This window comes from Eumetopias jubatus, unplaced genomic scaffold (assembly GCF_037043125.1).
Source record: "Eumetopias jubatus isolate StellerSeaLion01/CBP00866 unplaced genomic scaffold, mEumJub1_p1.0 scaffold_1, whole genome shotgun sequence".
NCBI classification, from domain to species: Eukaryota; Metazoa; Chordata; class Mammalia; order Carnivora; family Otariidae; genus Eumetopias; species Eumetopias jubatus.
The window spans coordinates 1,045,669-1,189,847 of NW_028274807.1; the positions used below are offsets into that span (position 1 = coordinate 1,045,669).

At 50.5% G+C, this 144,179-nt stretch overlaps 1 protein-coding gene across 1 annotated transcript; it reads right to left on the reverse strand.

Annotated features, from left to right (window-relative positions):
- Nucleotides 1-35,675: 35,675 nt before the first annotated feature.
- Nucleotides 35,676-107,966, reverse strand: PCBP3 (poly(rC) binding protein 3). The gene is made up of 15 exons (XM_028094755.2): nucleotides 107,884-107,966; nucleotides 102,054-102,185; nucleotides 66,698-66,852; nucleotides 64,661-64,684; nucleotides 63,828-63,860; nucleotides 63,391-63,507; nucleotides 62,654-62,785; nucleotides 61,635-61,763; nucleotides 58,201-58,344; nucleotides 54,974-55,015; nucleotides 44,448-44,526; nucleotides 43,658-43,717; nucleotides 40,763-40,815; nucleotides 37,004-37,173; nucleotides 35,676-36,061 (listed from the first exon to the last, which is right to left on the reverse strand). Exons 2-15 carry the CDS (start codon nucleotides 102,061-102,063, stop codon nucleotides 36,025-36,027), a joined length of 1,185 nt encoding a protein of 394 aa, XP_027950556.1. The 5' UTR covers nucleotides 102,064-102,185; nucleotides 107,884-107,966; the 3' UTR covers nucleotides 35,676-36,024.
- Between the last annotated feature and the right edge of the window lie 36,213 nt (nucleotides 107,967-144,179).

The following is a 144,179-nucleotide window of genomic DNA, read 5'->3' on the forward strand; positions in this document are numbered from 1 at the left end:
ACATGCTTACCTCTGCCTCTGAAAACTCCCACACACTGTGGCCCCATCAGAGGACACCCTGGAGCGGGGCCAACCCCACAGGTCACGCTAGGTCACACCAGGGTCAGGCCATCGTCCTGGGAGGACAAGGTGACACCCACAGCCCTGCCAGGGTTTACTCTGAGCTTCCCCCGGGGGGGGTCTCAGCCACCTGGGCTGGTGTCCCCGGACGCTGGACACACACCTGCCTGTCCTCCCCCCCTCCTTTGCACACCTGCCGCCTTCCCCTGTTGTCCGCCCCCACTCTTCAGTTAGCGTTCTTTTCTCCTCTACAGAAACTTTCTAGAACACGGACCCCATCATGGAATTTCCTTGACCGAAGGCATTAGGTGGTGCCGGGGCCTGTGGAACGCTGTCCAGATCCGCGGGGAGGACAAGGGTCCCACCCAGGACGAGCCCCCAGGCGCCACCCACTAAGGGGCTCCCCGCGGTTTACGGGTTCAAGAACAATGTAGGAAAAACCAGCGTCTTCACCCCGGAGAAGCCAGCAGTCCAGGAACCGAGCGTTTTCGGGCCGCGGTGGAGACGCGCAGTTCTGCGGTGTCAGTCTGTTCGCGGGCGTTTCATTGTCTTGTTTCTTAAGGACGATGTTAAGCAGGAATCATTGCCCAGTGTGGGTAACTGATGGCTGTTGGTGCATAAGGAGCTGCTGATTTTGTATGTTTGTTTCAGGCGTTTCTTTCTGTAACTGCGCATCTTTCCAGACAGTCCTATCATTCTCTGTTTGGGGCTGCTTCCCTGACTTCCCGTCGTTGACTCGCGGGTGGCGCAGGAATTAGCCCCTGCGGGTGCTGGTGGCCGAGACCGCGTTCGGCCGGCGGTGGGAGAGTCTGCGGGTGGCTGGATGGTGGACCGTGGGCCGCGAGCCCTTCTGAGCCCATGTGCATGCGGCTGGATCAGGGGCTGAAGCCGCCGGCTCCGATCTTCCTGGTTTGCCTGCAAAAGTGCTGTGTACCTCTTTCTAGAAGGTGACCTTCACTGGCGCATCTCTCCCCGACAGATGATAATACAGAAGCCATTCCACAAAATTTGGAAAATACAAGGGGAACAAACAAAATCTCCATGATCACACCGCCCAGGAAGGACACATTGGAGTTCATGCTCCCGGCCTTGATTTACATAAAAAGTATGTGGCAGGAAGCCCGATGACAACCAGGGGAGTTCAGGTTCTCCAGACCCCAAATGTGCTTCCAGCCGTCTCAAGGAGCGTGACTCTGCTCAGCACCAGCCCCTCTGCCATGTGCGTGTCCCAAGAGCAAGTCCCGAGCGTTCTCCCATATTTCTGGTGAGGTGGTTTCCTGCCACACGTGTCAGCTCATCCCCACTGCTGTGGGAACCACCACCCTCTCGGCCCACTTGGGATTGCGTCTTCGCGGGGCTCCTCCCAGAGGAAGTGACATCCTGCAGCCCCGAGGCCGCATGAGGGGGATCACAGAGGAAGTGGTCAGCGGAGCCAAGAGTGGACAAGACATACATCTACGTGGCTGGGGGCCCAGCAGTCCCGGTCGGTCGGGTCGCGGGGTCAGTGCACTCTCAGCTCCGCCGGAGGAACCCTCGGGAGGTGGTGAGCGCCAGCTGGGTTTGAGAGGACACTTCCTGCCCCAAACAAAGTCTGGGGGGTGGGGGGCTGCTCTGGGACACGCATACAAATCACAGGTTCCCAGATCCAAAAGTCCGCTCAGCCAGAATCTGCCCACATCCTGAGCTCTGCCGCCCCATTTCCCAGCACGCCTTGTTCTTAATTCCTGCGTACCAGTAGAAGTTTTAGCATCTCTGGAAGGAGTAAGAGCACAAGTTGGCCGGAACTGGGGTCAGAAAGACAGCGTGGACCCCGGCCCCCGCCCCCGGGCCCTGCGCTTCCTCTAACCACCCTACAGCACCCCTGAGTCCTAAAGCCCTTCGCTCCGGGTCTGCACTGGCAGCCCCTGCGCCCCGGACGCCCTGGAGCCCCAGCGGGGTGCCTTCTGAGGGCCTGGTGTGGCTCCGGGGGAGGGTCCCCGGCCCCCTCCAGCCCCGGGGGCAGTGGCCACAGCCCTCCAACCTCGGCCGCCACCTTCACGTGGCTGACTTCGCTCTGCATCTTCCCATTTCCCCCCAGTGTCTCCCCTAGTCCAGTGTGACTCATTTTAACTTGATCACATCTGCAAAAACCCTATTTCCGTATAAGGTCACATCACAGGCTATAGGGGCTCAGCCTTCAACATATCTTTGGGGAACACGATTCAGGCCATAACACCCAGTATCTTTTCCATTCTTTTCTTTTTTACTTCTGTGTCATGTTTTTAGTATTTTACTTGGAAATAGCACGTAGCTAGAATATTTATCCAATGTGAGAGGTTCTATTGCTTCAAGAATTAATGAATTAGTACATTTCATAAATGCAGTGAATTAACAATGTTGTGAGTTTAACCTAATTCACATGTGAGTGATCACTAATACATTTATGTTTTATTTTCTATCTTATTGGGAGATTTAAAATCAATTTTTTCTTCCCCATTTGCTATTAGATTGGCCAAATTTACTTTAATTCCTTCTTTTCATCAACCATTCAGAATATATACACCTATTTCTTTCTTGTATTTATTCTTAAGATGTTTAACATGAATACTTTATACTTTCTGAGATCCTGAACTTATTTGGCATGTCTGTGCTTCTTTGCAACAACAGAGGAATTCAGTGTGTTCCAACTTACATGAGAGCCACATAATCCTTACCATTTTTGTCGAGAATTTTGGCCCCAAAAGGAATTTTTAAACTTTTATTTTAATTTAATTTTTTTTTAATTTTAGAGAGAGAGTGAACGTGTGCAAGCGGGAGGGGGGTGCAGAGGGAGAGAGAATCCCAAGCAGGCTCCACACCCAGCACGGAGCCCAACTTGGGGCTCGATCCCATGACCCTGAGATGATGACCTGAGCTGAAATCAGGAGTCGGACGCTTAACCGACTGAGCCACCGAGGCGCCCCTTCAAATGGAATTTTAAACTATTATTTACAATTTACAAATGAGATTGCTCTTGTTATCATTACTTTTGCTTTGACTTATAGTCATGTTTCCCTCACCTACCTATGCTTGTTTCATAGTCTCCTGTTCTTACTTCATGGATATTGTTTTCCCCCTTATTTTTCTGAGGACTTAAATACTTATTTTGCTGTCATTTTCTCTGTATCCTTGGGAATTTTTCCTCTATTTGCTGGGTGCTGAAGGCAGAATACGCTGCTCCAAAATATACTACTTTGCATATGGATTATTTAGAGCTAAAGGAATTTGAAAACAGCAGGTACCAAGACTTAAGGAAATTCTAACAGAAATGCCATCATGATTCTTTGGAACGCTGGCCTCCTGGGTATTAAGGATTATGATGAGTCTGTGGTTATTAATACAGTCGGTCCGGGCAAGCAGAAAAGAGCCTGGAAGCAGATGTGAGTGCATGTGGACACCAAGATGTCTCACAAAGAAGGTCGCACCTCACACCATGAGCAGGACCAGTTTCCGATGGAATAAGCACTTATGTGTCAGATCCCAAATGGAAAACTTGGAAGAGAAAATACTGGAGGATACAGCTAAGACCTCTGGGTAAGAAAGGAATTTCTCAAACGAGACTCTAAAAATTCACAAGCCATAAAGATGAGATGGGTAAATTGGACTTGTTGATATAATCATCAAAAGATGCTGAAGATTTTCCTAGAGCAAGCTGGAAACTGGGGAATAGAACTGTGGCACAGTCAGCTTACAAATGGTCAATACCCATCATTTATAAGGAGCTCCTAAAAAGTCATGAGAAAGACAAACAATCTGACAGAAAAATGGCAATAGCCATGAACAGGTGCTTCACTAAAAGGAAAGAAGATTGGTATTCTAACGTAAGGACAGAATCGTATTCGGAATCAGGGAAATGCAGATTAAATCACGATAGGTATTTTACACCTACTGATCCCCGGGACCGTGACCCTCTGGTGATGGGAGTAAGATTCTGCCCAGCCACTTTGGGAAACAGCTGGGCATGAAGCCGTTGAGTCCAGCACACCCACTCCCTGGGCATAGAGCCTCCAGAGCATCCCCGAGGGGGTGGCCCCTCGGCTGGTGGCAGGTGCCCCCTGACAGGCCTCCCAGGGGCGGCCACAAGCATCTTCATTCATTGTACGTGGGGCAGTCCAAATGTTCGTGTTTTCTATGGAATATGAACCCTGTGCCTGTGTGCCAGGAGCCCCCAGAGGGGTGTTTGTACCAGCAATCTTCCTAAGAGCAAAACAAACAGAAACGTCTGCCCCGGCCCAGATGCACGTGGCCACACCCTGGGATGCGGTGTCAGCCCACGCCCACAAAGCCTCATGGAAGATGCTGGCTGCAGAGAACTCAGTACAGCCCTACCTGTCAACATTTAGGACACGAAAAGCTAGGCAAGGATGCCTCCATGCGAAGTAAACCATAAAGGGCAAGAGATAAAATGATGAGACCAAGGTCAGGTGTGGCCTCCAGCTGGTGCAGAGGACGGACCTCCCACGGCACACGGCAGGTCCTCCATTCCTCACACTGTGCATGTTCGTGAACGCATGACATGGTGCAGATATTTGTTTTGGTATTTTAACAGCGTCACTGAGATCTAATTTACATATCATGAAATTCACCCACTTAAAATGCATAGTTCAGTTGTTTTAGTGTATTGACAGAGCTGGCAGCTATCTGAGTTTGGAATATTTCATCATCCCCCAAAGAAACCCATTACTCATCGGCAGTCGTCCCCACAGCCCCTCTCACTCCAACCCTGGCGGCCGCTCACACACATTAGACTCCAGGAGTTGTCTATTCAGAACCTCTGTGCAAACGGACCCATGCAGTATGTGTGGCCTTTTGGGGCTGGCTTCTCTCCCTAGCTCGTTTCTGAGGTTCACCCACGTTGGAATGTGTACAAGCTCTCCTCCTTTCTACAGTCAAATGATACTCCATCGTGTGACATGTCACATTCTGTTTATGCACTTAGCAGTTAGTGGACATGCGGGTTGTCTTCACTTTCTGGCTGTTATGAATAACGCTGCCATGAATATATGTGTGCACGGTTGTCTGTGGACGTTTCCACTTCCCTTGGACAGACATGACTGGAATTACCAGGCCATACGGAAACTCTGTTTAATCTTTTGAGAAGCTCTAAAACCTTTTCCCCAGTGGCTGCACCATTTTACATTCCCACCAGCCATGTGTGAGGACGGGATTTCTCTCCACACTCACCAACTCTTATTACAATCTGTCATTTGATTAGAGTCGTCCTAGTGGGTGTGAAGGCGTGTTTCATTGTGGTCTTGATTTGCATTTCCCCGATGACTAATGATGTTCATTGTCTTTTCCTGTGCTTATTGGCCATTTGTTTATCTTCTTTGGAGCAATGTGTATTCAAGTTATTTGCCATTTTGAAATTGTGTTGTCTTTTTATTATTGAATTGTAAGCATTCATTATGTGTTCTGGTTTCAAATTCCTTCTCATTTTCCTTCTCATCTATTCAATCTGCAAATATTTTCTCCTAGCCGATGGGAAATCTTGACACTTTCTCAATGGTGTTCTTTAAAGCACAAAGGCTTACTTTTGTTTAAATCCAAGTTACTGATTTTTTTCTTTTATAACATGTTTTTGTGTCATATCTAAGAAATCATTGCCTGATCCAAGGTCACGCAAATTTACTCCTGTGTTTTCTGCTAAGGGTTTTAGTCTTCGTTCTCACATTCAGGTCTACTATTTATTTGGAGTTAATTTTTGTGTTTGGTGAGAGGCAGGGGTCAAAGTCATTCTGTACATGGGGATATCTGGTTGGCCACCACCATTGGTAGAAGAGATTCTCCTTTCATCCATTTAATTATCTTGGCAGCTTCACTGAAGTTCACTTGATAGTGAATGTAAGGGGTTATTTCTGGACTGTCAGTCCCTATTGCATTGATCGGTATGTTGTCCTTACCCCAGTGGCACATCACTGTAGCTTCATAGTAAGTTTTGAAATCAGGATGTGATCCAACTGCTTTTTCTGCTTGGGTTTTGTTTGCTCCTGTTTTTCTAAATTATTAGAGTGGGATGTTAGGTTATCAATTTGAGATCATTCTTCTTTTTTAAAATATAAGTATCAGAGTTATAAATTTCCTTCTAACTACTGCTTTTTTTTGGTATATTGTGTTTTCATTTTCATTCATCCTGAAGTACTTTCTATTTTTTCTGGTGATTTCTTCTCTGACCTGTTGATTGTTTAGGAGTATGTTGCTTGGTTTCTACATATTTGTGAATTTACCCAAAATTTCTTCTGTTGCTGATTTCTAATTTGATTCCATTGTGATCAGAGAACATGCTTTATATGACTTCAATCCTTTTAAATTTATTGCTGTTGGTTTTATGGCCTAGCATGTGATCTGTCCTGGAGAGTGTTCCATGTACACCTGAGAAGAATGTATTCATTCTGCTGCTTGGGGAGTCTCTATGACGTCTGGTTTATAGTGTTGTTCAAGTTTTTATTTGTAACCTTGTTGATTTCCTACCTAGTGTTTCTATCCTTTATTGAAAGTGTGATATTGAAGTCTCTATCCATTATTGTTGAATTGTCTATTTCTCTCCTAATTCTTTCAGTTTATGCTGCATGTATTTTGGGGCTCTGTTATTGTTGCATATATGTTTATAATTGTTATATCTTCCTGATAGATTGGCTTTTTTACCAACATAAAGTATCCCTATTTATTTCTAGTAATTTTGTCATTTAAAAGTTTATATTGTCCTATGTTAACATAGCCATTCTAGCTCCCTTATATTTGCTGTTTGCCTGATAAATTTTTTCAGACTTTTACTTTTTTAATTTCAACTATGTGTATCTTTGAAGCTAATGTGTATCTCTCGTAGTGAGCATCTATTTGATCTTGTGTTTTATCTAGTCTGATCATCTCTGCCTTTTGGTTACATTGTTTAATCCATTCACATTTAATGTTATTACTCTAATGGTTGAATTTTTGCCTGCCAGTTTGCCTTGTTTTTTTTTTTTTCATGTCTCGTGTATTTTTTGGTCCTCTATTCCTAGTTACTGTATTTTTTTACTGTTAACTGGTTATCTTCCATTGTACCATTTACATTTATTTAATGATTTTTACTATATAAATTATTTTCTTAGTGGTTGCTCTAGGGCTTACAATATTCATTTTAAGTTATATTCTATTTCAGATTTATATTAATTTCAGTAAGATACAGAAACTTTATTCTTATATAACTTTATTTCTTCTTCCTTATTTTTATACGTATTATAACTGTATATGTTAAAAACCTAACATTACACTGTTTCAATTATTGATGTATATAATGTGTCATTTAGAGAAACAAAGAGAAGAAAGGAAGCAAATATATGTTTATTGATTTTTAATATTAATACAATTATTTATTATTTTTCATTCTCTTCATTTCCCCTGTGCATTTGAGGTGTTATCCGGTGTCACTTCTGTTCCAATAGAGCTTCATTCCCATTCCTCTCCTTTGTGCTCCTCTTGTCAGATCGCACATGTTTATATATGTCATAGGCCCAAGAGTACAATTTTATAGATATTGTTTTATACAATTGATTTTTAAGTCAATTAGGAGGAGAAAGGAGAAGATATATGTAACTGTAATGTCTTTATAATTATGTAAACAATTACTTTAACTGGTTCTCTTTGTTTTTTGTGTGTGTGAGTTTGAATTATTGTTTGAGGTCACATGCTTTTAGCTCAAAGAAATTCCTTTAGCATTTATTGTACAGCAGGCCTACAAGCAACAAATTTTCTCAGTTTTTGTTTGCTTGCAAATATTTTTATTTCTTGTTCATTTCTGAATGATAGTTTTGCTGGATACAAGATTCTTGATTGATAGGTTTTTACTTTGGGTACTTTGAACAAGCCATTCATCTGCCTTCTGAATGCCATTGCTTCTGATGAATAGTCAGCTGTTGATACTGTTGGGATTCCTTGTAGGTGACAGTCAATTTTCCAGCTTTCAAGATTTTCTCTTTATTTTTGGACTTCAGTATTTTACTATAATGCATCTGGATGTGTAGCTCTTTGTGTTTATCCTATTAGGAAGTTGTTGAGCTTCTTAAATATGTAGATTATTGTTTTTCATCAAATTTGGGATGTTTTCAGCCATAATTTTTGTGAGTATTTTTTTCTGCTTCCTTCTCTCCTCTCCTCTGGTAATCTCATTATGCACACATTGGTGCATTTAATGGTGTCTCACATTTCCCTGAGGCTCTTCTCATTCTCCTTTCCTTTTTCTTTCAGTTCCTTAGATTAAATCATTTCTGTTAATATATCTTCAATTTCAATGATTATTTTCTTCTGCCAGCTCAAATCTACTGTTGAATCCCTCTAGTGAATTTTCCATTTCAATTATTACACTTTTCAACTCCAGAATTTCCATTTTTTAATCATTTCTATTTCTTTATATTCCCTAGTTGATGAGTCAATGCTATTATATCTTCCTTTTCTTCTTTAAACATAGGTTCCTTTAGTTCTTTGTACATATTTATAATATTTGCATTCAGATCTTTATCTGCTAAATTCTGGGCCCCTCAGAGATTCTCTAGTTCTCTCCCTGTGTATAGGTCACATTTTTCTGTTTCTGAAAATGTCTTATAATTTTTTATTGAAAATTGGACATGTCAGTCAACATACTGTAGCCACTCTGGGTACTGCTTCCATCCCCTCACCTAGCTTGTCTGTCTGTTAGTGACACGGTTAATTCAGGGAAGCCAATCTTCCCACAGGGTGCAGTCTCCACATCAATACTCAGAACTCTCCTCTTGTGTTTATCTTTGAACCTCACTTTCCAGAAGTTACTGGTGTGTCAGCATGGCTTCACAGCCAGGATTCCTCAGAAATTGTGGAAGCCTTGGAGTCAGCAAGGTTTAACCCCTTATTATTGGATCTGTGTTGGGTTGGAGGCTGCTCTCACAGTGTAGGCTTTGCCCCATGTTCAGCCGGGGACCAACAGCACAGAAATTCCCTCTTTGGTTGCTCCTAAGAGTACATGGCTTTAAGCATATGCACAGTCCTATGGGTGACCAGGAGTGACCACACTTTTAACCAGGGCCTCCTGACTGTTTATTTCCTTGATTTCCCTGTGAAACTCCTGGCTGGTCTGTCTCTCAGTATTATGCTCAGCCATTATCTTCCATAGATTGCTAGCAATTGTTCTGTTTTTTTTTTTTTTTTTTTTTTTGCAATGCTCTCAGACATAAATTCCTCCCCAGGCTGACTAAATAAAGTCAAGTTCCTCGGTCAGGGCCAGAGTGTTACCAATGTCTGCAGCTTGCTCTGACCCCTGACCCCCAGAAGACCCTCTGTGTTTTGGAGTGGAAGCTGGGGGGAAGAGACTCAGTCTTGATGCTAAGGTTCTCCCTGTGGAGCAGGGGCTATTTAGTTTGGGGGAGACTGGTACCCCCACCCACACAGTACAGTTCTTCCCACAACATTTGGTGGGGAGGCAGGACCTCCCAATGTTTGTTGGCTGCCATGCTGGCTTTTCCACTTTGGCATCTGGGGAGATGGGCATTGCCATTTACCACCTGAGCCACAGAACGTCTCCTACACAACCCGGAGCTGGCTGGTTGTGTCCCCAGCTCAAATGGCCTCGATTGCTCTTGCTGAATTTCCATAGATTTTGTGAAATAAATGCTTTTAAATTTGTCTATTGGGTCCTGTGATTAATCTCCAAAGACTTTACATGATTGCCTTTGTTAATTCTGACTGATGATGTACTTCTTTGGGGGAGAGTTTTGCTGAGTTCTGCACACTCCCATTTCAGGAGTCCCCTCTACCAGTTTCCATATCTTTTAAAGGAAGAAAAAAACTTTGAGTATCTTTTTTAAAATTATTTGAATTTTAAAATGGATATATACCGCTTAGATAGTAAAGAAGAAACAATCTCATCTCAATGTTAGGATGTGTGGTGCTAAAGGACTCGACCCGCTACCCCTACACTCTGTGTTACCCCATGTGGCTGGTTCCCACATGAGACAATACTTCCCCACCCCAGCCCCATTTATTTCAAGATGGGTAATATTTCCCCATAAGTTTTGTCCTCCAACCCGCTGTATTTTCTCAGGACTTCTTTGTGCCAGAAGTTGGGTCTTTCCAAAAACACCCTCCTCCCTGGGTGGACTTGAGGTCAGGCTGACATGTCTCGACATTGTGAGGTGGTTGGTGGTAGGTGTGTTTCCTGCTGTGTGGTTGGTGCTGGGAAATGAGGTCCCCTGCAGGAGGCACCCCTGCTTTTCTGGGGTTCCACCAAGGCACACAATGCATCCTCAGCCTCCGGGGCAGGGGGGCCTTGGGCTCTTGGGAGTGGAGCCGTCTGTCTCTCTGACTGCATGTGTGGATGTGCCTGATGGCCACCAGATGTTCCCATTCTCTCCCTCCAGGAAGACAAAGGCAACTCTGGGCCCTCAGTGCTCAGGGCCTGCCTGGCTTGGAGCTGCCTGGAAATAGGAATCTGCCCCGTCTGGAGGAAGCTGCAGGCAGTGTTTGGACGAGGGCAGTGCTGCTGAGGGAAGGTCAGGCTCAGGCTCAGGCTAGCTCGGAACCCAGTCCAGCAGCCCCTTGGCCTGTGGGAACCTGTCAGCCCAAGGCCCTCGCCAGAGACAGCCTGCCTGCCCTGCCTGCTCTGATATGTCCGCAATTCACACTTTCGCTTCAGCTGTTTGTGTCAATAGTTTCTCTCCGGTCCTCACCGTGGGCATTCCAAACATTGTTGATTTGAAGATCTGAAACACACCCAGGGAGCCTGCAGATCTGGGAACCTCCCTCCTGGGTCAGCTCACGGATTCCCACTGTGAGCTTGTGCAGCTGAAAGGGGGCGGCTGGCTTCTTGCCAAGTTCTCAAAGTCAGAACCAAATTTACACTTTGGCTGGATCTCATTTTGAATACACAAATAGAAGCAAACAAAGCCCAGGAAAGCTTGTGAAAAAGGAGTCCACATGATCTGGGGATTAGAGAACTTGTAAAAATCTTTGTCTGCGAGCGTGGCGAGTTGTCCAGAAACTGTCGGCAGGATTTCCACAGAAGCCATGAGGAGTGCAGCCAGGCACTCGGCGGCAACGACCGGGCTGGAAACAAGCAAGTGGAGCCCTGCAGCCTCCGTGATGTCCCCAAGGGTCATTGGCACTCTCCCTTTCCTGGTGTGATCTCCTCAAGGAAAGGGGTTGCCCCAGCTGGACCCTGAAGCAGACAACATTTCCAGGGACAGAGGGGAAAACTGTGTCTACCTACCCAGCCTCCTTCGTGCCCTCCCCTGGTCACCAGGGTCGGGGGGCTGGGTCCCCATCCTCCTTTTGGTTTTTCTGGCTTGTTGGGGCCTTCCTGCCACCTGGTGCCAGTCACAAGTCTTCGGGGGAGTTCTGATCATTTCCTGGGATCCGAACAGTTTGGGCAGCTCCATGGGGCTATTGCCTGCACTTGTCCATGTAGACCAAGCCCTCCGACTGTCCCGGGGTGGCTGTTGGAGGAATTGAGGTGGAGTGGCCAGGCCCTGTGGGCTTGGCCTTTGACCTGAGCACTCTAGTCCTGGTGAGCCAGCTCTCCGTCCAGCCTGGGTCACCCCTCCCTATTTTGCTGTCTCTGATGTGATGGGGATGTATGACCGGGGGCTGGAAAGGACAAGGTCCCAGCACATGGGAGCTGCTCCATGCTTCTGGGGCAGCCCTGGAGGGCGCTTCCATGGACCCTTTGCTTCCTCCTGGGAAGTCTGGGAAATGTGGCCAGAGATGCCCCGCCAAGGGGGTTTGTGGGCAGAAGGGGCTGGAACACAGCACAGAGGCTGGGGCTGTGCAGAAGGCTTGGTAATGGGCCACCGGCATAACCCCCAGTGGCAGCCACCTGATCAGACTGAGCTAGAACCCACACCCAGGTCATTGGCTGAAGACACTGTTCCAGGGCACCAGGTCACCATCTGAGGCCCCAACCCTCTTGATATCAAAGGCCATTTGTCTGGGCTCAAAATGTCCCTGTGGGGAGCAAGCTCTGCATCCTGTCTGCAGAACGGGTGACTTGGCTCTGATTCCTCAGTGTCTCTAGCTTGAGTGTGGGCTCACGTGCCTGCATGTGTCTCAAGATGGGGTAGCACACACGCTCCTGAAAGGGTGGGGTGTCCTGAAGCCTGTGGCACCGTGACCTGTGTCCTTACTGGCCACTGTGTGAGCAGATGCCACTCAGAGTCTATCCATCGTGTGTGAGGGAAGCCGAGCTCCTGCCTGTAATTTAGATCAGGCACTCCCGGCCATAGGAAATCAGGTAGGGGCTGCCTGTCCAAGGGCCTCAAGGGCCCTTGTATGTGTGTGTTGGACTGGGCAGCCCCTCCTGTGTGTGGGGACCGGAGCCAAGAGGTGGGGGACACCGTGGGCTATGTGGCTGACCACTGCAGCCGTTCCCGGAGGCGGCAGGACCACAGCCTTGGCCTGACTCAGTGGGGTTTGTGCCAGAATCTTGCCCCAGGGCCTCGCCCCCTCCGCCCACCTCAGATTTCCCATCAGAATCCCCACACTGGGCCTCGTCGTAAGCAGTTGGGCAGCTCAGCCAGGCCTGGGCACCCTGCCTGCCCACTCTGGGCTGAGCACCCCCAAACCTTGGCGCCAGCCCCACCCACCCACTGCTATTTGGGAAGAGAAGAAACAAATTTTCCTCTGACATTCTGTTCTCCTTTCTCTTCCATCCCTTCCCTGGAGCTCTGACAGGGCTTGCTGGGCCGGGCATTTCCGGAGTCAGACTTGGGCCAAGCCCAGCTGTCCTCCAGAGGCCCCTGCTGGGCAGGGGACTGGTTGAGGGTCATGGTTTCCTCCAGGAACCTTCTCCTGGATGACGGGCAAACCCCCTCTGGACAGTCCCAGGGCCATGGTGGCCTGTGAGGATTGCTGGCCTCCAGCCACCGTGCTGGTCGTCAGCCATTCCCACCAACACATCTCCCTCTGACCACAGTGAGAGCGAGGTGGGGGGCCGGACATCCCTGCCCCCAAGACGGGCATTTTCAGGCAAGCTCCTGGTGGCCCCAGCACATCTCAGGCCCCCTGTCTGGGTGGGACATGGAACCCCTTGGGTGGCCCAGGCTGGCAGTAAAAATATTTAATTATATATCAATGTCAGTTTTCACATAAAAATTCCAATTTCCACCAATTGGCCCTGCCAGACCTCCGCCCTGTGAAGGAGTGCGTTCTGAAGCTGTCCCAGGGGCCACCTGCTAAGTGCACACCTGAGCACCCTGGCTCCTTGTGGGCCTGAGCCTCCCCTGAGCCGGTCAAACCTCTAGTGCTACAGATGAGGCAGCCTCACCTCCTCCTCTGCAGGGAGGACTGGGCACAGCCTGCCAGTCCCTGGGCCTCCACGTCCTCTGCAACTGGCTTCAGTCACTGAGTTTGTGCCGGGCTGGAGGCTGGCCACCTCAGGACATCCCAGGACATCCAGAGGGACGGGGCCTTGAGGAAGGGTCTGAGGGGTCTACCTGTGGGGCTCTCTGGGAGTGGACACGTGTTTCCAGGTGGTGCTGTGGCCTTTGGTCCAGGCAGAGTCTGATGACCTGATGATCCCCAACCTCCTCCCCCTGTGGGATGGGGTAACGGGAGGGCCTCTGGCTGAAGCCTGGCCTGGTATCTCTGCGCCCACAGGTGAGGGCCTTGCTGGCCCGGGGACACCCATTAGAGGGGCTGCTTCCAAGGCCACAGAGGGAGCTGGGGACATGACCTGCAGACACGCCCACTGTGCCACTGGGGCCACCCCCCACTGTGGATGTGCCACGGAGCTCAGCTGTGGGGTAGGAACTCTCTGCCTTAAAAATCAACACTTCAGTCATTTAAATTGTGACCAGGTTGAAAATATCAGCAGCGTCTCTGGACCTCTTGAAGCGTGTGCCCTGATGATGGTCACCAGGACTTTTGTAAACGGTGGAGGGCGCCTGTCCTCCCTGAGCCCCAGAACTTGTGATCCCCAGAGCCATGTGGCTGATTGTGCACAAGTTCCTGCTAAAGATACTCAAGGATAAGACAGACAACCCACGTCCAAGATCACGTAGTGCTGCTGGGGAAAGGGCTAATCCCAGGAGCACTGAACTTGTTTTTCTCACAAGGGCATTTCCAAAAGGAGGCCTTGGTTGAGACCTGCTCGGGCATCTGCTCCTAGCTTCCCTTCCCAGTGGTCTGGGGCAAAGTCACCATCACCTCCTCCCTACACAACAGGGTGTGTGGAAGGGGTGGGCATGGCACAGCGAGGGGGTGCTGGGAAGGGGCAGACGGCCTGAAGACAGAGGGTGGAGGGCGTGGGGGTGCCCAGTCCACAGGCAGCCAGACCCCCATGCCCCGGCCTGGGTCCTTAGCTGGGGTCCTGCTCCAAGGCCCTTCCCGGCCCCCAATTTATTCAACGAGGGGTCCTCTAGGCAAAGGGAACCATACCTGCCCAACGTTGGGCCCCCACTGAGGTATGAGAACAGACACAGTGAAAGGACCTGTCATCCTAAAGACTTCGTGGCTGCCATGGCCCCATGTCCTCAGCCACCAGCCACAGGAAGACATGCCAACAAAGTGGGAAGAAAAGTGGCCATTCCGTTGAGCATGGCGGGGTTATCTGGGCAGGGCTGCTACTTATGGTTCCTCAGAGAAGACGCATGGAATCCACTTGGGCCACCGGTATAGGCCCAAAGCTGGTGGTGCCTGGTGGGGCCAGGCAGGGGCCAGCTAGGGCCAGGGGAGACAGTTGGCCCAAGCTCAAACCCTAAGGGGGCAGTCCTCTTTCCCAGGCAGGGAGCTAAGGCAGCGTCCTTCCTGGTTGCTTCTCCTCTCACTTGGCACCCCCACCAGGCATTGGACATACTTCTCACGTGGGGCTGGGGGTCCCACAACTGAGAGGAGAAAGTGACGAGGAGGAGTTAAGATGGTGGGGAGTAGCAGGACCCTAGGCTTTCCTGGTCCCTGGAACACAGCTAGATAAATACCGAATCATTCTAAACACCCAAGAAATCGATCTGAGGACTGAGAGAACAGACTGCACACCTAGAGGTAGAAAAATGGCCACTGTGTGGAGGGTAGGAACTGCAGAGAGTTGATTTTGGGGAGAGAAGAACTGTGGGTGCTGCAGAGGGGAGGGAGCCCTGATCACGGAGAGAGAGAGAGAGAGAGAGAGAGAGAGAGAGAGAGCAAGCGAGAGTGAGAGAGACAGAGTGAAGCAGTACACCGGGGATTGCAAAAGAAAAACTCTTCCCCAAAACCACGGACTGGGAAAGGGGAGGGGCTGACCACCACAAGTCTTTATAAGCAGCGGACTGCAAAGTCTGAAGTTTTGGAGGTCCGTAGCATCACTGGGGTTGTGCCTGGCAGGCTTAGGGGTGCTCCTGTGGGGAAGGCAGGTGGAGACCCGGAAGTGGGCAGTGCAGTCTGAGGATCTCCTGGGTTGCATGGTAGAGAAACAGTTCCCCTCCTTGGAGTGCATTTGGAAGAAGTGGCACAGCCTCTCCAGAGACAAAGGAGGTGGTGGGCACCAACGTGCTGCCCTGTTCATTAGCACAGGAACAGAAACACCTGCTGAGGGCAGCAAACCTTGGTGCTGGCTTTTTGCTGCGCTTTACCATGAGTCCCCGTGCAGTCACATGACTGTTTTTCTGGGACAAAACAGCACTGACCACAGCGCGGCAAGACCCTGCCCATTGGATTAGTGTGGGTCTGTGTCATGCCAGGTCCCTAAAATATGGAGTTTTGAAACCCAACTGTGTGCCTGAGATATACCACAGGAATGCTTTACCACCTGGCAGGCAGACAGCTTGGATGCAAACAGGGTGAGGGCAGGGATCTGAAAGAAGCTGGGGACAAAAGAGGGAAGATTGTTTGCTCTTCCGTGAGGGCTTCCTGAAGAGCAGCAGGTGCAAACTTCCCACTCTGGGGTCGTGACAGTGGGGCAACACCATTTCCCCCACGCTGCCCCGCCCCAATCAGCACTGACTGACTTCAGTGAGCAACACAGTACCCCCCAGGGGAGGCCTGAGCAGCTTACACTAAGCCCCAGCTCCCTGCATTCTGCAGGTGCATCTCCACCAGGGCAAGTCCCCCTGAGAATCAGCACAGCAGGCCCCTCCCCCAGAAGACCAGCACAAACCCCTCACATGCACCACATCTACTGACCATAGAGCACTGCAAAGCTTCAGCTCTAGGGGAAATAGGATCTAGCTTCTTTTAACAAGCAGACCAAAACACACCTAGTTAAAACTTGCCACACACTGGACAAGATCCAAACACTCCCCACTGCAGGCTAGAAGAAACTCTGGAAAGGACTGACCTGAGGGAAGGAGCAGCCAAAACACATCAGAGCATACACTTTGAAACACCTCCTGAGGCACCAGGCCCAAGACAGTATAGGACCTCTTCTTGATATAAACGTTACTCTCGGGAGCAGGAATATAACAGCTTTCCTAACAATCACACAAGAAAACAGTGACCTAGACAAAATGACAAAATGGAGGAATTCACCCCAAAAGAAAGAACAGGAAGAAGTAACACCAGGGATTTAGTCAATACAGATATAAGTAAGATGCCTGAACCAGAATTTAAAACAACGATCATAAGGATACTAGTTGGGCCTGAGAAAAGCATAGAAGACATAGAGAATCCCTTACTGCAGAGACAAAAGAACTAAAAATTAGTCACACACACACACACAATGCTATAACAGAGATGCAAAACTGACTGGATGCCATGACAACGAGGATAGACAAAGCGGAGGAATGAATTAGTGATATAAAAGATAAAATTATGGAAAATAATGAAGCTGAAAAGAAGAGGGAAAGATATTGGATCACGAATGTAGACTTAGGGAACTCAGTGCCTCCAGAGATAAAGTATAATAACATTCATATCACAGGAGTCCTAGAAGAAGAAGAGAAGGAAAAAGGGACAGAAGGTTTATTTGAGCAAATTATAGCTGAAAACTTCCTTAATCTGGGGAAGGAAACAGGCATCAAAATCCAAGAAGTGCAGAGAACTCCCATCAAAATCAAGAAAAAATGGCCAACACCAAGACATATCATAGTCAAATTCACAAAATACACAGACAAGGAAAGAATCCTGAAAGTAGCAAGGGAAAAAAGGTCCTTAACGTACAAGGGAAGACAAATCAGGTTGACAGCAGATCTGCCCAGAGAAACTTGACAAGCCAGAAGCAAGTGGTAGGAAATATTCAACATGCTGAATGAAATATATGCAGCCAAGAATACTTCATCCAGCAAGGCTGTCATTCAGAATAGAAGGAGAGATAAAGAGTTTCCCAGACAAACAAAAACTAAAGGAGTTCGGGACAACTAAACCAGCCCTGCAAGAAATATTAAAGGGGATCCTTTAAGTGGGAAAGATAGACCAAAAGCAATAAAGGCTAAAAAGGAACAGAGAACATCACCAGAAGCATCTACTTTACAGGTAATATAGTGGCACTAAATTCATATCTATCAATGATCACTCTGAATGTAAATGGACTAAATGTTCCAATCAAAAGACACAGGGTGTAAGAATGGATTAAAAAAAAAACAAACCCAAGACCCATCTATATGCTGCCTATGAGAGACGCATTTTAGACCTAAAGACACCTGCAGATTGAAGTGAGCGGATGGAAAACCATCTATCATGCTAACAGATGCCAAAAGAAAGCTGGAATAGCCATCCTTCTATCAGACAAACTAGATTTTAACCAGAGACTGTAACAAGAGATGACGAAGGGCACTATATCATAATTAAGGGGCTTATCCATCAAGAAGATCTAACAATTGTAAATATTTATGCCCCCAACTTGGGAGCACCCAAATATATAAATCAATTAATAACAAAAATAAAGGAATTCATTGGTAATAACACAATAATAGTAGGGGACTTTAACACCCAACTTAGAGCAATGGACAGATCATCTAAGCAGAAGATCAGCAAGGAAACAAGGGCTTTGAATGACACACTGGGCCAGATGGACCTCACAGATACATTCAGAACATTTCATCCTAAAGCAGCAGAATACACATTCTTCTCGACTGCACATGGAACATTCTCCAGAACAGATCACATACTGGGTCACAAATGAGCCCTCAACAAGTACAAAAAAAATGAGATCATACCATGCATATTTTCAGACCACAATGCTATGAAACTTGAAGTCAACCACAAGAAAAAATTTGAAAAGACCACAAATACATGGAGGCTAAAGAACATCTTACTAAAGAATGAATGGGTTAACCAGGAAATTAGAAGAAAAAACAACAACAAAAAAATACATGGAAGCACATGAAATGACAACACAATAGTCCAAAACCTTTAGGACGCAGCAAAGGCAGTCCTAAGAGTGAAGTACATTGTAATACAAGCCTACCTCAAGAAACAAGAAAAGTCTCATATACACAACCTAACCTTACACCTAAAGGACTGGAAAAGAAACAGCAAATAAAGCCTAAAGCCAGCAGAAGAAGGGAAATAATAAAGATTAGAGCAGAATAAACGATATAGAAACAACAGTAAAACAGATCAACAAAACTAAGAGCTGATTCTTTGAATTAATAAAATTGATAAACCCTTAGCCAGACTTATAAAAAAGTAAAGAGAAGGGGCCCAAATAAATAAAATCATGAATGAAAGAGGAGAGATCACAACCAACACCACAGAAATACAATCATAAGAGAATATTATGAAAAATTATATGCCAAAAACTGGACATTCTGGAAGAAATGGATAAATTCCTAGAAACCTACAAACTACTAAAACTGAAACAGGAAAAAAAAGAAAATTTGAAAAGGCCCATAACAAGCAAAGAAATTGAATCAGTAATCAAAAATCTCCCAACAGACAAAAGATGGCTTCCCAAGGGAATTCTATCAGACATTTAAAGAAAAGTTAGTACTTACTCTTCTCAAACTGTTCCAAAAATTAGAAAAGGAAGGAAAACTTTCAAACTTGTTCTACAAGGCCAGCATTACCCCGATTCCAAAACCAGACCAAGACTCCACTAAAAAGGAGAATTACAGGCCAAGATCCCTGATGAACATGGATACCAAAATTCTCAACAAGATGCTAGCAAATTGAATCCAATAGTACATTAACAGAATTATTCACCACGATCAAGTGGGATTTATTCCTGGGCTGCAGCATTGGTTCAATATTTGCAAATCAATCAATGTGATACATTAATAAAAGAAAGGATAAGAATCAATGTGATACATTAATAAAAGAAAGGATAAGAATCATATGATCCTTTCAGTAGATGCAGAAAACGCAACTGACAAAATACAGAATCCTTTCTTGATAAAAACCCGCAAAAAAGTAGGGATAGAAGGAACATAGCTTAACATTATAAAGACCATATATGAAAGACCCACAGCTAATATCATCCTCAATAAGGAACAACTGAGCTTTTCCTCTATGGTCAGGAACAAAACAGGGATGTCCACTCTCACCATTACTATTTAACATAGTACTTGAAGGCTTAGCCTCAGGAATCAGACAACAAAAAGAAATAAGAGGCATTTAAATCTGCAAGGAAGAAGTCAAACTTTCACTATTTGCAGATGACATGATACTCCATGTAGAGAACCCAAAAAACTCCACCAAGAAATTGCCAGAATACATGAATTCAGCAAAGTCACAGGATATAAAATCAACATACAGAAATTTGTTGCATTTCTATATACCAATAATGAAGCAGCAGAGAAAGAAATCAAGGAATCGACTCCATTTACAATTCCATCAAAACCAGTAATATACCTAGGAATAAACCTAACCAAAGAGGTAAAAGATCTCTATTGTGCAAACTATAGAATACTTATGAAAGAAATTAAAGAGGACACAAAGAAATGGAAAAACATTCCATGCTCATGGACTGGAAGAACAAATATTGTTAAAATATCTATACTACCCAAAGCGATCTATACATTTAATGCAATCCCTATCAAAATACCACCAGCATTTTTCACAGAGCTGGAACAAACAATCCTAAAATTTCTATGGGACCACAAAAGACCCCGAATAGCCAAAGCAATCCTGAAAAAGAAAAGCAAAGCTGGAGGCATCACAATTCCAGACTTCAAGCTCTATTACAAAGCTGTAGTCATCAAGACAGTATGGTACTGGCACAAAAACAGACACATAGATCAATGGAACAGAATAGAGAGCCCAGAAATGGACCCTCAACTCTATGGTCAACTAATCTTCGACAAAGCAGGAAAGAATATCCAATGGAAAAAAGACAGTCTCTTCAACAAACGGTTTTGGGAAAACTGGACAACCACATGCAGAAGAATGAAACTGGACCATTTTCTTACATCACACACAAAGATAAACTCAAAATGGATGAAAGACCTAAATGTGAGACAGGAAACCATCAAAATCCTAGAGGAGAAAACAGGGAGCAACCTCTGTGACCTCAGCCACGGCAACTTCTTTTTTATTTTTTCCATTTTTAAAAATTTTATTTTATTATGTTATGTTAGTTACCATACATTGCATCATTAGTTTTTGATGTAGTGTTCCATGATTCCTTGTTTGCATACAACACCCAGTGCCCCATTCAATACATGGCCTCCTTAATACCCACCACCAGGCTAACCCATCCCCCCACCCCTTTAAAACCCTCAGAGTCTCCCCCTCTGATTTCCCTCCCTTCATTTTCCCCTTCCTACTATCTTCTTTTTTTTTTCTTAACATATATTGCATTATTTGTTTCAGAGGTACAGATCTGTGATTCAACAGTCTTGCACAATTCACAGTGCTCACCATAGCACATACCCTCCCCAATGTCTATCACCCAGCCACCCCATCCCTCCCACCCCCCACCACTCCAGCAACACTCAGTTTGTTTCCTGAGATTAAGAATTCCTCATATCAGTGAGGTCATATGATACATGTCTTTCTCTGATTGACTTATTTCACTCAGCATAATACCCTCTAGTTCCATCCACATCATTGCAAATGGCAAGATTTCGTTTTTTGTTTTTGTTTGTTTTTGATGGCTGCATAATATTCCATTGTGTATATATACCACTTCTTCTTTATCCATTCATCTGTTGACGGACACCTAGGCTCCTTCTACAGTTTGGCTATTGTGGACATTGCTGCTATAAACATTGGGGTGCACGTACCCCTTTGGATCCCCACATTTGTATCTTTGTGGTAAATACCCAGTAGTGCAATTTCTGGATCGTATGGTAGCTCTATTTTCAACTGTTTGAGGAACCTCCATACTGTTTTCCAGAGTGGCTGCACCAGCTTGCATTCCCACCAACAGTGTAGGAGGTTCCCCTTTCTCCGCATCCCCGCCAACATCTGTCGTTTCCTGACTTGTTCATTTTAGCCATTCTGACTGGTGTGACGTGGTATCTTATTGAGGTTTTGATTTGGATTTCCCTGAGCCGCAGCAACTTCTTGCTAGACACATCTCCAAAGGCAAGGGAAGCAAGGGAAAATATGAAATACTGGGATTTCATCAAGATGAAAAGCTTCTGCACAGTGACAGAAACAATCAACAAAACTAAAAGGCAGCCTGTGGATGGGTGAAGATATTTGCAAATGACATATCTGATAAAGGGTTAGTATCCAAAATATATAAAGAACTTATCAAACTCAACACCCAAAAACACACAATCCAGTCAAGAAATGGGCAGAAGACATGAACAGACATTTCTCCAAAGAAGACATATAAATGGCCAACAGACACATGAAAAGTGCTCAACATCGCTCGGCATCAGGGAAATCCAAATCAAAACCTCAATGAGATACCACCTCACACCAGTCAGAATGGCTAAAATTAACAAGTCAGGAAACGACAGATGTTGGCGGGGATGCGGAGAAAGGGGAACCTCCTACACTGTTGGTGGGAATGCAAGCTGGTGCGGCCACTCTGGAAAACAGTATGGAGGTTCCTCAAACAGTTGAAAATAGAGCTACCATGTGATCCAGCAATTGCACTACTGGGTATCTACCCCAAAGATACAAATGTAGGGATCCAAAGGGGTACATGCACCCCAATGTTTATAGCAGCAAAGTCCACAATAGCCAAACTGTGGAAAGAGCCTAGATGTCCATCGACAGATGAATGGATAAAGCAGATGTGGTTCATATATACAATGGAATACTACTCAGCCGTCAAAAAAATGAAATCTTACCATTTGCAACAACATGGATGGAACTAGAGGGTATTATGCTAAGTGAAATAAGTTAGAGAAAGACCAATAGTATATGATTTCACTCCTATGTGGAATTTAAGAAACAAAACAGATGAACATATGGAAAGGGAGAAATAGAGAGAGGGCAGATGGAGAACAATGATGGAGAACAAACTGAGGGTAGGTGGAGGGAGGTGGGTGGGGGATGGGCTGGATGGGGGATGGGCATTAAAGAGGGCACTTGTTGTGATGGGCACTGGGTGTTGTATGTAAGTGATGAATCACTGAATTCTACTCCTGAAACCAATTTTACCACATATGTTAACTAACTAGAATTTAAATAAAAATTTGAAAAAGAGAATGAAAGGAGAAAGCCCACATCAGTCCCCAGTGAGGTGTCCTGGTGTGGACACTCTGGTGTGGCCCAGGTGGGTTGGGGTCCCAAGGTCCAGCAGTGAGGCCTGGGTTCCGAACACCCCCAGTCGTCCCTGGGAGTCCGTCTCATGTTGCCTGCCTGCCGTCCTTCCTCTTCTTGCTCTCTGCTTGTTAAAGAAAAGCACTTCTAGGGATGCCAACTGTTCTGCAGGAAGCCCATCTGAAAGTGGGTCCCTGGTGGGGGTGGTGAACAAAGGCCAAGAGGAGGTCACGATAGCTGGGGTCTGGTCAAGAAAGACAGGGAGACACTTCAGATGGCGAAGGAACTGGCACACGCTAAGATTTAGCTCAGAACAGCAAAGCACCAGGTAATAGCATCAAACCTCACAGGACAGAGGCAGCAAGTAAGAAGGAGCACAGAAAGGTAAAGTAACAGACTCTGATTCCCTCTTAGTCCAAGACGGATGGAGGCAGAAGCACAAATACTAGTCAGCCCTAGTGGGCCACCTAGAGCAACAAAACTTTTGTGCACTTAGGGTAACGGATTCTTCAGATTTTTATTATAAACTGTTTCATCTGAGAAAAAGGATATAATTTTCTCTTCAAGTGTTTAAGGAGATAAGGAAGCTGTGGCAAATTTAGAGACCACATTCTCTACTTGAAGTGTAAAAATTTTTAAAAAGCACTAATAATGAAAATAGGAGCCCCCCCTTCCTGAAAAACCCTCTCCAATAGTCCCTGGTTCTAAAAAGAAATAAAGCCCCCGAAGGCAGGCAATTTAGAAAATGATACATAAATAAAAACACTGCCCACTAGAACCTATGGGATACAGTTAAAATATCAGGAAAAAAAGCATATTCTAAATATCTACATTCCTGAAGGTGAAAACAGCCCGCAGCATTTGCCTGTTTCTATGATGTAAATACCTCCACAGATGGCTGATTTCAAGTCAAGAATGTGAGGTCGCTAGACCAGGAGTCCAGAGAGAACGTGTGTCATGCTGGCCCTCAGGTGGAGTGGCACCTCGGGCACAGCATGACACACTCGTGGGTCACTGAACCGCCCATCAGCAGCCCGGCACTCAAGCGCAGACCCAGTGACATGGACCCACCAGTTTGTCCTTCATGCCTTAGTTTGTCAAACAGAGACTGAAGACCCTGGAGTGTGCACCAGAGCTGGCTCTTGGCCATCACTGCTTGGGCTAAGCCACATGCCCCCTGCTTGAAGGGTAGGAAACAAGGATCACTAAATACACAAATACAAATGTTTTAGAAAATTAATTCTTTTATCATTTTTACTTCAGTATATTCATTTTATCAGTATGGAATCAATCAGACAGATCTAGGATATGGAGTATCCTACAGGATACCTGTCCTGGAGTCAGTGTTCCTTCAGGAACTGAATTACCACACAAACTGCCTATCACCTAAGTCCCGACCAGACCCCCAAGGTGCACGTTTGCTGGGAAGGTTCAAACAGCAGAGCAGAGGCTTTGAAAACTGAACTGACATTGGGACCCCACACACAGAACACGCGGTCGCAATCTAAGCTGAGTGCCCGCTAAAAACAGCAATAAGAGCAACATTCTCCAGAAGACTTTAACAGGACCCAAGATCTCAAAACACAATCCACAATGTCCAGCATGTAACCCAAAATTACTCAATAGTGAAAGCACCAAATGTTAAAGAGAAAAGACAGTCAACAGATGATAACTCCAAGATCACCCAGATGTTAGAATTGTCAAAGAATTTAACACAGCGGTTACAATGATCTCCTATCAGGTAAAAGCAAACATGAGAGATTAAGGGGAAGACAGATGTCCTCAGGAGAGAAAAATAAATGATCAAAAGAACCAAATGGAAATTTTAGCAACATACAGTATCTGGAAAAGATATGCAAATTGCATATCTGACAAAAGACTTGCCTCCAGAATATATAATGAACTGTTAAAACTCATCAATATGAAAATAAGCCACCCAATAAAAAAGCAAAATATTCTAACCATCACTTTACCATGGAAGACATATGGATGGCAAATAAGCATATGAAAAGATGCCCCTCATAAAACTATAGTAAGATGCCACCATGTGTATGTTGGAACGGCCAAGCACAAAACCAGCGCCCGGCCACAGCAGGTGCAGGTGAGGATGTGGCGAGCCAGGAACTCGCCTGCCCGCCAGTGGAATGGGGGCTGGAACAGCCATTCTGAAAATCAGCCTGGCAAGTTTCTTCAGAAACTACGCATATGCACATCACACACCAAAACAATCCTGCTCTGAGGCATTTATCCTCAAGAAGTGAAAACCCACGTCCACACAAACATGCACAGAGCTAGAACAACCCAGGTGTCCTTCTGTGGGTAAACATTTGAACAACACACTTTGGAGTGTTGCCCAGAATAAGGACATACGACTGATAAACAGCAGACCTTGGCTGAATCTCACTGGGGTCATGCGAGTGAAAGCAACCAGTCTCAAAGATTGCATGTTGTAGGACTCCATTTGCATGGCTCTCTGGCAAACACCAGCCACGGAGAAGGACAGGCGACTTGTGGCTGCCGTGGCTGCTGTGGATTGGGAACAGAGAAGGGTTGGACTGGAAAGGGCAGCACAAGGGAATTTCAAGGGGTGATGGGGCTGGTTTGAATCTTGAGGTCTGGTGCATTTGTCAATACTCACAGAACTCAACATCACAAAGAGTGGATTTAGTTAGAGTAGATAAGCTAAAAATAAAAATTTTATAAGTCAGTGTCCCGAGGCAGGTTAGGAGTCGCTAAAAGGCACGTGTAATAATGCCATGTATGATTGGCCCCCATTTCAGGGATGTAAGCCACACTCGACATGCTGGTGGCAAGTGGGAACAGCTGAAGATAGATGAGCATTTACCTTAAAGATAAAACTGTCAGTCATTTTATCTGCAAAATGGGCATATTCAGGAATGGCAGAGAATTGCCTTTTGGGACATGCAAGCTCTGGCAAGTCCAACAAAGAAGAGGGACATATTTTATGGGGAAGAAGGAGGAAGTTGGGAGGGGTTGTTTTGAACGAAAGTCTACTGGAGAAAAGCAAGCGTTCAGGGTGATGACGGTTTCTCGGTTTCTCAGTTTCCCGATGGCCGAGTTGCAGGGGTGGCTGATGTCTTGTAGGAGATTCCGTGAACTTCCGCTGTTGGGGCCTGTCGCGGGTGATTCTCTCCTGCGGAGGGTTCCTCTGTGGGGTCTGTGATTGGCCATTCTTCCTGTGATTGGGGTTGAGTGGCAGGGCCCCCTCCCAGCCTCCAGACTCTGCTTGGCTGAGGTTTACCTTCATTAATTCTCACGTTAGAAAATATATGAGCTTGTAAGTTTCTGAGCTGTAATGACAAGTCTGTGTTTTTGTAAGAGAATGCCCTTGTTCTTAGGAGAAAAGGAGATTCACACTTACACATTCAGAGGAGCTGTGTCAAAGTATCTGCAAATTCCTTTCAAATAATGAGAGAGAAAGGGAGGAGAGAGAGGGAGAGATTCACAGATAGATGCAGAGGCAGAACTAAAGCAAACCTGGTATGGATGGTATATGGGTTTTCATTATATAATTTTTCAAATTTTCTGTATATTTTAAAAATTTTAATACAAAGTATATTTTTTTAATGCCATGGGAAAAATAATTTTTTTTTATTTTTATTAAGACACAGACAGGTCTTAATATCTGGAACTGAAATTAATTCTAAATTCCTAAGCAAAAATAATTCCACAGCATTTTCCAATTACTCCTTCCAAGCTGATGGGATGTTCTCCCTGTTAATAGGCTCAGCATCTGGAAAGTTCTAAAGACCAAAGCAAGAATGTGTTTTGCTCTTGGTCTTGCTTCTGTCCTTGGCGCTATACTGCGTGGGGCTGAGCAGGAAGCTTCTGCTGAGCTAGGGTCTTGGTAGCAGTGGGTCCTCAGCCTTCCCTGGGTGGAGTGTGATGGGGCAGTCTGAGATGTAAGGCCCTTTAAGGCCACATTTAGAGGGCAGGGGAGGGCCCGTGCCCACCCTCCCCCCAACCACGAGGCAAGGTATGGCACCCCTTCCCACGGAGGGAGACCTGGGGGCTCACAGGGAAGTGAGCAAGGAGGGAACTGTTGGTTTTGACCACTGAGTTCACCATTAAGTTGACATCGAGCTGCTCAAGTCTGAGAGCCAACAGCCTTCCCGCTGGGCACCTTCCCTCCCTGGCACCACCCTGCAGCTCAGCCCCCAGTCTGGTGACAGAAAGGAGTGGGCAAGGGCATTAGGAAGAGGGGCCCAGGGAGGTGAGCAGCCCCAGTCAAGGGTGCACACCTGGTGAGCACCACATCTGGGTTGGGCACACAAGCTCACGCACACAACCCACCACCTCACGTCTGTTGAGTCCCCCACGTCTAACTCCCGCAGCCTCCCAAGAATCAAGAAGGGGGCACTGGTCCCATGGTGAGGAGCACCGAGGTGAGCATTGCCCAGACAGGTTTGGGAGGCCTCCCGCCAAGACCCACCACCTTAGCCAGGAACCCAGGAAGTCTCTGAAGGTCAGATCCCAAGTGTTGGGAAAGACAGCACGACTAGCTGCCTTTTCACTACTGTGCAAGCCCTGGGCTGGAATCAGAAACCTTTTCGGAATCCTTATGAAACATCGTCCATCTAGGCGAAGGGATCTGACAGGATATAAGACTGAAGGCAGAGTGACTGCCGTCCTGCCTTCCCCCACTTCCTGTGTCCCAGGAAACCCTGGGTCTGGTCACGCCCCGCCCCTGCACCCCAAGCAACATGGTGGCACCTGGACGCCGACGCCCAGCCCAGGCTCCTGAGGGTGGTAAAGGTCTCCCAGTGCCTCTCAGGTGGAGACTAGAAGTTAAACAATAATCCTAAACATTTTCCAAGTCTTCAGGAGACACAGGACGGGCCTCGGCCCTTCACAGCGGGCCCCGTCCCCGTGCCAGGAGAGCCTCCCGGAGACCTGACCTGGACAGCAGCGAGGGGCCACAGTCAGGCTCCGTCTTCATCTGTGGAGTGAAGAGAAGCGAAGCTGGGGACAGCCAGGAACACTAGGGAATCTCAGGATGCCAAATATAGGGGCTCATACTTTGCCTAACGGAGGCAAAGCTCTGCTCAGGCGAGACTTGTTTTCATCTGTCACCGTGGCAACACACCCTTTAATCAATTGAACAGGGCCGCCTCTCAAACCTTTCAGCACAAGACTTCTTGTTCCTGCCAAAATTAGTTTTGCCTGAGTTTATGCTGTATATTTGACCATGCTGTGCATTCTCGGACCAAAGCTGCAAGCCGTCACTACCTGGGGCACCGCACTCCACAGGGTAGCAGACAAGCATGGACCTGCGTCTCAGACAAGGCCGAGTGCCTGGGGTAAGCCGTGGCGCTGGTCTGTGGCCCTGCCCCAACACCAGCCCAATGGCAGGGCTCCTACCACCGTGGCTGTGCCTCTTCCCCGTGGAAGGGTGAATCTTCCTGCCCCTTATTTTCGGGCAAGGGGAATTCACCCCAAGTTGGATGGAATTAGGAATTGCCAGGGCACAGCGCTGCTTCTCAGCCTCCTGCCCAGGTTGACCTCCTCGGCCTGGCTCACACGGGAGCCACGTGTGCTCTGTGGACCATCCACGTCTAGGGACACATCCCAGGGTTACATTGGGGACCGGTGCACACAGCAAACACACGAGCTAGGAGTGGGGGGTGCAGCCTCCCATTGAGCTGGGGCGTGTATCATGTGTTTCCCCAACTTCTGTTGGTCCTGTCAGTGGAAACACCTAAACAAGTGAACTGACACTTGCAGCAAGTGTCCAGCCACCTTGTCACCTCGGGGTCCACCAGGGAATCGGGGCCGGCTTGTGCCTGCCATCCCCTTCTCTCCCCCGACTTCTTGCCCTTCTTCCCACCATGTCTACAGCTTACGAGACAGAGGCCGCGGCAGGGTTTGGTGAACCGCACGTTTGTCCTGAGGGAGGACCTCCTGCCTCCTGCACAGCCTCACATAAAGGGGGCGGGCGCTGACCCTGGACCTTGTCCGTCTGGGGTAAGAGGATGTTCTCAGGCTCCTAACACGGTTTAATCCACTTAATACTAATACCTTCATTGCCTTAATTTTTTTTTTAAATCTAAAAAATCCTGCCTCCTGAGGTCTGTCATCAACCATGAAGATCCCAAGCTGGGACAGGGCAGCTCACGGGAGGCAAAACCCCACCAAGAGCAATGAGAGAAACTATCACAAGTACTAGAGAGGTCCTGAAGTGGCCCAGAGTGGAGGTGCTGCGGTCCTGGGGAGACGGGAAGCCTGCAGAGGGGAGGCTGGTGTTCTATAGCAGCTTCCCCTCTGGAACCGGGGGCTCAGAGAACAGGCCCCACTTTGTCACACTGCCTCTCCCTTCAGGACATTTGCTGGCTCTTGATCCTCATGTGGCAAGGGCCAGCCGGCCACCCAGAAAGCCGCTCAAACCTGGGCGGGGCCTTCCAGAGCCTGGTGGTGCTGGGGAGACAATTCAAGTTCAAAAACCAGGCGGGGGGAAGGGCCTTGGTAAACAGCCGGGGCTGTCAGTGGGGCGTCTGAGGGCTGTGCCCGTGTAGACAAGTCTCACAAAATCTGTAACCCAATGAATGAAGTTAAGGACTCAAAAGATCACTCTGACAGCAGATTAGACCCAAAGAAATGAATGATTTCTAAACTGGAAGGAGAGACAGGGGCTGGAAAGAGAGAGAGCAGAGAGGGAGGAGGCTCGACGGGCAATGTCGAACACGCTCATCAGCATCGAGCCGAGGGCAGGTGCCCTGCATCAGGGAAACAGCACCAGGAGCGAGGTGTGTGGTGTCGGGACATGTGGGGAGTGCAGGAGAAACACGTTTTGAATGGTGCAGCGTCAAAGCCAGTTGGTGGAAAATCCTCCCAGGCCCAGGGGTGTAAACGTGTGAGCTGCTCCCTGTCCAAGGAGACGCCCTCCCCCGTCTGGACCATTCCAGCAGGGCAGCAGCATGCAGGCGGCACGCGGGCGGCTCACACAGGTGAGGCACCGGCTGACCTCAGCACCCCGCAGTCCGTGGCGCAAGAGGACCTGATGAGCAAAGGCGCCCCAACAGATAGTGTGAAGGGGCAAACGTTTTGGGGATAAGACTCCCACACACACGTCAGTTAGTGACCGGATGCGACCGTGCAGCCACAATTTAAAAAGTGGTTGGCACCGCTCTTCATTAGGACTTCATACACGTACACGTCAGCATGTGTATTTCCAGAATTACTCCTCGGCTGCAAATTCCAGCCGAGGCCGAACATCACCCAGAGAAAAAGGCTGGCGCAGGCTGCAAAACATTAAAGCTTTTCCTGTAAGAACAGGAACCAACAAGTGACGGTCAAAGACCACGGCGGTACAGACGAGAACCATGGTTGCTGAGAAAACAGAGAACGTTCGAGTAACAAGAAAGAAGACAATGAGGGGCGTTTTCTGGAAGAAGACACAGGTGACAAGAAGTGCAGCCGTGTGGGCTCCGCAGGGACGGGTTTCATCTGACGGGGATGCACCAGCCCTGCGCCTGCTCAGCAGGGGTCGGAGGGCTCACACGGCCTGGAGGCGTGTCAAGTCATCGTGTTGACACCTGAAACTAGTGTAATGTGTGTCCACTGTACTTCAATCAAAATAAATAAATAAATAAGGCAGTTTCATTTTACAAAACCACGATCCCAATAATATTTTTCAGAGATTTCAACAATGGACAAATGAGATGCTTCTCAAACAGATAATTGTAAAAAACTAAAAATGGTCAAACTATGTTGACATCCCAACTGCCGTGCTAGGACTAACGGCTGCCAATCCTGTTTTCTGTGTGAACTGTGTCCGAGGAGGTGGGCTTGGTTGTGTCATGGCTGTTGGACTGCGAACCCTCCCACATCAGGGACATCCACCAAGCAAAAGTCTCCGGCTCGCCCGAATGACACACACACAGAACGCACTGGAGGCAGAAGGAGCGGTCCGCATTGCTACAGTGACTACATTTTAAAGAAGTTTATCTTTCAGGGGCATGATAAAAAAATGGCAGTTTTCAAGTAACAGAAATGAGTGAACAATCCCTGAATTTGATACAATTTGTCAGAGCCCTCAGAGAAATGTAAACATGAAATAAACACTGTGATCAATTTATTCAAAACAGTTTATGAAGGATTAATCAAAAGAATGTGGAACGTCTATAACATGCAGTGGCAAATACAACAAACCAGGGGACTTTCGCTTCTTACAGAAACAGAACAAGGAATGGATTTATCCTGCCTCAAACAAAAAAACAAATACAGAAAACAGAGTACACGGAACAACGATTTTCAACACACTGGACATGGGCAGCAAAGGGGAGTGAGCCCCACAGCTGTCCCCGTCGGAGGCCTGGAGAGTCCCTGGGCGGCGGTGTGGACAGACAGAACGAGACCTCGCCAGCCGCCCGACAGATCGGGGCAACTCAAGTCGGCAGGACAGACAGCAGGAAAGGACAGAGCTGAAGGGAGAGGCCTTGGGCCGCATTCACAGGTCCGTCAGTGCCTGAGTATAAGGCATGTACTCAAGGGAAAGGGACGAACCATCTGGAAGGGTTGGAGGGAAGGGCAGTCTAGCCGCCCCTGTAGAAAAGATAATGAACTTGAAGGCATCTCTGTAAACTGTTGAAATACCCAGAGAAAAAAGAGTTAACAACAAAAAGAGCAGCAGGGAGCTGGGGACAACTCAAGGCATCTCACAGATGTGTGACTGGAGACCCTGAGAGAGAGAGGAGGGTGTGGGGTGGGGGCAGAAAATATAGCTGAACTAATAATGGCCGAAAACACCCTCCAATTTGGTATTTTTTTTTAAAGATTTTATTTATTTAAGGGAGAGAGAAAGAGCATACGCACACAAAAGCAGGGGGGAGGGGCAGAGGGAGAAGGAGAAGCAGGCTCCCCACTGAGCAGGGAGCCCAATGTGGGGCTCCATCCCAGGACCCCGAGATCATGACCTGAGCGGAAGGCAGACGTGTAACCGACTGAGCCGCCCAGGCGCCCTGAACACACCCCCAATTTGATGAAAACTGTGAACCCCTGCAGGACTCTGAGCATAAACCGCGTGAGAAAACCACACCAGGGCACGGCGTACCGAGATGTGCTGTCCAGCAATACAGAAAATGCACTGACGCAGCCGCTGCCTCACACACAGACCGAGAGAGGGCTGGCTGCAGGTTTCCTGTTGGAAACAAGGCGAGTGACTGGGCAGCGGAGGGACATCTGTAAAGTGTCGAATAGACCAAACCCAAATGAACCTGTCAAACTACGACTGTGAACCCAGCAAGAGTTCTCTCGGAAACGAAGAGAGAGTGCGCGTCTGTTCAGACATCGGATGCCTGAAGGAGTTCTTCGGGAGCGGGCCTGTGTGACGAGCGGTGGTAAAGGGCGTCCTGAGAGCAGGACAGTGGTGCGGGGCCGAAACCGGAGTCTGTACACGGAAACAAAAAGCACCACAAATGGTAACTATGTGGGCGGGGAGAGAAAAAAGATTTTTTCTTATATAATCTCTTTTAAAAATATAAGAATGAGGTTTTGTACAAAAATAATGACACTGTACTGTGGAGTACATGACCTGTGTATACGTGAGACGTGTGGCACAGTGTGAAGGCCAGGATGGGAGAGAAGACAGCACGTGCCCAAGTCTCTCAGAATCCCTGTAGAGGGTCACTTGGAGGGGGCCTGTGGGAAGTTTATAAACCCGAGTTCAAAAATAACAAAATAACGGGTTATGGCTAAGAAGCCAACATAGGAGATACAAGGGAATCATAAAAATGTTGAGTCCAGAAGAAGTCAGAAAATGAAGGAAAAAGGAACAAAGAATATGGGGGACTGATAGAAAACAAGCAGCTATGTGACAGACTTAAACCTAATACATCAATAATCACGTTGAACATAAGTGGTCTGAGTATCCCAATGGAAAGATGATCAGGTTGTATTAAAAAATCCAGAGCTACAAGAAATTAACTTTAAATACAAAACACAAACAGCTTAAGAGTAAAAGGATGAGAAGATAGCCTTCAGATTAGCTAACAGGATGGGGAAGGTACCTTAAATTAGCTAACACTAACCTAATGAAAGCCGGAGTGGCTGTGTTAGCATCAGACAAAGTAGACCGCGGACAGAAGGACCCCGCAAGAGATAAAGACCATTTTATAATAATAAAGCGGCCAACTGATCATGAGGACATGACAATACTCAACACTTACGCACCCAACAACAGAGTTTGAAAACAAACAAAGCTAAAATGGATAGAACTTCAAGGAGAGACAGACAAATCCACACTACACTGAGTTGCACCAGTTGTAAGATACAAGATTAACACACACAAATCCTTTTTTTTTTTATAAGCTAGCAATGAACAACTGTAAACTAACATTAAAACATTTAAAGCAGTATAGAAAACATGGCACACTTCAGGATAAGTCTGACAAAAGATCTGTAACCTGTACCTTGAGAACTTACAAGACACTGCTGAATGAGACACACATAACTGGAGAGAGGCACCTGGCTCACGGGTCCGACGGCTCCATTCTGTTGGGCTGTCATTGACCTTCAAATTAATCAACAAGTTTCACACCATCCTAATCAAAACCCCAGCAGACTTTTTGTGTGGAAAATAAGCAACTGATTCTAAAATTCATATGGAAATGCAAAAAGATCTAGAATAGTGAAAACAACTTTGAAAAGAAGAATAAGGTTGGAGGAGTGACACTACCTGATTTCAAACTCGTTACAGGGCTGAAGTGATCAGGACTGTGTGGTACTGGCATAAAGATAAACACATGGATCGATGGAACAAAACACGTAGCCCAGAAAGAGACCTGCACATACATGGAGAACTGATTTTTGATAAAGGTGCAAAGGCAATTCAGTGGGGGCATAAAATTACAAAACTTCTAGACGAAAATATACAAGAAAATCATTGTGATCTTGGGTTTTAGTCAAAGATTCCTTAGACAGGACACTAAGAGCACAACCCATAAAAGAACAAACTGGTAACTGGGACTGTGTCAAGATTAAACACTTGTACTATCCAAAGGACATCAATGGAGGAGCGAAAAGACAAGTCACAGACTGGAAGGAGATACTTGCAGAGCACGTGTCTGATAAAGGACTCACACTTAGAATACATAAAGACTCTCAAACCTCATGATTTAAAAAAACACATTAAAAGATTGGCAAAAACTTTGAACACATACTTCAGAAAGAAGGTATAGATGTCCCACGAGCACAGGGAAGGATGCACGGCGAGCTGCCGCCCCAGGCCCCCTTGGATGGCTGAAGTGACCAAGACTGAGCAGCACCACATGCTGCCGAGGACGGGGCGTACCTGGCCCTCCCGCACACTGTGGAGAGAATGTAAAATGGTACAGCCACTTTGGGAAGCAGTGTAGACATGTCTTAAAAAGTTAAACATATACCTATCACATGGTCCAGTCGCTCCACTCCCAGCTGTTTATTTACCCAAGAGAAATGAAAGTAGGCATCCACACGGAGACTCGTGCAGGAATGCTCACAGCCCTTGTGTGTGTGTGTGTGTGTGTGTGTGTGTGTGTGTGTGTGTGTGAGTCTACCCCACTAACACCTCTCTGCTGTGGTTTGGAGCCACTCCCTGGGGCCCAGTTCCTCACCGTACCAGGCAACCCCTGGGGTCGGTGACACGCTGGGCACCCAGGCACCCTCTTCCTGACTCCTGGTGGGGGTCCTGCATGGAGCCCCCCGCAGTGCTCCCCAAATCACTCCTGGGCCGCTGCTTCCATGTCTCTCTGGCTCAGACTGTGCTCCCATCACAAACCTCAGAGCCCCTGTCTCATGTCACCCCCAGCAAGTCCCAGCTGAGTGTCTATTTTTGGCCGCTGCCATAGGCCTGCTGCTCACGGGTGGAGGGTCATCTTTCCAGAGCTCAGACCAAGAGCCTTCCTGCCTGCCTCTCTCACAGCCCACTTCTGATCTGTTAGCAATCCCTAGTTCTTCTTCAAGATACTTCCGGAACACAGCACTCCCGGCCCAAGCCTCACCTTCTGTCAGCCCCTGCAGCTTCCCGTGCTTAGCCGGCCCTATGGGCTCCACTCCCGGGCCTCCTGCCCACCTCTTCTTACGCACAAGCTCCAGCTCCCCCTCCACCTGCTCTCCTCCATAACGCCTACCTTAGGGGCCACACCTTGCCTGCCCACGTAGCACTGCACTTCTGATGCCCTCCCCACCACGGCTTTCTTCTACTTCGTGGCACCTTTTGTTTTCTAAGACACTTATTCAACCCACCCACTGGCCACCCACTGCCCCTGTGACTGGAGGAAGGCCTGCAGGGCACACGGGAAGGGCCTCAGGCCTTTGTTGTTTGCCCTGAGAGAGTGTGGGGGCTATCCACCATGGGCCCGTGTCCCACCCAGAGCTTCAGTGTCCAGAAGAGGCACAGAGGCTTTCAAGGTAAGCACAGGTGAGCAGACAGTTCTGCAGGTGGGTGCAGCATGCACACACTTCCGCTGACCACAGTCACTGTGCGTGGCCTGGCCTCCCAAGTACATAGAGGTGGTGCTGGGAGAACTGAGTTCTACTAATCTGAGAAGTGTTTTCATTATTGTCATTTTAGGAAGTTTTGCAAAAGCAACACGAGAATGACCTTGCAAAGGGTTGGGGAAGGGATGAGTTGCTAATCTGTATGATCACCCGGCAGGGCAGCCTAGGGTGTGTGCGCGTGTGTGCACATGAGTCAGTGTGGCTGGGGGGGCGCAGACAGGAACCAGAGCCAGTGAGGGGCAGCGCACAGTATTTATTGAACTACAACGTGGTGCAGAGGCGCTTCCTGGCCAGCCCCCCGAAGATGCCTGGGGGCCCATGTGTGCATCCCCAGCACGTGACAATTCAGTGAAGTCAGGACTCCAGCACCCCCCACCTCACCTGCACTGTGACCCAGGACCCGGTCCTCCATTCTCTCTCCCCTGCCCCCAGTGCAGACCTATGTGGACACGTGGGCTGAGCAAGCACAGGCTCTGGCGGGGGGGGGGGGGGTGGCGAGTCAGCAGGGGGTGCTGGGTGGGAGCAAACCCGCTCAAAGCAACCACAGTTCTAGGCGGTCTAGGAGAGACGGCTTGTGGGAAGTGCTGTCAAAATGTCAAAACAATTCATAAACAGGTACATGGACACTAATGGACAGAATTTCTAAAATGTCACAGATGGGAGTGCCCCCAAAGCATTTAAAATAATTAACACTGCATGCCAATGCATGAACACACGAGCATAAATTAATTCCGAGGGAAGTATCAGGGACAGAGCCTGGAGCTGACAGAGATATAATATAGATTTGCTTTGTTGGCGTGTGTATGTCTATGGCATAGATAACTTGTTAGTAAAGAAAACCTCTATATTTGCGATGAAGGGTGGGTGGGCGGTCTGTACAGAGTGTGCGAGCCGGGTGGAGGTCAGGGTTCACGGACTGGAGGCCAACGGGCAGGATCAGAGCGCACCCATCCCAGTGACCTCAGATGTCAGCCTGGAAGACACAAAGGCACGGGGAGACAGGTCACAACGTTCTCATAAAACGGGACCAGAGGCGAATGGCTCGCTCTGTGTGTTCTCACAGCCTTCGGACCCGCCTCCCTCTCGGTTGTTAGATGTGTGGTCATGAGTTGGAGACCAAAGTGGGGTGGAGGGAAGAGGACCCACCGGGGACCAGGTTGGTGGGGTCTGCCTTCCCTGTCACCATGTCAGGGGTGTGACACTAACCACCTGGACGAGCATCGGCCACCACGACCCTTTCTTCAGCAGCTGCCCTCGGAGGGGAGCCAGGGTCGCACTGCCCACGGCGTGGAGGGGAGGCTGCCTCCCACGTCCACCTGGGCCTCCCCAGAGCCCAGCTTGATCTTCTGAGTTAAAGAGGAGGGTCTGGCCCCAGGTGTGGTCACACTATGTTCTCTGACACGTCCCTGGGCAGGGAAGCTGAGGTGCATGCTCAGCCCCAGGACCTCATCTGCCCCTGGTGTACCCTCTGACCCTCACAGTTTTCAGATTCGCTGCTTGGCAAGGGTCTGGGTGGTGGTGGCAGTGTCTTTACAACCACAGGGTCTGAGAGAGGAGAATGGTCTAGTAATGTGCTCTCTGAAACTCCACAACCCAGTTAGCCCAAGTGTGTGACCTCAGCCGTGTAGCCATGGCCTCTCTGGAAATGCTCTAGGCTGTAACCACCTCACCCCCCCCCCCCCCACCCACCAAGAATTTCCAGGGTGAATGGTCAGATGTGAACGTGCAGAGCGGGTGTAGGGCCCCATGTCTACGTGGAGACTGTCTCCATCACATCCCACCCCCATGCCCAGCCAGGAGAGAGAAGCCACCAGAGAGGACCGGGCACGGTCTGGGCTCTCGCCATGGTGAGCCAGTCCCACTGAGCATCTTGTGTGGCCAGCGACACATCAGACAGGACCTTGTGAACACTCACCTGGCATTGATGAGGTACTGGGCAAGGCTGATGTTGGCTGGGGTCCCTGTGATGGTGATCTGGCGCTCGGATGACCCTTCTGTGGCATTGGCAATTTTGATCTGAGCTCCAGACATCTGTCGAATTTCATTGATTTTGGTCCCTTGGCGTCCAATTATGCAGCCTATTAGCTAGAAAAAAGGACGGAAGACTTCCTTAGAGAAGAGCCCCCACCCCGAGCTGAGTGCGTGCAGAGCCCTAGGGAGGCCCCAGAGGCAGGCCAGTCCAGCCTTGGTGTCCACCCCACTCCACAAACTCCGCCCTCCCAGAAGGACAAGGCACTGCCCGCCCAGGATGCAGGGTGCCAGGTAGCTTTCCTGCTGGGGGTGAGGCTGCAGATGCCCGGGCTCTGCCTGCTGCAGCGAGTCCTGACAAGTCCCAAAGGGGATGGGCACCCGCTGCGTCACCTCCCCTGGTGTCCTTCGGAGGCCTGGGGGATGGGGACCACTCAGGCGCTAGCACCAGGGCCCTCTTGGCCATGTCCTCGGGGTGGAGAAATGTTTGTCTGAAGCCAGAGTTTAAAGCTCTCTGCTGCCTAAAACCCGGCTTCTGATGAACTTGGGTGAAATTTTGAGGACATGTCAGATGCTCCCTATCCTTCCCAGTGGGACCTCTGGCTGCCCTGGGCCATCTGAAGGAAGAGGCGGTCATCAAGAATCAAGCAGCCAGAAGGACAGGAACCAGGGCTGCTCAGGAAACAGAAGCAGCCACGCACAGGGCTGGACTGCAGCCTGAGTTCTAGACCAGCTCTCTGAGGCAGCCCACCCTGCTGGTGGGGGCAACTCGGGCCCCAGGGGAGCCTCCACGGAGGAGGCAGCTGCACCTCTCCATGTTTACTGTGGGCAGAACCGAGTCCCTCCCTGAGCCAGGGCTGCTGAGGTCAGCTGGGAGAGCAGGCATCGAGCAGGGCAGGGCCAGTGCAGCGGCTTCCGAGTCTGCCTCCCCTGGCCTGGGGGGAACACAGGCTGGCCGAGAGTGTCAGTAGGGCTAGGGGCCCGCTTCTGTGGGATGGCAAGCAGGAAGGAAGCCCATTTACAATCACACACGCCTCTGGACCTATTTAATGACACCAGCTTTTGTACCCGAGGTGACCTCCAGCTTCTCAGTTCTGCTCTCCTTTCCTGCGTTAGGTCAGCTGCCTCACTGGAGTCTCTCCAGGTGTCCAGAGAAGCTTCCACCCCAGGGCTGCTCAGCTTCCTCCACCTCCCGCCCCCAGCTCCCAGGCCCCGCCCCCAACCCGCCCCGCCCCGCCCCGAGGTCAGGGAGGGAGCTGCTACTGTCCCTGGCCTGGAGCCTGGCCCGGAGTCCTTCCCCCGCAGCAGAGACATCTGGAGCACTGCCCTCCGACTGCGCCAGGCAAGGCAGGGACCGCTGGGCTCGTGCGCTGCATGGGGGCAGCAGCACCGGTCCCTGACGGAGGGGGATGTGGGGTGAGCTGAGTCCCCAGAAGATGCCCGCACTCAGAGGATCCTCACACTTCGTGGCCACTAGCAGCCCAGTCTCCCTTCCAGAACCTTCCCCCTTCAGTGCAAGTAGCGTTTGCTGAGCCTCCTGCAGAACGGCTTTTCTCCTCCCATAACCCTATCTGAAGAGACGTCTCTCTGGCATGCAGTCCCCACGCTCTCTCAAACAGCTTCCTGAAGATGTCCTTGCACCCAGCCCTCTCTTCTTCCCTGGGGCCTCACCCCTGCGGGGCCCTGCACTGCCCCCCAGCCGGCCTGGGGGCTCCTGAAGCCGCCCCTCACTCCTCACTTATGTGGAACACGTCCCTCTTCCAGAGAGAGCGGAGGGGTACGGGTGCTGGTGATGCAGACGCCGGGCTGAGCCCAGGGCTCTCCTGCGGGCAGCAGTGTCCTCGGCAGCTGGAAAGGCCCCTCGGACCTGGCAGGGGCCGGCCTTCTCAGCCCCGCTCTGCAACCGTGGGCCATGCAGGCCCATAGAGCTGGGCTCCGGGGGCCTCCTGACCCCACACACATGCAGCCGTGCCCAGCTCTCTCCTCTCACCCGGTGGGCTTCCACAGGGAGCCCGGAGGGAAGTCATAGGCACTTTCAAGTACCGTGGCCCCTCCTACCTGGGTTCAGAGCTGCACCCCAGGGCTCTGTGGGAACATACCCTTCTCTCATCCTGGCGCCGCCTGTGTGAGCCCTTAGATCTCTGGGTGATTCTGGGGTTGGGACCAGGGATGGGGCCCAAGTGTGGGGTGAGCACAGGCACAGGGACAGTGAGGGCCCGACGGCGACATCAGCCATGGAACCCAAGGCCAGGAGAGTCCCAGAACGCCAGCAGAGGCAGCTCCACACACGACTGCTGGCCCTGACCTGGGTCTCCAACACCACGCCAGCAGGTGGCTGTGCTGTGGAACGTGCACATGGTTTCAGTTACCACACACGCCCGCCATCCAGAAAGTCCTGCTGTGGCGACGTGTGGGTGTGGGCAAACTCCCCTCCACACAACCTAACTTTGACCAGGGACACGGATGGGCATCATGTGAGATGCGCATCTGAACAAGGGCTCTGATGCACGCACGCCTCCCCTGGGGGGCCGGGGTGAGCATGAGAAAGCCTCCTAGCAGGGCTGTCACCAAATCCTCCTCCCGGGAAGGGCCCCCTCGGAGCCAAGAAAGCAGCCTCCTTCTGAGGGACTCCCCGGGAGGAGGCGGGCAGTGTGGCGCTGCATGCGAGGTGGCGCCCGTGTGCTCCAGGGGCCCCCACGAAGCAGGCACACTGCTCGCTCTCTGAACGAGCCTCACCCTCTTCCTCTTGTTTTCTGGGCTCATCTCACTTTTGGAAGGAAGGCTTGGACGAGAAGAAGACTCCTGTCATTGGTGAGTGGTCTCGGTAAAGGCTCAGAGGAGAAGCCCCACGAGTGCAGCGTGGCCCCTGCATTTAGCACGTGGGTGGAGATTCGGGGGGCTGCCTGCAGCCAAGCTGCTCAAGGATCATCACGTGGGAAGACAGTGTTGGGAGCTCCCGAGAGCAGAAACACTCTCCCCTTGAGACGCAGGAGCGCGTCACCTGCAGCCGGCCACCAGGGCCCTGATGAAGGCGGTGTTTCCTCGGGGAGTGCGGTCGTGGGGGGGGGTCCCTTCCTCTGGTCCTCCGCCTCACTATTCTCCCGCCCTGCAGCTCATCCCTCTCCATACTCGGGGTGGGCCATCCCCCTGAAGCCACACAACTCTGTGCTTCTCTTAGGACTTCGTGCCTGGCTGGTCCCAGGGGCAAAGCAGTGAAGAATCTGGAAGGCCTCACTTCTAGGGCAGAAAAGGCCAACTGACACGTGAGCTGGGAAGGCCATGTCCCCCAAGCAGCTGCCTTCCTGTGCGACCCTGAGCCACTGCCCCTCAAGGACACGTGGCCCACACCCGCCCTGGTGTCTTGGTTTCCGACTGGAGTCAGCGTCCTTAGGATAATCCAGGAGGACAGGACAGGTAGGGCCGAGCATGTGGAGGGTGGCTCGTAAGGCCACTTTGTCAGCTGAGCCCTGGGCAGGGACAGGCTGTGGGCACCAGATACGGGCATCCTGCTGCAGCAGACCCTCCGAGCGTTCCTGGCCCACCTGCTCTTCAAGGGTCAACCCTGAAGTCCCCTTGGCTCCTTTCCTGCCTAGTCTCTCGGGAGCGTGACATCACGTGCCTTTTGTGGTCCCTATACCCAGCTGTGGGAAGGGCAGGGAGCGGTCCCAGGCAAGTCAGGGCTGGCTGAGGGCTCAGGCATACTCACATCATTGGGAATGGTGAGCTCATGAGTGCTGGCCGGGGGGCTGGCGTCCAGACCTGGGCACACCAAGGGGACAAGGTTAGGCTAGCAGTAGGCTGCTCACATCACACCCGGCACCCGCCCCCATGGACCCCACAGGTGGGGCACGCATGCCCTGGGAGCCCAGGCCCTGTGAGCTCTCAGTCCCAAACTGCAACCAATGTCTGGAGTCCCAGCTTCTCTCAAAACAAGGACAAAGAACCTCCGCACAGTGACGTTCCATGTTTTCATCTTGGGCACATTGGTGATTTCACTCCTGTGCCGTGCGATGTGGGGATGCCCTTCACAGACCTCTAGGGGACCCATGCTGAGCGGCCAAGTGTGTGTCCTGGGCTCCCCTGTGCACCCCAGGCCGGCTGCCCCTTCTCCCCCTCTGCTCCAGCAGAGCCACGGGCCTCGCACCGCCAGACCCGCGGCCCAGCTCCGTCGCCCAGCCACACAGGCAGCTCTCCCACCCCGACAGCGGATCAAAGGTCAACCAGTAAGCTTTGAGGCCCAGGGGAGACCGTGTGCTTCTGTGCTCAAAGCGCAGACACAGGCCTAACTGATCACCAGGCCCCCAGTTTTTATCTTTACAATCTCAGCTTGGGGCCCTAGCAAATCAGAGACAACTTCTCGCACAGCTTTTCACAGGACGAGATCTACTCTTACTCCCAAAACAGGGACAACAGAACATGCGGTGGGCTTCGATAGGACCTGCGGGTTCCCTGCCCTCAGCACTTCTGTCTCTGCCTCCGGAGGCATCTAGAGCACCAAGTCCATCCACAGCGGACGCCCCCAATCCTCCGGGCAGGCCCCACGCATGCCTGGAGCCTCCATCTGCAGAACCACCATCGCAGCCCGGCTCATACCGTCAGAATATTCCGGAGCCTGAGCCCTCTCTCCCCTCTCCTGGTTCCTGCCTCTGCCCTTGCCCCTCGGTCTACTCTCCACAGGCCCAGAGAGGCCTAAGGAAACGCAAGTCAGATGCCTTCAAGACTGTGCCGAGCCACCCTGCCTCCCCAGGTTCCTGCCATCGGCCTCCCCGCCCGCCCCCACCCTTCCCTCTTCCTGCTTCTTCCTCCACGGCACTCATGTCCCCAACACCAGACACACTGCGGTCATCAGTCTCCACCACGAGAGACCCCCCAGAGCCCGCCGTGCTGGCGGGTCAGCTGGCAAGCGCCGAATGAACCAATTCATCCCGAATTGTCATTTCCTTTTGCACAGCTAAATCTAGAGTTTCTGTGCTTTATCTTCTTTTCAGAGAGGTATTTTCAATACAGTTATCTGGTTGTTCAACCGTCTACATACATTCCATAAATAGTGACATGCAAAATGTCGTCTACGAGATCTCCTCAGGCCTTTGTGAGCCCTGGACAGGAACTCCTGCACGGCCTGCTTTGGGACGGACATAAAGCTGAGTCATATCCGTTCACCTTGATGGATTCTGATCCAAGGAAGGAAAGTACCAGACTTCTTTTCAAGAGGGCACTGACATAAACTGCTGGTCCGGAGACACACCTGTTTACAACTGGCATTCCTGTATCTGAGGGCCACACGCCCCCGGTGGTGAGTGTCCCTCATGAGATGCTGATGCCGTGCACACCGGGACGGGAATCAAGCTTCGCCACGCGAGCCCGACCTGCTTTGGGAGCATCGGTGACATCGCCCCCGTCACCACGCGTGTGCGTGCGTGGGACACGCGTGCGTGTGCACGCTCTCCCTCTGGGTCTCACGGGGCCTCGGGGTGGGAGGTCATCACAAGGATGCCTTAAAAAGGCCATGCGCACACATGTCCCACATCCTTGAGGCCCACAGGTGGTGCTGGGGGAGCCAAGGCAGGGTCGGTGGGTGGCTGGCCAGGTGGGCGCTGTGTGTCCCGGGCAAGCCAGGCCCTCGGGTCCCCAGCTGTCTCTGGGAGACCATCGCTGGGTAATTGCATGAAATCACTTATAAACTGCAGAGGACTTAGAGGCACATGTGTGTTGTTACCTAGGTAAATAACTTTATAAGGGCTGATATCCATTTCCATAATCAAATATGTCCTATACGTTTTTCTCTAACTTTTGTTCATTAAACTCTGCATTCACTGCGTTAAGGGCTGCACTGCAACGGGACCCATCTGGGGCGCACGGAGCATCAGAGCCCACGTCTCGGCCCAGGGAGCACAGCTAGGCTCTGGGGCCCAGAACCCACCGATGGGGTGACAGCCAGTGCCAGAAGCGCTGCCCTCCTGCATTCCCCTTCAGCTGGATGCCTGCTCTTCTGCTCTGACCCCGAGTGGGATGGGAGAGCAGGTGGTGCTCCCTCATGGGGAACCGGCTCTGCCCAGCCACCAGCTCTCAGGTGGCGTCACTCCCCAAACCCCCAGAGGAATGGGATCTGCAGACCCGAGCCTGCCCTGTGACAGCCCAGGGGCATACTAATGCAACCAGATGGGTGCAGACTAATCTGGCCCAGGGCACTCTGCTCCTTGACCCTGTGCTCTGTCTCCTACGAAACGCATTTCCACAAAGCACTTGTCACGGTAAACTCGTCACTGCAGGCCCCCCCCGCCCCCCGCCCCACACTTTGCTGCCTACAACACAGGCGCTGGCCCATCACCTCTGGGGCCTTCGATGACGGGCAGCTGCGCTCTGAGCACCTCCCGAGCCTGTGAGCGGCCACCACCTCCCAGCAGCGCCGGGGGCTGACCCACCGGCCAGCCACATGGGCTCTGTCCCCTGACAGCACTGAGGCGCTGGCAGTCCCCACGGCAGATGCGATCAGGCCTCCTTGCCCCTCCTCCCGCCAGGTCGGTGACCCGGAGCCCGGGCAGGGGCGGATGCACAGCCTTCTGGGCCTGCCCTCTCTCCATTTAGTGTGCTTTTGTTTTACCTGACGACTGGCCCATCAGATTTTGAGCTTCTTCGGAGGAGTGTAAAGGCAGCTTTTCTCCTGGAGAGCAAAGAAGAAACAGATTTAATGTTTTGCCCTCAAGGAGATAAGCAAGGTCACTTCAACTAGGGAAGCTCAAAATCTGACTGGCGCATGCACAGCAGACCAGCGCGTCCAGTGTGTGGTCACCTGCACGGCTGCCGAGGCGATGCCCTGCCCGTATCAGGGAGGAAGGAACGCCTGGCTGGCGAGACGCAGCAGAGCGAAGGCCCACCCCCACCCTTGTGCCAAGTGGGGTGCCGATAGTGACCGTGCCCTGGGCTGGGGGTTGGCTCATCTCAGTTCTCCCTGGGGCAGGGCCGGGTGCCGTCCTGGGCAGGTGTCACTCCTGGGCTGTGCATGGGCCTCCTACAGGAGGGCATCCCGTCTGCTTGTCTGAGCTCTTGCTCCTGGAGAGAACAGGCTTCAGGGCCGGCCAAATGGATGTATTCAGCCGGAGGGGGCCCCCAGGATGCCTGTGCGCAGCGGAGAGCAGGCATGGACCCTCGAGGGGACAGACGTCGCTTCGCAAGAAGGCCATTGTGAGGTGAGCAGCCTACCGCAGCAGACACACACACAGACCTCCCCGCCCGGCCCTCTGCAACGTGCACACTGCTGCGTGTCTGCACTGCGTCCTTGGCACCCACAACTAGAGCGGTGCCTGTGCTGCTCGCCACCCTGAATAATGACAGTTCCGAAAGAGTCCCCAGGTGAGAAGAGAGGAGGTCAGAAAGGGCAGCTGGGTACGTACCGGGGAAAGCGGGGTTGGTCTGTCCGAGGGGAGGAAAGGGGGTTTGCTGCATGGCCAGCTGGTGGAGCTTGGTCAACTGCTGGGGTAGGAGGGACACATGAGAGCTAAGATCATTGTCATCGAGCACAGTTCACACCAAGTTAAAAAGGCAGTAACAGAACGCTGTACAGATAGATACAGAGGGGGCCATGCGGACACATGGCAGACGCGGCAGAACGCAAGGACTTGGCCTGGGAAACCAATGGGCCACTGGGCGGGTGCACCCAGTCCCTTTCCTCTCCTCGGCTCCCTGGCAGCTCACACAGGCTTGGCGGGCGGCGACCCCCAGACCGCATGCAGGCGAGGGAGGCCAGCGGAGGCCACCGGGCCCCTCGGCTCTGTGGGGAGGGTCTGAGAGCCGCAGAACAGGACCTGCTGGGCCCCCAGGGGCTTCAAGGTCAGCTCATGCTGTCCTCACAGAATGCACGCACCTTGTGACTCATGCCCCTTCTGCAAGCCTGGCCTCGCCCCAGCCCCAGCTAGGCCTGGACCTTGCCCTGGGCCAGCCCTGCCTCCCCTGCAGGGCCTCCCCAAGCTGCTCTTCCGGGACTCCCAGGATCACAGAATGGAGTGCTGGAAGGTTCTGTAGGGGGCGGGTGAGCGCCTCCAAGAGGCCGTGAGGGCTGTTAGAGTCTCACGACTACGACCAGGCTGCTCTCTGTTCCCTTTTCCCCCACCTACTGGGCTTTCTTCAGTTGTTTTTATCTGGACCTCATTTCTTTTCTCTTTCTTTATTTTTTTAACTAGGCTCCATGCCCAGCCCAAGCCTGTTGCGGGGCTTGAACTCACGACCCTGAGATCATGACCTGAGCTGAGATCAAGAGTCAGACACTCAACCGACTGAGCCCCCCAGGGCGTCCCCTCTGGGCCTCATTTCTTAAGTAGAAACCCCAAAGAGCAGAAAGTAAAGGTAAATGTGGTGAGTCCTGGCCATGTTTTGGGAACTGAAGGCTAACTGCTGGCCACTCAGAGGGATGCCGTCAGGCCTAGCTCACCTGCAGGGCCTACACCGCACACTCTGGGAAATGCACTCAGCTCCTAACCTCCTCCTGACAGCAGGCCCATCCCGAACGTGTCCCAGCGCTGCTCCGGGGCTGGCCCTGGACTCCTGTCTGGAGGCGAGGACAGGGCCTCCCCGGAGCCCCCAGGGGTCAGCGGGCGGGGCACACAGGGAGGAGCTGGTGTCCCCATTGAACACAAGTGTGTCGGGGAGGTGGTGATCGTGCCCGAGGCACAAACACCCGACATTCGGGAGACTTCACAGATGTACCTCAAAGCAAGAGAGGAGTGGGTCGCTGTGGGCCTTCAGCAACTTAGCCCCACACAAAGACAAACACCAAACCCCTTCCAACTTGAGGAGGACCATGGCTGCCCTGTGTGCCGTGCCTGTGGGTGCAGCTGCGGGTGCAGGGGTGCGCGGTGCGTTGGCGCTTTGTCCAGCTCTTGTAGCTCCCACAGCACGAGGTGTGTGGACCCCAGCTGCAGCTGGGAGCCAAGCCACGACCACCTGTGGCCTCCTGGTCATGCCTTCGAGGTGGAGCCTCTGCCGTGTGAGCCCCGGGATGTGAGGCGGGCCGCTGCTGCAGCAGAAGTGACCACGCCTGGTCTCTCCTGGCCGGCCCCTGTGACACAGCTCTCAGAGTCCCTGCTTCTCCCCCTCTCTTCCTAGACAGGGCAAGTGCCTCTAAACGTAGGCTTCTCCCTGTGTTCTGGGGTGCTCCCTGACCTGTGGCTCTCTGTGGGGGGCCTGCCCAGGGAGCACTGGACACATTGACTCGGTGAGCCCACTCTGGGTGCTTCTGTCATGCCCCGGGGTCCTGAGAAGCACAGGTTAGGGGGTGTGGTGACCTGGAGTCATGTCCAGCAATGACAGTCCCTGATGAAGTGGTGCGGGTCAAGGGTGCACCTGGGGCTGAGGGCTGACCCTGCACCTGTCATGTCTGCTCCATGACCTAACACCACTGAGCTGTGTGACCTGAGCAGCCACTCATCGGAGGCCCTCGAGGAAGCTGCCAGAAGAGCACACCCAGGAAACACCATCATGGGGACACTCGCTGAAGTGACAGGGACAAGAGGTGACACGTGGCCTGCACCCGCTGTGCCTCAGGAAAGATGACCCTGCCGGGAAGGGGCCTGGAGGTCAGAGACCCTGCTGCGTGGCTTGGGCAGCCTAGTGAAGGCTCCTCTTTCAGGGACAAGTGGGAAAGATGGCAAGTACCCAATGGCATCCTGGGGCATGAGGGATGAGGAGAGGGTGAGGCTGTCTGTGGCTGAGATGCTGCCTGGGAGCTGGGCCGCACAGACCTGGTCCCGGGAACCTGGGTCCAGCTTGATGGGACCAGGAGCTGCAGGGGCCATGGGCCCTGTGCACAGCAGGCCCGAGTCCCAGAGGTCACCTGGCAGGGGTGTGCCTGAACCCACCTTCAGGTGGAGCTGGAACTGGGCTAAGGTTACAAGGTGGTAACTACGAGTTCCTAGGACGGAGGAGAAGACCCCACTTCTGGAGACAGCACATGGGAAGTTGAAGCACAGAGGCTGTGCGAGTCAGGCTCAGGGCTGCCAGGCGGTGGGGGGCTGGGCATGCAGTGTGCTCTGACCGTCACTCGGGTTTCCATGAGACGCGGAGCTCACATGGGGACATGACCAGCCCCCTGAGGGCTCCAGCCTTCTGCCCAGGGGATGGGCCAGCAGGGAGCCTGGGGGTGACTCTGGGGCCTCGAGGTCTGCTGGCCTGGCTGCTCGGGGCTCCTGTCCTGCCACCTCTCCCGTCAGGTGCTTGTCCTCCTCCCGTGGGCAGAGTCCTCTTCTGTCTGTCTCGAGGCCCCAAGAGTGCACAGCTGTGTGTTGGTCAGGACCGCAGGGGACAGCAGGGGAGAGCGGGGCCCTGGCGGCAGAACTGGCCTGGGTTAGCTCCGGCACCGACCGGCTGGGTGGAGGAGGGCTCGTCTGGTCTCCGCAGGCCTCTGTCCTGATCTGTAGGATGGGGGAATCAGGAGAGCAAGCAGCTGGCCACCAAGTGCTGTCCACCTCAGCTGGGGAGCATCACCATCGAGAACAACCTGGGGCTTCCCCACCCACCTGTCCGCAGCTCCGTTACCTCGATGCTCCCCTGGTGTCTCCATCGCCTCCCTGGCAGGTAAGCAGATCCGGTGCATCCGGCGGGTTGGCACAGAGCCCACGAACACACGTGCTCCAGGCGCAGGTGGACGAATGCTCCCCGAGGCTGGAGCATCAGCAGTCCTGGACCTAAGCTCTCCTACTGCCAGGCACTGGGTGCTTTTCATGAAGAAACGGCCACCCCAGTGGTGAGTCTCCTTTCACCCATGCACCAAGAATGTAAAGTGATGTCCGGCGGACACTGGCTGGGCACACGGCGGTCCAGCAAGCAGACGGGCAGAGAGGCGGATGGATGCTGTCAGCTGGCCTCCCTCTCGTCTTGGTTCTGTCCTTAATTAGTCCAGCACTTCATCTCCTTGGGATGTAATTTCTACATTTTTTAAAGAAGGAGCAAAAAAAGTGCTAAGGGGATTCCTACTTTTTGAGACATTTTTGCCATTAAAAAATCAGACTCCCAGGACTCAAAAGTGCCTCCAAATCACTGGGAGGGAGGGAGGCAGGGTGAAAGGAAAGGGAGGGCGCGGGGGAGGGAGGGGCAGGTGTCCTGAGATGGACGGCTCTCTGTCCCTTGCCTTTTCCACTGAATGTTGGGTTAGAATAGAAAAACAGACAAATCCTAAATGCAGACAAAGGCAGACAAACTCACTGAGTTACCACAAGACAGGCGCGCCGTGCACCTGCCACTCACTGTCAAGAACAGACCACCATGTGGGCTCAGGCCGCGTTCGTGTTTCCTCTCCTGTGAAATGCTTGTGTCTTTGCCCGTTTTTCTATTGGGTTGACTTTTGCTCACTCACAAAAACTCCTTTTATATTTCAGATATTAATCCTATTTCAATTGTATGTGCTGATAAGATCTTTTCCCCACTCTCCTTTGGGGTCTTTAGAGAAAGATAATTTTTAAATTTTAATGTAGTCAAATTCATTTATATTTTCTTCATGGTTTGTGCTATTTTGTTTACAAAACCTTTCCCTGACCTGAGAACAGAAAGATCTTCTCTATTTCTTCTAAAAGTGCTGTTTTCCTCTCGTGTTGAAATTCTTGACACAAGAAGTGTTTGGGTCATTGTTCCCAGATGGATGACCACGGCCACCTGTCCTCGCCCCTACCACCTGCACCAGCAGCCCCCCGGCCGGCGTGGGCAGACCCCAGGCTCTCTGAGCGGCACACTGGCCCAGGGTTGCTCCCGGCGCCCAAACCCTGTCTCCAGCAGTATATGGCTCTACAGCCAGTCCCTGCATCTGTTAGGGCAGCTCCCCCAACTGTTTGTTCTTTCCATAGGTATCTTGATGATTCTTGGCCTTTGCTCTTTCATATAAATTTTAAACAGCATGTTAAATCTCTGTCAGGATTTCGATTGGAATTGTACTGCATTTGTACCTCGATTTGGGAAGAACTGACATTATAAAGATATTTCATGACATTATAAAGATATTTAATGGAGAAACTGGTATGTTCCCTCCCTTTTTCTTTTTTGGTTTTTGGGCTTCTTTAACTTTCAATAAAGACGAGGGTTTTTTTTTTAAGTCATCTTTTATTTATTGATTTCAACTTAATTGCTTTGTGGTGAGAGTACAGCCTATAGGATTCCAATTTTTGATAGATGGTGAGCTTTCTTTATGGCGTAATGTGTGATCCAGTTATGTAGACGTTTCTGGGACTTACATCCCTGTTGTGTAGAATTGGGTTCAAGCTATATCGGTCACGGCAGCATCATGGGCAGGCTCCCTACATGTCTGTCAAATTTTAACAAACCTTTATGATTTGTTCACTTTTTCTTTACATGTATTTGAAGATATGTTTCAGGTGCATACAAGTTTTGAATTTATATCTTCTGGTGAACTGAGCTTTTATCAATACGTAAATGACTATAAATATAGAATTTGCCTTAAAGTCTTGTTTTCCCCCACTGATATTAATGTTGGTATGTAAGGTTTCCTGCAGTTAGTCTTTTCCCAGGATAGCTTTTTCTATCCTTTCAGTATTTCTGGGTCTTTATTCTTTAGGTGTGTCTCTTGGGGAAAAAAATGCTAGATTTTTTCCCCTGTTTTGTTTGCTACTTGTTTAGGGCTTTTTTTTTTTTTTTTTTCTTTTTTAAAGTCAGACAGTCTTATTTTTTAACTGGAACATTACTTCTACTTTGATCACAATTACACATATAGGGACAAATTTCTGCCATTTATTTTATTTTGCACCTGTAACTGTCCTGACTTTCTAAGGCTTCTTTCACGTTTTCACTCTTTTTCTTCTTTTGTATGGATTAGTTCCCCCCCCCCCCTGCATCTGGGGGGAAGTCACTTAAGTAAAGTCTTTTCTGTCAGCGGTCACTTTGATATTTTAACACATAAAGTCTAAATTCCGTAGCTTTGCCTCTTCTGGCACAACACAGTGACCGACAGGAAGCTCGAATTCCCCTGGATCCATCTGAAGCATACATCTGCTATTTTTGTCCATTTGTTCTGTTCTGTTAATCCCGTAAATTAGACAGCCTTGATATTGACTTTACAGACAACTGTTGCTTTCGTTTACCTAAATGTTTACATTTTAATGGAGTCACAACCATCAATATTTCCTCGGCCTTTTCTTATGTGAATGAAACAAGCCCCCCTGTCCTGCATCTCTGGTCTTCCCTTCACAATCACTGTCCTCCTGAAGGGCGAAGACTGTTGGTCACAGCTGTTTGTCTGAAAATGCTCGGATTTAGGTCCTTGGAAGATGCTCTTAAGACAGAAGCCTGGCTTGGGCGCCTGGGTGGCTCAGTTGGTTAAGCGACTGCCTTCGGCTCAGGTCATGATCCTGGAATCCCGGGATCGAGTCCCGCATCGGGCTCCCTGCTCGGCGGGGAGTCTGCTTCTCCCTCTGACCCTCTCCCCTCTCGTGCTATCTTTCATTCTCTCTCTCTCAAATAAATAAATCTTTAAAAAAAAAAAACAGAAGCCTGGCTTGACAATTATTTCATTGCACCATCACCTTCTGGCTTTTCCAGGGCGGCTGGTGAGACGTCCCTGCACCTTCTTTCTTGCTTCCTTTTCTGACTACTTTGGAGATTTACTTTTGGTCTTGATGTTACGTGGTTTTACCTTGATATGTATAAAGTGGATTTCTTTTTATTTATCTTGTTTGGGATTTGTTGGGATTCCTGAATGTGAGGATTGGCTTCTTTTATTAATTCTGAGAAATTCTCAGTGCCTATCTTGTAGAATCTTCCCTCACTCCTTGTGATGACCTCTTCTTGGGACTTCGATGGGATGAAAATGCAGATTCTGCCTCTTAAGAGCGGCAGGCTGGGAGGAGGAAGCCAGGCCCAATGGCTCTCCCGCTGACCCAATGGCTCAGCAGGAGAGTGACCGGGTTCACTGGGGTGGGGGCAGGGAGACAGGGAAGACCTAAGGCAAGCTGGCCTCCTGCTTTTCCCACCCTGGGAGGTCGAGGTCCAGTGTGTGGGTACCTCCCCACCACTCCGAGCTGCAGGATCTTGAGGAAAGAGCAGAGCCAAGGTGAGGCCCAGCAGCCGGGCGGCCTGAGAGTGCTGCCTACTCTCCCCACCGTTTCCACTGCGAGGTGTCAGGAGCGGCCTCTGCGCCATCTCCACGGGGATCTAGAGGAGGTGACTGGTGGTCATCGGGGAGTTCCTGCACTCACAGTGACATGTGAGTGGACAGCTAGGAAACATCTTCCACTCAGGACTTAATGTGCATCTTCCCTCTTTTACTTCTGTTCCGACTCCCGTGTTACCGTCTCCCGCTACTTACTCTGAAGAACACGCTTCCTGGAACCACGGGTTATGTGCACCACCGCTGGAAGCCAGTGGCTCTGTAGCTCGGGCAGTGAGCTTCTGCGGCGACCACTTCCTTGTGTGAAACCGGGTGGCTGTCCTGACTGCTAGCCTGCAGTCAGTGCCAGGTGCAGGCGAAGGGGCGGAGGTGGCAAACCCTTTGTTGTCACCTCTAACAAACGGCTTAGTTTCTGCTTGCTTCCGGTGCCCCTTACATGAGGGTGTGTTACGGAGAGAGTGACTTGGATGCTCTGAAGACCAGCAAAGAAGAATCACACGTGGGGGTTGGCTTGGAGCTGACTCATCCCTCCCATGTGATCACATCGAGCAAGTGAAGGGACACAGGTGCTGGGTGGGCAGGAGGACGGGGCGGTTCCCACGTCCAAGTCCCTGCTGCCTCCCCTGCCACGTCTGAAGCCACGAGGACCTGGGCGGGCTGCGTGGAGGTCAGGGGCAGCCGCCCAGGGGCTGCGGTGGTCAGGCCATGGCTGGGGCCATCCTCCCCACACCCAGCGTCCTGGTGCCTCTCCTGGGCAAGTCCAGGAGGATTCGGGTAAAACAACTGAGTGGCAGCGCAACCCTGCAGGGAAACTGGTGAGTCTCCAGGGAGGGTGAACCAGAATGTGCTCATCAACACCGGGCACAGAAAAAACACATACAGTTTAGTTCTAGATAAAGTAACACTCAGCTCTAAGGAACATGTTTTCTCAGTCTGTGATTCGGGTCACAGGCCGCTGGAAGATCCTGTGCTGTGTGTCAGCCACCATGGCTCAAGCATTTAAACCGCATTCACTTATGTTATAAAATAAAGTAGTGTTTCCTACCATTATTATATCTGAGTTCTAAGAAACAAAGCCCTTAAAGTCCCTACTGAACACTAAGCTCAGATTAAAGTTGCCTTCCTGGCCATAATCACCGATGTCACCACACAGTTGTTTTATTTTTGTTTTGGATGGAGTGTCAACATGATTGTCCAGTCTTCAATATCACGAGCCTGCAAGCCACGCACTTCTCAGACTTCCCACTACTGAGTCCCAGCAGCTGCCTGGCCCCTGCGGCCAGTCTACACAGCGGAGGGTCCCGCACAGAGAGCTGTTTCCTAAGAAGAGCCGAGTATCTCAGGTCTCTACCAAATGTAATGAGGCAATTATGCAATAGTTAGTTATAAGTCAGTTTAACCAATCTGAGAAAAAAACCTGCGAAACGACCCACTTTGAAGAGATTCTGAGAAAATCACTTGGAAAGACACAACAACCAATTAATATAAAAACCAATCAGCCAGACTGAAGTGTGCCCGCCCACAACCCTGGGAACTTCAAGCCAGAAACACTTCTCTGTCAGCTCAGAGGCTGCAAGAAACCTCAGGCCTTTGTTGATGGGTCTGTGGCTCCTGCCTCAACCTCAGAGCTGTTCTCTGGGGCCAACTGCCCTTTACTAGGGGGCCAGACCCCTGTGTTCCTGAGTTTTCAAAAAGCCAACGGGCCAGGTTTTCCAATCAGCTCTTGTACTTCTAGTGGCACAAGACCATCTGGCCCCATGTTAAATGAAGACTGTGCCATCCCAGGAATTAGGCCTGTGACCCACTTGGCTTCCGTCTGCTTGCCCATCACCCCCACGCAGGGCTGTCCGTCCGTGGGGGGCCGTGGAGCCTACCATCGCAGTGTGCGACCCACCCCCTCGAGCGCTTACACTCTGCATGGCATTCCTGCGCTGGGGACGGGCCACCCCTTCTCCCAGGCTCTAAAACCTGCATCCCCTCAGTCACAGTTGGCAGTCGCCCAGATGATGATGGACGGGGGTGTCACCCACCTGGAGCTACGGGGTCTGCCCCTGCCTGCTGTGGGGGGTCTTGCAGACTGACCTCCACTGCTCCCTCATTTTCTTCGGCAATGCTGTCAACCTCCTTACGGTGGAAGAATGTTAACTTTTTCTTAAAGCTGCCGATGGTTCTTTTGAGGAGGCTGAGTGGGTTCACACCTTCACCACCTTCCCCACTCCTGGGATCTCTAAGAAACTCACAGCAGAATGAAGAACATCCCTGATACCATGTAACAGTATGTGGGGGTCACTAGCAGAGGCCAGGCTTTGACACGTGTCCTCAAGGGGGACGGGGAGGTGGCTATGCGCTCAGGTGAGCAGGTGGGGGATGGGAGTGAGCAGGTGGACAGAACCGGTGTCACCCCACCAACCAGCTGAGTGCAGACGGCTGTGTCCCTGCCCGGCTTCTATCCAACGAGGAGCTATAGGGCCCTTGCAGCACGTCCTGGGCAGGAGGAGGGCAGCTTCATGAGTGGGGGCCATGGGCAGATACGGGACAGGTGACTCAGTGCTAAGGCAGTTACCACCTAAACCCAGGAACCACTGAAAACGGCCTCGGGGCCATGCCTGGGGCGGGGAGAGCCTCCTGCTCAGCAGACTGCCCTTGAGGATCCTTGCCAGGATCTCTTCTCTGCTCTGAGGAGAGTTCCCGGCCATGGTAGTGAACTGAATCCCCACGCCCCCCACACTCTTATTTAGCCTCGCTTCATTTCTAAAAGCCCTTGCCTGCTCTGCCCGTACGTCTCACTGCCCACGTCCGTGCCCGCCCAGTTCAAACGCATAGGGTTTGCAGAAGAGGCGAGCACCTGTCAGCCTGGCGGCACCTCCCAGATACGAGTCTCAGATCACAGAGAACACAGGCCGGAAACACTTTCTCGGGAGAGGCCGCGAAGCTCGGTGATTTTCACAACGATTTAGAGAAGAAAAAGGCTTCTCACAATGAACTCTGGGTTTGCTGCGGCTGCTGATGCCCAGCTTGGCCTCCTTGCCCTGGCCTGGTCCCCCTTCCCTCCCCCTTCCCTCCCCCTTCCCGACCAGCTCCTGCAGGCCTCCTGGCCCCGTGCCAGGCGCGCGTCTAGATCCCTGTGCAGGAACGACCTTGGGCCACAGCTGCTGCCCTGTAGCCGCTGCACATCGTCCCCTCGGTCCCTGGGCCCCCGCACGGTGCATTTTCGGGCGTCCCCACCCTCAACTCTGATACCATCCTCAGACCGTGACGCACTCAGGGACGGCTGAGCAGGCCCCACGGCGGAGCGCGGCTTCAACGCTACAGTGAAAACCAAGGCCCCTTCTGCTGGCTTTTGTTCTCGGGGTGGGGGGCGTGGGGGCGCTGAAAGTGTCGTGTGGCTCCGGAAAGTGTAGCTTTACCGGATGTCCAAACATCCTCTCCAGCATCTCTTAGAGCACCTGTCTGATAGCGCGTCGCCTGACTTCTCAGGTGGGCGTAGGGAACCCCGTGGTCCCTGCCCGCTGGGGCGGGTGCCGTGGGCAAAGCAGCCTTGTGGCCACCGCCGGAGGCCTGGTGTGCGGAGGAAAGCCCCAGAGTGCAGCAACGGTGGGAACAATTTGACATCAGGCCAAGTCCTCCACACAAGTAGAATTAGTGCTAAGAGGTTAAAGGTTATTCAAGGTCATGTGGACACGACACGGGGCGGGAACACCGAGAGGACGGTATTAATATTAGTGTGTAATATTAACACTAGTAGCAAGTAACAGAGGCATGCAGGGGGTAACGGTGACGAGAAGGGAAGGCCAGGGAGGCAGAGTGGAGACTCACATCTGGGTGGGGGATGGCGTACTGTCCCTGGATCGTGTAGGCCTAGAAAGAGAGAGACACTGTCAGCTCGGGGAGCGGCCAGCCACACTTGGTGCCCGCCAGCAGCTCTCCCCTGGGAACAAGGGCTTTCTCGGGGCTGGGACTTCTCGTGAACAGGCCCAAGGCCCCGTGGTCAGAGCTTCCTCCCAGAGCGCGTGCCCACCTGCCCCCAGTAGCTTAGGGCACCGGGAGGTGCAGACTGGGGGCGTCCTGGCTCCAGGCCTCACCGCTGCCCGCGGGTGGCTGGAGCTACAACCAGACGCATAAGCCAGGGCAGCTACAGCCCGTTCGCCGGACAGCTGCGGGCTCGGACACTGGCCAGTCAGCGGGGAGGGCGAAGAGGCTCCCCGCTCCCCCGGGGCTCTTAAAAGAAAACCCCTGCAAAGGACCCCACCCTGTTACAGACTCACTAATTGTTAACCTTTTGAAACTTCATCAGCTTTCAGAGTCAACACTTTTACAAAGTATTTAACCCCAAACCCAACAAAGGACCTTTAAAAGGTGACAAGACCAATTTTGTGAAAGCAGATGAAGAAATGTGCCCAAATCAGTCACAAGAGGGACCGACTTGTCTTGCACTTGCAGCCTCAGAGGGCCACGCAGCTATTCTCATGGGGGGCTGCACGCGCACGGCACCGCTCCCGGGGGGCCAGTGTGGGTCCCTGGGGCTTCACCCTCAAGACAGTGACTCAGACCAGCCACAGCTCGAGTGTGGGCCCCGTGCCTCCTCCCCCCACCTGTCCCCTCCTGCCTCAACAGTCCACCAGCTACGCTGCTCCCAGAAACTCACGGCCAAAACCAAACGAACCACAAGGTGTCAAGGGAGAGTAAAGACCAAAGACTTGCTGTCGGGCCTCACATGCTGTGATGTGGAACGTGCCACAACCAGCCCTGGACAGCCACATTTGAGGCCCCAGCTTGGGTGGCACAGGTGTGGAGGGACATGGCTTCTGGCGCTTGGCCATGTGGGTTCCCGTGCCACAACCTGAGTGGACACGTGACGCCCACCTGTGTCTGCACGTGTGCACCCAAGAGGGAAACCCCAGGTCAGTCTGAGCGTCGCTTCCGTGGACTTCACACTGAGGGATGGTGTCCAAGGTTCCGGCAAACCACATCTTTTGAATCTGCCAAGTGTTGTCATAAACAACCCAACCTGGGAGTTAAAGGTCAGCCAGGCCCTTGACGGGGACCACCGGAGGCGAGGCCCCAGTCTGGGGCAGGGTCCGCCAATGGCGTTCCATGGAGAAGTAAAGGGATCTTATCAGATGCAGCAAGTGTCCGAGTGGGCGCCCCCCGCCCCCCGTACTTCTGGACACAGAGCCGCGAGGCCTCGTCTTTAGGTTTTGTGGAGATGCCACCAGGCAGGTCTGTGAAGGTCAGGGCCTGTTGCCCTCACGGCCCCGCATGTCCGAGTGAATTGCGCACACTTCCTGACAGTGCAATTCTTCATCCCAGACGTTTCTGACTTATCTTTTACTCACGTAGGTAACTCTTAATCCTACTTGCGGGTGGGCAGTTTACCAGGCTCTCTGGATGGCAGTAATAGCCAGACAGATGAAGGTTCCGTCTGGATGAAACCCACACCCTGTGAGCTGCCTGAAAGGCAGGGCTGGTGCTCCCGGGTGGGCCCGCACAGCGAGGGGCGCCTCTGGAGGTCACTCAGGGAGAGGGGCGCAGGTCCCTCAGGTCTAGGTTCTGTGGCAGTGGGGACGGATTCTGAGGGGCCCCCTTCTGCACTAAATCCCACTCACACCCCACTGCTCAGCGTGTGCTGTGGTTCTTCTGTCCCCACGCAACCAGGGAGAGCCACTGGTGAGACCTCGCTGTCCTCGGGGCACAGGTGCAGATGACGGCCAGGGCCGGGGCTTGCTGGGCGGGGCCTGTGGGGCCTCCCTTTTGAATAAGGACCTGCGCTCTCCCACGTGGTGCCGCTGTGGGTTTGTCCACGTGTCAGGGGAAAGGACACAGTGCTCTGCACAGGGCCCCACTGTGTCTGTTCCCCTGCCTCCTCTGGCCTTGCCTTCTGACCTGTAAAATGGGGGCGTGCCCACATCCTGGGGCTGCAACAAGAGGGAGCAGGGACGTGAAGGGTCCACACAGAGGGCAGGGCTGCTGGGAGACTGCAGAGGTGAGGAGGCTGCGAGGGAGGCCCACAGCGGATATGCCTGAGGAAGCCAGGCACCGTGGACAGCGGCCTGCCCTGAAACACGCAGGCCCCGTGGGGGTCCCTCCCTGTGGGAAGAGGCCCACAAGCTGCTCTTGGAAATGCAGGCCCCAGCCTCTCATCTAACATGTGAAGTCAACCTGCAGGATCTGATAAGATTCCTTTAACATGTGGATAAATTTTTATTTGCTGCTTTGTTAATGATAAAATCATGATCACTCTCGCCTGACCTGGGTCACCTCTGGGAATTGCCCGTCTTCACTCTCCCTCGAACAAGGACACACGTCACCGCCAACTGGACGCAGAGCTCCTCCAGGCACCACTGGCTGGGCATCTTCCAGGGCCCTCTACCCACACCGTGGTGCCCGATGGCAGCAGGTGGGCCCTTGTGGGGCAGTGGATACAGCCCCTCTCCTGGGCTCTCTCTAGGCCCTACTAATGAACTGCCGGCCTCAGACACAAATTTCTCTGCAACCCCTGGCCTCCCAGGCACCTTGCCGGCAGGGGAGAAAGGAGGTCAGTGGCTCTGGCCATAGCCACAGGTGTGCAAAGCAGGTGTTCCTGACCTAGCTGATGCGGGGCCTGGCAGAGTTTGAGGGCCATCGCTGTGACCGGCAAGGCTCTTGCCTGGCTGGGCATCTTTCCCTTCCCTTGCTCCCAGAAACTCCTCTGTGGAAAGTCAGGAATGTGCATTTCAGGGGAAGCGGGACCCTGTTCCTGCAGCTCCACCTGCTTCAACTTGGAGCCACAGGGTCACCTGTAACACTCCTGGCCCTTCTACTAGGGCTTCTTAAGGACACTCAGGAGCTAGATTGGGGTGAACGTTGCACAGGCAGAACCAGGGTCCTTCTTTGCCAGGTCAGGGAGAAGACGCTTCCAGGGCCCAGTGTCTATGGGACATCTGACATGGCCCTGTCTGTGTGCGCGACCCCGTGCCCGGCAGCGGGCTGGGAGAGCTTTGCGTCCAGCGTGGGTGGGGTGGGAGACGTGCACATGACAGGGGAGAAAACCTGAGTGCACTAACGGGCAGCGGCGGGGGCTGCAGTAAGAGGCTGAGGTTGGCAGTGGAGGCCGCGAGCGGGTCGGCTCTTACCTGACCACCTGCAAAAATGACAGGGGTGGAGGCGGGCTTTGGGCGGTAGGGGATGGTGGCACCTTTCGGTGGGGACTAGGAAAAGGGACAGGAGAGGGAGAGAGAGCATTAGAGCGGCTTCCCAGTGCCAGGACCTGCTGACAGGGGCCTCCTTCCCAAGCCCACCCCTGCTGCACCACCCGCCCCGCCCTGTCCCCCAGGCTGCAGCAGCCCCAGAGGGTGGGGACACCCTGCAGCAGGAGGGCAGCCTGACAGGGACCCTCCACAGGGCCACCTCTCTCCTCCGTGTAGCCACTGCCCTAAATATGCCCCCACCTGAAGCCACAACCCCCACGGAATGTGGGGCGGGAGGCGGGGGCTCCATGGCAGTGTGCACCATCAGTTCTTGACAAGCAAGAACGGAGGCCGAGGCCCTGCCCATGTGCAGATGGACAGGTGGCTGCCCGCGGACCAGGGTGCTGTCGTTCCGCACTTGGGTCAGCCTGGCTGTTGTCCTCTTGAGAAAATCTTCCTCCCTCTCTCCCATGTTCAGGGGAAAAGCCAGGCTTTATGGGAAGCTTGGCCATGGGGGCTCGTGCCCAGTGCCCCAAAGGCTTCGCAGGGCCGGGCTTGTGATGCTCAGTAGGCATCATCACAGGACAGCTAGAAACATCCAATTTCACTGTTCATAAAAAGAAGCAACTTTTTAAAAAAGCTTAGAGTCCAAATTCAGTATTTTATAGTCATGATGAGCTTTGCTATAATTTCCTTTGCTTATTCTATGCCCCAAAGTATAGAATTTTTATCTTCGGGTGAATGATATTTTCAAGTACCAGAAGTCTGCCCGATTCTGATTGAGTCGACTGAACTCCTTGGTCAGAGGCAATCAGGGTCCGCCCTTGTCCGGACACACGGCAGTCTTCCCTGGGAGCAGAAGCCACAGGGCTGGCCTGGGTCAGCAACACCACCAGCCAGAGGCAGAGGGTGGGGGCCAGGACAGCCTGTCCCTGCTGGGAGGTCTTGAGACCATGGTGCCCTCAGGCCAAGCCCACACCCTGGGCTATTGGGTGTGACCTCATACTACCCCCCCCAACCGAGAGACACAAAGCAACGTGGGGCAGGCTCAGCACACCAGGTGGCAGCTTCAACTCTGCAGTCCAAGCCATGCTGTGTGATCATGGGCACACTGTGTGACCCTGACTCCACTGCATGACCTTGAGCACATGGTTTGACCTTGACATGCTGCCTGACTTTAGGTATGCTGTGTGACCTTGGAACACCGTGCAGCCTTGCTATAAAGCAGGAAGGGCTGCTGAGGGGCCTGCGAGCTGACCCCGTCTGGGGTGATGCTGGGCCCCAGGGTAGGTCGGTCTTCAGTGTTCCTGCTATTTATGACCAGTTGCCTCCAGAATCATCTCTGTGCAGCCGGGGGTCACTGCAGCCTCAGAGGACACTCGGTTCATGGTGGCAGAACCATGACTAAACCGAGCTTGGGGGAGCGAGGTTCTCACTGCACCAGCAGAGAACTCAGTCCAGCTATGCCCCGTCCCTGAGCCGGGCACCTCACTCCGTGCCCTCTGGCCCCACGGACCGCAGCGCCCACCATCCCGCTACCATGAGCTTGTGATTCCGGCGCTCACCGATGTCCTCTAACAGGAGAGGCCCTGTGAGCACGGCGCCCCTGGTGCCCCCTGGGGTACAGTGGGCACTGCCGGGCAGGCTGTGCCGCGACACCCGTGCTCTCCATGGGGCCCCACTGACCTGCCCCCACCTGAGGGCAGCCCTCGCAGAGGCCATTTCAAGGGTGTGGGGCTAAGTGCTGTATGACCGAGCTGTATGACCTTGGCCAGAGCTAAGTCTGGAAGTCCTTTAATCTTTGCTCTACTTGTCCAGCTATTCTTCACTTAAAAATGGGCCCAACCATTTCTAGGTGCAGTGGCTCCTCGTCCCCCGGGGAGACAGCAGCTCTCTGACCTCTGAGAGCTTCGTGGCCCCAGCAAGAATAAGGCATCGCCTCGGCCCTCGGTCTGCCGTTCACAGTCGCCATGAGCGCTTGCTTCACAGTTGAGTCTCACGTGAGCCTCCAGCCGGTGGGAACACACCCCTGGGGCACCAGCACCCACAGCTAGTGGGGTCCAGGCTGTTTCTATGGGCCACGTCTGACCATGAACGTGGTGCCAGCAACGCTGCTTGGGAGGAGTCCTGAGGAGACCGAGAGTCTTATTCTAACCCTTGTTTGTGGACATGGGAGGCTGTGTCCCTCCTGGAACTGTTCATGTGACCTTGCACTCTGACGCGGCCGCTGCCGCTCAAGATGTGTGTGCTTTCTCGCCACCTCGGGCATCCGCCAGTGCAAGGGAGTGCACGGCCCTGTTCAGCGCATGCCCACATGGCGCTGCCGGGGTCCCAGCAGCAGGGGCCCGAAGGGAACACAGACCGGCACCAACTGTCACCATGACCAGTGGCTGGGGACCATCAGGACACCAATATTTAGAAAAATAGTTTTGATTTCACAAAACAGTATACTTTGGGAAAAGAAATCTGCGTAATTTTTTTAAAGAGCTGGATGTGGGTTTGAACACCAAACAAAGGACAAAAGAGGGGGGAGCCCACAGACACCGGCCGAGGCACAGGGCCTCCCTCACGGCAGCTGCTGGAGCCTTCATCGGAGGCTGAAGTACTTCACTGTGGCTTGAAGACCAGCAACTGTGGGAGCTTCAGTGAATCCTGCTGCATTTGGGGTATTAGCTGAAATTTAAATCTCAGGTTTTTTTCTCAAAAAAATTTCAAGAGAGGCTTTTGTCTTGCTCAGCTGTATCTTCTTCGCTTCTGCTTTGGTTTTAACCATTTTGTTTATTCCTCTCTGTCTTTACAATTTGGGCATTTTCGTGTACTTTTCCTCCTTTGGTGCCTTGGTGGGGCTCTGATGCCTGTAGGCGTGGTGAGCGCGGGCCTCCTGCCTCCCCTTGCCCCATGGGCCCAGGGCAGCAGGGTGCTGTCCACAGCAGGCAGCGTGTCCAGCACAGACTTGCACCGAGGGTAAGGCCTGACACTTTACTGGACGACCCTCCTATTGCCGACTAATGACTTCTCATTTGATTGCCTCCTGACACATCCCTTTCCCCAGCCCCCTAGCCGAGATGATGGACATGCCTGAGGGCAGGCACCCGCACACCCAGCGCGGCTGTCACTTAGGTCGCCTTGGGCCTGGGTGCGGTCTTGGGTCACGCTCTTGACCCCTGGCCCCCACACGGCCCTGACCGTGTGAATTCTCAGGGCCCCAGCCACATGCCACAGCCGACATGATGAAGCCACGGCTGAAGAAGCCACGGGTGGTGTGGCATGAGGGGTGGGCTGGCAGTGAGCCCTGGATGCCCAGACTGTACCTCCAGCATGACCACACAGATCTGCTTGACGCACTGGATGATGGCGTCAGGGGTCCCCGAGATGGTCACTGCCCGCTCTGTGGAGTTGGGCAGCATGTCCCCGGCCACCTGGACCTGGGCACCTGTGGACTGCAGAAACAAGACATTGGAAGGGGAACGGCAGGGGAGGGGGCTGGTGGTGGCGGTGGCAGCCTGCGCTGAAGCAGAGCTCCTGGGTGCTGGGGAGGGCATCATGTCGAGGGCACAGTGCACGGACACCCACCCCAAGGGCACCATGCCTGCCTGGCACCTCAGCCCTCTGCTCGTTCCCCGGAGCCCCGTGGCGGGGCTGTGTGCCTCAGCCCGCCGCTGCCCAGCATGGCCTGGCGCAGGGACAGTGACGCTGGAGAAGAGGCGTCTTAACCTGCAAGTGGCATTTGCAGAGACGGAGACAGAACTGGAGTCACTTTTTTCAAATACTTTATCTCCCCTGTGGAGTTGTAGGTCACAGAGGAAGATGGATTCTAGAGGGGCCTAAGCTCTGTGGCTGTCTTTCTGTGACAGAATCATGACAGGGGGGCCTCTCTTCTGGGAGAGGGAAGGATTCAGGCTTTCTTTGAATAAAGGAACATGAACATAAAGTCTGTACCTCACCAGCCCTACTGGTCTGCTCAGGCCTGGTGGGCCCTGGAGGCACCTGCCTGGGGGCAGAGACCATAGCCTAGAGCCCACATGACTGGGTGGCAGGGTGTGGCCTCCCCTGCCCCACCATGGGGGGGCACTGCCTGTCCCTGGTTGGGTTGCACAGCCCCCCATGCAGGTGCCCAGCCCCTCTGCATGACACTGTGAGTGGTGTGTGCACATTCCAGGGGCTCCTGGAGCCCACCCTTTGCTTTCTGGATGGCTCTCCCCCTACTGTAAGCTCCACACTGGCAGGGTTTGCAGAGTCCTGGGCCTCCCCGGGGGCAGGGTGAGCCTCCCAGGGGTGGGCCTTACCCACCCAGTGGCGGGGCACCAGCAGCCAGAGAAGGTTCTGTTACCTCCCTGATCTCCTTGATCTTGGAGCCGCCTTTGCCGATCAGGGACCCACACTGGCTGGCGGGGACCACCAGCCTCAGCGTCACTGGGGGCTTGCTGGTGGCAGGGCTGTTGCTCATAGAGTTAATGATGTCCTGGGGAGGGAGAAAGACACGCGTGTGGGCCTGCTGTGTACACACCAGTGAGTGCAAAGGCCAGGCTCGTGAGAAAGCAGCTGAATGTGCTCCAAGGACCGGCGGACCAGGGTCCCTGACCCCAGAGGCCCATGGTCAGTGGGGGCGGGGGGGGACAAGCGTGGGAATGTGAGCGCTCTGAATGTGTCTCTAAATAACTTTTGGCAACGTCAACAATACTGGAAACGCATGAAAACCTTGATGTAAGTCATTGATAGAGCGCACAGTCGTGCCCCAGACGTGTGAGTGTGTGCGTGTGTCTATGAGCCAGCAGCAGAGCTCCCAGGTGCAGCCTGTAGCCAAGCTCCCATGCTGGGGCAGGAGCCATGGCGGACAGCTGGGGCTCGTGCTCGGGGCTCATGCTCGGGCCTGTCCCCAGATGGCCAGCAGCTGGGGGAGCCCCAGGGCAGCAGAGGTGACAGGGGAGAAGAGAAGTCCTTGCAGCCAAGCAGGGCATCCCTGGTGGGCCAGGCCGTACCCACGTCCAGACACAGGGGACGTGGGGCCGGAGGACCAGTGGAGACTGTCCTCCCCCTGCACACAGGGTCTCTGGGGGCGCATCTTACCTCCTCGAACTTGTAGGCGATCATGGCAAAGGCCTTGAAGATGGCGTCCGTGGGGCCCGTGATGGTCACGATTCTTTCCGGGCAGTTTCCCTCAGAGATGTTGATCCTGGCACCGCTCTGGAAGGAGGCGAGCACACCCAGGCCAGGGTTAGAGTCGCAGGCAGTACCGGGCTGGGTTCTCCAGGCCACGGGCAGGCCTCCACATTGCACGGTGAGGCCCCCTCCAGTGCCGTCCTTCACAGTGCGGACAGCTGCCACGCTGCACCCCCTGCAGCCCCCCACAACAGAGTCCCAGACGTGGGGGTGTGCAGGTCAGAGGGAAGGGGCCTGCTGCCACTGGGAGGTGGCCGTGGGCACAGCAGGAGCTCCCACAGGACAGGACTTCTGGCCTCCCGCCTCCCCACAAACAGGATACCACCGAGGGCCAGCCACCTCACCTCTTCACGCATCTTTTTCACAGTTTCTCCTTTCTGGAATAAAGATTCAGACAAAAGGGTGAGGCGTCACTCCGGGCTTCCGCCAGGCATGTGGAGGCTTTGGTGCGGCAGCACAGGGGGTGGGAGCACAGCCTCGTGCACCAGGTGCCCCAGGCCAGCAAGGAGCAGTCCTGGGGGGGGGCGGGGACGAGAGCCTGACACGCCCACAGCCCCCTGAGCCCCACCACAAGCTGGCGAGGGGCCCTTCAGAGGAGGCGCCGGGTGCTGGCCCGGTCAGCTCCTGCTCTACGGTGGTGCTCAAATTCCTCGTCTTCGTCACGGGCAAAGCAGGGCCAGGCTGGGGAGGCACACCCAGGGCCCTGGTGGAAAGACCTGGACTTGGAGCACAGAGGTGCCCGCTGGACACCAGGAGGCCTGGACACGGTGGGACGCCAGCCACGGGTAGGTGGCACCCTGCCCCAGCCTCTGCCACAGGCTTTCAACTCCCAGATCCGCGCTCACTTTCCCCATGGCACGCTTTTATTTTGGAGGGAGATATGAGAGACTCACCACCACACACTGGCCAGGGGCGGAGACTGCTCTGGAGAATGCCAGTGACTCATGCTCACCGGGCCCTCACACCCGGGAAGAAGGACGGGCCACAGGGCAGTGGGGCAGTGGGGGCGGGGCTGGCCGGTGACCAGCCGGGGCCTTGCCAGGCGGGGCCGCGGGATTCCACCGGAATCCTTGGTGCATGGCGCGCACCGCGGTGTGGCTTGCCGCCCAGCGCAGGCCTGGTGGCCCTGTCACCTTGTCAGGGACCCCAGCAGAGGCAGAGTTCACTCAGTAGTTACCTTCCCGATGATGCTTCCAACTTCCTGTAGGAAAGGAATCACAGAAAGATGATGTCACAGAGCAGAAGGAGAGACGGCCATGACAGACACTGAGAGACGCACGTGTGTTGGGAGCGAGGACAGGGGGTTAGGACAGTCAGGAGGGAGTGTGGTCAGGCCACTTGTGCAAAGGCCCTGAGTCTGGGGGCTCCTGGGTGCCCGTCTGACCGCGGTTAGTCCCAGGCCCTGCCTCTGACAGACACACAGACGAGCAGAATCAGAGTGGCCGGCTCCCTACAAATAAGTTAGGAGACACCACTTAAGGCCTCAAGAAACGCTGCAAGAAACAGATAAAACATAAAATCTCCCCCAATTTTGTGATGTAAAGGTAATTAAGCACTGCTACCGCTTTTTCACTTTTTAGGAAGTACACTATGCAAAGACACTCTTGAACACACCGCCCCAGTTCTGAAGCCTGGAGCCCATGACGGTTCAGACACACGCTCCTGGCCAGGCCTGCTCCTCATGGCACCTCCCGCCTGGGACAGGCCCACACAGCACTATGAGCCAGCCCGCTTCTAGCCCCGGGAATGACCTTTCAAAGTCAAACTCATTTCCCTTATTACAGGGAAGTCCTCAGCAACTACAACAGTGCCGGTGAAGGCCCTAAATCCTGCCGGGCTGTGGGAGGGTGTGTGCCACAGGGGCGGCTGAGGCAGCAAAGGGCAGCGGAGCCCTCCGGCAGCCGTGGCACCGCTCCTCCTGGGGCGGAGTTAGTGCCTGAGCCTGCTGTGGCCCCTGGACGTGGGGGCCCTCTGTGGTGCACTCCCAGCTTCTGACAATCTTGAGCAAATGCCACCCACATGTGGGAGAAGCAAAGCTGGTCACCGTCTCTCCATTGCAGAAAGGGATCTCTGGGTGCGAGCCCTGCACCCCCCCCGCCCCCCCAGGGAGGGCGCCTCGCCTGGAGATCGGGGAGGAGCAGCACCACCAGCCCCGCGGCAAGGAGACCACAAGGGTACCAGACACAGCCCGATGGAGGTGTGAACCCTGTGCTGTTGGGCTGGAATTGGGGGGTAGGAACTCACGGGGTCCACTCTATAAACAGGGAAATAAATTTTATGCATATGTGCATATACACACACTGCGATTGTACATACACACGCATATTCAATAAACACATATATGTAGATATCCCCCCCACACAAGAGTCAGGGCTCTTTGGAGAAATGGCTGATTCCAGGACAACGGCAGGGAAAGCACAAGGGAGTCATGAGAGTGTTTTGTGCCAGAGAGTGAGCTAGCACTGCGTGAATGACAGCCCATGTCATGACACAGGAGCCAGCTCAGGGGGGCTCCCGGTGGCTGAGTCAGGGTCAATACGAGCATCAAAATGAGTCACGACAGCAACCGAGTCCATGAGGACACGCATGGATGAGCAGACGGATGGCCGCTGAGGGGCTCTCGTAGGGTCCGTGTGCCCCGAGCAGCACCTAACAGCAGCTCTGGGTGAAGGCCCAAGGGCTCAGTAACGGGAGGCCCTGAGATCTGCGCCCCTGACGGGAGAGCTCCTGTGACTCCCACCAACAGTGAGGAAACCTCAGAAAAGCCGCCTTGAGAAAGGGCAGGCACTTTCAGAGGTGAAACGCAAACGAAGAGCAGGGAGACTCCTCCAGGTTGGAGACCACCAGAGACACTCTGGGATGTGGAGGCCTGACCACTCCCCCCCGCCACCGCATGTCCTGTGGTGAAGGGCAGGCTGGGATGACTGGTGACCTGAACGGGGCCCGAGGCGAGGGGCTGGGACGTACTGGTGTTGGTATCCTGATGTGGATGGGGCACTGTGCCCTCGTTTGTAGGAAACACACACTAATGTATTCAGTGACGGGCACCAGGTTGCAATGAGTCTCAAAGGGTTCCAGGAGAAATGTAATCTGGAGTGGGCTGCAATGCTTTGTCAGCTTGCGACAGCTCAGGGTTTACAATGTAGATGCCGGTGGTGGGCACGCCCTCCCTTGCCTCCCAGCTGGTCTGACACAGTGGCCTTGGGCTTCATACCTTTCCATGCATCAGCAGACGGATTGTCAGGGTCACGTTCAGGCCACCTTCTGAGACCTTTGACTCCATCTTTCTCCCAAAATGTGGCTGGGAGTAGTGGCTTAAGGTGCCGAGGGTGCCGTGAGGAAGGACAGATGGGGACCAGATGGCGTCACCTGGAAAGGGAAGGCATAGCGGCTGCTAGCTGAGAACACTGTCAATGGCCAACACAGGTCGGGGTGTCCCGGCCTGCTAGGACCTTTGGCCTCTGGGGGGTGGGTAGGCATGGGGAGGGTCCAGGTTCTCCTCCAGGCTGGATCACAAGGGACAGGTCACCCAACCACAGTGTATAGGGTGGCCTCCGAGACAGGCACCAGTGAGGATTAGAAGTGAAGGTCAGGTGGGGCCAGGGCTCGGGGCGCAGCAAGGGGAGAGGGTAGAACCAGGAGAGGTTCCAGAATAGACGGGAGAGGTCTGCAGAACCAGATACTCAGACAAGCCCAGGCCCAGATGCGGGAGGCCCCATGGGCACGCCAGACCTGACTGCAGGCCTGGGAAGGGATGCTTCACTCAGCAGGCAACACAGGTCATTGGGGGTGGGCTGTTTAGGTGGTCTTCCTGGGAGTGCCAGCAGTCAGGGCAGCAAATGGGAGCTGAAGAGCCACCTGCCTGGGTGCGTGGGGATGTGTCACAGTGCAGGGAAGTTGCTGGGTGCCAGGGTCCACAAGGGTCAGAGAGGAGGGGAATGAGGGCAGGATGGGACATGGGGCATGAGTGACCCCCAAGGGAGTGGCCAGTCCTGGAGGGGGTGGGTAGGCTGTGGGGCAGTGGTCACAGGGTCTGACAGCAGGGTGCTGCCGGGGGCACAGGGAGGGAAGGAGGCCTGCCTGGGGGAGATTCTGGATGACCCGGGGCCCAGGGCTTCCCAAGAGGAGCACCAGGTGGACCCCATGGAACAGAGAGTGCCACAGGCCTCTTGCAGCCTTCCGGGGGCACACCTGAGAGGTGGGTGGGGTGCCTGGGCCATGAAGGAAGGATGAGGCCTGGGGCCAACTCTGCTAGCACTCCCCACATACGACACCATGCTTGGTCTAAGTCCCTCAGGAACAGTGCAACCTGGGCATGCCCCCCATCTGGGGGTCTGGACACCAGTCCTTTGATGTGACCTGTAAGGATGGGAGGCTCCGTCCACACACAGGAGAGACCACAAGTTAGAAAAGCAAGGTTTTCCTTTAACCTTATAGGTTTGGGGGGGCAAAATTATTTCTTTTTCCTCATCAAAATATTTCTGCTGAAAAGTATGCTTCAAGGAAAATACAAAACTAAAGCACAGAATAGCACATTCTCACTGTCTGCTGGTGGTGGAGGGTGCGTGCACAGATGATAGCGGCTGACACATTTCTGCGTTAACACACACGCGCACGTGACAACGTATCCACACGTGCCGTAACAACTCAAACTACTAGTCCTCGTTATGGACTAGACAACGATGTTTTTGAACAACAAGGACTCTGACATGAAGGTCTAAGACCTAGCAAAGAAAGTTTTAAAAAACCACCCTTACATATTAATGTGGTCTATCTCCACTGCCCAACATGGAGCCACTGGCCACTTGTGGCTGTTTATGTTTGAAAGAAGAAACTCGCCGGCCGCACTTAGAGTTGACCAAGCAGCCCCATGTGGCTGGCCTCAGGCGCGGTGGTCCTGCCGGACAGCACAGGGCGTGTGGACACGGCAGCAGGTCTGGCTAGAAGGGGGCGCTCCGGACAGAGACCCCGGGCAGGAGAGGAGACATTCAAGCTCGAGGGATTGGCGTGGCACCAAATCCGCGGTGCCCCCTCCCGCATAGACACCCTGCAGCAAGCGGAGGTACCAGCACCAGTGGAGCGGACTGGGCGCCAGGCACGCTCGGATGCCAGGCCTCCTGTGTGGGGGCGGCAGGGCCCTGCAGCCGTAGTTACGTAAATGTTTCCAGCCACAGCGGAGAAAGTGGGTCAGTGAGTGCCAGGGAGCTTCAGGGTCCAGGCTGTCGAATGCCATCAGTCACACAGGCCAGCAAGCTGCCACGGAGGCCGCTGCCCGCCTTCATCATGAGGCCCAGGGCGAGCAGCACAGTGCCCTCTGTAGACTGCTAGGGACAAGGAGTGGCCCTGGATGGTGGTGAAGGTCACCTGAGACTCAGCGCCCTTGACCTTGAAGAGCCCACCCTATGCCAGCCGCCAAGGGGCACCGGGCGAGTGGCTCCCCCAGGATCATGACCTCGGGTCATCCTCTGTTGGTCCTGCTGGGCCCTGGGACAGTTGTTCATCAGGGGCGGGCCCTGAGAATGCCGGGCCTACTCCCACCTTGGAGCCACCCCTGCAGCAGAGTCCAGTGGCAGCACTTGGGGTCACACTCACTCAAAACCAAGCTGATGGGAAATGGTCAGAAAAAAATCTCTTTGCCAGTAAGGACCCCACCTTCTGTTCTCTGCAGTGCTGGGAAGTGAATATATTTATAATTCACCCAGTGGGAGGGAGAAGAGACACAGGCATGGTCCCCTGCTGGGCCTGGGAGGAAGCCCGCCTGTGTGGCCCTGTGTCAACACCGTCCACAGATGTGCCTCAGCTAGAATGCAGCCTGCGCCCAATTCCCACAGCCGCCACAGCTGCCACAAATCAGCCACAGCCGCCACAAATCAGCCACAGCCGCCACAGCCAGCCACAAATCAGCCACAGCCGCCACAGCCAGCCACAAATCAGCCACAGCCGCCACAAATCAGCCACAGCCGCCACAGCCAGCCACAAATCAGCCACAGTGCCATGAGCGACCACAGCACTTCTGACCCAGCCAGTCCTTCCTCCCAGTCGTCCATCCATCCATCTCTGCAGTCCTGCCTTCCAGCTACAGGCCCAAACCTGGGGGTGCAATAGCTCCTTCATTAGCAATGAAGTAATTCACCTTCATTAGCAAATCCCAACACACGGATGCAGAGTTAATTAATTCATCTTCTCTAGTTTCTTACTTCTTGCCTAATAAAGGTATTTTGTTCTATAAAATTCTTAACATGTGGCTTTAGCTGTATCCCACTAATTTTGATATTTGTGCTCTTTTTGATCATTTCAAAATACTACCAAATTTCTCTTTGATTTCTTTTTTGATTCATGGGGTATTGTGAAGTATGTTATTAAATTTTCAGATACTTAGATTTTCTAGATGTCTTTCTCCTGTTGATTCTCTGATGGTTAGAAAACGTGGCTTGTGACACCTCAGGTACGTCCTATGTCCTGAGACTTGCTTGTGGGCCAGACTGTGGTCTGTCCTGGTAACGTGGGCTCCTGTGTTGGGGTGGAACCTTCTCGAAGCCTGGATGGTACCACTGTTGGTCGTCTGCGGTCTTGTCGGGTCCCGGGGGCGCTGGGGAAGGCCCCGCCTCCTGCACTTCAAGCTCTGTCAGCAGCATCGGACCATCACGCTGTTGCCTCCGCCTGACGGACCGACGGACTCCTTTGTCATCGTGAGACACTCCTCATGTCTGGCTTCGTTCTCAGCTCTGAAATTTCTTTGTTATTAATGTAGTGACTCTCCTTCTGATTGGTGTTAGTGTATCTCCTTCCATCTTTTATCTTGAACCTATTTGTGTCTTTATATTTAAACTGAGGTTCCTGTAGGCAGCGTATGGTTGAACCTTGCCTTTTTATCTCATTCGACGATCTCTGTCTTTTAATTGGGGTGTTTCGACCACCCCGACAGTGACATGGTGGAGTTTGGAGCTATCGTTCTACTGCTTGTTTTCTGCTTTACAATCTGTTCTTCGTTCCCGCTTCTATCGCTCTCTCCTCCACTATCTTTTGGATGAACTGCATCCCTTTTATGATTCCACTTTACTTCCTTTGTGCACTTACTAGTTATGACCCTCTGTTTTGTTATCTGAGGGTTGCCCTGCACACACCTTCAGCTCGTCACAGTGCAGTGTCAGTGACCTGCCCCTTAGGGCAATGTGGGAGCACCTGACATGGGTGCTAACTGTGCCTCTGTTTCCCCTCTTGGCCTCTGCACTGTTGCTGTGGCGTACTTTGGTTCTCCTAGCTTATAAACCAGCATTCTTATGTCTGACGTAAACAGTCAGTTATCTTCTAGAGGGACGTAGATGACAAGAAACACGTCTTTCTGCTTACCCATGTGACGCTCACCCGGCCGCGTGCGGGCAGCTTTCTGCCTGCTCTCGTTTTCCTTCTACCTGAAGAACTTCCCGAAATAATTTTTGTAGTGCAAGTCCGCTGGTGATGGAGCTCCGTTTCCATGTGTTGGAAAGGTCTGTTTCCCCTTCAGCGATGAACGGGTCTCACCTGGCACAGAACTCCAGGTCAGCAGTGCGCTCTTCGGGTCCCGGAGAGACCTGCCCCGGATCTCTCACCTGCACTGCTGCCCCCTGCCCCCTCGCCCCTGCTGCTGCAATCTGCCCCCTCGCCCCTGCTGCTGCCCCCTGCCCCCTCGCCTCTGCTGCCCCCTGCCCCCTCGCCCCTGCTGCTGCCCCCCGACCCCTCACCCGCTGCGTTCGTTCTCACTTCATTTCACCGTCTGTAAGGACACCTTTTCACGGCACATGTAAGGATTTTCTCTTATCACTGGCTTTGAACAACTTACTTAGCCTGTGCCTTGTTGCAGTTTCCTCATGACTTTTTGTGCTCATTGAGCTTCTTTGATTTGTGGCCTTAGAGTTTTCATTGGGTTTGGAAAATCGTGGCCATTGTCTTTCGAACACACTTTCTGCCTTGCCCCTCCCTCACCCCCAGGGCCCCCAAAGGCATGTCTGTTCTCTGCCTGAAGTTGAGCAAGCTCACTGATGCTCCCTTCACTTTCTTCTGCCTTCTGCCTCTGCGTCTCATTTTGACAGGTTCTGTTTCTGTCCTGCAGTTTAAAATCTTCCGCACTGCAACTCCCACGCTCTGGCTAATCCCACCCAGGGCACTTTTCACCTCAGACTTGCGTTTTTCACTCTAGAAACTCAATCTGGGTCTGGGTCCTGTCTTCCATGTCCCCATTTAACATGCTTGACCCTTTGCTTCTTGATCATGCGGTTTACACTTTTGATAATGATTTCACCATCCACGTCCCGCAGGTGTACAATTGTCACTTCTGAGTCTAGGTCACGGCAGTGAACACCAAGCTGGGGGAGCACAGGCCCCTGCTGACTCTGGCAAGAGCTTTTTCTCTGTAGCTCAGATAGCAGGTGCTCTGTGGTCCTCAGTCAGACCTGGTCTCCTGGGGCTGCACCGTCAGCAAGCCAGGAACCAAGGAGATGGAAATGAGGCCTCCCAGGGGCCCGCACACAGAGTCACCTTTTCCAGCCCGGCCGCTCCCTCTGTCTTCTATCCTGTGCGCAGTCACATGGCTGGGCTGCAAGGGCAGACACAGGGCCCTATGCAGTTCAGTTTGATCCGTGATGCAACAGTCCAAATCTGAAACCCCCTGGTTTCCAAGTACATGTGACACAGACATCCATCTCCAACTGCTCTGTGAGCCAGTCTGCTGGGCAGCTGCAGGTCATCTGGCACTGCTGGCAGGAAGCCTGAAACCAACATTAAGGAAGGTGTGCGGTGATGCTGGGCTGCAGGAGCAAGAACCGGGAACGGGAGGCCTCAGTGTGCTCCATTCGCTCCTGCAGAGAAAGCCTGGGGACGAGGCCACTGCAAAGGTTCCTGGCACACATCTTGTGTCTCCTGCCACCAGGCAGGGACAGACAGTTCCCATCCTCAATGTCCTGAGGAAGGACTCCGGCTGTCCTGGTGTGAGTCATGGACTGAGGTCCGAGGTGCCAGGTCGCATGGACCAGAGTCCACGCAGGACCCGAGGCTCTGGGTGGAGCATTTCCAGAGCAAGCGGGTGCCCTGGTTGGAGCCGGTCGCACTCCCATGCAGGGTATCAGCAGCCTTCCTGTGGGCATTCCCTTGTAAGAGTTCCTGCTTTTCAAAGGTCCTTGCCCTCTAATGCCAGGCTGGAGGAAATCTGGCGGACCAAGGCGAGCACTGGGAGATGTAATCCTCTGTGTCTAGGTGAAGTCTCCAGGGGCTTAGAACGTTCCCCCTCACAAGGCTGAGGGGCACATACAGCGGGTACCTGTAGCTGTTCTCAAAGTCCTGCCGCACGTGCTGCGGGGGGGCCTGCTCACAGTCGCAAGACCAGTGGCGAAGCACCAGGTCTCTCAGCACCACAGCAGGGGCTGGGGTGGGGACGGGGAGAAGAACGCTGGGGGTGCTGGGAGGTCAGGGGGAGGGGCTGCCGTGACACCGGGTGAGCAGATGGAGTCCCCGTTGGGAGCACTGGGTGGGACTATGCTAACAATCAGATTTTCTGCTTCTTAGCTCCCGTGAAGCCAGTCTGAAGCTGGAGGGGCCCTCTGAGTTGGGCTGCTGGGAAGCCAGCTGCTCAGACCCCCACATTCACATCTGGACCATGTCTTTGCAGGGGAGGCATCAGGAGGGAGGTGGAGGGGAAAGTCCTTACGACTCCTAAATACGCCCCAGGCTCTGTGTCACTTACTGACTTCTCGCTAGTCAAAGGAAACACAAGGCCGAAGGTGCTGGTATCTGTACTGCAGCCCAGCGGCCCCTCTCTGCCCTCCACCCCCCGCAGCTCCTCTGAGCTTCCCTGTCAGCACTCTCTGTCTCCAAAGATGAAGCAGACACAGGAAGGACCTTCAGGAAGCAAACATGCCAGGGTTATCTGCTGTGCATACTCGATAACCATCACATGCAGATTCTGTCCACATACATAAGATGCAATCATTTGAATTTCACTCTAAATTCAGGATGGCTTCGAGAAGTCAGCTTCCATGGGGGACCTGTGTACACAGCTGAGACTACACTCAGGAGGGCTGGTGGACAGGTGACACTACACATGACACCAAAGGCCCAGTCACCACACAGGGGATGCTGCTGATGAGCAAGTTATTTGTGATGGGGAAGGTGCCCGAGAATGCTTGCTGAGGGCCCCTGGAAACCAGCAGCTGCATGTGCACAGCTGATGAGCAAGGCCATCAGGATGGCCTCCCCGTTTGGAGAGCTCTGGCCTGCTGGCCCACAGAGCCCTCCTCCGGCTGGACCTGTCCTCGGTGGTTGGCATCTACTGATGCCTTTACTTCCCCTTTCAACTGGGAGGTGTGGGTACCACCCGGCCCCACTTTACAGATGGAAGGACTGATGCTTTAAGAGGTAAAAGACCTGCCTAAGAGCATGTGCTAAGCAGGGCCCAGCCAACCAGCCCCAGCATCTGTGCTCTGAACTGTGATGGATAAAAGAGCAGCAGGGCTTTTGCTTCCGGCAAGATGGAGCAGAGGTCCCTTCCCCTAAAAACAATGAAAACCTCTGGATATTCCATACAAAGAAAACATAGGAGGATGCTGAAATGTTGAGAGGAACAGGCAGACTAGCACACCAGTGGCCCATGGAGTGACATGGTGGTGAATTCCTGTTTTTGTTTTTTGTTTTTTCTGCATCTCTACCTCAGACTTGGGGGAGGAGAGCCAGCAACCTGGAAACGTCAATGGGCATAAAGCAAAAAAAGCTCCAACAAAGCCTGCTGCCTCCAGCCAAATGACCAGAAAAGAGAAAGCCCAGAAAGACTGAAAACTTGAGACAACAGTGGCTCTGCTCCAGCCAGTTCCACGGAAGACACTGTTAACCCAGCCCCACCAATGCCAGCAAAGGCCCAGTGGTGGTGGTGGGGCCTCACCAGGCCAGAACGACACTCTCTAATCTCACGCTGGGTGTTACCAGAGAAGGCAGAGTGGGGAGCAGGGGCCTCATCCCCACCACGCAATAACAGGCCACTCCACCCCACAGTGTCCTGGCGGAGGAGGTATCAGTGGAGGCCCAGTGGAGAGCCAAAACTCCCCCACCCTACCACAAGTAATGAGAAGTTCCTCAATCTCCAGGCACCAATAGAAGCTGAGTGGGGAACCTGGATTCCCACCCCACCTGTAAGTAATGAGGCAGCACCCCTCCTTTCCCTTGCTGGCATAGTATCAAAGGAAACCAGTTAAAATAGGAGATTTAGGTAATATTCAGACTCATAACATAATATCCAAAATGCCTAGGTTTTATATCAAGAACGAGAGAGATCTCAAACTAAATGAAAGACAATCAATGGACACCAACACTGAGATGACAGAGATGTTAGAATTATCTGACAAAAATTTCAAAGCAGCCATGATAAAAATGCTGCAATAAGCAAATAAGAATATTTTTAATCAAATGAAAAAATATAAAGTCTCAGCAGAGAAATAGAATTTCTCACAAAAAAAACCCCAGAAGATGTAAAGAACTAAATAAAATTACAGTACTGAAAAATATAGTAATGAATGAAGGGGTCCAAGGAAAGAAGCAGTGAACTGTAAGAACAATTCCCATCTGAACAATAGAGCAAAAATAGACTTAAAAAAAAAAAAAGAGAGAGAGAGAGAGAGAGAACAGAGCCTCACAGACCTATGAGACTGTGACAAAAGATCTAGCATTTACCCTCTTAGAGTCCCAGAGGAAGAAGAGAAAGGGGTTGAAAAAGTACTTGAAGAAATAATGCCTGGAAATGTCCCAAATTTGGCAAAAGGTATAAACCTACACATCCAAGAAACTGAGCAAATCCCAAGCAAGATAAACCCAAAGAAATCCACACAGACACAGTCACATGTTTAAAAACTGAAGACAAAGTACTGAAAGCAGTAAGAGAAATGACACTGTATAAGAGAAAAACAGTTTGATGACAGTGGGTTTCATTAGGAGCCTTGGTGCCAGAGGAAGTGGCACAATAGCTTTAAGTGGTTAAAAGGAAAGAACTGTCAACCCAGAATTATATATCCAGTGAAAATATCCTTCAGAAATGAAGGAGAAATTGAGATATTGTAAGGGGAAGGAAAACTAAGAGTTAGTTGCCCATGGACCCACTCTACAAGAATGGTTTTAAAGAAGGTTCTCTAAATGGAAATGAAACGATACAGAAGGAACCTCAAAACATGAGGAAGGAAGAAAGAACACAGTGAGCAAAAACATGAGCATATGCAACAGGCTTTCATTCTCCTCTTGGGCTTTCTAAATTATGTTTAATGGTTGAAGCAAAAATTACAGTACTACCTGATGTGATTCCAACAGTATGTTGAGGAAATATTTACAAAAATTATATTATACATGGGGGAGGGTAAGGAATCATAAAGGGAGTTAAAGTTTCTACACTTCTCTCAGACTGGCAAAATGTCCACACCAATAGAATTCATAAATTGTATATATAATGTAATATTTGGATCAACATGTAAAAAGCTACACGGAGGGGTATACTCAAAAACACTACCAATAAACCAAAATGGAATTCTAAAAAAATATTCAGTAACCTACAGGATGGCAGGAAATGAGAAAACAAAAAATAAAATGGCAAATTTAAGCCCTAACATCCCAATAATTATACTAAATGGAAATAGTCTAAATTCACCAATTAAAAAACAGACAATGGCAGAGTAGATTAAGAAACATGACTGAACCATATGCTGTCTACAAGAAACTCATTTCAAATAGGACAATATAAGTATATTGAAAAAAATCATGGAAAAAAGATGTGTCATGCAACTATTAATCAAAAGAAAGCAGGAGTGGTTATATTAATATCAGATAATAAGAAGTGTTGGCGAGGATGTGGAGAAAGGGGAACCCTCATGCACTGTTGGTGGGAATGCAAACTGGTGCAGCCACTCTGGAAAACAGTATGGAGGGTCCTCAAAAAGTTAAAAATAGAAATATCATATGATCCAATAATTCCTCTTCTGGGTATTTATCCAAATTAAGTGAAAACACCAATTCAAAGAGATATACGCACCCCTGGTTCACTGCAGCATTATTTACAATAACCAAGACGTGAAGCAGCTTAAGTGTCCATCAATGGATAAATGGACAAAAAAGATGCAGTATACATACACAATGGGTTATTACTCAGCAATAAAAAAGAATGAAAGCTTGTCATTTGTGACAATATGGATGGACCTTGAGAGTATTATGCTAAGTGAAATAAGTCAGAGAAAAACAAGTATTGTATGATTTCACATGTATGTGGAATCTAAAAAACAAAACAAATAAAACAATACAAAAATAAACTCATAGATAGAGGAAACAAACTGTTGGTTACCATAGAGGGGAGGGGTTGGTGGGGGGACCAAAACAGGTAAAGGGGATTAATAGGTACCTTCTTCCAGTTATAAAATAAGTAAGTCATGGGGATGCAAAGTATAGCATAGGGGATATGGTCAGCAATATTGTAATAACAGCATGGTGACATACGGTAACTAGACTTATCATGGGGATAATTTTGTAATATATAAAAATATTAAATCTAAAAAAATTTAACCTATTAATCTAATTAAATATTAAAAGCTATTATGTACATCTGAATCCAACAGGATATTGTATATGAATTATACTTCAATTAAAAAATAGACTTCAAAGCATTGAAAATTATCAGAGACAGATAGGAACATTGTATAACGGTAAAAAGATCAATCCATGAGGAAGCAATAGCAATCCCAAATGTGTATGAATCAAACACCAGAGCTGTAAAATATGTGAAACAAAAACTGACAGAACTAAAAGGAAAAATACACATATCCATAATTATGGCTGAAGATTTCAATACTGTGCCTCAACAACTGAAAGAACCAGGCATAAAACCAGCAGGGATATAGAAGAACTCCCACCACCATCAATCAATAGGGCCTAGTCAACAATTATAGAATGCTACATCTGGCAACAGAAGAATACACGTTCTTTTCAAGCACCCACAGAATATATACTAACACCCATCTCCTCACCATCAAACAAACTTCAACAAGTTTAAAAGAATCAAAATTATATAGTGTGTTCTCTGATCACAGTGGAATCAAACTAGAAATTAGTAATAGAAGATAACAGGAAAATCTCCAAGTACTTGGAAACTAAAACAACACACATCCAAACAATCCTTGGGAAAAAGAGGAAATAAAAAATATATATTGACCTGAATGAAAATAAAAACACAACAGGGGCGCCTGGGTGGCTCAGTCATTAAGTGTCTGCCTTCGGCTCAGGTCGTGATCCCGGGGTCCTGGGATCGAGCCCTGCATCGGGCTCCCTGCTCAGCGAGGAGTCTGCTTGTGTTCCCTCTCTCACTGTGTCTCTCTCTGTCAAATAAATGAGTAAATAAGTCTTTAAAAAAAAATAAAAATACAACATACCAAAAATTGTGAAGCAGTGCTTACAGGAAAGTTTGTAGCACAAAATACATATATTAGAAAAGAGGAAGTCTCAAATCAATAATCTAAGCTTTAATTTTAAGATCTTAGAAAAAGAGGAACAAAGTAAATAAAGCAAACAGAAGGAAGGAAATAAAAATAAAATATAAATGCAAGGAATGAGATGGCAGCTATCATGGGAGCCTTGCAGACATCAAAGGGATGAGGGATACTAAGAACAACGCTACACAAATAAACCGACTTAGACACACTGACCCAAACTACCCCAACTCATTCAATATGAAATAGATAATTTGAATAGTCCTACATTAGTATTATGGAAATTAAATTCATAATTTTAAAACTCCAAAAAAAAAAAAAATCTCCAGACCCAGATGGTTTCAGTGGAGAATTCTACCAACAGTTTTATGAAGAATTAACACCAATTCTACATAATCTCCTTCAGAAAGTAGAAGAAAAAAAGAAACACTTTGCAATTCATTTTATGAAGCCAGTATTACCCTAAAACAAAAATCAAGGTCTACAAAAGAAAAAAAAAATCCTGCCCTGAAGAATATAGTTGCAAAAATCCTTTAAAAACATTAGCAAATACAATTCAGCAAAATACAAGGATTACAAGCTATTCTTCTAGTGATGCAAGGATGGTTTACTATTTGAAAATCAATTAATGTAATAGACTAAAGAAGAATATTGCATGATCATAGCAATGCATGCAGAAAAGCATGTGACAAAAGTCAACACCCATTTATGATAAAAACTCTCAGCGTAAAAATAGGAATAGAAGGGAACTTCCTCAGCTTGATAAAGAGGTTTACAAACCCCCACATCTAACATCACAATTGGGGTTGAACCCTTTTCCCTCTGAAGACAAGGAACAAGACAAGGACATCTCCTCTCACCACTGTGATTCAACATATTGTTGGAGCCCTAGCCAGTATGGCAAGGCAGGAAAAGGAAATAAAAGGCACACTGATGAAAAGGGAAGAAACAAAACTGTCCCTATTTGCAGATAATATGAAATACTTAGGTATAAACTTACCAAAACATGTGCAGGACTTACATGATGAAAACCACAAAGTGCTGATGAAAGAAATCAAAGATCTAAATAAATGGGGAGATACACCATGTTCATGAACTGTGATTTATCACAGTAAAGATGTCAATTCTCTCCAAGTTGATATACAGTTTTAACATAATTCCTGTCAAAATCCAGCAATAATTTCATGGATATAGATAAGATTATTACAAAATTTATATGAAAAAGCAAAGGAACTAGAAAAGCTAAAACGATTTTGACAAAAGAAAAATAAAGTGGATGGAATCAGTCTCCCCAATTTTAAGACTTACTACACAGCTACTGTAATCAGGACTGTGTGGTATTATCAGAGGGAGAGACACACAGATCAACGGAACAGAACAGAGAACCCAGAAACAGACCCACACAAATATGCCCAATTGATTTTTGACAAAGATGTAAGCACAGTTCAGTGCAGGAAAGATGGCTTTTTCAACAAATGGTGCTAGGGCAATTGGATGTCCGTGGGCAAAAAAATAACCTTTGACCTAAACTTCGTATCTTATAAAAATTAACCCAAAATGGATTATAGACTTACATGTAAAATGTAAAGCTATAAAACTCCTGGGAAAAAAAGAAATAAATTCTAAAGATCTAGGGCAAGGCAGAATTCTTGGACACAAAAAGCATGTTGTTCAAAAGGAAAAACTGACAAATCAGATGTTTTAGGAGTAAAAACCTTTGCAAAAAAAAACAAAACAAAACATGTTTAGAGGATGAAAAGATAAGCCATAGACTGGGAGAAAATATTTGCAAACCACATTTCTGACAAAGAGCTAACTTCCAAGACGAACCATGAGAGACGATGGACTCTGAAAAACAAACTGAGGGTTCTAGAGAGGAGGAGGGTGGGGGATGGGTTAGCCTGGTGATGGGTATTAAAGAGGGCACATTCTGCGTGGAGCACTGGGTGTTATGCACAAACAATGAATCATGGAACACTACATCAAGAACTAATGATGTAATGTATGGTGATTAACATAACAATAAAAAAATTAAAAAAAATTCTACATGTGAGTAAAATTAAAAAAAAAAAAGAGCTAACTTCTAAGATACATAAAGAATGATCACACTCGGGGCACCTGGGTGGCTCATTCATTGGGCGTCTGCCTTCGGCTCAGGTCATGATCCCGGGGTCCTGGGATTGAGCCCTGCATCGGGCTCCCTGCTCCGCGGGAAGCCTGCTTCTCCCTCGCCCACTCCCCCTGCTTGTGTTCCCTCTCTCGCTGTGTCTCTCTCTGTCAAATAAATAAATAAAATCTTAAAAAAAAAAAAAGAGTGATCACATTCAACAGTAAAAAACTATCCAATGAGAAAATGGGCAAAAAATATGGTTATTTCACCAAAGAAGATATATCTGTAGATGGCAAATGAGCACGTGAGAAGGTGTTTGATGTCATCAGCCCTTAGGGAGATGCGCCTTGAAACCACGCGGGATACCACCACACACCTGTGAGAATGGCTACAGTAAAAGAGTGGCCGCCCCAAACGCTGGCGAGGATGCAGACAAGCGGGTCACTCACACGGCTGTCGGGAACGTAACAGGTGCAGCCGCCCCAGAAACCACCCTCGTGGTTTCTTAAACACTAAAGATGTGCATTTATTCCGGAGAAATGAAAATTTATGTCCTCACAAAAACCTGTACGTGATTTTCACAGCAGCTTTATTTATCTTAACTGCCCCAGACTGGAAGCACCTTCAACCAGCGATTGGTTAAATAGTCACGGGACATGGGACGTGCGCAGCAGGGACCGGGAAAGAAGTCCTCGGTTATAAAGCAGAACAGATTACTGATGCACTCAACAACCTGGATGAAGCTCCAGGGAACCAGGCTGAGTGAAGTCAGTCAATCCCCAAAGATTACCCACTGTGATTCCATTATGTAACAGTCTTGAAAGGACAGAATTACAGGAGTGGAGAACAGATTGTTGGTCTCCAGGGTGAAGGAGGGGGTAGGAACAGGAGGTCAACGCCTGTGGCTCTGGGAGGACAGCATGCGGATCCGCGTGCGGGTGCGAGGTTCTGCATCAGCGCCTACATCCTGGTGTTGGGGGAAACTGAGTAAAGGGTGCATGGAATCCCTCTGTGCTACTCCTCTTACAACTGCATGTGAACCAACAGTTACCACAAATACACAATTTAATGATAAAAATAATAAAAGCAGCTGCTTTGACCCGAGATTGTACCAGGCAACTATTAATTCATGAAAGAGAAAGGGAGACAAATATTTCCTCAGATAATTCCAACAAAAGAACTATCCTGACACTGTGATGAGACTGAAGTTATAAAAAAAATAAAAGCCAGATAGCAAAAAGTCACGAGCTCCTTTTGAGGGAAAGCGTTTCGACCAAGTCCCTGGCTTCGATGCTAAGTCAGAACACCCACCTCATTCCTTCACCACCCACCCACTCACCCACTCTCACACTCACTCACACCCTCACCAGCACTCATTATTATACTCACCCACCCACTCACACTCTCACCTACACACTCATTCTCACACTCAACACCCTCACCTGCACGCCCACTCTCACCCACTCACTCACACTCTCACCTACACACTCATTCTCACACTCAATACCCTCACCTGCACACCCACTCTCACACTCACTCCCACACTCCCACACTCATTCACACCCACCCATACACCCACTCACTCACACATCCATCCAGTCACACCCCCTACACATCCACCTACTCACCTACACACCCACGCACACCTACACTCCCTCATCCCCACACCCTTACACTCACACACTCATCTACACACCCTCTTATATTCACACCACCCACCCACCCACTCACATTCACCCATATAACCACCCACCCACCCATACTCTGTTCACCCACACACCCACCCACTCACTGACGCACGCTCACCTACTCCTTCACTCTCACCTACACACATGTACCCATCTACTTGTACACACCTGCTCACACACCTGCACACATGTGGGTCTTTCCCTGGGCCCACTTCACCAGCCTGTGTGGTCCTGGGAAAGCAGGAGGTATGACAGACACGTCCCTTGAGAACCTCTAGTACAGCTTGGCCTTGGCTGTCCTGGGAGATGGGGCCAGAGGATGCCCTGTGCCATCGCCACTCTGTATATATCAAGGACCCTGGGCGTGGATGGCATGTTTAGGGGCACACGGAATGTACCCACGACTCTGAGAACTGCACACAGCCTGTATTTCTTTGCCCCAGTCTGTGGTGAGGATGCAACTATGCCTCCAAACATCACAAACAAAAGGAAAAAGGATTCCCAGCCCTTCCCATAAGGGTGGAGCCCAAGGCCCACCCATGCAGGGTCCGTCCCATGTGCCCCTGGGAGGCATACAGACTCTGCACTGATTCCCTCCAGGGCAGGTAGAAGAGTGTGTGTACCCACTGGTCCTGGACACAGTGTGCAGAGGACACAGCCTCCTGACAGTCATACTCTGTGGTCATTGACTGGCCGCCCGGCCAGGGCGCTTTCACTGGGATATGTGGGGGGTATGTCTTGCCGCACATCACCAGTGACCTTCCAGAACCTCAAATCAGGCCATCATCCCCTTGCTGAAACTCGTGGGCATCTTCCCATTATGTAATTCCAGCCAGGCCCCCTCCCTCCCAGAACCCTGCCCCACGGCCTCTGGCACCAGACGCCCCGGCCCTACCACTTGCTTTCCCAGGACAGGACAAGTCCATGCACGCTGCCTGGGCCTCCTGCTATGCCCTGGGCCTCCTGCTGAGGGCGCTCCCAGCCAGGCCTCTACCTGCACCCAGTCTCTCCTGGGCTGTCTTCCCCCACCGGCCTGGCCCTGTCACCCTGTGGGCAGAGGGCCCATTTACCTTCTTCATTCAATACTGAACCCGCAGTTCCCAGCACCATCCTGGGCCTACAAGAGGCCAGAGCAAATTCAGCAGCTATTCAAAGATCGGGTGATCTTTGCTCAGGTATACTGAGCACCAAGCCCAGGTCCGTCTCCGTGGCCTCACAGGACATTCTGAAATCAGAATTTAGTGATTTCTAAACTTGGACACTCATGAAACATCCAAGATTTGCTTTCCATTCCTCCTAGGCCCTCACCTTTTCACTCATTCATGTGGTCACTGAGGATCTGCTGGCGGCCGGCCTATGCAGGGGTGTGGGGATGCCAATTCCATTAGTTTCTGGTCTCTTTTGATTGTTTCTTCTCTTCTGCTTGTTCTTGTTCTTTTCTTCTAGTTTCTGAAAGCGGGACCTCAGATTGTTGTCTGGAGATCTTTTCTCATGTTGGCATTTCAGGCTACAGATTTCTCTAGAGGTGCTGATTTACTTGTATCCAACAAGTTCTGATATAAGCAAATATTGCTCTCAGTTCAAGATATTCTGCAATTGCCTTTGATACTTCCTCTTTTACCAGCACATTATTTAGAAGTGTGTGTCTTGATTTTTAAGTATTTGGAAAAATTCTAGTTACCTCTGGTTACTGATTTCTAGTTTATTTCCACTCTGCTCAGAAAATACATGATTTCGGTTGTTTTAAATTTGTTAGTCTTTCATTTTTTTACACAGAACATGGTCCACCTTGTGAATGTCCTGTGTGCACATGGAGATATGTGTACTCCCGTTGTTGGGTGAGGTATCCTGTCTGGGTGGCTGAGATCTAGTTGGTGGGCCGTGCCAGTCCCTGGTTCTCTGCCCGTGCCGATATTCCGTCTGCCTGTCCCGCCGTTACTGACAGGATGGACTTGGGATCTCCAACTATAACTCTGGCTTTCTCCTCTCCACCTTTCCATTCCATCAGTTTTTGTTTAGAGTACGGGAGGCCCTGTTATTCAATACACATACATCTGGGACTGAGAGGTCTTCTTGGTGAACTGGTCATTTTATACTGACGTGATGTCCTTCCTTACCCCTGGTGATTTTCCTTATCCTGATCCCACTTCATCTGATACTAATGTAGCCTCTCCAGCTGTCTTCTGATTAGTGTTCATGTGACACGTCTTCTGTCCTTTAACTTTTAACCTACCAACGTTGTATTTCATGTGGCTGTCTTACTGACTGCACATTGACTGATCTTTTTTAATACATTCTGATAATCTCTCACTTTCAATTGGTCAGTTTACACAATTTTCTTTTATATTTGCAGACTGAATAATTGTCAATCTAATGTGTATAGGTGTGTGTGCAATTCTGAAATAGTTTTAGATCCATGACTGGTTGCAAAAATAACACAGAGTTTCTGTGTGTCCCTCACTCACTTCCATTTGACGTAACTGCAGTGTGCTACCACAAGTCACTGCCATTGGTAAGATGCTATGAATGATCTGCCCCCGTGTGCGTGTGTGTAGGTCTGTGAAGCCTTATCCCACGTTAGGTTTCTCTAACCACTTACAAAGCAGGAGCACCATAGAGAGTCCTGATGCTCTCCCCAACCCCAGGCAACCACTACCATTTTGTCATTCCAAGAGCTGTATATGAATCAAATCAAACACATGCAATCTTTGGCGATGAGCTTTTTTTCTGCTCAGCATGTGGATGCTCTCGAGGTCGTGGAGTTCGGCACAGCAGCGCAGGCTCCCTTCCTGCTGCACAGCATCCACTGTGTGGCTGCACCCCGGTTTGCGCACCCTGGCCCCTCACAAAGGACGTATGCGTTGCTTCTGGGTTTTGTTGATTACAAACAAAGCAGCCGGGACAACAGTGTGCACGTGTCTGTGTGACTGCCCAGAAGCGGGACTGCTGGATTGCACGTCAAGTGCCTGTTGATGCGGGTAAGAAACGGACACGCTGTTGGCCAGAGTGGCCGCACCGCTTCCCCCGGCGGCCAGCAGACAGTCCAGCCGCTCTGTGTTCTCGCCTGAACCTGGGGCCGGGGGCGTTTTTTACTTGAGCCATTTTGACAGGCGGCAGCGATACCTCATTGAGGTTTAATCTGCTTTCTCTTATAGCTTCACGTCCTCATTTCCCAACCACTCACCCTATTTGGAAATGTGCCCGTGTAGGTCTTCTGTCCATTTTCCATCCGGAGAGCTTGCCTTCTTGCCTGGAGTCTGAAGCACTCTCCGTATATTGTGGATTCACACCCTTTGTTGGAATGTGATTTACAAAGATTTCCTGAGCTCCCGATGTATCTTCTCACATCCTGACAGGGTCGTTCACAGAGCAAATGGTTTTTTATTGTGACAAAGGTCAATTGTTCAATTTTATCTTTTATGGATGTGCCTCTTTCTCCTATATTTTCTCCTAAAGAGTAGTTTTATGTTTTACATTCAGATATTTGATCCAATTTGAGTTAACTATTGTATAAGCTATGATGTTTAAGTCAAGGGTTTTTTTGTTTTGTTTGTTTGGGGTTTGTTTTATTGTTTGTCTATAGATATGCAAAAGTTTCAATGCCATTTCTTGAAAAGACTACCCTTTCTGTATTAAATTGCTTTATTACCATTGTCCATACCCATGTGGGTGTACCCTGGCCCCTGGTGTGTTTCATTTATGTATGTGCCTATCTACCCACCACCTCCACATCTTGATTACTATAGCATTACCCTGTCCTAAAATTACTCCAACTTTATTCTTTTTCAAAACTGTCTTAGATTACCTAGTTCCTTTGTATTTTCATGAACAATCCTAAAATCAACTTGTTTATATCTATAAACACTCCCACTGGGACTTGGACAGGAATAGCATTAAACCTATAGACCTGTCTGGGAGACATCAACATCTTTGTAATGTTGAGTGTCCCAGTGTGTGAACACGATGTCTTTGATTTCTCTCATTGGCATTTTGTAGTTTTCAGTATACGGAATCCTGTGCATATTTTGTTAGACCCAGAGCAAGTATCTAACTTTTTAGAGTTCTTGTAAATGGTATTGGGTTTTGAATTCAGTTTCTGATTGCTCATTGGTCGTCTGCAGAACAGTACTGACTTTTGTATGCTAACCTTGCATTCCTAAACAGGTCAACCTGCTTTAGTGGTTCCAGGAGTTTCTTGTAGACTTAAGGCAGGTAATCATGTCATCTGCAAATAGAAAATAGGTTTATTTCTTCCTTCCAAATCTGTCTGCCTTTCATTTCTGTTTCCTGCCATACTGAGCTGGCTAAAACTGGGAGCATGATGCTCAACAGAGTGGTGAGAGCAGACACCCTTGTTTTGCTAATGATTTTAGGGGGAAGCATTAGTCTCTCACCATTAACTATAATGTTAGTTGGTAGGTATAGCTTATTACATTTTAAAAAAGAGAAATATTTATCTGAAAGAGAAAGAACGTGCACAAGTTGGGGGACAGGCAGAGGGACAATGCAGTCCCCCCTCAAGGGACAAGCAGACTCTGCACTGAGCAGGGAGCATGGAGCCAATCGCGGGGCTCAGTCTCACGACCCCAAGATCATGACCTGAGCTGAAACCAAGAGCTGGACACTTAATTGACCCAGGCGAGCCACCCAGGCGCCCCTAGCTTACTCTATTTTGATCAGAACCAAAACTTCATTCAATCTCTCATATTGATTAAACTGGCAAAATCTGTTTATAATCAATATTACCTAGAGAAATTCTGATAAATCAAATTTTCATTCTTTCTTAAAAGAATACTCAAATCAACAGAATTCTAGTAAAATAAATATTGTCAGGGATGCCTGGGTGGCTCAGTTGTTAGGCATCTGCCTTCGGCTCAGGTCATGATCCCGGGGTCCTGGGATGGAGCCCCGCATCGGGCTCCCTGTTCCGCGGGAAGCCTGCTTCTCCCTCTGCCTTTGCCCCTCCCCCTCACTCATGCTCACTCACACACATTCTCTCTCTCAAATTAATAAAATCTTAAAAAAAAAAATATTGTCCTAACGAGACGCACAGCTGTACAGCAGCAGGATCAGTGACAGTGCCCACATGCTGGTGCTTTTACTCTGTAGACCCACCCTGTCCTCCTGCTGGAGGGGCCGCTTCCACCTGTTTTACGAGAAAAGCAGGCGCACGACAGTGAACGACAAGCTAGTTCTAGAGCCCGTGCTCCTGACCACTAGACATTTTCATGCCGGTCAAATACAAAACCCACAGATGGTGTCTGACGTGAAGGAAAGAGTGTCATGTTTGAAAGTGGCATGTAACGTCCCATTGTAAGGCTTGTTTCTTCAAGGGAAGAGTAAATAGATTTGCATATTAAAGTGGAAGAAGTTTCACAGCTCTCTGTGGAATTCACAACAGCAATCACACTCACTTAAGCATACTCCCCTGCTCTCTCCCGACACGAGGTCTCTCACCCTCAGAGAAGGGAGAAGTTTTCCGCCAGCAAACCTCCAGCTGAGCCCATGCAGCTGCAGGGAGAGCCAGGCTGGGCCGACAGCCCTGCTGTGGCCCCATTAGTGGTACTCAGTCCAGGGCTCACCCAGGGCCTCCGCTGTCTGGGGGGAGGTGACCATGGAAGGAACCTCAAGGGACAACCACAGACTTGATTTATCGTGTTTAACAGCTCAGTGCCCCGTTAGGCTGCAGGAGGCCAGGACAGCAGAAACCGACAGAGCCTATTAGCTGCTTTATGCTCCTTGAGAGACTCACCCAGATTATGTCCTTGAGGCCATGAAGGGGAGGGGAGGCTTCAGTAATGTAATGCTCTTGCCAGTCAGTTAGCATTCGGCATCCGGAAGATTTTCAGCGCTTATGCAACCCTGACATCAGTGAGCATTCTACATGGCCTGCAGGCTCCTCACTCAGGTGTCCAGACAGACAAATGTGATGGGGCTGGGGAGCCTGCTCACCTTCCCTTCTTGCTCTAGAGGCCACCGCATGTTGGCCTCATGTCTAGAATGCTGCAGAGCTTTTCTCTTTCTAGCAATGTGTGGGCTTCATCCAGGGATGCCAAGATTTCTCAGGCCTCCCTTTGGGTCCAGGGTATAGCCGAGTGTATCTCTTACAAATGCTCTAGTTATTTCAAATATGTAATTCAAGATTTAAAACATCTCTGCTGTGGAGACAGGGCAGGACTCCTGAGACCTGTGTCTGGTCCTGCGTCTGACACCCCCACCCTCCCTGCAGTGACAAGCTATGTGTGAACCTGACCCTCCCTGAGGCCATGGGTAACAGAGCCCTGGCTTCTGTGTGTCCAGCGCCCGTGCTCAGTCTATCTTCCCACAGACCCTCTGGCCACAGTGGGAAGCCTACACGTCAGCAACACGCGATCCGACACTCCGTTCTCACCAGGTGCCGGGCACAGGGTGCAGGACGGGGAAGCACAGTCCTTGAGTAGCTCTCAGCTTGGAGAAGAAATTGGACTATAGGCTGGGACAGCCAGCGATCTAAAAGGTTGAAACTCAACATTCAATCCCTACCTCACCCTCCAGAATATACGTTCTAGATAGGTTAGAGGTAAGAAAGTTCCTCCTCTGGAAGGAAGGAAGGGACAGCTTCTTACAGCCTCAGGGTCCAGGAGATGTGAAGTGGGGAGAGGCTTGGGGATGGTTCTGGGCTTCCGCTGCAGTAGGACAGCAGGGGACGTCCCTCCTTCCTGCCCTGGCCCTGGTCAGGGACATCACCCAGCCTGTTGCTGGCAGACGTCTGAGACCACAGGGAGAAGCAGGCCTGGGCGAATTGGGCCCAGAGAAGCCAGGAGAATGGCAGAAACACATGCGGCCCACCTAGCCGAGGGGCCTGTGGACTCAGCACTCTATAGGTGCCAGTCAAGGAACGCCCCGCTTTCCTGATGTCCTGTGACTCAGCCGCTGGACAGCAGAGGGACAGAGCTGTGCTTACTGACTCCGTCCTCCACTTACAAGGATGGCAACATGATGCCGGGACCTGACCTGATTACGGAGGTATCTGTAGTGATGTGGCGTCCCACCTGGGACACAGCAAGGAGCCAGGCATGTGGCACAGCACAGGGGTGGACATGCCCCATACCAGCTGGGGACAGAAGACACTGAGTCGGGATGATCCAGGCGCTGGGGTTAGTAACTTGCTTCATGACCTGCACCCGCACAGCACACCTGCCTGTCGTTACCTCCACGGTGGGTCTGCATATCCTGAATTTCAGGGCCCCTGGTAAGTAGGCCCCCTCTAGAGCGTGCCCAGTGATACAGCGAGAGGCCAGCAAGGAGGAGCCACCACACCGTGAATGGGCACACAACAAATAACTTTAAGAAAGGATGGGTGAGTTTAAGGGGGTGGCTACCAGCAAAAGCTAGAATATGAATTTTCAAAAAAAGATACCATTTACAAGAACATAAAAAAAATCAGTTAGGATAAATCTAACAAAAGGTGTGTGAAACCTTTTTGTAGAAATCTATAAAATATTATTAACAGAAATTAAAGACCTAATAGACTAAACAGAAATTAAAGAAGATATAATAAACTCACTTAATAATTAAGATGTTAATTCTCCCCAAATTGATCTGCAGATTCAATTTTATAGACAAGCTGGTTTCAAAACGTCTGTGAAAAATTCATCAGGCCAAGAGCAGCCAAGACTTAGTCCCTAAGAAAAAGGATGAACGGAAAAGTCTTATTTATGAGAAAGTACTTTAGCCCGTGTGCTGGGGGTAACAGGAGACAAGCAGGCTGCCAGAACACAAGAGTCTGGACGCACGGACACGCGGGGAGCAGAGCACGGGGCTCCCAACCCACATGCCCGGTGGACAGCACTGCAAGGGGAAAATGAGACCGGAGCCTCACCCCCAAATAAACTCCGGGAGCAGGGGCCCTCAAGGAGAAGACTACACAGGACACTAGGAGCGGACAGAAGGACAGAGGCTTACGAGGCACGGAGAGCTTCCGTGGGTAGCACACAAGGGCTGAAGGATGTCAGAATCACGGTTTGTCAACCGACCGGAGAGAGGAGAGTGGTCCACAACGGGGCAGAAGATCTCTTCAGCTCATGTACTCGCTCAGGGCTCCCATCCGGAAAACACTTCCACGCTGCTCCCGGAAATGTAGGTGCAGCCCAAACGGCAGCAACTGCGCCCGACGGCAGTGGGTGTCATCAGCGGTGAGCAAAGCACAGACTGCAGTCACAGTGCGACACCGGCCGCCACAAACTCCAACACAACCCAGACCCTACTTCCCAGAGCTAGTGAGCGTGAGGCCGCTGGGGGCTGAGCCACTGCCCCCCACAATTTACACGGGCACACTCAGTGTGGAAGCTGGTCCCACCCGGGAGGGGCGTCACGTGCCTTTGATCAGCTAGAAATTCTAATATTCTGATCAAATATTAACAAATAGGATCAGCAACATAAGACTAATAATACACAATACCTGAATGAGGTTTATTCTTGGAATGTACGTAACTTAAGCAGCAATTCCGTTCACAACATAAAACAAGGAGGAGCTCCATAACCACACAAACAGTAACAATACCTAACGCTGACCCCGTGTCTCCCGGGTGCAGGTACAGCCCTCCCCGCCAGCCCTGCAGGGAAGGCGCATCTCTAGGCCGGGGAGGGGGTGCGGGGTGGGGGTCAAGGGAGGAGCCCGCAGCTCACAGCTGGGGAGTGGGAAACAGAGCCCAAGGGCGCCCCGCTCTGCACGTGCTACTTGTCCACAGGTGCTGGAAAGGCCAGCAACAGAGCCCCACAGCTGCCATGACAAGCAGAAGTAGGGGCAGGAGAAACACCTCCGGTAAAGAGCATTTATCCCCCCAAAATTCAAGTCTGTGTCCTCATGACCATTTTTTACTGGGGAGGAGGCAGAGCACAGAGCTCCTAATTCCAGTTTTTATTATAACAAAGTGGTAACTTATACCTAGAAAACTGTGAGAACCTGGGAAGAATTTTAGATAAATACAACAAAAGAAAGGGTGCGCCAAGGACCATCCTCTTCTGTCAGGTCTGAGGCTCTGAGGACAGGAGGAGCCGGTCCTGCACATCACTGTCTCCCACAGAAGCCCAGTGTGGGGAACGGTCACCATGCGGCCCCAGAGGGTCCGTTGGGGTGGTGGCGCCCCTCATCCTTCTGAGCCTGGTTAGGGTCAGGGACCCCTCGCTCACTCTGGAGCCCTGCCCTGGGATGCAGGGGTGAGGCAGCCCAGCTGGCAGTGAGGGCAGGGGAAGCACCCATAAGGGCACAGGTGCAAACCCCAGAAGAGGAGCTCAGAGCCCCCTTGGCCCTCAGGCCCCCCAGAGAGGAGGTTCTTATTACCTGAGGGGGCCCAGAGTGCAGGAGGGGCGTGCAGGCGGCCCAGCCCAGTGTTGGCCACCCGCTCTGCCCAGGGCCACCCAGAGCCCCCTTCCTCAGTAGGTGTCTCTGTGGGGTGCACAGTGAAGGGTTCCCCTTATCGTGAGGGCCAGCTGCTCTTCCCTAAGAGGACTTAGGGTCACCTCAGCCCCCAGGATATGAGAGCTCATGGGCACAGAGATGTGACAGCACTGCAAACAAGATCACCAACCCTACGGCACGTGGATGGGACACAGAGGCCAGAGGCAGCCAGTGGCTTGCCCTCGGTCACAGGTGTGCAGCAGGAGGGCCTGGGGGACCAGCCTCGTCACCTCAGGGCCCAGAATCGTGCAGCCAGATGACGGCTGTCCCTGGCCCAGCCAGTCCTTGTGCAGCTGCTGTGCAACAGGCAGTGAGTCTGTGGGGCGCAGCTGGGCCCCGCTCCCCTGCGCTAGCCCCGAGGCCCCCGTAGCTGTGCTGGCAGGCCTCCTGGACACGGACTGGCGCTGTTGGAGGGTTCTTCCAACAGCACAGGCAAAATCATAGATTACTCTCAACTATGTAGAAAAATAAGCTAAAATTAGTTGAGTAGGTAATTTCTTTCAATGTCTTTTTTTTTAAAGATTAAAAAAATATTAATGAGAGAGAGAAAGAGAGAAAGGGAACATGTACACAAGCAGGGGGAGGGCAGAGGCAAAGGGAGAAGCAGACTCCCTGCAGAGCAGGGAGCCTGATGCAGGGCTCGATCCCAGGACCCTGAGATCATGACCTGAGCCAAAGGCAGACGCTTCACTGACTGAGCCACCCAGGCGCCCCATCGTCTTTAATATTTTAATAATAACATAATTACAGTGTGACAAGTGACATCTGCTAAAAATAAAATAATTTTTAAAAAAAGTGTAAGTGAAAGCAACTAAAACCATTAGGACCCTTCCCAAATGAAGGGAAGGAAAATTGGGGGAAAGAGGAAGACAACACTGTACTAAAATAGAGACGACACATGTCACTACAGGAATGAACCAGAACAGGAGACGGCGGCGCGAGGACATGAGGCGCTGAGAGCAGACCAGCTCCGCAGGATGCAGGAGGCCACGGCACAGAACTAAACATTAAACACGAGGAAAAGGCAAGGAAGGAAAGGAAGGAGAAACCTTCCCACTGGGGAGGTGCTTTTTCGGGGAAAAAGCAAATTAGATAAACAACAAAAAAGACAAAAAATTCAAGTTTAAAGTGTGACTAAAACCTACAGAAAACCAGATTAAAAGCCTATGGACACCATAACCTGGACCCTGAACCTGGCAGCGCTGACCTGACAGCATCTCTGACGAAGCCGCGGGACGAGCGTGTGAGGTGCAACTGTGGACAAAGCGTGATGCTCTGCGGAGCGTACGGTGGTCTGGCCACTGGAGCCCCCAGCCCGCGTCCCCTGCCGGGTGAGCTGCCTGCCCATGGCGGAAGGCCCCCTGAGTGTCCTGGGAGGAACCTGGAGGGGCAGGAGGGGGACAGGTCAGGAGACGGCAAGGGGGCGCCAGTGGTGGGCGTGCCCCCACGGGCTTCTCGCTGTGCTGAGGGGTCTGCACCTGGAAGCGTGTCCCATGTGGTGGGAGCCGACCGAGGGTCATGCGGGAGGGAGCCTGAGGCACGGCCTGACCACTGGGGTGGGCCCCTCCCTCTGCCAGACTCACTCTGGGGTCGGCGGAGGGGGGGACAGCTGCAATGCCCCCTGGGCACCTGAGTGGTCGTGGCCTGGTGTAGGGGCTGGGGGCAGCTTCAGCAGTGGAATGGGGGGCTGTGAGGTCACAACCTCCTGAGTCACTGACCTCACTGACCATGGGCACCCCTCCCCCCAGCTGATGCTCCTGATGAGCTCTAATCCCCTGACTTCAATCCCTGATGGCCCCTTAATCCTGCAAACCTGCAGCAGCCTGTGGCTTTGACTATTTATTATTTCAGGGTGTGTCAGAGAAAGATGCGCACACGGGCAACCTCTGACCTTTCCCACTTGTCAACACTCAAGGGCAGATTTATAATCCGTGCACAGACACTGCAGAGGTGAACCTGACGGAGCAAGCGGAGCGGGCTGCCCAGAGTCTCGGGTTTGTGTCACACGAGCTTTGTTAAGCAGGGACTCTGCTACAGCAGAGCCTGACATCTGATGGAGGGGAGGTTCTGAGCTGGCTGACAGAGCTGACCCGGCCCCTACAGGCCCCCTGGCAGGACACATGGCCCCGGCCTCCTTCCCGCTCAGCCACGGTCTCTGCACACCTGGGGGTCAAGGGACGGGGAGGGGGAGGGGGCACTGGTATTGCCCAGGGACACAGGGGCCGTGGACACAGCCAGGGGACAGGTCAGCAGGAATGCTTCCCGGCCCTGCGTCCTCCCTCCTCCCCCCGCCCAGCCTGAGGGAGGAGTTCAGGAACAGACGCTCAGAAGGTCAAAGATACTCATCTCTCGGTCACCAGGGCCAGTGGCTTTTTAAAGATTTGATTATAAAGCAGCAGACCCCTTTTCAAAACCAGTAAAAAGAACAAAATAAGAAGGCAAACAAGCAGAGCTGGTCCAGCTGAGGTGTGAGTGGGCAGAGAGAGCGGGCACCAGGGGCTCTGAGACAGGCAGACGGGGAAACAGAGCACCCTGAACGCCCCACCCACCTAAGGGGACGCTCTCACCCGACCCTTCCCTTAGCATTTGCATTCACACACTGCCTTTTTGTTGTGCATAAATATCACACGACGTGTGCCCTGTGACTAGGTGTAATTCACAGGCATGAAAATGCACAGGTTGATTTTCACACGTTGCACTCACCCATCTGACCAGCAATTCTCGGCACGGAACATTCCAGGTCTGCAGAGAGGTGCCTCTGGCCCCGTGCTGCGGCCCCCACCAGCCCACCCGGCCCTGCTGGCTGCCATCTCCGCGGGGCCTGCCCTGTTCTGCCACGCCAACAATCCCCACGCTCCTGTGTCCGGCGTCCCTCACACAGAGCCATGTTTCCGAGAGCCGTCCGTGTGCTGTGCGCGGCAGTCGGGTTCTCTCTGGGGCTCCGGGCGCGAACATGGGCGCCTGTGCTGGCCCTTCTCCAGTTTGGGGCTGAGGAACGAAGTTGGTGCCTCGTGCACGTGTCTGTGTGGAGACACGGGCCCTGCTGGGGTCCTGGCCGTCCTCCTCTGAGGTCTCCACGCAGGACGGTCCACTCACTTTCCCAGCTACACAGCGCCTGCCGTCCTGACAGCAGGCACCTCCTGAACACTGCGCACGCCTCTGCAGGGAGACGGACTCCCGGAGGGAAAGCTGTGGGGTCTGTTTGCATAGACGCCTGCCTGGCGCAGCTGGCGCAGACCTCACTGCCCTCCAGGTGGGCCTCCTCGGGACGCTGCCATCGCGGGCGCTCAGTGTGGGCCCGGTCTGCGTTTTGTAAGAACTGCATGGTCACTGCTCGGCGGCTGCCGCTCCCATCCTCAGCGGTCACCTTTACTGAGCTGCTACTGGGCCCTGGCCGGCCGTTCTGTGCAGGCGCGTGAGCTCGGTCCCTCCGTCGGCGCCTAACGGGATGTGTGCTTTGCTGAGGATGCCCTTCCCCAGAAAAGACTGTTTTAAAAAGCCCGACATACATTTTCTATGAACCTTCTATAGTTTTGTTACCTTTAGCTTATTACTCCCTCTCAAATACACTTGTGCTGGGTGTAAGGTAAAGTCTGAATTTGGTGTTTTTTAAATAGCTACTTAATTAACCCAACAGCATTTATTGACTAGTCTATCCATTCCTATTGATTCAAATGCCACTTTCACTAAAGCAAAGCAAGCCCACCTCCCTGCAGCTCTGTCCCCCACCCGCGAATTCCATCTCTTGCACCCAGTAGTATGCTTTTTACACAGACGCATTTTCTTTTCCCATCTTGGGTTCTTCTGGATGTTTTTAATGCTGGCCCTCCCCCTCCACACCCGATCGCGTGGGGGCTGCCTGCTCAGGGGAGGGGCCGCAGGCAGGGGGAGGATGTGCACAGCTGGCTTAGGAGCTGGCGGTCCTCTGTCTCTCTGGGGCTCGTCCCCTGCCCACAGCCAGCACCCCAGAGATGCTGGACAGGACAGTGACTCTTGGGGTCCCCTGGCCAGCCAGCAGACTGCCCAAGCTCACCCCCTTCCCAGGCAAGGGTCCCTTCTTCCCTGGTTTTCCTGGAGTCTCTGCTCAGCAGCGGGGCAGACGGAGCACTGCTGGGTAGTGGGGTCTGCTGCACAGCAAAGGCACAGGCAGAACAGGCTGTAAGGCTGCAGCATGGGAAGGCCTGACTTGCACACCAGGGTCGCCCGCCATATAAAACACAGAACCACACCAAGGGGCTCCCCACAGGTGGGTCTGGTTCCTATCTGACCCGACAGATCACTGGACCCCTGTGCTCTGGGGCCCGACTCGTGCTCAGCTAGGACACTGTCAGCCTCTGATATGGCTGCATCCACGGAACACAGGCTCACTGCCCGGGCCGTGTGTGACCGCCATCCACACGTTCGCTCCTGTGCGGTCGGCACCGGTGGCTCCCACACCTACATGGACGTCAGCATCACCGGAAGGTTTGACAAATCACTGACCAGGCTCACCCGGGGTTCTGACAGCTGGCCGGGGGTAGCTGAGAACCTGTCTCTCCCAGAGAGTTCTCGGGTGATGGTGATGGCAGTCCACGACCCTCTCCGAGAACCACTGACCTGCACGCAGCCAGTGCTCAGGGAGAAGGCAACCCAGGGCTCTCCCAACAGGCACCCCCCAACACACCAGCTCTGCCCATGCCCCCACCTCAGCCAGAATGAAGACGTCTTTCAGAGGCTCCAGCTGTGGGGTGTGCGGGACCCCAAATCTTCCTGAGGCTTCCTTGCTTCTTGGGGGTGGGCGTCTGCCTTCTTATGCAGGGCCGGGGCCTCACAGAGATGGCACACGCCCTGGGCAAGCCAAGCACGACAGGCCAGCCAGGCCCAACACCAGTGTGGCTCTTTCAGTTCCTAGGTGAGTCAATGCCAAAGCGCTGAGTGTGCTGTTCAGAGACATCCCCTTGCCCGCTGTGTGTTCTCTGCCCGGGTGGGCGGGAAAGAGAAGGCCATGTACAGTGAGCGACTGCATGGACAAGTTCGGAGCTCCGCACCCTCTTGCTTTGTGTTAGGACACTCTTTTGAGAAGTACGAAGGGACGTAGACATTGCCTCTGCATTGTTATACCTATGTTATTTCTGGGGGAAAAAATTATCCACTCCTCTGCTAAGTAAGGGAAAATAAACATCCCGTAACACTTGCCAGAATGCTGGTTTTATTTCTAGAGACAACAGTTCTCATTTTCCCCCAACGGCAATAAACTGGGGGGGGGGGCGGTTATGATTTTATAATTTCACATGAACACACTTTCTCGCATGTCTTAGTCTTGCTCACACCCAGGACGACCGTATGTGCACACTGTCCTGGCCTTGGGGATGCACGCTAGGCAAGGCAGGAAGACGAGCGGTTCAACACGGCACCGAAGTACGTGCGGCTTTCCGCAGACTAACGGAAGCGTTTATAACCACAAATAATAACACCTTTGGAATTTTCTGCCCTATCTTAATGAAAAAGCAGGAAAAACCTCTTTCTTCCAGACTGTAAAATGGATAAGAGCCTTTTAGAAATATTACATGCGATTCACTCAGAGGCTGCAGGTGGAAGGAGATGGAGACCACCCTTCTTTTGCTACCATGGGTACAACTGCTGTTTTACATCTAAAACGTCAAGTAATTCGTAATCCACATGTGTTTACATCTACTTCTGTGAACATAGCCATGGGCCCACGTTTCCTGGAAAGCTACTTAAAATACAAGTTTTAAATATTTTATCTCAGAAAGGCAAAAAGCTTTTCTTCTGTAGAACATCCTCCAATCAAATACCATTATGACTTCACTTCTGGAAGACTATTCTGGAGGCATCCTTCCCCAGCACACCCAGAAAGGAGAGCCTCTTTGTCTAAATACAGCACCAGTGGTACCCATTGTACAAACATTGCAAACATTTTATAGCCCACTCATTACCTGCCAGAATAGGTCTGTCAGAAGGATCCTGAGCTAACGGGTATCTTAGTTCATTTACAGGACAGCAAAATCATTCAATCAATCAATGTTTGTTATTTATACACATTCCACATCTGCTTGGTCATGGAGGAATCACATTTGCCGGTCTTCCCATGCATAAGAGAACCACATTATTTCTCAGTAGAAGTAACAAGCTCCAATAGTGCACATAGCATACGTGTATTAACCTGGTTCTGATATGTGGATTCCTCAGTGCTTTTGTACTAATGGAAGCCAGGAGCTCACCTGTTCGGCGCAGAGGCTGACGACTCACACAAAGGCGCTGGCCGCACTGAGAGCACAGGGCCCCGGGCTGCAGGGCGGCCAGTGTGTCTTAGGGGGAGCCCTGTTCCCACCCCTCCCCCCAGCGTCACCAATGGACAGCTGTAAGACTGTACTCTCACTTTTCTACACACTAACACTTTAACATGAGAGCGGTAACAGTTGACCTTGATCCCTAAAAAGGAGCCATATTAAAATAGAACCTAATGTGAGGATCTTCCTCTGAATGTCACAGGGAAAATGCTGTGCCTGCCTCAGCAGGCCCTGCTAATAGCTCCCGAGGACCCGTGTGCACCCTGCTCCTTGACACACGGCCTGTTCTCCTGGCCAGAGCAGCCTCCCCCAGCCCCAGCACCCCTTACCTCAGAACAAAGCGGCTCTGGGAGGTCGGGAAGGGCTGGCTGGATGCGGCTATCAGACAGATGGCCACCCTCCTTGTCTAGAGAAGATGAAATGCTAAAGGAGAAAAATCAGAGTGGGTTTTGTCCTAACCAAAGGAGGCTACAAATCCCATTGGCCTCAGGTTGGAAACCTCGTGACATGGGACCGGGCACATGTGACCTACTTTTCGCCCAACTCCCCTCATTCCGTTGGAGGGGTGCACCCGGCACGGATGTGCTGTCATTTCAATGACTCCTTCCCCCAAACAGGGGCCAGCGCACACATGGGCATGCCTGCAGGACACAGGCTGCAGCAGCTCAGCCCTCGGAAAGGAAAGTGCGGGTGGGCCCCAACGATGGAAACGCAGCTCCTAGGGCCTGAGCAGTCACTGCTGCTGTCAGCTGTCTGTGCAGTCGGGCCTCGCACAAAGCTGGTCCTGTTGATGTACTTGGTCCTGAAGCTGCAGGATGAGGTGCTTGAAGCAGCACCAATTGCAAATTCTCTCCTTTTCCCACATTTTTTTTTTTTTTTTTTTTTTTTTTTGGTGATCTAGAGCTGCTAGGTCCAGGCCTAGAAGCAAACCGCACACTTAAGCTTAGAAACGCGTGAGCACTGTGTGTCCTTGACAGCCATCCTGATGCAGGGCTCTGGTATGGGCAGTGCTGACCGGAGGGCTGACAGGGCCCCGTGAGAAGTGGTGGGGAAGGCACGTCTGCCACTGAGCAGGAGAAAGTCGCCCTCAGTCCACCTTCTACTTGGCACTGTTAGCTCACCAGCTCACATGAAATCAGATGCAGACAAACGATAAAAACCCGTAACAGGCAGAGGTGAACATGTAGATGCAGAGAAGAATCGCTGCCCGTGAGGATAGGCTCTGGCTTTCTGGAGTCAGCAAAGGGGCACAGAAAGTGGGGGCATGCAGGCCCTACTGACCAAAGTTAGCCTGATTGTTCATTACAGGAAAAAATTTAAAATAGCACAAATATTGGATGCTCATTACAGAAAAAAAATAGAAAATGCATTTATGCAAAAAATAACCTGTAATATCGTTACTCAGAAAGACTACCAGTGATAGTGGGGTATTTTAAGGTCCACCTAGTCACTCTTGTCTAAGAGGTGTGTGTCATTATATTTTTTAACAAAAATAGGACCAAACCGCCCACATTTGTCCTGTTTTCCTCATTTAACATTATGTATGAAATATTTTTCTATGTCAACATATTTAAATCTACATAACAATGATCAAATTCTCCATGGTATTTTTCTATTCTTATGCATAAAATTTTATGCATTTTTATGTAGAAAAATGTAACCAATCTGTAATGCTTATATTTCCAGGTTTTTGAGTTGTTACGTATATTTTAAAGATTTTATTTATTTGAGAGAGAGAGCATGAGCCAGGGGAGGGGGCAGAGGGAGAGGGAGAAGCAGGCTCCCCGCTGAGCAGGGAGCCCAATGTGGGACTCCATCCAAGGACCCTGGGATCATGACCTGAGCCGAAGGCAGACGCTTTACTAACGGAGCCAGCCAGGCGCCCTGAGTGCTTACATCAAAGAATGCTTCCACAGTCCTCTTTGGGTGGACCTCTTCTGCCCCTCTCTTGTTCCCTCGGAGTACACATTTACAGATATCATTCCTGGGTGGAAGGATACACATGCTTGAAGCTCGGCACAAAGTGACAAACTGGCTCAGTCAGTGACACTGCGTCATGAGGGCCGCTCCCTGTGCGTCCTGCAGCCTGGGCAGCTCTGTCCTCAGTGCCCAACTGAGCCCTGAGTCCCAGGGACGTCAGCCGCTAGTGGCCAAGCAGGCAGGAGGGTGCTGCGAGCCGGCCTGCAGACAGCCCTGCCATGTGTCTGGCCCCACCGGCTACTTCCCACCTTGCAGCAGGTGTCTGTGGAGGATCCATCCTCACTCTTGGAAAGATGAGGGAAGGAGCAGCATGGCTTGCTCTGGGTCATAAAGCTTGGGCCATGGAAACTCGGCTCTTGCCCATGGGGCGGCCGACAGCATCAAGTGCAGCTGAGGGCCTGGGGAGGACCGGACGCTGGCTGGTGGGTCTGGCCAGCGCAGGCCTCGGCCCTCGACAGGCAGGTCTGGTGCAAGGTAAGCAAGTGGTGACAGCAAGGCTAGCCATCCAGGGGGTTACCAGAAGCAGATGAACTGCCACGGGGCACGCCAGCCTGTTTCGTGCAGGTGGGAAGCAGAGAGAGCCTAGATGGAAAGGAAGTGGTATGAAGGATGGACATGAAGGACCAGAGTCACAAGCCAAAGGGTAGTGGCTGAGGGTGTGGGGGCCACAAAAGAGAAGAGGGGGTGCAGCCCGGAGGTCCAGAGAAATCAAGGGATGGGGGCACCCTGGGTGTCAGGGGCAGCCAAGAGAAACCAGGCCAGGTAAGAACGGAGGATGTGACCTTGGGCAGTTTCAGGGTAGAGGGTGCATTACAAATGGGGTGGGGGGATCCCCTCCTGCAAGCACCATACCACCCAGGGGTTGGCCAGCTGGGGGCACTCAGGGGCTTCAGGGTCATCGGGACGTGTGTCAGGCTCAGATGGCCGTGGGTTTCCCGTTCTCATGGGTTCCACCCATTGCTTCTGCAGCCATGTCCCATGCCCGACATGGGGTCAGGTGCCCAGACCATCGAGCACATGGGTACCTGGCAAATGCATCCAGGAAGAGGGCAGGCTAATGAGCAGTGCAGGGCTCCCCAGCATGCATCCACCTGGATTGGAAAAGAGGCAGAAAGCCCTGTGTGGGGTTCCCTTGGCTCCCAGCTTTGGTGAGCTGCAGCTGGGCCTGGGCTCCAGGGGGGCCTGAAGAACCCCGGTCAGCCCTGGCTCTGGTTTACATAGCTGGCCTCACTCTTGACCACAGCCTGGGACGTGCCAGTCATGACAAAGGAGGCTTCCCATTTGGCTCCCATCCAAGTCCAGCAGAGTTCAATCCACTGTGACCAGTCATGGACATTCAGCCCAAACAGACACCTGGAAGTTGAAATGGTTTTAACCATCCTCAATGGGAAGAACAAAGAAAAGAGCAAAACAACACAGGCCACAGGCTTACGGAACTGGGTCAAGCACCATAGGATTAAAATGCTGAGCTGCAACTAACAAACAAACAAACCCAGACGGACAATATGTGGGCAGAAGAGAAGCTGCTACTGAGAACAATGAAAACATCTGGAAAGGCAGTGAGGAGCCCAGTGTCCCTTATTATTAAGTTTTGTGACTTTTAAAAGATGCACATGTTTCTTTGACAGCCACCTGGGGGGGTACGTTAACTCAGAACCCATATAATATTTGTGTTGTGAATCTGGATTAATAAACTACACGGCTTAAACATTCTCAATGGCTACCTTTGTGTCTCCGGGTGAGTAAAGCACCCTAGAATGTATTCTCAAGACCTGAGCAAAGCCCGTGTAACATAAAGACACAGGTGAGTAAACTACAACCGGCCTGGGAAGGACCAAGGCATGCACGCCATGGAAGGAACTCGAGGTCTCAATCTGAGGCCAGAGAAAGTGGGTTCTGCAGGCTCGGCAGAGAGTCTGGGCCTCAGGGTCCTGGAACGCACAGAACACACAAGCTCTTGCACCTGTGCACACGCTCACACACTCTGCACACGTGCTCCCATAGGCACGCATACGCACACTGGCCACACACGATCCTGGATCTGTGCACACACATGCTCCTACATCTGTACGTGTACGCTCCTTCCCAGCACACCACACACACGACACTGCACCGCTGCACACGCGGAAGCACTGTCAGGAGGGCCAGGCTAGCAGGCTGGCGCTCGTTGACGGAGGACCCAACACACACGGGGACAGCAGACCCAGCTCTTCAGAGTCCTCACCCAGCATTCTCGAGAAAATGGTGGGAGGAGGGCCAGGAGGGGTAAAAGCAGGGAATATTTAGGGAAAACAGTTCTAAGGGTTCCCATCCTCTTCAAACACTCAAGGGAAAAAGCCATGGATAAACGTTCTGTCTCAGCTTAGACCTGCTTCTTCAAACTCCACCTCAACCCTAGAGTCAGCCAGAAAAGCTATTCCTACATGATCATGCCCGGCGTCCACGTCCTGGCACTGCTCCCCAGTGATACCACATCATGGATAGAAGAGGGTCAAACACATATTGCCTCACTGTTCTCAGGCTGACTTTGTTACCTACGTTCCTGGTAAACACACAAGCAAACAAAAGATATTTACAGTCACTCACCTTCCCCCATAAGCAGGCTCTAAGAGTCAGAGCAGATCCATAGACAGCAAGTGTTCAGACTTCTTGTGACTTAGAGCATCATAGCTGGAACTGGTGACTGACAGGGTTGACTTTGTCCCGCGGCTCACCTACCTGAAACAGAACACAGGGTATGTGAGTGTGCACGTTCATGACCTTGTCCATTAGGACTGAGGTCCTGCAGAACTGTTTCTTGCATTCGACAGACAAGTAGACATGTCTTAAGCATTCATGTATGAGGCACGTGTGGGATATGGAGATGAAATGCCAGAACTTGTCCTGGGAATACTGCCCAATATGCCCCAAATGAGGCAGCTCTAAACATTTCATAAAGGCTTCCATTTCATAATGAGAAGTCCAAAAGAAGTTTTTTGGTGAAACTATAACAACTTTTGAGAATGTAAGTGAACAGTCAACCTTCTACTGACAATATTTAGTCCCATTCTCTCCCTCTCCCTCCCCCCTCCACTAATTTAAGAATAACAGTCATGAAGTTACATATTGACTCAAATGCATTGCTGGTTTGCCACTCTGGCAGGAAAGGTAACCACGCCATCCATCATACCCCACCCCGTGTCTTGGCGCACACTCTCGTCCGGGCCGACCTGCTTTCCATGCTGCCTGGTGTTTTTCCAGAGAGTGTCAGTTTTGCTTGGATCTAAGTTTCCTGATGTTTTACTTCTTGAATTCACATTGGTTGCCCAAACTGGAAATTTAATCCCTAGTCACAGGTACCTGTTTTCATATATTATCCTTTTTACTGTGTTATAATTCTACTCTGTAAGTGTGTATTTATGATCTCCCTGTGAATTATGGTTACAGACACCTTAAAAGGCTTATTTACAACAGCATCCAACACTTGGAATTGTGAGGTCATAGCACCAAAAATAATTAGAAACCTATGTCCAATGTCTTTGCTTTTCACCAAGTCACTCAGGTAACCATTTTAGTCAATAAACCACAGCACTGACTGGCTTTGTCCCAAACTAAAATGTCTTGTCCGTGTAATACATTGCGATTCAAAGTGAAAATAATTGGAAAACACTAAATTCAAGGAAATTCCGGGAAAGGTACTGTTGAGTAAGACCCTCCATCTTTCATATGGGTAAACAGTGCCTCGGTTGGGATGATAGTCACACACGAGTGCAGGAAAAGGTTGAATGTGTTACTGACTGGAGGTGAATGTGTTACTGACTGGAGGTGAATGTGTTACTGACTGGAGGACCAGAGAGGCCTAAGCTGTTGAGCTGGGTCTTAAGGTCAGTCAGTGGGAATTCATCAGAAAGCCCTGGAAGTATTTTAAAGAGGGATGCCATGACAATTCAAGGGGGGAGAGAATAGTCTTTGCAACATATGGTGCTGGGAAAACTGGACACCCACATGCAAAGTGAACCTTACAACACATGCAAACATTAAGTCAAAATGGATGAAGGACCTAGACTTAGGAGCTAAGACTACAAACGCTTATAGAAAACATTGGGAAAAATCATTATGACATTGGATTTGGCAATGAGGATTTCATGGATACAACACCAAAAAGCACAGGCAACAACAGCAAAACACATAAAATAGACTTCATCAAAATTAAGAACTTTTGTGCATCAAAGGGCACTAACAAGAGAGAGAAAATACAACCAGCAGAATAGGAGAAAATACTTGCAAATCATGTATCTGAGAAGGGATTAATATCCAAACCACATAGGGAACTCCTGCAACTCAATAATAAAAAAAAATTTAAGTGTGCAAAAGATTTGAATACATATTTCTCCAAAGAAGATGGGCAAATGGCTAAAGCACATGAAAAAGATGCTCAACATCATTAGTCGTTAGAACAATGCAAATGAAAACCACAATGAGATACCACTTTGCATCCACTTAGGATGGCAATAACGGTAATAATAGTAGCAACAGTGATACTGAAAATAATTAGAAGGAGGGGAAGAAGACGGGAGAAGAAAAACAGAAAATTACAAGTGTCAGCCAGGATGTGGAGAAACTGGAACCCTCGTACACTGCTGGTAGAAATACAAAATTGCATAGCCACTCTGTTAACACTCTGTTAAACAGTCTCGCAGTTTGTCAAAAAGTTAAACATAGAGTTACCATATGACCTAGCAATTCCACTCCTACGGGTCTACACATGAGAAATGAAGACATATGTTCACACAAAAACTTGCACATGAATGTTCATGGCAGCAATATTCATAGCAGCCAACGAGTGGAAACAACCCAAATGCCTATCACTTAATGAAGGGATAGACCAAATGTGGTCTATCCACACAATGGAACATGATTTAGCCACATGAAAAAGGAATGAGCCTTCAAAATGCAACATGGATGAACCTGGGAAACACTGAAGCTGAGTGAGAGAAGCCGGACACAAAAAGCCACACACTGTGTGATCCCATGTAGATGAGATGCCCAGAGAGGCGAATCCACAGAGACGGGAAGTAGACTCATGGCTCCCAGGGCTGAGGAAAGGTGAACGGGGTTAGTGATGTGACTAGTGATGTGCATGGGGCTTCCTTTGGGTCGATGAAATGTCCTAGTCTGTAGTTAAGACAGTGGTGACGGCTGCACACCTTTGTGAATATACTAGAAACTGCTAAAATGTATGCTTTAAAAGTGTGGAGTTTATGGTATGTGAATTATACTCAACTTAAAAAAAAACAAAGGCAGGGGACCTGGGTGGCTTAGTCGGTGAAGCGTCTGCCTTTGGCTCAGGTCGGGATCCTGGGGTCCTGGGATCGAGCCCCCGTTGGGCTCCCTGCTCGGCGGAGAGCCTGCTTCCCCCTTTCCCTCTCCCTCTGCCCCCCACCCCCGGCTTGTGTGCTCTCTCTCACGCTCTCAAATAAATAAATAAATAAATAAATAAATAAATAAATAAGTTCTTTAAAAGAAAACAAAGGTAATCAATACTCAAAAGTTAAAAAAAAAAGTAATGAAAGAAACCTCCCATGAAACATGCAGAACTAACGTGTGCTTACCTCCACTCTCACAGAAGGTGCACTTAAATCACACGAAACGAAAAGGCACAAACTCACAAGTACTAAAAGGTCAGGAGAAGAGGAAACGACCAGCATGAGCTGTCAGCACAATACTGGACTCTGAAAAGTGGATGGAAACGTGGTAAATGATTTGGCAAAGCCAGGAAAGCTGAAACCTAAGCCTATAAGGGGAGAGGCCAACAGGAAACCAGCCAATTCTTGCACATCTTCCAGAACGGCTGCAATGGGAAGAGCCGGAGGCAGGTGAGTAAAAACGGGGATAGTAATTAGACTTTTCTGTAAGGCATTTGGCCCCAGAAATCCTCTGGCTCTTTTCTTCCCTGGATAACAGGAGGTTTCGCCTCTGCAGAGGGTGACTCATTCAGGATACAGACTCAATGACAAGTGGTTCTGCAGACAGTGAAATGCCAAAATTAAAACGGGAGGGTAACACGAGAGAAAACAAATGGAACAATGAGAACTCCTGCCCCCCTCTCCCAAGAGGCTCTCAGAATTCTAGCAGGCAGGATTATTATCTCAATAAGTTACATAAAACAGAACAGGAGAGACAGCGGTCCTTGAGAGCAACACAATAAAACCAGAGATTAATGAACTTTAACCAAAGGACATTCCATTTGCAATTTATATCATTTTAGAAACATCTAAAGGGAACTAGTTTACTTAAAACATATAGCCCTGATATGTCACTAAACTGGCAGGAAACACGATGAGACCAGAAATCTTTAAAGTGGTGTGACAAACAGACCCATTCATGCAATGACCTACTTCTTCCAACATCACCAGCATGTTTCGGAAGCCGGGGACACCAAGCACTCTGTGGAGTTAAGACATGAGTTATGAGGAGAATCCCAGAGAGGAAATAACGCCGCTGTTCTCTTTTCAAACACGGTTGGCGTTAGGAAGGGAGGGAGACGGAGATGAAGTCAGGGACATGACTCCTTTCCACCTCCACGGCCTTCCCTCGCTGTACGACCCACTTAGCAACAACAGAAGCAATGGTTTCAACGTCTTGCTGAACAGGCCGCCACAACAAATCAGCTTCAAAGGATGAGTCCCCAGGGACGTCACCGCCCCTTCTGGCACAGTCGAGACAAAAGAAGCCCATTCAGCTGCAAACTACACACGTGCATGCACACTCTCACACACGTGTGCATGGGGCATAAGCAGCACACACTGTTATCTGAGCTCAGTAAAGGGCTGGGGCTTCACCAGAAGGTTTGAAATGTCAGACAACTATGAGGCCAAGTGCTGTCCTACCTGCTATTTTCTGGGCTTCCTCCACGCTCTCCTCTTGCCAGGAGCATGAGTATAGAAGAGGGTGAGGAGAGAGGACGTGGGGGTAGGTGGGGACGACAGACCAGGAACAAGCTCAGGAGGGTGCTTAGGCCCCTGCAAGAATGGGGGCAGGTGAGTCTGTGAAAGACAGAGCTGTGTGGGGGCTTTGAGACAAAAAGACACAAATCAGACAAAAATGATAAATCCTGATATTTTAGTAAAAGCAATCTGGTTCTGGGGTGGAAAACAGACTGAAGGTGAAGAGGTACAGGAGAAAAGCCCGGAGAAAATTTAGGAGCCTCAGCCATAATCCAGACCAGAGATAACGTAACTGTCCATGGGCGGTGAAGAAGAACACAGATGTTATGAGGGCCCATCACCAGGGATTTAGTCTGAGGAGGGAACCCAGGCCGGATCAACACACTGTCCATCTGGGGGGAGATGCCAACATACCTCTCAGAACAGCCCGTACAAGTGTAGTGAAATTGCAATAAAGATGCAGAACACGCGAGTGACACCACAGACACGGCACTGTGTGTTCGTGAAACTCTGCACCTGACACTTGGAGGTACACGCTCCCCTAAAGCTCTCAGAGAACAAAACAAAAATTGGCAATGTTCTAACTCACGGTGCAAGTTTCAACAAATTTTGAAGACATGAAATCAACAGACTGTGCTCTCCACCCACTAGGCAATTAAATTAGACATCATTAGCAAAAGGATAACTTTATAATCCCCCTGAACATAACATTTTTAAAAAGCTTCTGAGGGTGTCTGGGTGGCACAGCTGCTTAAGTGTTCGGCTCCTGATTTAGGCTCAGATCGTGATCTCAGGTCGTGAGGTTGAGCCCCTCAGGGGGCTCCTTGCTGCGTGTGGAGCTGCTTAAGATTCTCCCTCTTCCTCTCCCTCTGCCCCTCTCCACACTGCTAGTGCGCTCACTCTCGCTCTCTCTCAATAATAATAATAATAATAATAATAATAATAACAAAAGCTTCTAAATAAGAAATGGATGGAATGACATAATGAAATTAGAAAATAACTAGACCAATAAACTTGCAACACACCAAACTTTGTGGCAAGTGGCTACAGTAGAATTTACAGAAAAACTTACAGTCTTAAAAGCCTGTGTATTAGGAATAAAGGGAGGCCAAAAATTAGTGAGCAAAAAAATCCAACTTAAGGATTTAGAAAATATCCACAGAAAGTAAAGAGAAGGTAATAATAAAGAACAGATCAGAAGAAAAGACATGAGCCAATCGAGAAAATGAACAAATATAAAATTTAGTTCTTTAACGAAGGTCTAGAAATACACAGCCCTCTGATGACACTGATAAAGGAAAATGATCAAGAAGGCCCAGATGGTGTTAGTGGCTATAAGGAAGACCAGACACAGTTCCCCCATTCTTCCTGCTAAGCACAACGAACTGGACATTAAACATGAAACAAACAAGGGAAAACTTGGGGAAGCAGAGAGAGGCCGACTGGCTAGGGTGCCCAGGATTTGAAGAATGACATAGGAGTGAGCTCACCTCTTTGTTTTGTTTCATCTCATTTCCCTCCTATATATTCCAGATTGGTCACTGGAGAAACCTGCAACCTAAAAATGCTGCAGGACAGAGAAAAACAAGTCTCAAGAAAAGTCTGCTCTCTCTCCAGGCCAAGGACTGGGAACAGGAAGCCTAGGCAGCCAGACGACTTCTGACAGTGTCTGCCCTCCTGCAGGCAGCGCCCACAGGAAACACACACACACACCCCTACCTGCCCCCACGCGGAGCCTAGCCTCCTACCCCCACCTGGCAGTACACCAAGGCATCCCCCACCCCCTACGCAGGTGTCAGGGAGACTGAGGGAGGGGCCTGGACCTCCACCCCAGTCTGTTGTGAACAAGATGCCCCCACATGGGGTTGGCAGAGGCCTGCTAAGATAGGAGATTTATAGCAGACACAGAATACCACAACTATAACCAAAATTTCCAGGATACAAACAAAAATCACTTTTCGTGCCAAAACCTAGGAAAATCTCAACATGAGCAAGAAAAGAAAATCAACAAAAGCTGAACACTGAGATGACAGGTATGCGTGAGCCCCTGACAAGGATCTTAAAGCAGCCATTGTAAGAACGTGTAGTAAGTATTTAGGAACATGCTTAAAGCACATCTCTAAAAACTCACAAAGAAACAGAAGCTATGAAGAACAACAAACTACCAGAAATCAATCAAAATGAAATTATCAATCTCAATATCCCTATAACCATTAAAGAAATGGAATTTATAATAAAAAGCTATAGAAAAAGAAATCTCTAGGCCCAGATGGTTTCACCAGAGAATTTTAATATTCAAAGAAAATGAACACCAACCTTAGACAATCTTTTAGAGAAAACAGATGGAGAATTCTTCCCAACTCATTTTGTGAGGCCACTATCACTCTGATACCAAAACCAGAGTAATTTGCCTTATGAACATAGACACAAATTAACTAAAACAATTTTTAATTGGCAAAATAAATCCAGCAATGTATATAGAAGATTGATACACCATGACCAAGTAGGGTTTATCCAGGTGTGCAAAGCTGGCTCCATATTGAAAAATCAATCAATATAGTCCACCATATCTATAAACTAAAGCATAAAAATCATATGATCATATAAATTGATGCATAAAAAGCATTTAATAAAATTCAACACTTATTCGTGATAAAAAATACCAGTGAATTAAGGACACAGGAAAGTTACCACAACTTGATAAACAGCATCTACAAAACCTATAACTAACATCATACCTAGTGGTGACAGGCTGAATGCTTGATCCCACAGCTGGGAACTACACAAAGCTGTCCACAGTCACCATTCTTAGGACACCGGGAATTCCAGCACTGTCACAGGCAAGAAAAATAAACCAGAGACATACAGACTGGAAAAGAATAAATAAAACTCTATTTGCAGATGATAATTTTCTACCTAGAAAATCCTAAGGAACCTATAAAACAAAACTCCTAGCCCTGATAAGTGAGTTCAGAAAGGCAGAATATAAGAGTAATACACAAAAATTAACTGCATTTCTAGATACGAACAGTGAACACACATAAACCAAGATTTAAAACACAGTATCATTTAAAATCATTCAAAATAAAATGAAATACTTATAACAGTTAACATATATAGGATCTGTATGCTGAAAACTGTAAAATGCTGATTAAATAAATTTTAAAAATCTAAATAAATGGAGAGACATATCATATCCATGGATTGGAAGACTCAACATAGTAAAAATATCAGTTCTCTCCAAAGTGATCTAAAGGCTCAATGCAATTCCTTTAAAAATCCCAGCAGTGTAGGGGCGCCTGGGTGGCTCAGTCCATTAAGCATCTGACTCTTGATTTCAGCTCAGGTCTGGATCTCAGGGTCATGAGTTCAAGCCCTGCTTTGGGCTCCATGCTATTTTATCAAAAAATAAAAATTAAAAAAAATCCCAGTAACATTTTTTTGTAGACATAAATAAGCTTATTCTAAAATCTATATGGAAAGGTGCAGACCCTAGAGTAGCTTTAAAAATCTTGGGGGAAGAAAAAAAAAGAATAAAGCAAAAAGAATCATACAATGCGATAATAAGTCTTACTTTGTAACTATAGTTTTCAAGATAGTATGGACCAATAGAATAGAATAGAATAGAATAGAGAACCTAGAAACAAACCCACCCAAATATGCCCAATTGATTTTTGACAAGGTGGAAAAAAAATTCAATGGAGAAAAAGTAGTCTTTTCAACAAATAGTTTTGGGACAATAGGCTAGGCAATAAAATGAACCTTGATCTAGGTCTCACACCTTACACAAACATTAAAACTCAAAATGGATCACAGACTTAGATATAAAACAAGAAACTAAAACTTTTAGAAAAAAAGCACAGGAGAAAAATCTTCAGAATCTAGGGTAAACAGAGTTCTTAGACTTAACACAGAGGGTATAATCTGTGAAAGAAAAAATCAACAGGTTGGACTTAATGAAAATGAAAAACTTTTGCTATGCAAAATCCCCTGTTAAGAGAATGAAAAAGGGGCGCCTGGGTGGCTCAGTCGTTAAGCATCTGCCTTCGGCTCGGGTCATGATCTCGGGGTCCTGGGATCTAGCCCCGCATCAGGCTGCCTGCTCAGCAGGAAGCCTGCTTCTCCCTCTCCCACTCCCCCTGCTTGTGTTCCCTCTCTCCCTATGTCTCTCTCTGTCAAATAAATAAATAAAATCTTTTTTAAAAAAAGAATGAAAAGACAAGCTATAAACTGGGAAAAAATATTTGCAAACCACATATCCAACAAAAGACTAGCATATAGAATATATAAAGCATACTCAAAACTGAACAATAAAATTTTTTCAAAAATCAATTAGAAAACGGCAATACTGGGGCACCTGGGTGGCTCAGTCAGTTAAGTGTCTGACTCTTGATTTCAGCTCAGGTCATAATATCAGGGTCCTGGGATCCAGTCTTGCGTTGGGCTCTGCACTCAATGGGGAGTCTACCTGATGATTCTCGCTTCCTCTCCTTCTGCCCTCCCCCCCCCAAAATAAATAAATCTTTATGGGACGCCTGGGTGGCTCAGTCAGTTAAACATCTGACTTCAGCTCAGGTCCATGATCCCAAGGTCCTGGGATCCAGTCCTGCATAGGGCTCCTTCCTTGGCGGAGAGCCTGCTTCTCCCTCTACCTGCTGTTACCCCTGCTTGTGCTCTCTCTCTCTTTCTGACAAATAAATAAATAAAATCTTTAAAAAACATAAATAAATCTTTAAAAAAAGAAAGAAAATGGCAATATAGGCCTACCTCAAGAAGCATGAAGTCTCAAATAAAAAACCTAACCTTGCACCTAAAAGAGTTAGAAAAAGAACAACAAATAAAACAAAACCAGCAGAAGGAAGGAAATAATTAAGATTAGAGCAGAAGTAAATGGTATAGAAACTAAAAATACAGTAAAACAGATCAATGAAACCAAGAGCTGGTTCTTTGAAAAAAAATCAATAAAAGTGATAAACCTCTAGCCAGACATACCAAGAAAAAAAGAGAATAGGTTCAAATAAATAAAATCACAAATGAGAGCAGAGAAATAACAACCAACACCACAGAAATAGGAGAATACTATGCAAGACTATATGCCAACAAATTAACAACCTAAAAGAAATGGATAAATTCCTAGAAACATACCAACTACCAAAACTGAAACAGGAAGAAAGAGAAAATTTGAATAGATCAATAACCAGCAAAGAAATTGAATCAATAATCAAAAATCTCCCAACAAGCAAAAGTCCAGGACCAGATGGCTACACAGGTGAACTCTACCAAACATTTAAGGAGGTAATACCTATTCTTCTCAAACTGTTCCAAAAAACAGAAAAGGAAGGAAAACTTCCAAATTCATTCTATGAGGCCAGCATTACCCTGATTCCAAAACCAGACAAAGACTCCACTAAAAGAGAAAACCATAGGCCAATATTCCTGATGAACATGGATGAAAAATTCTCAACAAGAAGTAGCAAATAGAATCCAACAGTTCACTTAAAAAGTCATTCACTGCAATCAAGTGGGATTTTTAAAAAGATATTCTTTATTTATTTGAGAGAGAGAGAGAGCATGAACATGAGAGGGGGGAGAGGTAAAGGGACAAGCAGACTCCCCGCTGAGCAGGGAGCCTGATGCGGGGCTCAGTCCCAGGACCCTGGGATCATGACCTGAGCTGAAGGCAGACGCTTCACCGACTGAGCCACCCAGGCGCCTCTCAAGTGGGATTTATTCCTGTGTTGCCAGGGTGGTTCCGTATTCACAAATCCACCAGTGTGATACAGCACATCAACAAGATAAAGGATAAGGACCATATGGTCACTTCAAGAGACACAGAAACAGCATTTGACAAAGTACAACATCCATTCAGGATAAAAGCCCTCAACAAAGTAGGGACAGAGGGAACATACCTCAACATAATAAAGGCCATATATGAAAACCCCACAGTGAACACCATACTCAATGGGGAAAAACTGAGAGCTTTCCCCCTAAGGACAGGAACACGGCAGGGACGTCCACTCTCACCACTTCTGTTCAACATAGTACTGGAAGTCCTAGCCTCCGTAATCAGACAGCACAAAGAAATAAAAGGCATCCAGATCAGTAAGGAAGAAGTAAAACATTTTCACTATTTTCAGATGACATGATACGCTATATGGAAAACCTGAATGATGCCACCAAAAAACTGCTAGAACTGATAAACGAGTTCAGTAAAGTGGCAGGATACAAAATCAACATACAGAAATCTATTGCATTTCTATATATCAGTAATGAAGCAGCAAAAAGAGAAATTAAGAAAATAATCCCATTTATAATTGCATCAAAAATAATAAGATAACCTATAGGAATAACCCTAACCAAAGAGGTGAAAGACCTGTACCCTGAAAACTATAAAATGGTGATGAAATAAATTGAAGAGGCCACAAAGAAATGGAAAGTCATTCCATGCTCATGGATTGGAAGAACAAATAACATTAAAATGTCTATACTATCCAAAGCAATCTCCACATTTAATGCAATCCCTATCAAAATACCAACAGCATTTTTCACAGAACTAGAACAAACAATCCTAAAATTTGTATGGAAACACAAAAGACCCTGAATAACCAAAGTAATCTTGAAGAAGAAAAGCAAGAGGCATCACAATTCTGGATTTCAAGTTACATTACAAAGCTGTAATAATCAAAACAGGATGGTACTGGAACAAAAACAGACACACAGATCAACAGAACAGAATAGAAAACCCAGAAATGAACCCACGATTAATCTTCGACCAAGCAGGAAAGAATATTCAATGGGAAAAGAACAGTCTCTTCCACAAATGGTGTTGAGAAAACTGGACAGCAGCATGCAGAAGAATGAAACTGGACCACTTTCTTACACCACACACAAAAAAATAAATTCAAAATGGATTAAAGATCTAAATGTGAGACCTGAAACCATAAAAATCCTAGAAGAGAACACAGGCAGTACCTTCTCTGACAGCAGCCGTAACAACATTTTTCTAGATGTCTCCTGAGACAAGGGAAATAAAAGCAAAAATAAACTATTAGGACCACATCAAAATAAAAAGCTTCTGCACAGCGCAGGAAACAATCAACAAAACTAAAAGGCAACCTAGAGAATGGGAGAAGATATTTGCAAATGACATATTCGATAAAAGGTTAGTATCCAAAATATATAAAGAACCGATACAACTCAACCCCCAAAAGCAAATAATTTAATTAAAACATGCGCAGAAGACATGAACATTTTTCCAGAGAAGACATCCAGATGGCCAACAGACACATGAAAAGATGCTCAACATCACTATCATCAGGGAAATGCAAATCCAAACCACCATGAGATACCCCCTCACGCCCGTCAGAATGGCTAAAATGAACAAGACAAGAAACGACAGATGTTGGCGGGGATGCGGAGAAAGGGGAACCTCCTCCACTGTCGGTGGGAATGCAAGCTGGTGCGGCCACTCTGGAAAACAGTGTGGAGGGTCCTCAAACAGTTGAAAATAGAGCTACCCCATGACCCAGCAATTGCACTATGAGGTATTTACCCAAATGATATAAGAATTCTGATTTGAAGGGGACATGCATCCCGATGTTTAGAGCAGCAATGTCCACAATAGCCAAACTATGGAAACAGCCCAAATGTCTATCGACTGATGGATGGATAAAGAAGATGTGGTATATACACAGTGGGATATTACTGGTATAAAAAAGAATGAAATCTTGCCATTTGCAGTGACATGGAAGCAGCTGGAGAGTATTATGCTAAGTGAAATAAGTTAGCCTGAGAATGATAAACACCATATGACCTCACTCATATTTGGAATTTAAGGAGCAAAATAAAAAAGCAAAGGGGCAAAAATAGAGAGACAAAGCAAGAAACAGACTCTTAACTATAGAGAACAAACTGATGGTCACCAGAGGGGAGGTGGGTGGGAGGGTGGGGGAAATAGGGGATGGGGTTTAAGTAAATCAATTAGAAAATGAGAAAAAAGGGGCGCCTGGGTGGCTCGGTCAGTTAAGCATCTGCCTTCGGCTCAGGTCATCGTCTCAGGGTCCTGGGATCGAGCCCTGCAGCAGGGAGCCCTCTTTTCCCTCTGCCCGCTGCTCCCCCTGCTTGTGCTCTCTCTCGCTCTCTGACAAATAAATAAAATACGAAAAAAAAAAAAGAATTTGAGACAAAGTCATGAACAGACATTTCCCCAAAGAAAACATAGGGATGGAAAATAAGCACATGAAAATATTGTTCAATATGATTAGCTATTAGGGATATGCAAATTAAGACCACTATGAGGTATCACTACATACCTATTAGAACAGCTTTGAAAAATAGCGATAATATCAAATATTGGCGAGGACATGTAGAAATCACATCTCCCATACATTTTGGTAGAAATGTAAAATGGTACAGCCACTCTGGAAAAGTCACTTATTATAAAATGAAACATGTCCTTAGTATAGAACCCAGCAATCGTACTTTTGAGCATTTATGCCAGAGAAATAAGAACATGCCAACATGAAAACCTGTGCTTGAGCTTACACTGCAGCTTATTTACACTATAGGCAGAAATGGGAAACAACCCCAGGGTCCCTCAGTGGGTGAGAGGTCCGACTGCGGTCACCCACCACCATGGAGCGCAACACAGCAGAGCGAGGCACAGACCACTGACAAGCACGGCACCTGGGACGCACCTGCAGGCCTTACGGGGAGTGAAAACAGCCAAAGTGAAAAGGCTGCAAGCTGTATGACTCCATTTCTATAGCACTTTTGAAATGACGTAATTACAAAGACTGGTTTCCAGGAGAGAGACGGGAGTGGGTGGAGGGTGCGTATTTAAGGGCATCACAAGGAAGCTCCCTACAGGTGATGAAGGGGGCAGTTGTGTATCTTAGGTGGTGGGGGCGGTAATGCAAATCTGTGCGGGGGATAAAACTGCAGACTCAAACTGCTGCTGCTGCTGCTACTACGGCTACCGCCGCTGCTGCTGCTGCTACTACGGCTACCGCCGCTGCTGCTGCTGCTACTACGGCTACCGCCGCTGCTGCTGCTGCTACTACGGCTACCGCCGCTGCTGCTGCTGCTACTACGGCTACCGCCGCTGCTGCTGCTGCTACTACGGCTACCGCCGCTGCTGCTGCTGCTACTACGGCCACCGCCGCTACTGCTAGTGCTACTACGGCTACCGCCGCTACTGCTAGTGCTACTACAATCACCGGTCCTGCTGCTACAACCTCCACCACTGCTGCGACCGCTGATTGCTGCTCCTGCTGCTGCCCCTGCTCCTGCTCCTGCTGCTCCTGCTGCTCCCGCTGTTACTCCCGCTGCTCCTGCTGCTACTCCTGCTGCTCCTGCTGTTACTGCTGTTACTCCTGCTGCTCCTGCTGTTACTCCTGCTGCTCCTGCTGTTACTCCTGCTGCTCCTGCTGTTACTCCTGCTGTTACTCCTGCTGCTCCTGCTGTTACTCCTGCTGCTCCTGCTGTTACTCCTGCTGCTCCCGCTGCTCCTCCTGCTGTTACTCCTGCTGCTCCTGCTGTTACTCCTGCTGCTCCTGCTGTTACTCCTGCTGCTCCTGCTGCTGTTACTGCTGTTACTCCTGCTGCTCCTGCTGTTACTCCTGCTGCTCCTCCTGCTGCTACTGCTGTTACTGCTGTTACTCCTGTTGCTCCTGCTGCTCCTGCTGTTACTCCTGCTGCTCCCGCTGTTACTGCTGTTACTCCTGCTGTTACTCCCACCATCACTGCTACTCTTACCAACTCCGCTACCGTTACTCCTATGATCACGACCACTACCACCGTTTCCACTACTCTCGCTACCATTATGAGCGGCTCCATTATTACCACTGCTGCTACTACTTCTGTTATTGCCACTACTCTTACTACCACTGCTACTATGACTACTACTGTTACTACTGACACTATTACTGCTACCACCACTGCTACTGCTCGTCTTGCTACTACTACCACACACACTACCGAGTACAGGTAAAAATTGGTAAAACTGGAATAAAGTTTAAAGCCTGATTAGCAGTAATGCACTGTATTATTTTCTGGGTTTTCATACTGTACTGAAGTTACATAAGATGTTGCCACTGGAAGGAGCTGGGCAAATGTTACAGGAGACTCTGTACTATTCTTGCTACTTCCTATGAATCTGCGATTATTTGAGAATGAAAGTTAAAAATAATGTTACAGCAAAGTTGAAAGAAAGCACAGAGAAATTCTGAAACAAAGAGCTACAAAAGCGGGTTTCAGACTCAGCGAACACGATTAACAACAGAACTGTGCAGAACTGAAGAGATTTTATGAGCCGAAAGCTAAGCCACAGGAGATGGTCCAACATGTACCAGAAGCAGATGGGAAACGCGAGAGACGAGAGACACGCACACCGTGCAGGCCGCTGGCCTACATTCACTCGGCTCCACGGAGAAGGGAGGGGTGGGGCAGAGGCCCATCTGCAGGGACAGAGCTGGTGAAAGACATCGAGGCCACCGACTCAGGCACCCCACCCACTGCAAGCAAGACTGATGGAGGGACTCACACTCGATGCATCATAACAGGATCTCAAGAAAACAAAGACAAAGAAGAGATCTTAAAAGCAAAAAAGGAAATAAATGGGATTATTTTCAAAGGAGTAGTAGTTAGACAGAAGGCTTCCTTCTCAACAGTAACGACGGCTGCTGGAGCAGAATGGAACTGGGGCTGCAGGGTGCCAGAAGTCACCGTGCACTTGGAGCTCTGCTGCATGTGGCCGTCCTTCCCAGATGAAGGCGAACGAAGGCATCTCCAGACAATCAGAACAGGGGACCCACTCTACAGTAGATTGTAAAGGGCATTGTTCAGGCAGAAGGAAAACAGCCGCGCAAAGAATACTGGACTTGTAGGAAGAAACATAGAACAATAAAAAATGTAAAAAAAAATGAATAAAAGGAAATGAATATCAACCATATAGGACAATAATGATTACTTGTTATTTACTTAACTAATTATTAAATTTCCTGGGACTTAAATATATATATAAACTCATTATGGTGGTCATGGAACAGGGTAGCTTTTTCTTTTCTTTTAATTTTCAAAATTCCTTAAAAATCCCCAGATATAGTGACAAGATTAACAAAGAAAAACCCACTGAGACCTCTTCAGTAGAAAAGAATTATCAGATGTCGAGGAATCCATCAAACCCCAAGAATGGGGGTAGGTGTGGCCAAAACACAAGAGCAGTGTCTGAGTGCATCACCGAATGCACAGCATTTGTAGGAAATAGTAAGTGAGAAACAGTCCTTTGGGCCCCCAAACTCGGAAATCCCCCACAAAGAAACAGGGACTCACACTAAGTGGGAATCTAGGTGAATATTCTGACAGCAAATGGAGAAACTCCAGGAAGTATGTGCTGAACCCAAGTCCCCAAGTTCTGGGAAAGCGAAAACAAAGGGAGAAAGAAAGGAGGAAGGGAGGGAAGGCAGGAAGAAAGGAAGAAAGGAAGGGGCAATGAACCATTTAGGAGCTTGTAGGGAAATTTAAACCATGCTGAAAGGCTCTAAGTCCTCAGGAATCTCAAATATATACAACAATATTCACTTTTGGAGAGAGAACCATCTGGAGGAAAAAACAAACCCGACAAAAAACAATGAAGCTACTGGAACACAGGAGGTTTCAGAGAAGGATGATGGGGGGATGGTGGTGGTGGGCAGCCTCCAAGTGTCCTGGCTGAGCAAAGCACGAGGACGCTGGCTGAGGGTGTGGGGCACAGCTGTGGGAGGGGAGCGTGGGAGGGGATCGAGCGCTAAGCACTGTCCCTCTCCAGACGACAGATGGGAGCAAGTCCTCCTAAGGCAGGAGTGATGCTCACCAACAGGAAGGCCCGTGCAGAGGCCATTTAAAACCTATTTCATGGCAACAATAAAGGAGAAATGCCTTGGTCCCCAAGACCAGGAAAGCTATTCTGGGCTCATTCCCCATTCCTATTCAGGAACCTCTTCCCTAATGGTCCAGAAAACCCCTTATTTAAAAACATGAGGCACATAATTATGACCAAATCCCATAAAAATATATTACCAAAAAAAGTGAAAATAAAATAAATAACATTGTAAGAGATAATAAAAATACACCAGAAAACCATGAACCCAAAGAAAATTATAGCCTAATTAATATATCACATTGAACTAAAATTTGAGAAAATAATCAACATTTTAGAAGAACATAATTTAAAATAGAATTAGAACATCTCCAAGTGACATGGCAAGAAAACAGGAAGATATAAAAAAGGTGGCTAGAAAAGCTCAGGAATAAACTAGAATGTTTTTCAGAAGTGAGAAGTGGAAGAAAGACAGGAGCAAAGATTAGCCCAGGAAAGAGTGTAGAGAACAGAAATAAGGAAAGAAAATAACGAGACACATGTGCAGGAAGAAGATGCAAAAGAACACGACAAGACACAGCGCATGGGCCAGAGAAGGCCAACGCTCACATATGCCTGAGTGCAACCCGCGGCACCTTCACGCGTAACGTGCACCTTCCGAAAACACCTCCCGAAATAAAACAGAGCCTGCGTTCCTGAAAATTCAAGCCTGAGAAGTTAACAGCAAGACACACTTTAGGAAAACGATTAAATGTTAGAGATGAAGTCTTCGGGGGTCCAAAACAAAAGGTCCCATGCGCTTATGATGAAAAGAACATCAGAGTGAGGTCAGACTTCTCAACAGCAATGCAGAAGCAAAGCAACATTTTTAAGACACTAAAGTGAAAAAAATGTAAACTAGGATTTTATGCAGCTAAATTACACTTGCACTGTAAAGGCTACAGATCAAAAGACGTGAAGGCGCAGGGGCACAGGAATACGTGGCCAGCCTACCTGGAAGAGCCTTAACGGAGTGGGTCTCAGCCAACCACAGAACGAGTGGAGAAACTCTGTCATAAGGTATGGTGACAAGCATCGGATATACTTCACTCTAGAACCAGGACTAAATGACGCAGTTAATGGTGACAGAATAACATACAAATGTTCAATGTGCTGGAGATAAAGAACTGATACAACTAATGAAGTGGGAGGAGAGGGAGGAGTGTAAACAGGGGGAGCCTTCTGGCCGCCGAGGCGAGCAACTGGGCCGCCGCGGAACCGACGACTGGGCTGGGGCGGCGGTCAGAAGAGGCTGCCAGCCACCTGTGAGACTCCCCACGGGAGCTCTCAGGAGACCAAATAAAAGAGAAAAAAGAGAGGGTTTTTTTGTGAACTATACAGACAGATAATAGTATAAAGCCAAAAAATATATAAACCTTCCCAAGAATCAAAAGAAATATGAACAAAATGGAAATGTTTACTAAGTTAAGGAATTCATTTATACATATATGTGTATATTTATATTTTAAAAAAATAGCGGAAAGATAAAATTAAAAGCTACTTACTTGGGAAGGGAGGGAACTGGATGGAAAGAGGGGTGGACATGAGACTTTTCTGAATAGACTGCAATAAATTTTTACTTTAGAATCATATAAATGTTTACATAATCAAAAGCAAGAATTTTTTTAAATCCCTGAAAGCTAAAAAAAAAATCTAAGTATACACGAAGTTGATGATAGAACCCCACAGAAGAATTGTGGCAACTGACCTTAAAACTCAGGAATCTGGCTGGATATTCTCAGGGGTAGACAGAAATGCAAGGAAATATACTAACCTTGATTAGTCACTTGCTGGCACCAAAAGTATTCCAAACCATTACATGTACATTTAGGGTAAAGCACATAAGTAATAATGCTAACAAGACAAAAGAGAAACAAGTCCAAAATTTAAAAATTTTAAGTTAAAACCCTATAATCTTGCATCTGATTTAGAACTATTTCTGTGAACGCACAATTTCCCCTTCTTTTCCCCTTCTTAACTCTCCCCACTAAAACTATGAAAAAATGGTGACACTCAATTGCAATAAGCACCCTTAATGCCTAGACTATGGCGTCTAAATATTATTTCCCAACTGGGGCAAAATAGGGCCCCTAAGAGAATTGGTTGATTCCAGGAAGTCTGGGAAAGCGGGCATCAAAGCCAAGATGGGAACATGTTACAGGACAGAGTCAAGGAAACCATCAAAGACTAGTGTGGTCACAGCCACACAGAAGCCAGCAAAATACAGAACAGTTTGAGTAAAGAGAATAATAGTTGCAAGTGAACAAATTTTACTGTATATATAAAACCCACAAATTAATAGTAATGCTTTAAAAAGAAAGAAAGAATAGCAGGGAGAGAAACAAAACTCATTGGACAATGAAAAAAATACTTAAATACCAAGAAATAAATACTTATCCTGCCTTTCTGGTAGGAACTGTATTTTACGGAACCAAATAGCCCTAGTGAATGAGGAAAAGTTATTCCATACGGAATAATCCCAACAAATACATGTGGAAAGGGTTACACAACTGTCAGGTCACTGTTCTGCAGCCCCGAGTGGAATGACAGATCTAGGTACGGTGATCAGTGGACACTGAAAACCCTGGGTGGATGAGGGGCGGTAAGCCTGAGAGAGCCAGGATCAGACGGACAGCCAGCAAGCCCACAGCCCTGGCGCCAATCTCAGGGGACCGCGCACAGCACCACCTGCCACGTTTGCTTGTCTGAAAAACACGACATAGGTGGAATAAAGCCAGGCTCTAGGAAACAGGGAGGACGGAGGAGTATGCTGAATGACGCTGCAAAGAAGCAACCAGCTGAACCCAGGACATGGGACAGCCCGCAAACCACCCAACCATCAGCAGCGAGAAGGTTGGGGGAACGTGCTCACATGGACACGGTCACAGCACAGCATCAACGGCCGGCCCGCAGCGCTGCTTCCTGTCATTTTGACTCGACGTCACAGGGGAGCCCAGATCCAGGGGCAGGGAATACTGACCCCAATGGGAGGCAAGTGAAAGTCATGGCACAGCAGAAGCAGGGGGGCTGGGGCCCTGCCGCACGGAGACCACGCCACCGAGACAGTGCCCAGTGGGGTGGGAGGGTGGGCAGAGCAGGAAGACGCCCGGCAAACAGACAGGACTGTGAAGGTCGTCCTCGGCTGGGAACAGACTGGTGCAGGGTGGTGACACGTGCGCAGCGACACTTTCTCAAGGTCATTCTGGTTCCTGGGAGGCTGTGATTGGTCCCGTGACCATGGCAGTCAGGATGGAGGCTGACTCAGAGCAGGTGGTGTTGGATCAGATGACAAGGAGGGAGGAGGTAATTAAGAGCGACTCTGCAGCTCCATCTGATGGGATCTCCCACAGAGAGAGGATTGCCAGCTGGAAGAAGTCAGCTCCTGGGGTGGTGGTGGCCACGGCCGGGCAGGCAGCAGCCCCTGCAGGATGGAGGAGGAGGCTGCTCCAGGTGGCCTGGCAACACTGCCCCGCCCTGCCCTCCCTCGCTCCTCTCAGGAGCTCCTTCCAGCATTCTGGAAGATCAGACAGCTCTTTGTCTAGTGAGGTCACTGTGCCTGTGGCCGAGGCTCCCTCTGGCACCCTGCTGTCCCCTCCTGTTGGACCAAAGTGCAAGGCCATCAGCTGGCTGGGGCCTGTCCTCCCAGGGCTGCCCAGGGCACCAGCTCTCCATGTGCTGTCCCCCGCTGGGCGGCCAGCCTCAGGCCTACGGCTCTAGGATGGAGTCACACACAGAGCCCCGGGCCCAAGTCCGTCTTCTCTGGCCTTGTCGGAGCTGCGCTGGCCCTGCCTCTGCTCTGACGCCATTTAGCCCGGCCAGAGCTGGCCCAGGGGGACGCTGCTGCTCTGGCCAGTCCAGTCCGCCGAGCTGAGGTTCAGGCCACGTCCCACTAGAGGGACTGTGGTTGCAGCCCCTGGTCTTTGTTGCTCATGTGTCTGTCACTAACAAAGCCTCGAACAGTGCAGTGTGGCCACACCAAGGGCTACCACCTCCACAAGGTGCTCAGTGCCCCGTCTTTTTGGCCTTGAGCCCAGTGATGGCGTCCCTGCCTCTGATTTTTCAAATGCACATGGAATGAAAAGAGCTGCTCCACAGTTCTCCTGGTCAGCAAGGGCCTGGCACCATGACGCGGAGGACACACCCAGGATGCACCAGGACCCCTGGCCCAGAATAAGAAGCCCACGGCTGGGCCTTCACGGCTTCCCTCTGTCTCAGGGCCCATGGGTTCAGGCTTCCTCAGCCAGAGCCTCTGTGGTGGGACCAGGGGCGAGGGTCCTGTGATGGTCGCCAACCATGAGAGCCAAGGACATGGGTCCACCTCCGGGCAGAGGGTGCTGACAGTCCTCACTCCCTCTGCTCACCCGACCACGTCCTGGCTCAGCTGGGCCTTCCCTGCATGTGGGCTTTTACTCTGGTGACCAGACAACATCTGTCTGACATGTGCTCACTGGTCCATGTGGTCTGAATTTGTTTCCAACATTTAAAAATCAGATTTCACATTCAAATCTCATTTTATGACTTTAAACAGGGGAGCAGAAGACACAGGGGCACTGCATTTACAGGCCCAGGAAGCTACAAGTGCTCCCATCCCACTGAGGCGGTTTTCCGCTCATGGACAGTGGCCAGACTCCTAGGTCATTGCGTCCACACTGATGGCCACACACGCCAGGCTGTGGTTGTGAATCCCTGTGAATCCTGGAGAGACTCTGCTCCTGTAAAGAACAGCTCTGGCCCGGGGGCCCACCTCCCTCTCCCCCAGCTTGTCTAGCAACTCAGGGCATGGCCCAACCTGACAGCTTGAATAGTGGCCAGAGGCCAAAGTGAAAAGTAAAAAACAAACAAACAAAAGTACCAAGCTTGGCATTTACCACAAATAACAGTTTGACTAGATTTTCTGAGGTTTTAAGGATGTAGCATCAGACAGCCTAGAAAGTGACCCAGCAAGGAGGCGCTTCCTTCTCTATAAAAACATCCCTCATTGGGCTGATCATCTAGGGTTCTTCCAGCCTTCGAGTCCATATACTAAGTATTTCACAAGGGAAGTGCACAAGCGTTATGAACAGTGAAGGTGACAGCTCTTGGTCACATGTGATGTTAGCCTGAGAATGGCAACTCCAGGCGGGGGGCACAGTGGACATGCCGAGGGCCTCACGAGCCCCTGGCCTCTGTCTGTGGGATGGGACGGCCACTCTGACCAACAACGCACGCAAGGCCTGGGAGAGACCTGTAAGAGCCCCGCCCTCCTGCAGGGCCCCTCCCTGAGCGTGGCACCTCCCGTGCTCTACGTGCCTGCCCCACGGTGCACCCAGCTGGCTGTTTTTGTTAAACTCAGTCTGGCCCACTAGATTCTCATCCTGTCCCCAGAGCACTCGATGGCACCAAGGAAACCACAGAGAGCTGGAGGTCCATGGCTCACCTTGGACTGTGATGCATGCCAGGGGTGTGGGCAGGGGTCTCTGTAAGGCCGAGGCGGTTAATTCCCCAGAACCTTTGTTCCCAGCTCGTATAAGAAGGTGTCATTCAGGGTGAAAAACTGACTGTCTTTAGAAAATTCTGCTTTGACTTCCACGTTACCGAGAAGCAGACTTTCAATGGCTGACCCACCATCTGTATCCATAGAAAATTCTCTTATTTGCCTTAAATTAATTTTGTAAGCTGGAGAAACCAGGCAGGATAAATTTACTAATCAGTTCTGTCGAACTTTGTGAAATCAAACATGACAGCAGAACGTTTCCAGCCTTCCCTTCTCTAAACACACCTAAATACAAACCCTTTCCTCTCCTGAAGAGCAGGGCACGTGGCACCCAGAGAGATCGTCAGCCTCGTGGGGACGGGCCACACAACGTTCAACAAAAGCCAAGAGGACCAGAGGGTTGTCTGCACTCCAGAAAGGCAGAGCTGGGCCCTTTCCTATGGCTCTTCCAGCAGCAACGTTAATGTCCGTGGTTTGCTTTGCAGGGATGAGAGAAGCAGGGATCACACTCCAGTGCGCCAGGACCGTTGAGACACGCTCCAAGACCCTGAGGGACGGGCCCAAACATGAGGGGTGCCATGCTCAGGGAGGGACCCTGCAGGAGGGCGGGGCTCTGACAGCGGGTGGGAGGAGGGGACCCTGGGCTCGGGCTCCTCGATGGCAGCAGGGAGGGGCTGCGTTGGAGTGGGAGGAGGCAGGGAGACCACACGTGAAGGGCAGAAGGCATGGAGCCACTGATTTACGTACCGCAGTGACGGGAGCAGGTGGTGATCATGCTCCTTGATTCCCTTCCCTTTCGGAAAAGGCTAGTCATGACATATTTGCAGCATCTTAATGTTAGCTTTTAAAGTTATTATTATGCCATACTCCCAAATCGTTAATTATCTTGCTTTATTAAAAATATGATCTACACAACTGTCAAAAGGCAGGTATTTACTTACACAAGCAGGGGAAGGAGCACAGTGGGCAGTGCAGACGCTCCTGCCCTGCCCTGCCCTCCCGGCACTGTCCCGACTGAGAGGCTCGAGCCCCAGTACTGCACCCACTTCCTCACAAACCCTTCCCCTGGCTGTGCTCTTCCCAGCAGCACCGCCTGGGGGATTCCTGCTCCAGCCTTCCTGTCCTCTCCACCCCATGCTCTGAGTGACCTCGGTGCTGTAAGCGACCTTGAAACAGTGAGGAGGCGGCTTGGTGCTGCTGCAGAGCCCTTGGTAAAGCTGTGTGTTCCAGAACCTCCAGGAAGAGGGGGTACCCAGACTGTGCATGAATGAGGGGCTCTGCTGGGGCACCCTGATGAGCTGGCATTGCTCTGGGCATGGCTGGTGGGCCCAGGCCTGCAGGGTCCCCATGGCCCACATTTACACAGATGCTAGGAGGCTGTGGGTAGCATGGATAGGCTGTCTGTCCCCACCTAAGAGCTGATCTGAGCTCTGAGGGAGATGTGGATCACAGCTGGGTTCACGTGCATGTGCATGCCTGGAAAGAGCCCGGGGATACGGAAGTCCCAGAGCTCGGGATGGTGCCTGGAGGCTGGAGCCCCCCACTTCCCCAAAGGAGCCTGCCTCTCAGAGCACAGGGGACACAGTATTGCCAGGCAGACAGCACAGACGAGGACCCAGAGACAACAGGAGGCTGGGAAGCTCCTATGAGACACACCTGAGGCCACAGCTGGGGAGCCTTGACTCAACCCCACGACGTCTTGCTTGTTGCCTGCCCACCTAACCAGTGCTTCCTACACCAAGGACCTGTCTTCTCCTCTGCTGGAGCTCATGCCCAACACAAAGCTTCCTGCCCACATCCCAAGACATGGCTCAGCCACCACTTCCGCACCTCCAGGCAGCTCTTCTCTGGGTCCCCAGCAGCCTTGCAGACCACAACCACAGCAGTCAGCATGCAGAGCCCACTTCTCTGCTCACTCACCCCCTACCTCTAAATGTCCCCACTGCCTAAAATAACTCCAAGCCTGGAGTAAAGGCATAATGCACATATTTTGGATGAGTGAGAATACAAGGAGATGAGGAATCACAGTATGAGCCGTGGTGCACCCTGACAGCAGGGTGAGGCCCACATAGCGCCCCTGGCAGGCCACTCACTGGCAGCCATGTGGCTGAGGAGGAAAAAAACCTCTGGACCCTCTCATCTGGGCCCACCTGACACTCCCTGGGACTCCCAGGGCACTCTGACTTGTGCCACCACTCTTTTGGGCAGGGGGCAGAAGCTGTAGAAGGGGATGGGCCATTTCTTCCGACACCCAGAGGGAAGGCCAGAGTCAGCAGCCTCTCCAGAGTAAGGCACAAAAATGCCCTGCCCCATCCCAGTGCTGGCAACAGACACATGCAGATGGCCTTCCAGCTGACAGCCCGAGGGACTGCTCAGAGGAGGTGGGCAGGCCCCAAACACAGTTCAGGGGCAGGGGAGAAAGGATGGAGGACAGAGGACGAGCAGCTGAAGAATGACGGAAGGATTTCCTCCACGCTAAACTGACATCGGGCCTTCTGGTCAGAAGACGTGTGTGTGTTCAACAAAGCCTCCGTCCCCCGCCCCCCACCGACCCCGGGCGCAGAGTATTTCCTGTCCCACTGTGTCATGCTTGGCCATGCACTTGCTCTCCCCAACCAAAGGTGAGCAAAGGTGGCACGTGTCACTTCTCTGTTCCAGTGACAAACACCCTAATCATGTCCAGCAGGATGACCCAAGACTGACAGGTGACCCCAGCATAGCCCAGGTCACAGTGACCGTTACGGAAGCCTCTGGGGCCCGGGGGTCACCAGAGCAGTGGGCCGGGAGTGACATCGGAGGCTGGGACGACAAGAGAGCCCACAAGCAAAGGGCACAATTACTGAGTGCTGGAGCAGAGGCAGAGGGTTTCTGCAAGAGTGCAGGGCAGCCAGGAGCACTCCTCATCCCCAGAGGCTGTATTTGAGAAGCACCCGAAAGAAAGGGAAGAAACCCTGGGACGTGGAGGGTGGGGCTGGTGTGAGCACAGATGGGAAGGACAGAAGGGAGCGGACAGGATGGGCCTGGGGGGGCGGGGGTGCGGCCGCAGGCCCCACAGCCCGCGGGAGCGGTCCTCAGGGCGCTCAGCCTCAAGACTCCTTTGGTCTCATAGAAATCACCGTGGATACCAAAGTACTTCTGTTTACGTGGGTTGTATCTATCATTATTTACCTTATTAGAAATGAAAACTGGGAACTTTAAATATTTTATTTATTCAGTTAAAAAATAATAACAAACCCATACAAGTTACTGTATCTTCCAAAACAAAAACTTAATGAGACTTGTGACATTGTTTCACATTTTCATCAGTGTCGTTAACATCTACGGAAGGGAAGACAGCCACATTCTCCTATCTGCCTCTGCATTTAACCTGTTATGATATGCGCATTTTGGCTGAAATGTGTGAAGCCCACTGGTCCCCAACAGACATGAAGCTGGAAAAGGGAGCAGTAAATGCACAGCCTTTTCAGATAATTGGGGACACTCTTCTTTGCCACAACACCAAAACTCAACAGTGGTAATTGCTTAAAGGTTAATTGAGAAGTGCAATCTGAACCCACAGAAAACACCACATCAAAGAACTTCCGGAGCTCTATGAAAAACTCTATTTAAAAAGCCATTGGTCCACTCTAAATTTTGAACACACCTTTTACCCATGCATGATTTTTATAATACCATATAAGGGTCATTTGGAAGACACTGGTTCAGTGAGTTATGCAGATCTTCCAGATACACATTTTACTACCCAACATCAAAAATAACACGTTTGTTAATATCACCACCAAGCTCATCAGAAAAGTCATCTTAGACATGAACAGTAGCATATATAAATTTTGGGGACATTCTAACTTTTGCTCGAGAGCTCAAAGGTCATCGCTGGCAACAAACCCATCAGTTGCTTTCCCTGAAGCAACGGGCTAATGTCAGTCATTTCTGAGAAAACGTCTGCCACATACCCAGTCTAAACAACTGTCCACCAGCCCACCAAAGCCGTGTCGTCTGGAAGGCGGGTGCCTCCAGATTCCCTCTCCCCACACACAGGGTTGAAGCCTCAAGGTTTGGCACAAGGAGTACTCTGGCTTCACAAAGCACATCACTGAGTGTGGGTGGCTTTTTATTTTGAGCATGGGGGAGGCTGGTTAAGAATACAGTGGCCAGCAGTAGAGCCCGCCATCAGCCCAAACCGCACACGGAGGGAAGTTAAGGTCACGGCTCTGTGTGCCGATGCAGTCATTTTTGACTTCACAGATCCCCTGAAAGGGTCTCAGGACCCCGCCAGGGGGCCATGCCGTCAAAAATGAAACTGGGAATGCTCTGAGTAACAGACAAGTGTTAAAATTCAACTTTATCACAAGAGTCCAATGAAGTGTGGGGCCAACACACACACAGTGTGCACAGTGGCCGTGACTAAGTACCCCAGGGCGGGTGGCTTACATGACATGAGTCTATCTATTCCCAGGGCTGAGGGCTGGACTGCGAGGTCTGGGTGTGGGCAGGGCTGGCTCCTCCCGAGGCCTCTCGCTTGAAGGTGGCCACCTTCTCCCTGTGTTCTCAGATGGTTGTCCCTCTGTGCGTGTCTGGGTCCTGGTCTCTTCTAAGACACCAGGCCTACGGGATGAGGCCACCCTAAGACCTCATGTAACCCCCTTCAAGGCCCGGTCTCCAGATACGGTCACACTGGGGGGTTGGGCTTCAGCCTATGAATTCTGGGGGGAAACAGTTCAGTCCACAGCACTCTGTATCCAAACTGCTGACGTGAGTAACACTTCCAGCTGGAAAGTTGGGGAAGCCAAAGGCTGGAGCTTCCCGATGGAGCTTTCGAGACTCCAGGTGCCAGCAATTCAGTCTGGAGAGAGGCGTGCCTCAGAGAGCACTGGAGGGATGGGGGGTAGCCATGCTCTGCAAGGGGCTCTGCTAGGGGCTTGGAGGCGAGTTGGCCAGGGTGCCACACTGGCAAAGGGGCTGTTGAGGAGCAGTGGCCACTAGCCCTGGGAGGGGCAGAGTGAGGGGGGGGAGGGGGGACGCCGCCTGGGCCCCAAGGGGCACAGGCTCCCCAGGGCCCTCTTCACCCTCTGGAGCCGGGGTCTGCAGACTGTGGAAGTGCAGCCCCACCCAGCATCTGCTCTTGTGAAGACGTTTAACTGGCCTGCGGCTATGCCTGTGTGTGCGTGCATGCGCGTGTGTGTGCACGCATGTCTGTGTGCACGTGTGTGTGCTGCGTGTGCATGTGTGTGCATGCATGTCTGTGTGCATGTGTGCTTGCACGTGTCTGTGCATGTGTGTGCGTGCACGCGTCTCTGTGTGCGTGCGTGCATGTGCGTGTGTGCATGCACGCGTGTCTGTGTGTGCGTGCATGCATGTGCGTGTGTGCATGCACGCGTGTCTGTGTGTGCGTGCATTTGCATGTGTGCATGCGTGTGTACATGTGCATGTGTGTGTGTGTGCATGCGTGTTTGTGTGTGTGTGTGTGTTGCTTTCTCTCAACAACGCAGCTGCGGAGTATTCCACACAGCCTGGCACCGCTCACAAAGCCTAAGACATTTACTCTGGCCCTTTATAGATGCTGCCCTGCTCTGGAGGACGGGTCTGAGAGCTGGGGCCAGACTGGCAGACCTGCTGGGGGGCCAGGGGGCCTCCTGCCCCAGCTCCATCAGAAAGGGGGCTCGTTTGAGTACTTGCACACTGACCCGCCCATGTCCATCCAGGCGTCAGGGGCTCCTCAGGCTGGGTTGAGCGTTTGGTCTTCTCCCTCGGGCAGGGCTTCTTTTGCACCAGGAAAGGAGGGGAGTAAACAGTCGTCCCGAGCAGAGTGGCAAACTGGTGGCTGTATTATCTGTCACCCCTGTCCCCAAGAGAGGACCAGAGGTCTTCAGAGGTCAGGCCTGGCCATGTAATGTCTCCTGCAGGAAGCAGTTTAACCGGCCTGTGCACAGCTCTCCTGCTCCCTTCCTTCCACTAGTGAGGAAAGGGTTAAGGTCTAGGCAGGGAGGGGCCGGGGGCCCTGACTAGGTTCTGAAACCAGCCCTGGCAGGCAGAAGTGCTAAGACAGAGTGAACAAGAGATAAGCGAATAGACCAGACCACCTGGCCCCGGATGTTCGGGAGTATTTTTCTTTGGCAGCTACAGTGTAATCACAGAAAATGACCAGACCTCAAAGAAGTAAGTCATTAAGGGGGTTATCAATAGTCCTTGCTCAAACCAAGATGGCGCAAGAATCTCAAGACCATAAGCTTCCTGGTCACGTTTTCAATAAAAGAGCAGCCCTAAAAACCCTGACTAGCAACCCATTCCGGACCCCTCTCACTCCAGAGAGCTTTTCCTTTCCTTTCTGTTCTCACCTTCACTTAATAAACTTTCACGTCACTTCACCCTTTTGTGTCCTCGAGATTCATTCTTTGACTCCATGAGACAAGAACCCTGCAATCCTGCAACACTCTTACATGACAATATTCCCGAGAGGCTGCACCATTAGCCTGGGAAGGGGGTGACGTCAACACAGAAAGGGACACAGTTGACCCAAATGACTGAAAAATAAACGTTTTAATTATAAGCCACTGAGATTTGAGGATCCTTTGTTACTGCAGCTCAGCCAAGGCCCTTCGTGCGGCTCCCAGACCAGCAGCAGGAACAATGCAAGCCTCAACCCAGCCTCCCCACCCAGTTGCTCAAATCCTTCCTTTCTTTTTGTTGGTATGAATCTGGTCATATTCTCCATGCCTTTCATTTTAAACTTTCTGGGTCATTTATTTTAAAGTGTCTTATAAAGAGCAGGTCATTAGACTTTAACAGGTTAATTGAGATATCATTTATACAGTTTGAGTTTTTAAATTGTGCTTATTATATTTTTAGTTCTAAAATTTCAATTTGGCACCTCACCACAGAAGACACACAGATGGCCAATAAGTAAAGCTGCTCCACGTCGTAGGTTCTCGGGGAGATGAACTCGGCTGTGCACCTACGAGAATGGCCACCATCCAGAACATGGACACCGGCGAGCGCTGGGGAGGACGTGGAGTGACCGGTGCGCTCGTTCACGGCTGCTGGGGAAGCAGATGGGGCAGCCACCCTGCAAGGCAGTCTGGTGGTCTCTCACAAAACGAACCGTGCTCCTCCCATACGACCCAGCAATCACGCTCCCTGATGTTTCCCCAGAGGAGATGAGAACACACGTCCACACAAAACCCTGCACACGATGTTCGAGACAGCTTTATGCGTCACTGCCAACCCTTGGGACCCTTCCTGCATAGCTGCTCTTCAGCGGGTGGGTGGATACGGGAACCGCCCAACCAGCCAATGGGGGAGTATTCAGCGCTAAGAGGAAACGAGCCATCACGCCATGAGAAGACACGGAGGGACCGTGAGCGCGGATCACTGAGTGACAGAAGCCGGTCTGAGAAGGCTGCGTCCTGCACGATTCCAGCGACAGGGCTCTCTGGCGAAGGCACAACCGTGGTGGCGGTGACGGGTCCGTGGTTGCAGGGGCGGGGGGAGGAGGGATGAATGGGCGCAGCACAGAAGACTTCAAGGGCAGCAACTCTGTAAGATACCGCAGTGGTGGGTGCCAGTCATTACACGTCTCCAAACCCACGGAGCGCACACCACTAAGAGTGAACCTCACGTACACGAAGGGCTCTGGGGGAGGATGAGGTGTCAGTGTCGGCTCATTCTTGGTAACAAATGCACAGCTCGGGTGCAGGATGTGGACCGTGGGAGAGGCTGTGCCTGAGTGGGGACAGTGGGTGCGTGCGAAATCTCTGTATTTTCCTTTGAATTTTACTATGAACCTAAAAGTGCTCTGAAAAAATTGACTCAATAAAAAAAATTCAATTTTGGTTCTTCCTTACAATTTTTATTTCTTTTGCTGAAACTTCCTAGTTTTTCATTTGTTTCAAGTGTCTTTGTGATTGCCCATAAAGCATTTTCTTTTAAAAGCCTTGTCAGATAAATTTTAACATCTGTGTCATCTGAGCTTTGGTGTCTGTTGATTGTATTCATTCAGTTAGAGATCTTCCTGGTTCTTAGTATGTGGAGTGGTTTTCAGATGAATTCTCAACACTGATAATATGTTGTGAAACTCTGGATTTCACTTAAATCTTGTGTTTGCTCTGAACTCCTCAGATGCCATCCCATCAAGGAAAGGGTGGGGTGCTGCCTCGTTGTTGCCAGGTGAGGGTAGAAGACATGGTTCCCCACTAGGCCGCCACTGATACCCAGGTGGGGGCCCCACAACCTCTGGGCAGGTGGGGGAGTGTGGGGCCCACGCTGACATGGCAGTGGGGGGTCTTTGTGAGCCCAGATGGATGAAGACCTGGGATCTGCCCCCAGCCTCTCTGACATCAGCATGGCGGGCGCTGGAGTGCGTGTCTGGCAAGGGTGGAGGCACAGTTTTGGGGAGATGTTTGGCCCGAATAGAATGCTTCTTGTCTAAAGGCTTTTATCTGGCCAGGCTGGTTTGCTAAGAGAGAGCAGGGTTTATTCGGATTTTGTGTTTGTTTTGTTTTTGGTCTGCACAGCACCCGTGGGGGTTTTAGGTTTCTGAGTTGTCCAGGAACAGTCGAGGCTGTACGAGGCGAAAGGAAACCCCAGGGGATGCACCACCATGGCCTCCCTAGCTTCTGAGGTCCCCTGGCTGCTCTGCCTTTGCCTCTCCACCTTTTGGAGTGTTTTATGCTTGTTTTATACGTAACGCCCAGGGCTCCTCTGTCTTCCAGGAAGCAGAAGTCTGCTGATCCGCTTTCTGTCCCTACAGATCAGTCTGTACTTGTAGGATGTCACAGACATGAGACTCCAGCGTGTGCACCTACGCATGTCAGATGTGTGTGTCGGCACTTCTGTGTGCCAAGTGCAGCCCTCTTCCGACGGACGGCATGACGATGCTTGGCCTTGTCTCATTCTCATTGTTTTCTCCCCTTTCTTTAGTTATATACTTCGTTTCATAGTGATTTTGGAATAAGTGTATCTTAATGCTAGTGGTTAGAATAAGGAAAAAGCACACGTGAATCTATTTCTCTGCCAACATTAGACTGCATACTGACTCCTCCGTGTGAAATGAGAGATTCCACACACGTCCCCATGCCCAACACCGATGCCCCTTCTGCTGGAACGGCCTTGCTGTCCTGCCTGATGGAGGCTGGGGGGCTGTCCCCTACCCCTACCCCTGGCTGCTTCAGCTGAGGCACCTCAGATGAAGTGAGGTTGGCGGTCCAAGCCTCCCCTTCTTCCAGTTCCTACCATCTCAGACTTCCCTCTGAAATCCTACCAAAACATGAAAAGAAAGGTAGACGTAAGGAATGGTCTGTACAAGCCCTGAAAAGTAAGAACGGGCACCCCTACTCCCTCAAGGACCCTCAATCCTAGTGCCACTGGACTGCAGTCTGGTGGGGCAGACCAGTCACCCTCCTTGCCCCTTTTGGGAGCCCCCAGCCCAGAGCTGGCTGCGTGTTCAGGGCCCGGGCCCCTCCACAAGTGCAGCACGCCCTGCTGACCTCTGTCACCCCACCAGCAGGGAAGCGAGGGTCAGTGCCCCCTCCCTTGTCGCCTTTCCTTCCCCCGCCCCTCCCCCAGGGCCCGTTACCCACAAGTCCACAAGCCTCTGTGCTCCGAAGCAGCTGGTGTCCTAGCGGACTTGGCCACAACACATCTTAGTCTGCACTCTGCAGCGACTTGCCCTGCTTCCACTAGGGAGTCACCTGGCCATTCAGACTTCAGGGGGACCCACCAAAACCACATCTGTGAGCCCCAAACGAGCCCCTGGCGTCGGATCTGTAAAAGCGGCTGGGGATGTATTGTGCAGCCCGAAGGGAGGCCAGGGCTGTTCTCAGGGCCACGGGGCTGAGGACTGCTGCCTGGCCTCAGGGACACTCCCAGGCACCAGAGATGCCTTCTCTTCAGCTGCCCACCTGTGAAATGTTGGGCTTGGAGGTTTGCAAGCATTTCCCCAGGAGAAGCACATTCCTTTCCAGTAAGATTGTGCTCAGACTCCAAACACAAAACCTTGAAGCAGGCCCTCAGGAAGTTCAGATCTTTACTGCTGGGGACAGTATGCTCTCTTTTGATGACCCTTAAGTCCTGCACTATTTTCTTGGGGCACCTCCTACATATCCAGGGTCAGCTGTGTCCTTGCAGAAGCGACAGGCTGGACGGAAGAGAAGGCCTTGGCACATGTGAACTGACGAAGCAGCAGCCCCACCTGGACGGCCAGCCCCCAACACCTCTCAGAAATCCCCCTCTACCCACAGCAGCTGTGAAGATGAAGCCCTGGCTGGAAGGCGAGGGCTCGCGGCTTGCTTATGGAGGCCAAGTTTCACCGCACAATCCCAGGCCCCTCCAGTGATGCTTCGCTGTAAATAAGCAAACCTGATTTGAAAAATCTGATTACAGGGCATGTGGAACATGACATAATGTGATCCTCTGCTTCCATGATTGAGTTTAAAAAACTCTGGATGTGGCTTAATGCCCTAAGATTCTCTCAGAGAATATAACGACTGGAGAGAAAAGGAAACAAGAAATCGAAAAAGTATAGCAAGAATCTGAGTGTTTTGAAACTCCAGATGCTCTGTAAATGGATTTGCAGTTCAGATCAACGCTCCTTGGAAATGTCTAAAGTATTTGAGAGAAATAATGAGGGACGTGGGGCTGGGAGAAGGTGGAGTGAGGGGCTTGGCAATCATCTCCCCAAAAACAATGACAAAACTAGACAAAAGTGTCAAAAAATAACCATTTTAGGGTGCTAGAAACTAACCAAAGGCATATAAAAAATTGAGAAACATTTCTTCCAGAAAATCTATGGCAAACCTTGGACCCAATGGCCAAGGGCAGGGACCCTTTCTCCCACGCATGCAGAGTGCAACCACTGACCTGCCCTGGGTGGGGACAAGCCTGCCCACACCAGCCCAGTCCCTAGGAATTCAACCTTAAAAATAAAAACGAGAACACTGAGCAGAGAGCTCACACTGTCAAGAAGACACATTTCACAATTTTTCAGTCAGCATAAAACTCTAAAGGGTGCAGTTGGTACAGAAGAGTCACTGCGTTCCTCTGTACCGGACAATCCAACACAGCTCCCTGGCATGGGCAGATAGCACCAGTAACCCTGGGCCACAGGCAGCCATGCTGACCTCTTCTGCTGTGTGTGTGTGTGAATCTACGTGCGTGGATGTGTGCACGTGTGCACGTGGTGGAGACGTACCTCAGTACGAAACCCACAGAGACAGCAGATGTGGAGAGTGGTCCCCGGTGAGCCATGGCTGCTCACAGACAAGAGCCCCTGGAGCAGTGACAAACCCCATCACCCCCGAGTGATGCCACAGAGCGTGCAGGCAGTGGTGGTCCTTTCTGGTGAAAAGGATATTTCAATCTTGTCAGCAGTAATCCAATGGAGGAAAAATACAAAATAAAGCAGTGCTTTCAGGGAGTACCTGGCCATGCATTTTGCTTTTCTTCTGTCCATTCCTGAGCCCCTGGACCACACTTGTGGACCCTGTGGCCTGACCACCTCCAGCCTGGCCTCTGCTCTGCAGCCACCTGGCCACAGCTGGGGGCTCAAGGGCTTGACTTCGTCGGGTGTCAGTTCTCTGCAGGGCTTTGCCTCAAGGTGACAGGAGCCAGATGGACATCTGGCTTTGCCTTGAACCTAAAACCATCTTGTCAGCCCCTTTTATGCACTGGATATGTGGGGATAGAGGTCAGTCAGTGGGGAATAAATTCAAACTTGAAGTACCAAAAATTATATAGCTTTTGACCTTCAAAGAACAAACAAGAGAAAACCACGTTTTGGGTGTGTGTTTGGGTTGGCCAAGATCAAGAACATGGTGGACTCTCGTGAGAAAAACCTGTGCCAATACATGGAAGCGCATCGTAAGGAAACACCCCAAGCTCACTGGGCTGTGGGTCTAGGTCTAGAGGCCCCTGCAGCCATCACTCCTGGGAGGCGATCATCACACCCTCCCAGGCCCGTGGGCGGCTGCTGGGCTGGCCACTGCTTTGCAGAAGTCTGGCAGATCACAGGGCAAAGACCTCAAGCCCTACGGAGTGTAGCAGGTGAAGAGCAGGGAGCACCCTCTAGAAAGGGCTGCAGAGCGGCCTGCACTGTGGGAAGAGGGGCTCTGCAGCCTGCACTGTGGGAAGAGGGGCTCTGTGAAGAAACCAGATGCAGTCCCAGCCAGAAGCCCAGCTGGGCTTCTGTGGACCCTCACTAAGTGGTGCAGTAGGTCACTTAAAAAATACAGAAGCAATTTTTTAAAGACTGAAACTCCGTGCTCCTGACGCAGCAGTGCATGAGACCAGTGAAACCAGAGGGCATGCACACGCGGTACAAGAAGGTAACATGACAGCACACGTCCACACACGTATGTTCACACACACAACAGCAAGCTGAGAGAGCCTTTAACAAAGTGCTGGCACAGTGAATTTTAGACCAAAAAGTAAAGAACTGAAGACTGATTCTAATCTCACACACAATACCAATACAGATTCTAGCGGAAATTAAGTTTTTAACCTCCGTCCTTAAGTGTGGGCTGCACACAGTGACATCCTACTGAGAAGACAATGTGGGAGGGGAGTGGGGAAACCTGACACACACGACCTCAGCCAGCAGCTCAAGGTCAACATCGACAGTGATGAGCCACGTTGAGAGTGTGCACCCTGGATGTGACGACCAGGGCACTTCACGTCTGCGGTCTTCCTGGAAACAACTCGTCCCACGAGTCTAATCCTGAGACAGACATCAGGCAAATCCCAACAGAGGGACATTCTACAAAATCCATGACCCCGTACTCCTCAAAACCGTCAGGTTATCAAAAACAAGGAGAGTCTAACAAACTGTCCATGAAGAAGACCCTGCAGAGACTGATGAATAAATGTAGTATGTGTCCCGATGGGATTCTGAGACAGAGGAAGGACATTAGATAAAAACAGGAAAACTGAATGCAGTGTGGACTATAGTTAATGATAACATCTCTTGATTCACTAATTGTAACCAAGACTGCACTAAGGTGTTAGTAACAGGGGCAGGTAGGTCTGGGGTGGGTGGGAAATCTCTGTGCTGTCATTTAAATTTTTCTGTAAATCTAAAATTGTTCCAAAGTCTATTTTTAAAAATATATTTTCAACAAAACATAAGGGCAAATAACCTGGAAAACACTTGCAACACAGACTTCAGGGAAGAAATGTAAAGGCCTTTCACACGCTGAAATACTGACTGTAGAACATGTAGCTAAGAAATGTGCAAGCTCTCTAGCAAGCAGAGGTGTGGCCGGAACCCACGAACCTGCAGCCCGTGGGCCAGGCAGGGGGTGCGGGTTGTGCAGGACTCTAGCATGGGGGTGGCTTCACGCCAGCAGGACCTGAGAGAGCCATCTCCTCGAAGTACCAGAGTCCGATATGCTGAAACGCTTCCAAAGGGCTTTAATGTCCTTCCTGTGTCCTACGTCCCTACTCTCGGGCTTCACATCAGCTTTCACACTTCCTCCAGGTTTGGCTAAGTTAATTATGCCATTTTAACTTTTATTCCTCTGAGAAACAGCATCACTCACAATTGTGCCTTGCTAGGTGGGGACATGGGGACTTTGTGAGTGCAAATGGCCCCCACAGCAGGGCACACCTCTCCCACAGCTCTCTGGTCTGCACACAGCCCCTCTTTGGCCCGTGTGGGTGACACGTCACTCTGGCAGCAAGACCTGGGAATATGGAGGGCAGGAGCCTGGGGCTGCCCCCTTCTGCTGCAGGGTGCACTGCGTGGTCAGCAGACACTGAAAACTGGGAGGGTGGGTGAGGTGCTGAGGGGTCTGCAGACAGAGGCTGGCAGGGGCTAGGAAGGGCTGCTCTGGCCTGATGCCCTGCCAGGGTGGGAGGGACCCAAGGGCCACCAGCCCCGCTACGGTGGGGGGCGGGGAGGGGGGCGCGCAAGCCCCTGGACATGACACCAAAGGCAGGCTCAGCTGGGGGGTCTCCATCATTGGCAGGTTGGGCACTCAGCATGGCCATAGCCCGATCAGCCTGGTGAGAGGAACTCATGCCTGTCCTCAGGTCACGCGGTCGTCAAGTTCACTGGGCAAGAAGTGGGGAGCAGGGAAGGCTGACTGCCATCCATAGCAAAGGTCAACTGCCTGGCCTGAGAATGGAAAGGCCCTCTGACCAGCGTTCATGTGGACTCATCCCCAGGGGTTCTCACACATACTTCATCAATCTCTTGGTCACCAATTTTCTAACTGTGTTGGTTCCAAGGCCTGACCTCCTAGCCAGTGAGTTGGCCTACCTCCTGGGTTACTGCCAATCCAGGACACTCTTTATGTAATAGATACTGACTGCAGGTCAAGGCCTCAAGCGAGGGCCAGTTCAGGGTTTGACTTTTCAGGGAGAATGGCCAGCCCACGCCGACATGCAGACAGGGATGTCATGTGATGCACTGTGACCGTCCTTCTCTGTGTCCTGGGTTCACTTCCCGCGGCCTTGCACCGAGGGGGCTGACCCTTGAGTGGCAGCTTCATGAGACATCGCAGCCCCCACTTCCAGTAGCCCTGAGCCCCATCTCTTGTTTCTGTCAGCCCGAATGCATGGAGATGGAAGCTCAAGGTCCCAGAGTGGGCCAGACACGAGTGGGGCCTAGGCTGGCCATGGCTTGCTCCTCCCCAAGCTCCCATGTACACTGCACTTGTGGCCCACACAGGATCCTGCGTCCTTGCCAGCTCACAAGTATATCTGCAAGATAACCACAGCTGCCAGGCTTTGGGTTGTACAACAAGAGGGCCTGGACAAGAACCGTTTTTTCTGGATTGGTTCCACGGTGCTTTGTCCACAAAGTCAGGACCTACCTTGTTCATAAAGGACTGCCTTTTAAAGTTTTTCTGATACTGGACAATATCCCAGCCACCCAGATCCCCCTGAGTTCAACACCAAAGGCACTGAAGTGGTCTGCTTGCCCCCAAACACAGTCTTTCTGATTTAGCCTCTAGACGGGGGGTCATTAAGGACCTTTAAGGCTCATTACACGCACTACTCTATGGAAAGGATTTTCCATGCTATGGAAGAGAACCCCACAAAAGAGAGTAGTCGCGGAAATCTGGAAGGATTACACCACTGAAGATGCCAGTGTTGTTCTAGAAAAAGCCGTGAAAACCACGGAGCCTGAAACTCAAATTCCTGCTGGAGAAAACTGTGTCCAGGTGTGCATGACTTCACAGGATTTATGACAGAGCCAATCAAGGAAAAATCCTAAGTGAGGTTGTGGATATGGCAAAAAAAAAAAAAAAAAAAAAGGTGAGGGGTGAAGGGTTTCCAGATCTGGATCCGGGAGAAATTCTGGAGCTAACAGACACCACCCCAGAGGGATGAACAGAAGATGACCTGACGGAGATGAGAACTCCCAGGCCAGGGCGGGACGATGCGGAGGCAGATGCGGAAGCAGCAGTGCCGGCGAACAAACCGACAGGCGACTACGACGATCCTCCAGGCAGGTTCCGATTACTCTACACTGCTTTCCGCTTCTTTTAGGACATGGACGCTCCTATGATACAGGCACAGGGACTAAGTGAACAGTGGAAGGATCGGTGCCATATAGAGGCATTCTAATGGAATGCAACAGCAAAAAGTCAGGCAGAAACGACACCGCATTTCCATACAGTTACCCTGCGCTGCGTGGGCTGCCTCCCTTCTGTGTCCTCCAGCCCGGAGACAGCGGGAGCCCCCGTCCCCCTCCTCCTCCTCAGCCTGTTACCGCGAACACGACCAGGAGGAGGCCTTGCATGAGGACCCACTTCCATCTAGTGACTGGTGAATCACCCTCACTCCGGACAGGTAATAAACGCATGTGTGGGTGTCTGTGAGCCTCCTCGTGTGCAAACCTACCCATGGGACGCCACGGCCCGAGGCGCTTCCATCACCATCACCATCACCTGAAGACTCACCCTGCAGCAGGTCGTGGGCAAGACTCATGGAGGTGGACAGCCCATCCCCTACACAGGCATGACCTGAGTCATATTTGACATAAAGTTAATAATGCGTTAGTTTCTTGTTCAATAACTTCTTTTACAACTTGCTTTCAAAGAATTCCATTACCGTGTAGTGCACCTCTCTCTCCAATTGGAGAAACTGCCCATCAGCTGATCTGCCACAGGTAAGTGGTTTTTAAAAAATGTAACAATGTTTCCAGTACTATATTACGGATATGACTGTCACACTGTATGCCATAAACATTTTATAATGATCTTTCATTAGTGTAGAGGTTAGGCTTCTCTGAAGCAATGTGTTGATCACACGTGGCTACCACAGAGCAATCACAATGCTGAAAGAATCGTTACACCTGTAAACACATATGAATGTATTTGTCACATGACCTTTCAGGTTTAATGTCTAGTGTTAGTGGTTCGATAACATCTATAGTGCTTTGTATCATATAAGACGATACCGACATAGGTACTGACAGCCAACTCATCTTGTAAACAGTCGGCATAAACTTATGGTATAGATAAATACAGTACAGTACCGTAGTGTATGTTCTATTCCTGATGATTTTCTTAATACTGTTTTCTTTTCCCTGCATTACCTCCCTGTAAGAACACAGTATATAACACACAATGTGTGTGAATCAACTGTGTCATTGGTAAGGTTTCCAGTCAACAGAAGGCTGTTAGTAGTGAAGCTCTGAGGAGTCAAAAGCTACACGTGTATTTTTGACTATTGGGGGCAGCTGTGCTTCCCATCCAGGTATCTTTTTAAAAAAATTTTTTTTCTTATGTTCAATTAGCCAACATATACTACATCATTAGTTTTCGATGTGGTGTTCAACGATTCATTAGTTGCGTATAACACCCAGTGCTCATCACAACACGTGCTCTCCTTAATACCCGTCATCGGGCTACCCCCTCCCCCCACCCCCCTCCCCTCTGTAACCTTCAGTTTGGTTCCCGGAGTCCAGAGTCTCTCATGGTTTGTCTCCCTCTCTGATTCCCTCCTTCAGTTTTCCCTCCTTTCTCCTGATGTCCTCCCTGCTGTTCCTTATGTTCCACATATGAGTGAAACCATATGATGATTGTCTTTCTCTGCTTGACTTAGTTCACTTGGCGTAATCCCCTCCCGTCGCATCCATGTGGGTGTAAAAGTTGGGTATTCATCCTTTCTGATGGCTGAGTAATCTTCCATTGTATATACGGACCACATCTTCTTTATCCATTCGTCTGTTGAAGGGCATCTCGGCTCCTTCCACAGTTTGGCTATTGTGGACGTTGCTGCTGTGAACATTGGGGTGCATGTGGCCCTTCTTTTCACTAAAGCTGTATCTTCATGGTAAATAGTCAGTAGTGCAATTGCTGGGTCGTAGGGTAGTTCTCTTTTTAACGTCTTGAGGAACCTCCATACTGTTTTCCAGAGTGGCTGCACCAGCTTGCATCCCCAACAGTGTTAAGAGGGTTCCCCTTTCTCCACATCCTCACAACATCTGTTGTTTCCTGACTCATTAGTTTTTGCCATTCTACCTGGTGTGAGGTGGAATCTCATTGTGGTTTTGATTTGGATTTCCCTGATGCCAAGTGATGTTGAACATTTTTTCATGTGTCTCTTAGCCATTTGTATGTCTTCTTTGGAGAAGTGTCTGTTCATGTCATTTGCCCATTTATTGACTGGATTATTTGTTTTTTCGGTGTTGAGTTTGAGAAGTTCTTTATAGATCTTGGATACCAGCCCTTTATCTGTAGTGTCATTTGCAAATATCTTCTCCCATTCCGTGGGTTGCCTCTTAGTTTTGTTGACTGTTTCCTTTGCTGTGCAGAAGCTTTTTATCGTGATGAAGTCCCAATAGTTCATTTTTGCTTTTGTTTCTCTTGCCTTTAGAGACATGTCTTGAAAGAAGTCACTGTGGCCGATGTCGAAGAGGTTACTGCCTATGTTCTCCTCTAGGATTTTGATGGATTCCTGTCTCACATTGAGGTCTTTCATCCATTTTGAGTTTATCTTTCTGTGTGGTGTCAATTGTAAATATCTATGCCCCCAACATGGGAGCAGCCAACTACATAAACCAACTATTAACCAAAATAAAGAATCATATTGCTGTAGTACATTAATAGTAGGAGACTTCAACACTCCACTCTCAGCAATGGACAGATCATCTAAGCAGAAGATCAACAAAGAAACAAAGAGCTTTGAAGGACACACTGGACCAGATGGACTTCATAGATATATACAGAACATTCCATCCTAAAACAACAGAACACTCATTCTTCTCGAGTGCACATGGAACTTTCTCCAGAAGAGACCACATACTGGGTCACAAATCAGGTCTCAACTGATACCAAAAGATGAGATTATTCCCTGCATATTCTCAGACCACAATGCACTGAAATTGGAACTTAACCAGAAGGAAAAGTTTGGAAGGAACACAAACACTTGGAGGTTAAAAAGCATCCTGCTAAAAAATGAATGGGTCAACCAGGAAATCAAAGAGAAACTTAAACAGTTCATACAAACTAATGAAAATGAAAACACATCGGTTTGGAACCTATGGGATATTGCAACAGCTGTCCTAAGAGGGAAATACATAGCCATCCAGGCCTCTCTAAAAAGGTAGAAAAATCCCAAATGCACAAGCTAACCTTACACCTAAAGGATCTGGAGAAAGAACAGCAAATAAATCCTAAACCAAGCAGGGGAAGAGAAATAATAAAAGATTAGAGCAGAAATCCATCTGGGTATCTTGAGAAGCTTTTCAGAGGAAAGGAGCTGACCTCATGTAGCCACATCCTCACCACTGGGCGGCAGCAGAGCTCCACGATCCCACCGCAGGGCTTCCAAGAAACCTCTCTGGACCCTCAAACTCTCACAGTGTGTTTCTGTGACCCACCCAGCCCCAGCCCATTTGTGTGGTTCGAGTTTTACGGGCATGCAGCCACGCCCTCCCACTCACTGTGGTCCGAGGCTGGTTTTCGCGTATGTTCAGGCTGCAAAGGCAGAGTGCAGTGGGTGCCACAAAGATTGCATGGCCCACAAAACTGAACCAGTTCTCAAGGAAGCAGAGCACGTACTGATCCGGCTCTGATTCACACCTGCAGGGTCTCCAAGTGTCCTGGCAACACGCAATCTCCCTCTGTCCTGACGACCAGCCATGCACGGCCAAGCAGTGTCCTGTCTGCAGCAGGTGGGTCCTCACAGCCCCCATGGGTTTCCCGGAGGAGCAGCGGAGGGAGGCGCGGGCTGTGTGTGCCTGAGTCTCAGGGCTGGGGCTCACCCCCCAGCCCCTGGCAGGCAGCTTGCTCAGGGCAGCTCTTCACCTGCAGCTCACAGCTAACTGGGACAGGGAGCATTCCCGCCAGAGGAATCGGCAGCTTCTCTACTCCTTTCAGAAAACAAAGTCCCCTGAACCCTGAGTCTCGCCTGAGCTGCCAGGAGCCACCTGGGCCCAAAGACGGAAATCCAGGCCAGCCAGAGGGGCACCCCTGAGCCGGGACGGTGGCGGACGGTGTGGAGAATGTGGTGTAGCTGCTGAGTTGTGTCCTGGGGAAGGGGCACGGGTCGGCCTCTGAGCACTCTTGAGGGCGGCCTGGAGCAGTGACCCCCAGAGGACAGGCCACCTTCCAGGGAAGCACGAGAGTCTTTAGTGGCAGGAAGCAGCACCCATGACCAGCGCGGCGAGAGCGGTTCCAGATGAGCAGGGCCTGGACTCTCCGAAAAGAGCCAGACATAAATGGGGTGGGCATGCGGAACAGGGCGGAAGGTGGTGGGTGTCCTGCCGGCATTTCCTGAGGTCCCTTCATGGCGGCAATGAGGGACGAACTGGAAGCAGCAGGGCTCAGCGCGGTGTTTTTGTCAACCTGACTGCAGGGGAGACACAATTCCGGGACAGCAAAGGCCAAGGGGCCACATGTGGCCCATGAGGCTAGGTGGGCAGAACTCGGTAACAGGCAGCAAGGCCTGGGGCCAGTGGGGCGCACTGACCCACAGTGCTCTAGGGCCGCCATAAGTGGACTAGGGTTTCCCCAGGATGGAGGCGCCCTTGCCTTGGGCATGCTAAAGAAAACCTGTGAACTGGAAGGAGGCCGACATCACCTACTTCCAAGGAAAGTCAGGATGGTTGGCCCAGACCCTAGGTCCGAGCCACCCACATGGCAGAGCCCACGATGAAGGCAGACACTGCAACAGCCTGCAGCACAGAACAGGTGCGCGCCCAACCCCGATGGACGAAGTGACAGGGCAGTGGGGAAAGAGAATCCCCAGGCCTTCCCGGGCTGCTGGGGATGAGGCCTGAGCTCTCCCCAACTCCAGAGCATGCAAACACCACCACAGACCCCTAGCTGACATGGCGAGTAGAACCCTGGCCCTTGTGTGTTTCAAGGGTCCCTATACCTGTACATGCAGCTAGGGGATGTCGACTTAATCCCTGAAAGCATAATTTGGTGAGATACTTAGTGGCTGCCAGAACCCCCTGTGGTCCCCTG

What these genes read in the sequence shown, in the direction of transcription:
- PCBP3 (XM_028094755.2), bottom strand. An exon ending in TGCAGCCCCCGCCGCTGCCC is followed by an intron (nt 55,016 to 58,200) that starts GTTAGTGCACTC and finishes CTCTCTTTCTAG; the next exon opens with GCCTACACGATCCAGGGACA. An exon ending in CAGTACCTCATCAATGCCAG is followed by an intron (nt 36,062 to 37,003) that starts GTGAGTGTTCAC and finishes TGTGTCTTCCAG; the next exon opens with GCTGACATCTGAGGTCACTG.